At 44.3% G+C, this 114586-nt stretch overlaps 2 protein-coding genes and 1 long non-coding RNA gene across 6 annotated transcripts in view; 2 read left to right on the forward strand and 1 right to left on the reverse strand.

Moving 5' to 3' along the window:
* The first annotated feature begins 4482 nt into the window (after nucleotides 1–4482).
* Nucleotides 4483–76814, forward strand: LOC139559949 (collagen alpha-5(IV) chain-like). Its single transcript, XM_071376428.1, has 52 exons — nucleotides 4483–4682; nucleotides 16912–16965; nucleotides 17239–17328; nucleotides 30979–31023; nucleotides 31253–31297; nucleotides 31417–31479; nucleotides 32304–32360; nucleotides 32483–32509; nucleotides 32630–32701; nucleotides 34744–34806; nucleotides 35047–35082; nucleotides 35277–35324; nucleotides 35950–36024; nucleotides 38362–38406; nucleotides 39489–39548; nucleotides 39800–39844; nucleotides 40021–40074; nucleotides 40161–40202; nucleotides 40383–40473; nucleotides 40733–40759; nucleotides 40985–41149; nucleotides 41409–41492; nucleotides 42226–42315; nucleotides 42432–42502; nucleotides 44118–44306; nucleotides 44730–44904; nucleotides 45058–45150; nucleotides 45420–45509; nucleotides 46638–46732; nucleotides 50800–50950; nucleotides 51811–51918; nucleotides 53065–53229; nucleotides 55613–55690; nucleotides 55938–56072; nucleotides 56274–56369; nucleotides 60993–61085; nucleotides 62316–62455; nucleotides 62657–62774; nucleotides 66190–66270; nucleotides 66567–66665; nucleotides 66933–66980; nucleotides 67169–67351; nucleotides 68588–68718; nucleotides 68857–68929; nucleotides 69907–69981; nucleotides 70381–70500; nucleotides 71226–71321; nucleotides 71494–71703; nucleotides 72307–72484; nucleotides 74117–74231; nucleotides 75463–75635; nucleotides 76161–76814. Exons 1-52 carry the CDS (start codon nucleotides 4617–4619, stop codon nucleotides 76258–76260), a joined length of 4923 nt encoding a protein of 1640 aa, XP_071232529.1. The 5' UTR covers nucleotides 4483–4616; the 3' UTR covers nucleotides 76261–76814.
* A 5462-nt stretch (nucleotides 76815–82276) lies between these two features.
* On the forward strand, nucleotides 82277–83218 carry LOC139560215 (uncharacterized). The gene is made up of 2 exons (XR_011671889.1): nucleotides 82277–82506; nucleotides 82812–83218. It is a non-coding gene; the product is annotated as an uncharacterized lncRNA (long non-coding RNA).
* A 14269-nt stretch (nucleotides 83219–97487) lies between these two features.
* The window catches only part of LOC139559631 (fibroblast growth factor 12-like), a 76279-nt gene continuing 59180 nt past the window's right edge, over nucleotides 97488–114586 (reverse strand). For all 4 annotated transcript variants that reach the window (XM_071375791.1, XM_071375790.1, XM_071375786.1 and 1 more), the window contains 2 exons: nucleotides 102673–102871; nucleotides 97488–97896 (listed from right to left, as the gene is read on the reverse strand). In XM_071375791.1, coding sequence (XP_071231892.1) covers nucleotides 97784–97896; nucleotides 102673–102871 — 312 coding nt within the window. In that variant the 3' untranslated portion in view covers nucleotides 97488–97783. The remainder of the gene's footprint in view (nucleotides 97897–102672; nucleotides 102872–114586) is intronic.

A 114586-nucleotide genomic window follows, 5' to 3' on the forward strand; every position in this document is an offset into this window, starting at 1 on the left:
CTCTCCCACTGCCGGCCCAGTTCCATCTCGCTCCATACTCTCCCACTGCCGGCCCAGTTCCATCTCGCTCCATACTCTCCCACTGCCGGCCACTGGGAAATTCCAACGAGATACTTCATATTTAAACATCCGGTGAAAGATCTCTCTCCTTGATTTATCTGTGCTCAAACAGTCTAATACATTCTTTGTGCTGCCAACCTAGGCTGTAAACACACACCCTAAGCCATGTGAATATTATATGAGGGGGCATGTACTTTGAAAACTTTTTGTTGTTATTTTGTTTTTCATTATTCCATGTCCAATTCTGACACAATAAAAAATATTTTTCTTTTTTTCAGAAACGAAAAACGAAAAACTTGCTGTTTTCCGTTTTTCAGGTCATCTTCTGAATTAAATAACCAGTGAACTGATGATACAGGATTACCATTCTCCTAGCAGCAGGACATTATAATGGCAGCATAATCGCTGTTTTTTTTTTTTTTTAATAAGAGTCTCCCTGCAAAGATATGCTAAACTTTGGAATATAGTGCAATACACCTGTTTTTCACAGCATTGCAACCACCTTTGAAAAAATTGATGGATAATTTTTAGATTGTATTATTGTTACCAGCATTTCTTTTGAAAGTTTACACATGTTGAAAGCTATTGTTAGCTATATTTCAATAAATACACTTTTAATAAAATACATATATATATGTTATTGGAATTACTCAATACACACACCGATACACACACACAGGACTATTGAAGGAATCTTATTTCAGTCAGAAAATGATATTTATACGAGTGTGTCACACCCTGGCCTTAGTTATCTTTGTTTTCATTATTATTTTAGTTAGTTCAGGGTGTGACATGGTGTAGTATGTGTTTTTGTATTGTCTAGGGTGTTGTATGGTTTAGGGGGTTAAGTAGAGTAGATGGTTTAGTGTTCAGTGTAGGTGTCTAGGAAAGTCTATGGTTGCCTGAATTGGTTCTCAATTAGAGACAGCTGGTTATTGTTGTCTCTGATTGGGAGCCATATTTAAGGCAGCCATAGGCTTTAGCTGGTTGTGGGTAATTGTCTATGTGTAGTGTTTGGGTCAGCACTATTTATATGTATAGCTTCACGGTCGTCAGTTTGTTATTTTGTTAGTTTGTGTATAGTTGTTCGTTTCTTGGTTTTTCTCTCTTCTTTAATAAAAGAAGATGTATTTTGCACACGCTGCGCCTTGGTCCAATCTCTCTCAAGAAGACGATCGTGACAGAGTGGGAAGATATACGACTTAAAAATAACTTATGTTGGCACAAGATGGTGGGAAAGTTTGAGCATAACTGATGAAATTACAATTAACGAAAACGTATGCTTAATTTTAATGTATAGAAATTCACAAATTCTACAGCACAATGGCAGAGTAATGTCTTAAGTGTAAAACTAATAATGACTCAATAATCCATGCCTTCTGGGAATCCTATAAAGTCACCAAATTATGGGGGGAGCTAGAACATTTTCTGTCAGAAGTGTTACATTGTAAACTTACTTTTAATCCGTCTGTTTGCATATTTCAAGACATGGCATATGAGGGTGTAGTGAGATACCCAATGGGCTGGACGATTCTCTTCTCATCACTCATCTTGAAAAAACGTAGGCTATACTAAATACTTGGAACTCAATCAATCCGCCATCATTAACACAATGGAAAAATCTAATGATTTATTATTTAAATATTATGGGCAACCGAAAAAAACGAACTGGTTCAATTTAAGGCCAAGTGGCAAACAATATGGATGGGGGTGTGAGCATCTGGCCAGATGAGATGTAGTCATTGTTTGTGTGCATCTGTAAGTTGTTGTTCGTATGTAGAAGTTTGTATCTGGAGTGAAAAAAATAGAAAAATGTATTTATTTTTAAAAATATATATAAAACATAAGGAATTACTCAATAGAGACTGCAAAACTTAAATGGGTCTCGTGCTGGGCAATGGGTTTAATACAGAGTACTAGTGACTCTTTCACTAAAAACAACAATAAAATGACCAAATTCGCAAAAGCTTTCTAGATAACCTCCAACGAATGACAGAATATCTCCCATTTGGCAAAATCGAGTTGACGATTATACAGATAGCAGATCAGCTCATGAATAACGGGGAGATGAAGAGTGGAAATAACAAGGTATCTTATCCCGGACCAACTCTGTTAAAAAAAATATCCATATGTACTCTCATACCGTTTGTAGATGACACACTATCTGGTGAAGCTCTCATATGGGCAGCAATACGAGACCGCGCAGAGAAGCGGGGGAAATGTTATAGCGGTATTTTGACATGCATAGGTGAGACGAGCTTTGATAGTCCAGTGCATACATTACAGAATAAAGTTAGGAATTTTAATGCGAGACAGGAGTCAGAATTTTGGTTTCCAGTGGGATTGGGACAATAGGAAAATAGCCTACGAAAGGCTATATAAGACTACTACAACAGTCAGCGGATAAATAATAGTTTTATGCTACATTATTGCATGTTAAATGTTTCTGTTCAGTGTTAGATGAGCAAACAAATAGATTAGCTACCACTTCCTCTTATCCAGCCAGGCAAAATCGAGTTAACGATTATACAGATAGCAGATCAGCTCATGAATAACGAGGAGATGAAGAGTGGAAATTGTTTAAATATCAAGGTATCTTAACGGAGACCAACTCTGTTTAAAAAAAATATTCATATGTTGTCACGTCTGCTCCTGCTCCCCTTCTCTGGCGCTCGAGGTCGCCAGTTACGCACACCTGTCACCGTCGTTACGCGCCAGCGCTTCATCGGACTCACCTGGACTCCATCGGGTCATTGATTGCCTCCCTTATATCTGTCACTTCCTCCGTTTCATTCCGGTCTCTGCATTGATGTTGTTTTGTTTCTCTTGTCCGTACGTTGTTCTGGTTTAGTTTCATGTGTATTTATTATTAAATCCTCATCCTGTACTTGCTTCCCGTCTCCCAGCGTCTGTAGTTACGGAACGGTTCCATATGTACTCTCATACCGTTTGTAAATGACACATTGTATGCTGAAGCTCTCATATGGGCAGCAATACGAGACCGCACAGAGAAGCGGGCGAAATGTTACAGCGGTATTTTGACATGCATAGGTGAGACGAGCTTTGATGGTGCAGCCTATGGATTACAGAGTAAAGTTAGGAATTTTCATGCGAGACCGGAGTCAGTATGTTGGGTTTCAGTTGGATAGGGACAATAGGAAAATAGCCCACGTTCTACATAAGGCTATATAAGACTACTACAACAGTCAGTAGATAAATAGTAATTGTATGCTACATTATTGCATGTAACCAAGGCTACTACGCTAGTGAAGAGCAAAATCCACTTGTATAAAATGCTAGCAAACTAGAATAAAGATGATCATTAAACTGAACTCAACTTTGCTAACGTTTCCACAGCCTAATTGTTACCAAATACCAAATATCCAAACGGAGATTCATTGAAAGCAAAGATCTGACCATGATTGATTTATCTAGAGTCCCCGAAGCTTGTCTCAAAGCAACGCGATGGTACTGTCCCAATCAAAACGGTGCTGAAGTTATAATCTAGGCGACCGACCACACAAGACTATTACTTTAAATTAGTATTGTATATGGTTGTATATGACATAACTAATGTGCGTTTTCCCCTCTGTGCTTTTTCTAGGCCCAATTGCTGTTTCCTCGTCTCCTCACTCCGCTGCCACCCGCCTCTCCCTTGTTGTTCTCAACATCAATATAAATCAATATAACCTACTGTTTTCTAGAAATCTGGCTTTTTTTTCGGGTTCTGGCTCAATTGATTTCTGTAATGTAGAACCAGGCCTGGGCACGGGCTTCAACTCACCGGGTTTGTGTCGGACCGGGATCGAATGTTCACTTCTGATGAGAACTTGAAACTGCATTCGGGTCTTGTGTCCCGTCCGGCAGTGTCAATTATGCGTGTGCTTTGAATTTATGGCGACTGTGTGAAACATATACACTAGGATAAAGTATTCCATGCTACAACCTGTCTGGATAATGTGATATCTTATTTTGGCCAATCTGCTGCTGGACATGTTGTGTATTTTGTGGAATTGCATTCGTGCGACAATTGGGGGAAAATGTAGTAATTACGTTTTTTTCCGGAAATGTGAAGATTTGTCCGGTGACAGTCCAAAGCCAGCAGCAAGCCGTGTAACACAGTCTCCCTGGAAATCACAATAGTTGGTTAGTAGAGACCCTACTGAATATTTCCCGCTACACTTTAACTGAGACAGGTGGAAAAGCCAATATTCTCAACATACCAGTGTCAACATAGTATTTTTTCATTATTTATATATATTTTTTAAAGCATATTTTTTATTTGTTCCATATCTTTTAAATTAGTTATTTACATTGCAATGTTTTGAAATACGGGCTGTTATTTTGAATGTTTTTCCTCATTACCATACGAACGTGACGTCACCGTTTGTGCTGCTGACAGATTACTAGTGGGTACACGCTCCCCCAACCGCACTGACGCACCTGTCGCTTGCCGCGCACACAGGTGTCGTCCCTGGCTGCTTGTATGTTGCAGGAGCTAGAGGAGAGGAGCACGCGAATTTGCTAAATCCAATAGTGGCGGGAAGATCATCTTCATGATGAGGACTGCATTGCTTTGTTTTGCTTTGGGGGTGATGCTGCGAGGAACTGAGGCGAAGGATGTAAGCATCATACCCTTTTAAAAATACATGTTTTTTTCCCACTGAATGTTCATGAAAAGGAAGGCTGTAAGGAAAGCTTATGGACAAATGTTTTTAGGGAAATGTAGGCTACATGAAAATGAAACGGGTTCACAGATTTAGCCTATATTAGTCCTGCATAACCTGCTGTCTTAAACATAGGTCCACGTTATCCGGGAATCTTGGGATGGCCCTACCCCATTGAAGTTTAAATGTAAAATGGTTAATGTAAGGGTTAGGTTCAGGTAAGGGTTAAGGTTAAGGTTAGGGTTAAGGTATGGGTTAATGTTAGGGTTAAGCGTAGGGACATCCCAAGGATCCCGGATTGACCATGTGCTAGCCTATGAAGAAGACTGTGGGGACTTGCTTTTCGTGTGTGATAATAGTTTGGCCTATGTCTGTCCTATACTGAACTTTAGATATTTGCTGTATTGATTCATTAATTTATTCACAGGCAGCTATATCATGCTGTATGCAATTTGTGTATTGGGCCTTTGGGAGACACTCTTAGAAAAAGTGTACTATCTAATAACCAAAAAAAGGGTTCTTCGGCTGTCCCCATAGCAGAACCCTTTGAAGAACCCTTGTGGGTTCCAGGTAGACCCCTTTTGCTTCCAAGTAGAACCGTTTTGGGTTCCATGTAGAACTCTTTCCACAGAGGGTTCGACATGGAACGCAAAAAGGGTTCTACCTGGAACCAGACTACGCATTGTAGCCTTCTAGGATGCCTATCCTATAGGGCTAGATACCCTGGCCAGGTGTAGGCCAACAACAGAAGGTTTAGTAGGCTATCAGGCTATATAGGCCAGAGGGTTTAACAGGCTACCAGGCTATATGGGCCATAAGGTTTAGCAGGCTACCAAGCTATATGGGCCATACGGTTTAGTAGGCTACCAGGCTATATATGCCAGAAGGTTTAGTAGGCTACCAGGCTCTATGAGCCATACGGTTTAGTAGGCTACCAGGCTCTATAGGCCAGAAAGTTTAGTAGGCTACCAGGCTATATAGGCCAGAGGGTTTAGTAGGCTACCAGGCTCTATAGGCCAGAAGGTTTAGTAGGCTACCAGGCTATATAGGCCAGAGGGTTTAGTAGGCTACCAGGCTATATAGGCCAGAGGGTTTAGTAAGCTACCAGGCTATATAGGCCAGAGGGTTTAGTAGGCTACCAGGCTATATAGGCCAGAAGTTTTAGTAGGCTACCAGGCTCTATGAGCCATACGGTTTAGTAGGCTACCAGGCTCTATAGGCTAGAATGTTTAGTAGGCTACCAGGCTCTATGGGCCAGAAGGTTTAGTAGGCTACCAGGCTCTATGGGCCAGAATGTTTAGTAGGCTACCAGGCTCTATGGGCCAGAAGGTTTAGTAGGCTACCAGGCTCTATGGGCCATACGGTTTAGTAAGCTACCAGGCTATATAGGCTAGAAGGTTTAGTAGGCTACCAGGCTCTACGGGCCAGAAGGTTTAGTAGGCGACCAGGCTCTATGGGCCAGAAGGTTTAGTAGGCTGCCAGGCTCTATGGGCCAGAAGGTTTAGTAGGCGACCAGGCTCTATGGGCCAGAAGGTTTAGTAGGCTGCCAGGCTCTATGGGCCGGTTTCCCAGAAACAGATTAGGCCTAGTCCTGGACTGAAAATCATGTTTAATGGAGACTGCTGTTTAGTCAAGGACTAGATTTAGACTTAATATCGTGTCTGGGAAACATGCCCTATGAGTGTCAGGTGTGAAGTAGACTCTGGTGTTTTCTCTTGTAAACAGGATTGGGGTCAAATTTAATTCTCTATATATATTTTTTTTTACATCCACATTAATTTAAATTCATCCCCTGAAATGATTATATTGGATTGGAACTGACCCCAAACCTGACAGCAAGGCCTCGTGTACCTCAGTAGGTCATTTATGATCAGAATGGTCATAAAACACATTTCTTATTAAGCTTTCATACACCCATAATAAAGCATACATAGATGTTTCATTAATAATTTATAAGCAAATGTCATATTAGGATTTGGAAAATAACCAGTTGAATGAAGACCTGTCACCCTAAGAAATAATGATTTATGAAGCATCTATGTAGGTCTTATGAAATATTTATGAAAAATTCAATAATCCTTTACAATATATGCTGCAATGAAAATGTGACCCTCTGAATTGGGGTTCTAAAGTTGGACGGTGGCCAAAAATATTAAGGTGTTTGTCAATTGCGGTCATTCTTATTCATGGATCGTAGAACACCTTTCAGAAACAATCAAATGATTTGGTGATATATTTGAACAAGACATTTTACCATAGCTTTAGAAAAATATTTACAGGATCAAACCTTTACCGGTCAAAATTTTTTAGAAGTCCTACACATTCAAGGGTTTTTCTTTATTTGTACTATTTTCTACATTTTAGAATAATAGTGAAGACATCAAAACTATAAAATATACCATATGGAATCACGTAGTAACCAAAAAAGTTTTAAACAAATCAAAAAATATGTTATATTTCAGATTCTTCAAATAGCCACCCTTTGCCTTGATGAAAGCTTTGCACACTCTTGGCATTCTCTCAACCAGCTTCACCTGGAATGATTTTCCAACAGTCTTGAAGGAGTTCCCACATATGATGAGCACTTGATGGTTGCTTTTCCTTCACTCTGCGGTCTGACTCATCCCAAACCATCTCAATTTGGTTGAGGTCGGGAGATTGTGGAGGCCAGGTCATCTGATGCAACACTCTATTACTCTCCTTCTTGGTAAAATAGCCCTTACACAGCCTGGAGGTGTGTTGGGTCATTTTCCTGTTGAAAAACAAATGATAGTCCCACTAAGCCCAAACCAGATGGGATGGCGTATCGCTGCAGAATGCTGTGGTAGCCATGCTGGTTAAGTGTGCCTTGAATTCTAAATAAATCACAGACAGTGTCACCAGCAAAGCATCCCCACACCATAACACCTCCTCCTCCATGCTTTACGGTGGGAAATACACATGCGGAGATCATTCGTTCACCTACACCGCGTCTCACAAAGACACGGCGGTTGGAACCAAAAATCTCCAATTTGGACTCCAGACCAAAGGACAAAATTCCACCGGTCTAATGTCCATTGCTCGTGTTTCTCGGCCCAAGCAAGTCTCTTCTTATTATTGGTGTCCTTAAGTAGTGGTTTCTTTGTAGCAATTCGACCATGAAGGCCTGATTCACACAGTCTCCTCTGAACAGTTGATGTTGAGATGTGTCTGTTACTTGAACTCTGTGAAACATTTATTTGGGCTGTAATCTGAGGTGCAGTTAATTGCCGATTTCTGAGGCTGGTAACTCTAATGAACTTATCCTCTGCAGCAGAGGTAACTCTGGGTCTTCCTTTCCTTTGGCGGTCCTCATGAGAGCCAGTTTCATCATAGCGCTTGATGGTTTTTGCGACTGCACTTGAAGAAACTTTCAAAGTTCTTGAAATGTTCCGTATTGACTGACTTTCATGTCTTAAAGTAATGATGGAATGTAATTTCTCTTTGTTTATTTGAACTGTTCTTGCCATAATATGGACTTAGTCTTTAACCAAATAGGGCTATCTTCTGTATACCCCCCCCCCCCCCCTGCCTTGTGACAACACAACTGGCTCAAACGCATTAAGAAGGAAAGAAATTCCACAAATTCACAAGGCACACCTGGTAATTCAAATGCATTCCAGGTGACTACCTCATGAAGCTGGTTGAGAGAATGCCAAGAGTGTGCAAAGCTGTCTTTAAGGCAAAGGGTGGCTACTTTGAAGAATCTGAAATATAAAATATATTTTGATTTGTTTAACACTTTTTTGGTTACTACATGATTCCATATGTGTTATTTCATAGTTTTGACGTCTTCACTATTATTCTACTATGTAGAAAATAGTAAAAAATTAAGAAATACCCTTGAATCAGTAGGTGTTCTAAAACCTTTGACCGGTAGTGTAAATAACATACATTTTTCTGTTTCTTGGACTTATTGCACCCGTTACTGAAATAGTTGTTCCAGTTTAGATGGTTAAAGTAGAATTATATTTTAATGATAACATATTTGCTTAGGATCTGACTTGACGAAGGCCACAGGATGGAAAATGGAGGACTGCAACAACCATGTCTCTGTCACTAACAAAAACAGTCATGGGAAGTAACTCTACAATTCACTCGAAAGGCAAGGCACTCTGGGAAATATGCAAATAAGGCTTTACACTAAGTGGTGTGTTAATTGAACACTGAAAAGTGTGGGCCCATATGGACACAGGACCAGTATTAAATTTAACACTGTGTTGATTCAACACTGGAGAATTTGCTGTGTGGCTATGTGGATGTTTGGTGTAGCTCACTTCACTCGTCCCAACGTTCTAGTAAATTTCCTTTCATGTAAAGTAAGTCAGTGTCTCACAAACATGCAATCTGCTAAAAGCTATTAAAGATGAACACACTGTACTTAATGTCTTGATCTGGCTTGAAACGTCGTGTTTATACACCGGTGGTCCACGATGTTTGCGTTGATGTGCAAACAGCGTCCATCGTGTGGATGGGCCGGTAAACAGACGTGTGCGAGTCCCAGTGTGTTTGTTTGTGGTGCCATAAGTACACTGGGACTTGAGTGTTTTCACCTGTCCATACTAGGTCAAGTTTGAGGGGGTCAACAAGTGCCTTTTGGGGAACACAGGAAGGAGGATGGTACAGTATGCGTGTGTTTAGTCTGAGTATGGGGGACACTTACAGTATACTGCTTTCACAAAGGATTTATGGTATTTTGCCTGTAAAAAAAATTGGCCAACCTATGTTACGGGTCTGTGCAGCCATGAATTCAATAGTTGGTTATTTTGTTAATTAAACAGACAAGACACACCTACCCGATCACATTCAACACACATATTTAATAGTAAGAATTTAATGAAATGTAACAGAATAAAATACAACAAATGTTTTTCTCACACAACTTGTGTCACAAGAACGTGTGGAACCACTGTCATATAAAAAAAAAAGGGTCCATTTGAAAGAGAGCGCATGCTTTTTCTATCCAGGTTTATTCTCTTTCCTACCCTCACTACGCTTCGTTGGGGAGCAGACGTAGGGTCTTAACTTCATCACGCAGTGGCGGTCGATGCCGTTTAAGATGAGATGACACATTTTCATTTTTTTTCATGAGCATGGCCTTATTTCTATTAGATCATATCGGATGACTGTCATTCATATTCCATTCACCCAGTTCAATGGAACATCGATAAGTTTAGGCTACTACATGATACTCAAATGTTCCTTATACCCATCATGAGGTTGCTACAACCTAGCCTATAGTATGAATGAAAATTTACAATGTAGGTGCACACAGGGATGCCTGCCTGGAGTGTCAGATGGCAAGTGTTTATACTTTTGGGACAATTTCAGCTCAGTCATGTGCTGTAAGGACAAACGCTGGGAGGCGAGTAGCAAGTACAGGGAGTGAATATTTAATGAATAAACAGGCAGGAAACAAAACACGAACAGCGTCTGGACAAGGGACACATAACGACATTAATGCTGACTCGGGAAAGAAACTGAGGAAGTGACAAATATAGGGGAGGTAATTAATAACGTGATGGAGTCCAGGTGAGTCTGATGAAGTGCTGATGTGCGTAACGATGGTGACAGGTGTGCGTAATGATAAGCAGCCTGGCGACCTCGAGTGCCAGAGAGGGGGAGTGGGAGCAGACGTGACAGTACCCCCCCCCCCCCCCTGAGGCATTGGAGCCTGCTTCGGCAGCGGCAACCGGACGCGGCATCACCAACAAAAACAAAAAACTCCCTGATGCTTCAAATTGTGGAGTCAGCATTCTGTAAGGACAGAGGCTGGGAGACGAGAAGCAGGGAGAGAATGTTTAATGAATAAACAAACAGGAAAAAAAAACACGAACAGTGTCTGGACAAGGGACACATTACATAATATAATGTTGACTCGGGAAAGTGGCAGATATAGGGGAGGTAATTAATAACGTGATGGAGTCCACTTGAGTCTGATGAAGCCCAGCTATGCGTAACGATGGTGACAGGTGTGCGTAATGATAAGCAGCCTGGCGACATTGAGTGCCAGAGAGGGGGAGCGGGAGCAGACGTAACATGTGCAGCAAAAGTATTTGACTGACAACAAACACAATTAGAATCAAGGTCCGAGGTCAAGGACAGCACATGAAATGAAGGGAGGGATGGGGAGAGGAAGCTACTGCTAATATTGTGCTTTCATACTGAAAGTATGTCATACTGACTTGTGCTTTCTGACCTGACCAGGAAGACCTCCTGTTTTTAGTCTTCCTCCAGTATCGTGTTCCTGTACAGCAGATCTGTAGAACCAGGATTTATTCCTATAACACCAGACCTGTAGGGCCAGGATTTATTCCTGGTCATCTAACCTGACCAGGAAGACCTCCTGTTTTTAGTCTTCCTCCAGTGGTCATTGGACAGTTCGGGGTCAGATGGGACATTATCCTGAAGGAGATCAGATAGTACTTTATTAATCCACCAGAGGGGATATTTGATTGCACCAGCGAATACATACATCACCAATAAATTCACAATAAAAACACAACAAGGACAGATAGACACTAAAAGCAGCACATCATCAATGAATATAAAAAGTGTTCACGGTAAAAAGCCTCATAGGAGCATATGGTGAAAAGCATAGCCATATAGTGTCTGTAGCCAAATAGTGTCTGTTGCCATATAGTGTCTGTAGCCTGGAGTGGCAGATGGGAAGTGTTTATACTTTTGGCACAATTTCAGCTCAGTCAGGTGCAGCAAAAGTATTTAACTAAAAACAAACTATTTGTATCCATGTCCAAGGCCAAGGACAGCACATGAAATGAGGGGAGGGATGGGGAGAGGAGGCTACTGCTAATATTGTGCTTTCATACTGAAGAATGTCCAAACTTTGGAACTCCCCATTCCATTCTTCCACTTTAACCTGTACACTCATCATGATACTACAACATGTTTGAAAACCCCTTATGAGATATTCAGAGTTAGATATTGGATTCATCTAGACATTATACAGACACTATATGTCTGTAGCCATATAGTGTCTGTAGCCATATAGCGTCTGTAGCCATATAGCGTCTGTAGCCATATAGTGTCTGTAGCCATATAGTGTCGGTAGCCATATAGTGTCGGTAGCCATATAGTGTATATAGCCATTTGGTGTCTGTAGCCATTTGGTGTCTGTAGCCATATAGTGTCTGTAGCCATATAGTGTATATAGCCATTTGGTGTCTGTAGCCATATCGCGTCTGTAGCCATATAGCGTCTGTAGCCATACAGCGTCTGTAGCCATACAGCGTCTGTAGCCATATAGTGTCTGTAGCCATATAGCGCCTGTAGCCATATAGCGTCTGTAGCCATATAGCGTCTGTAGCCATATAGTGTCTGTAGCCATATAGCGTCTGTAGCCATAAAGCGTCTGTAGCCATATCGTGTCTGTAGCCATACAGTGTCTGTAGCCATATAGCATCTGTAGCCATATAGTGCCTGTAGCCATATAGCGTCTGTAGCCATATAGTGTCTGTAGCCATATAGTGTCTGTAGCCATATAGCGTCTGTAGCCATATAGCGTCTGTAGCCATATAGCACCTGTAGCCATATAGTGTCTGTAGCCATATAGTGCCTGTAGCCATATAGCGTCTGTAGCCATATAGTGTCTGTAGCCATATAGTGTCTGTAGCCATATAGCGTCTGTAGCCATATAGCGTCTGTAGCCATATAGCGTCTGTAGCCATATAGTGTCTGTAGCCATATAGCGTCTGAAGCCATACAGCGTCTGTAGCCATATAGCGTCTGTAGCCATATAGCGTCTGTAGCCATATAGCGTCTGTAGCCATATAGCGTCTGTAGCCATATAGCGTCTGTAGCCATATAGAGTCTGTAGCCATATAGCGTCTGTAGCCATAAAGCGTCTGTAGCCATATAGCGTCTGTAGCCATATAGCGTCTGTAGCCATATAGCGTCTTTAGCCATATAGCGTCTGTAGCCATATAGCGTCTGTAGCCATATAGCGTCTGTAGCCATATAGTGTATGTAGCCATATAGTGTCTGTAGCTGTAGCCATATAGTGTCTGTAGACATATAGCGTTGGTAGCCATATAGTGTCTGTAGCCATATAGTGTCTGTAGCCATAAAGCGTCTGTAGCCATATAGTGTCTGTAGCCATATAGCGTCTGTAGCCATATAGTGTCTGTAGCCATATAGTGTCTGTAGCCATATAGCGTCGGTAGCCATATAGTGGCTGTAGCCATATAGCGTCGGTAGCCATATAGTGTCTGTAGACATATAGCGTCGGTAGCCATATAGCATCTGTAGCCATATAGTGTCTGTAGCCATATAGTGTCTGTAGACATATAGTGTATATAGCCATTTGGTGTCTGTAGCCATAAAGCGTCTGTAGCCATATAGTGTCTGTAGCCATATAGTGTCTGTAGCCATATAATGTCTGTAGCCATATAGCGTCGGTAGCCATATAGTGGCTGTAGCCATATAGCGTCGGTAGCCATATAGTGTCTGTAGCCATATAGCGTCTGTAGCCATATAGTATCTGTATCCATATAGTGTCTGTAGACATATAGCGTCTGTAGCCATATAGCGTCTGTAGCCATATAGCGTCTGTAGCCATATAGCGTCTGTAGCCATATAGCGTCTGTAGCCATATAGTGTCTGTAGCCATATAGTGTCTGTAGCCATATAGCGTCTGTAGCCATATAGAGTCTGTAGCCATATAGCGTCTGTAGCCATAAATCGTCTGTAGCCATATAGCGTCTGTAGCCATATAGCGTCTGTAGCCATATAGCGTCTTTAGCCATATAGCGTCTGTAGCCATATAGCGTCTGTAGCCATATAGCGTCTGTAGCCATATAGTGTATGTAGCCATATAGTGTCTGTAGCTGTAGCCATATAGTGTCTGTAGACATATAGCGTTGGTAGCCATATAGTGTCTGTAGCCATATAGTGTCTGTAGCCATAAAGCGTCTGTAGCCATATAGTGTCTGTAGCCATATAGTGTCTGTAGCCATATAGTGTCTGTAGCCATATAGCGTCGGTAGCCATATAGTGGCTGTAGCCATATAGCGTCGGTAGCCATATAGTGTCTGTAGCCATATAGCGTCTGTAGCCATATAGTGTCTGTATCCATATAGTGTCTGTAGACATATAGCGTCTGTAGCCATATAGCGTCTGTAGCCATATAGCGTCTGTAGCCATATAGCGTCTGTAGCCATCACACTGCCAGGCTCCAGCAGATACTGTGGAGGGGGTTCACCTAAAGTTAGTTCACCTAAATGGTGTAATAAGTAACGTAACATATTATCTGTTGATCATGGGAGTCAAGGGAAACCCACTGGCCAAAAACTGGTTGAATCAACATGGAAAACTGAATTGGATTTTTTTTTTAAGTCCTCAGTGTAAGAGAATTCACTTTCTTTTGACCTAAATCCAATGGCATGGTGAATTGTTGATTTCACGATGAATTCACGTAAGTTGACAACAACCAATTGTGAATTAAAACTAGAAATTGAACTGATGTCTGTGCCAAGTGGGAGGTTTTATGGCTTTCACAATTATTTATTACTGTTGTTGTGGGCCAACGAATGGGCTATGATAGCATGTCCTATCTTCCACACTACCTTTTCCCATGAGAAGCAGCACCAGATAATTATTCTCCTAGTCTTGTTTTCTCCTAAGAAAGATGTTTCCTAAGACACAAGGTCACATTTGTGTGTGTGTGATAAGGAGAGAGAGAGAGAGAACGAGAGAGAGACAAAAGCTTGCAAGAAAGGCATTTCATTGTACCTGTGCACGCGACATTAAAACTTGAAACTTGATTAGATACACTACAGCCATATATTGGACACTTATGATCATGACAGATAAACCTCATACTATTATTGAACATCATTTCCAACTGAACAAGTTGTGGCCAAACCGGGGCCTGTACAGCTACGTGGTTGCAGGCTTTAGTCCCAGCCCAGCATTAGTACATGATTCAATCGATCAATTAGCTGTATCAGGGCAGGAACAAAAGTAACCATTGGGAAATTCAAATCAAATCAAATTTTATTTATCACATGCGCCGAATACAACAGGTGTGTAGACCTTACAGTGAAATGCTTACTTACAAGCCCTTAACCAACAAAGAAGTTAAAAAATAAAAAGTGTTAAATAAAAAGTAGATAAGTAAAAAATAAATGAAAATGATCTATATAAATAGGGCACCTATAAGAAGTAGCCTTTATACATACAGTAGAAAAGCAAAAATATCTTGACTTGCTGTCCTCTGATACTTAGTTATTTAGGGCTGAGTGGTGACGTGAGCACTAGAGGTGTGGCCAGACCATAGAGAACCTATTCAATTAAACCCTGAAAGTCCCAGAATGGGTTGAAAATGGCAGCCATATTGGTCTGGGAGAAATCCAAACAGTCTAATTGGAATGAATGGCAGTAGAAGCCTCTACTCTAAAAAGGCATATGATATATCAGAACTTGTGTAATTGAATTATTGTCAACCTAATACATTTTTTTATATAATTATAAATACATACTTATATGGGTTTTATACACACTTTCTGTACAGTATAAATATGTAAACAGAACATAAATGTCTCAATTTTAGTTTTCTTGGAAAGCTGTGAGTGCTATTAAATTATACAATATCAGTGTTTGTTGTATTTACAACTTGTCCAAGTCCTGTCATCAACTGAATGACTGTGGGTTGACTGCATTGTTTGAATGGAATGTTGGCATATTGGCAGTTAATTTGAAAAAATGTATGGAATCATTCCTCTAAAACTGGCTATCTAGCTAACAAACATACAATGGGCCTCCCGGGTGGTGCAGTGGTCTAAGGCACTGCATCGCAGTTGCTAGCTGTGCCACTAGAGATCCTGGGTTCGAGCCCAGGCTCTGTCTTAGCCGGCTGCGACTGGGAGACCCATGGGGCGGCGCACAATTGGCCCAGCGTCGTCCGGGTTAGGGAGGGTTTGGCCGGCAGGGATATCCTTGTCTCATCGTGCACTAGCGACTCCTGTGGTGGGCCGGGTGCAGTGCACGCTTACCAGGTCACCGGGTGTTTCCTCTGACACTTTGGTGCGGGTTGCCGGGTTGGATGTGCATTGTGTCAAGAAGCAGTGCGGCTTGGTAGGGTTGTGTTTCGGAGGACGACCTTTGCCTCTCCTGAGTCCGTGCAGCGATGAGACAAGACTGTAACTACTACCAATTGGGGAGATAAAAGGGGGTAAAAAATAATAATAATTTTCAAACATGCAGTGCAGATAAATTCTTCAAATTCATTATTATACAGCACTGGCAAACCATGGTTGACCTTAATCAAATCAAACTTTATTGGTCACATAAACGTGTTTAGCAGATGTTATTGCGGGTGTTGCGAAATGTGTTTGTGTTTCTAGCTCCGACAGTGCTATCTAACAAGTAATACAATTTCACAACATATACCCAGGATATATGGAACGGAATTAAAAATATATAAATATATGGACGAGCAGCATAGACAAGATACAGTAGAATATCCAGTAGAATATCCCATCATCAGAAGGTTAATGTTCATTCCAGTATTCCTAATTCTATTGGCCAGACAAGGTCTTCATCTGCTTGTTGTTATGTAGGGCTGTTATGTAGGGTTGTTATGTAGGGTTGTTATGTACTGTTATGTAGGGTTGTTATGCACTCTCTACCTCCCACCAATTTGGGCGCATTCATTGTTTCATTATTTACATGTTTCATTATTTAAATGTATTTGCCCTTTGTTTGTTAAATATTTATCAATTCCCCGCTAAACAGCTCACCAGTAATTCATTTACTGTTTAATCCTTCTAATTTCCTAGTAACATTACTAGATATCTAGAACATAGTGGTTACATCGGTCATTTATGTTCATTCATTCATTTCAATCACATTATTTACCATTCAAATTTTCTCGGAGTGGACACATTGTTTGTGAGCTCTGCAAACAATGCTACATTTGTGGGAAATATGTTTTTGGTTTATTTTATTCCATTGAAGGGTTTTTCTGCAAATCTACTTCAATTTATTTTGTTTGAGCTACACAGTCATACTTTTAACTTTGAAAAATTCGGTTTTACGTCTAACAGAATGGATATTGAGTTCATTATCGTTTCTCCACTGAAGGTGTTTCTGTGCTGGGTTTTTAAAAACATTTGCCAGCTATAATGAGTGTGTTGTTTTTTTCTAGTGTGCGTGTACTGGGAAGTCCATGTGTCACTGTGAAGGAGTTAAAGGCAATAAGGTAACCAGAACACCAGCACACAGCTTTGAGACTGTATTGATTTAGAATCAATCAATTTCATACTACATTATTTATGCTTCATGATCACTGTTATTTCTCCCCATGATCTACACACACACACACACACACACACACACACACACACACACACACACACACACACACACACACACACACACACACACACACACACACACACACACACACACACACACACACACACACACACACACACACACACACACACACACACACACACACACACACACACAGGGAGAAAGGGGTTGTGCAGGAGAGATGGGTCCACCTGGGTCGGTTGGGCATCCAGGCTCAGAGGGTCACCCTGGACCAGTGGGGCCAAAGGTAAGGTGTCTGTTGTCATTCTTTACTGTCCTTTCCTAGGAAGTGTAGAACTTGCCCTTAACACACAGATCTAGGATCAGATCCCCCATTCCTTAACCATCAGGGGGGTGAACAACTGTCTGACCTTGTTTCAGTGGTTTCTAACATCTCCCCTGTTTCATACCATGTTCCAAAACCAATTTAACACACGGATGTTGTTCTGACTGAATTGTACATATTAGTGTGCAGAGACTTTTTCCTTCCTTCATTGCTACTACTGTGAATGACCTAGTCACTTCTGTAACTACAGTCACTAATAGTTACTACTACTGCACCTTCTTTCTGTTACGGAACCCAATAATTAGCCTACAGATAATGTTGCACTCACTTTGTCTAGGGGTCTTAGGCCTTGTTAACTGGTCAGTAACCTAATTTAAGATGTGCATCTATGTTAGAAATCAGTCTATGTGCCCAGGGAGACAATACATGTACAAAAAATAAAAATAAAAAAGACATGCCCCAAACTAAAGACAAAAACAAACAAAAGGCCTCATGGCCACCAAACTAACCAAGCAGCCTTACAGCTTACCAGCTGCTACTATGACTGACCATCACCTTCATTGGCAGCACCTGATGTGCTTATCAACAAGGCTCAGCATTTGGACAAGGTTGCTGCTGCCCCCTGGGGGATGGAGTGTGGAAGTGTATCCTGTCAATATGTTTGCCTAACTGTGCGCTAACACGACACTGCCCACTACATAACAGTATCATGAAAAATACTTTGATACAAGCAAGCACACCATTTTTCTTCAGGAAATTAAGTTTTTATAGTTTGAATTACTAGCTATCACAACATGCTCCTGACCCTCCTGATGTATTTAAAGTTTAAATGGCGATTCTACTGTAATTACAATAGGCTACATCAACATTAGTTTCCATTCATACAAAGCGTGTCGGGTAAATTTCCACAGTAGATTTGTGGTGGTAAAAGAGGAAATCCATCATTTCTATTGTACGGAGAACTTGTCAAATAGATAAATCCCTCTTAGTCTGTTCAAAAAGGACTAAGTTGTTTTCCGGTGATAATACCAACCAAGGCGAACATATCTCAAAAGACTTTGGTTGCAAGCCGGACTAAGGTAACAACAACATAATATTTTAGGGAATGATAATTAGGTGACAAATAATGGTTTCAGAGACATAAAGGAAGAGGCGAAGCAGGATGGATAGCTGGGCCCGATATGTATCTTCTTCAGCAGGTGGCGTATTTGTCGCTCACAAAGCGAGGAGTTTTTGTATGGAGGTCAATGAGAGAGTGTTGAATTTGGTTAACAAAAGATGTAATGGCTTATTTGCTACGTGTGGCTTATTTAATCAAATACATGTTTTGTAATGCTTAGGTTGTTATGAGTGTAATCGTATACGTAGGAAATACGTTGCAGACGCACAAATATATACCCCCAAGACATTTTTAGGGGGGGGGGTATGATATTTATGCCTCTGTAACTTTCTCACTCATCATTATTCACGATTCATTCAGGATTATCTGTAACCATGGTAGCATCCACATTAGAAGTGTTTAGAAACATGTTATATTCTTATTTACAATAAAAGTGACAAAATACATAATTTACCATTCATTTCTATTGGGCACAAAATAATCTGAAACACAACCTAAACAAACAGCAAATTCTTCCAACAAATGTGTAGAGTCACACACTTGATGTAGTCATTGCGTGCTATGAATATGGAACCAAATACTTAACTTTTTACTAATTTAATACACATATAAGTGAATTTGTCCCAATGCTTTTGGCCCCCTAAAATGCAGGGACTATGCACAAAAGGTGTTGTCATTTCTTAACAGTTCACCCAATTTGGATGAAAATGAAAGCTGACAGTTTGCACTTTAACCTCGTCGTCATTTCAAATCCAAAGTGCTGGAGTACAACAACAACAACAAAATGTGTCAATGTCTCAACACTTTTAGAGCTCACTGTGTGTCTATCGGATTCCAAAAACAACAATGTCAATGTTTTGGTTGAACAAGAAACCACCAGCAGAACACATCAGATGTCTAAAGAAACCGTCCTCCACAATAGTGCTGTGGACAAGGCCTTACAGAGTGAGAACGGGCACCTGAACCTGTTCCTCCGCCTCTTTCTCAGCCTCACACTGGAGTCTAATCAGACTCACTTACGAGGCCTTCTGAAAACAAAAAAGGAGGCAACTGACAAAATCAATGAGGAAGCAGTCAAGTACGTCAAGGAGAAGATCAGGGAGAATCCCTCCAGAAAGGTGAATCAATCTGTACCACTGTCTGAATTAACTAAAAGACCATTCTCTAGTGGAGGAGATCCAAAGCTACCTGAGCTCAGGAAGTCTCTCAAAAGCCAAACTGTCACCTGGACAGTGGTCACCTCTGGTCCCTGTGTTACTGACTTCAGAAGAGGAGCTGGATGTGTTTTACCTGAATACATACTCTAGATCAGAGGAAGCTCTTCTTCGGTTGCTGCCAGTGGTCAAAGCCTCCAGAACAGCTCTGTAAGTATAAAGATTAAAAAATATATGTAATAATTTTCTCTTCCTCCCATTCTACACCAGATTAGCTTGTCATTTGTCAGTTAGCTTGCAATTTTCACCTGGAGACCATGTTGATCCAATCAGGGAGATAGTGTATGACGTTCAATCTCCATTTCTCTGTGAAAAATCTTGCCAATAGTATCAATCAACACACTGCATCTGACACTGTGTGTGTGTGTGACCATATTGTTTTGTCCATTGTCTAGGCTGAATGGATGTAACCTCTCAAAGCGATTCTGTGAAGCGTTAGTGTCAGTTCTCAGCTCTAAATCCGCACACCTGAGAGAGCTGGACCTGAGTGACAACAACCTGTGAGATTCAGGAGTGCAGCTGATCTTTGCTGGACTTGGGGATCCTCACTGTAAACTAGAGAAACTGAGTTCAGTATTCTCCCACATGGCAGTGTTTCCTCTGTATTCCTCTATATATTTCAGTGTAAACTTAAATGAGTAACACTAAATATAAAGTATGTAGAAAAGATAATGATACATTTTTAAACAAGATCATCTTTGATAACTAACAATCACCAAAATAAAAACTAGACAGTCAGGGAGAATCTAAAATTCCAAAGATGTCATGGCATGGGACCCCTATTGATTTTGTTATGTTTGAGTCACTCAGATAGCATAAGAACACGGCATAAGACATGGTAAAATGTGTAGAATTGCAGGAAATTAGCTTTAAAACTGTAACATTTTCTCTCCGCCCCATGTCAAAATGTGTAGAATTGCAGGAAATTAGCTTTAAAACTGTAACATTTTCTCTCCGCCCATGTCAAAATGTGTAGAATTGCAGGAAATTAGCTTTAAAACAAGGTGACTTCATAGTAAAACGATGGTTGACATGGTGGGTTGTACTTGGAATAAGAGAGTACAAATCAGTCTATTTCTGAGTGTGGAAGGCTTTCTGCAGGTTGTCATTCTGTTTGGTCACAGAGGAAGGCTGTGGTTTTCTGGCTTCAGCACTGAAGTCAAACCAGTCACTGATGAAGCTGGATCTGAGCTACAATCACCCAGGAGACTCCTGGAGTGAAGATATTTTCTACTGTGCTGGAAGATCCGCACTGTAAACTCAAGAAACTCAGGTAGAATCGCATCTGTTAGTAATACAGCCCTTATAGTTCCCAAACTTACAACACTTTTACCTGAATTTATCCCTAAACGTAATTCCAGGTTGCAGTATTCCAAAATAGCTTTGAATGAAATGCCATCAAATATATTTCAAATGTTACTTATTTTAGGCAGGTTAGTAGTGGAAAGATTGAGCAGATAGTTTTGTATTGTTTGTGAACAGACAAAAATATGCCGTCTGAGTTCAGTGTGGACCATAATGCTAACAGTGTGGACCATAATGCTAACAGTGTGGACCATAATGCTAACAGTGTGGACCATAATGCTAACAGTGTGGACCATAATGCTAACAGTGTGGACCATAATGCTGACAGTGTGGACCATAATGCTAACAGTGTGGACTATAATGCTGACAGTGTGGACCATAATGCTAACAGTGTGGGCCATAATGCTAACAGTGTGGACCATAATGCTAACAGTGTGGACCATAATGCTAACAGTGTGGACCATAATGCTGACAGTGTGGGCCATAATGCTAACAGTGTGGGCCATAATGCTAACAGTGTGGGCCATAATGCTGACAGTGTGGACCATAATGCTAACAGTGTGGGCCATAATGCTAACAGTGTGGGCCATAATGCTAACAGTTGGGACCATAATGCTGACAGTGTGGACCATAATGCTGACAGTGTGGACCATAATGCTAACAGTGTGGGCCATAATGCTAACAGTGTGGACCATAATGTTGACAGTGTGGACCATAATGCTGACAGTGTGGACCATAATGCTAACAGTGTGGGCCATAATGCTAACAGTGTGGACCATAATGTTGACAGTGTGGACCATAATGCTGACAGTGTGGACCATAATGTTGACAGTGTAGACCATAATGCTAACAGTGTGGACCATAATGTTGACAGTGTGGACCATAATGCTGACAGTGTGGACCATAATGTTGACAGTGTGGACCATAATGCTGACAGTGTGGACCATAAGGCTAACAGTGTGGACCATAAGGCTAACAGTGTGGACCATAAGGCTAACAGTGTGAACCATAAGGCTAACAGTGTGGACCATAATGCTGTGTGTTATTTGAAATCAGCACTTGAGAAATGTAAGTCTTGGTTGTAACAACTACAGCTTCCCAAACAATTATAGTCACTTATTAAACATAAAGTTCTTATACTATAAAAGTCTACATTTTTAGATGGAATATGAAGAAAAACAAAATGTTGGGCATTATTCACTCATTATCCAAAACCGTATTTATGACCTTTTATAAATGATGGTGATCAGTTTTTGTGTCTTCATCAGATGCGTGTGAGTTGACACTGGACCCCAACACAGCGTCTCTCTGTCTGAGGAGAACAGAAATGTGACACGGATAGAAGAGGAGCAGCCCTATCCTGATCACCCAGACAGCCCTATCCTGATCACCCAGGCAGCCCTATCCTGATCACCCAGACAGCCCTATCCTGATCACCCAGACAGCCCTATCCTGATCACCCAGACAGCCCTATCCTGATCACCCAGACAGCCCTATCCAGATCACCCACACAGATTTGAGTTCTGGCAACAGGTGCTGCGTAGAGAGGGTCTGACTGGGTGCTGTTTACTGGATGGTAGAGTGGAGGGGAACTGAGGTTCAGATAGGAATGGCTTACAGTGGAATCAAAAGGAAGGCAGTGGGTCCTGAAAGTGGGCTCAGTTACAATGATAAGTCCTGGGGTCTTGTTGGATATGATGACTGTTTCACTGTCAGATGCAAAAACAAACTCACTACCTTACCAGTCACCCCCTCCCCCCCCCCCCCCCAAGTCCAGCTCTAACAGGGTAAGACAGTATCTGGACTGGCCTGCTGGCTCTCTGTCCTTCTACAGCAGGGGTGTCAAACTCAAATACCCAGTGGGCCAAAATGTAAAACCTGAACAAAGTCGCGGGCCAACATTGAACAAATGAACCTTAACATTGAATATGGAACAAGCATCGCTTATTACCATACAATATATAATTTAATAGTGGAGACATGCAAAATCGAATTTCAAATGAAAAAACACATCAATGGCATTCATTTATTAAATAAATAAAATGTAAATAAAAATCGTATGCCTCTTTTCTATTTGCAGCCTTCTGATTTAAATACCAAAATAAACTTTTTCCAGATGCGTCGCAGCTCTCATCCACAGCGAGGGAGAACGCAACGAAATCTTTTCCCTTTTCCATCAGCTGGTCATACAGATTGGTGGCAAGATCACATGTGCGATCAGCTACTGTGTTCCTGCTCAGGCTCACGTTTGAAAATGCTTGCTTTTTCTCTGGGCATACGAGGTCACAAACTTTCATCATGGACTTTTTCACGAACTCTCCCTCATTAAAGGGCCGGGCTGATTTTGCGATCTCTGCTGCCACTATATAACTAGCCTTTACAGCAGCCTCACTTTGTGATGTGGCTTTTTTGAACATATTCTGTTGTGAAACCAAACTTCTTTTCATCTCCTCTACTTTCTGGCTCCTTTGAGTCATGTCCATGTCCTTGTATTTGTCATGGTGTTTCGTTTCATAGTGTCGTCTAATGTTGTACTCCTTACTTACAGCCACGTTGACTCCACAAACAAGACAAACAGGTTTGTCTTTTACATATGTAAACAGATATTCTGCCTCCCACTTGTCCAGAAAGCTCCTGTTTTCTGCCTTTCTTTTCGCCATTTTTGGGAAGGGATAGCGCGCTGACAGTTGTAGCGTCTATGTTGCTATGACTACTGTCACAGAGGAGAGGGCGTTTCTGGGTCCTGTCCTGATTGGCGCGCGAAAACAACAGCAGAGCATTATGGGATTCGTAGTATTAGCGGTGAATGCGCTGTATAATACCGGCGGGCCAGCTCTAGTAGTAATTTGGTATTGTCTCGCGGGCCAAATATAATTACCCCCGCGGGCCAGAGTTTGACACCCATGTTCTACAGGGTCACCTCTGATGCAATGAACCACCAGAACACATTATACACCGCATTCACTGGGTCCCTTGTCCTTGTGCCAGGGAGAACTGTCTCTGTTTCCCCAGTCGCAGGAGCTCTACCTCTATAACGTTATACTCTATATGATATCTAATGGCTATTCTTTACAATTGTCATTTTTTTAACATTGTCTAAACTCTGTCACTGTATGTGTGGTCTTCATTTGTTTGTGTAATATGTGCTAAGTAATAGCATATTGTAATGTTGGCAATAGAACTACGTTGTGTGTGTGTGTGTGTGTGTGTGTGTGTGTGTGTGTGTGTGTGTGTGTGTGTGTGTGTGTGTGTGTGTGTGTGTGTGTGTGTGTGTGTGTGTGTGTGTGTGTGTGTGTGGGTGGGTGGGTGGTTGGGTGGGTGTGTGTGGGTGGGTGGGTGGAATGAATATGACACGTGTTCTTGTCAAAAGTCTAGGTGATGTGGGTAAGGCGGAGTCAGGCGCAGGACACAGAGATGAGTAATAATCGTAACTTTACTCAAAAATTAATATTCCATGAAGGAGACAATAATCCAGATCACAAAGCGAGACAACATGACAAAACAAACACGCACAAAAACCAAGAGGAAACCAGAGGGTTAAATAGGGAACAATGATATTGGAATGGAAACCAGGTGTGTACAATGAAGACAAAACAAATCGAAAATGAAACATGGATTGGTGGTGACTAGAAAGCCGGTGACGTCGACCGCCAAACGCCGCCCGAACAAGGAGAGGGACCAACTTCGGCGGAAGTCGTGACAGTACCCCCCCCTTGAGCCACGCGCCGACACCGGCCTCGGGGACGACCCGGAGGACGAGGCGCAGGACGATCAGGGTGGAGACGGTGAAACTCCCGTAGTAATGAAGGGTCCATAATGTCCTCCACCGGCACGCAGCAGCTCTCCTCCGGACCGTACCCCTCCCACTCCACGAGGTACTGAAGGCCCCTCGCCCGACGCCTTGAGTCCATAATGGCTCGAACAGTATACGCCGGAGCCCCCTCGATGTCCAGAGGGGGCGAAGGAACCTCCCGCACCTCAGATTCCTGGAGCGGACCAGCCACCACCGCCCTGAGGAGAGACACATGGAACGAGGGGTTAATACGGTAATCAGGGGGGAGCTGTAATCTATAACTAACCTCGTTCAGTCTCCTCAGGACTTTGAATGGCCCCACAAACTGCGGACCCAGCTTCCGGCAGGGCAGGCGGAGGGACAGATTTCAGGTCGAGAGCCAGACCCGGTCCCCTGGCGCGAACACCGGGGCCTCAATGCGGTGGCGGTCGGCGCTCGCCTTCTGCCGCCTGATGGCCCGTTGCAGGTGCACATGGGCAGCGTCCCATGTCTCTTCCGAGCGCCGAAAACATTCATCCACCGCAGGTGCCTCGATCTGGATCTGATGCCACGGTACCAGAACCGGCTGATAACCTCATACGCATTGGAAAGGAGATATGTTAGTGGAGGAGTGGCGGAGTGAGTTCTGGAAAGCCGCCCACTCCCCGGCCGGTCCTGGCAATAGAACCGCAGAAACCTAACCACATCCTGGTTAACTCTCTACACCTGCTCGTTACTCTCGGGGTGAAAACCCGAGGTGAGGCTGACAGAGACCCCCAGACGTTCCATAAACGCCCTCCAAACCCTGGACGTGAACTGGGGACCACGATCAGAAACTGTATCGTCAGGCACCCCGTAGTGCCGGAAGACGTGGGTGAACAGGGCCTCCGCAGTCTATAGGGCCATAGGGAGACCGGGCAAAGGAAGGAGACGGCAGGACTTAGAAAACCGATCCACAACGACCAGGATCGTGGTGTTTCCCTGTGACGAAGGAAGATCCGTCAAGAACTCCACCGATAGGTGTGACCGTTGTGGAACGGGTAGGGGTTGTAATTTCCCTCGGGGCAGGTGTCTAGGTGCCTTGCACTGGGCGCACACCGAGCAGGAGGAAACATAAACCCTCACGTCCTTAGCCAGGGTAGACCACCAGTACTTCCCACTCAAACAGCGCACTGTCCGGCCGATGCCTGGATGACCAGAGGAGGGTGACGTGTGGGCCCAACAGATCAAACAGTCGCGGACAGCAGACGGAACGTACAGACTTCCAACTGGACACTGGGTGGGTGTGGGCTCTGTACGCCCGTTCGATGTCTGCGTCCACCTCCCACACCACCGGTGCCACCGGGCAAGAAGCAGGAAGTATGGGAGTGGGATCCGTGGACCCCTCCTCTGTGTCATACATCCGGGAAAGTGTGTCTGCCTTCGCGTTCTGGGAACCTGGTCTGTAAGATAGGGTGAAAACAAAACGGGTGAAAAACATGGCTCATCTGGCCTGGCGAGGGTTCAGTCTCCTCGCCGCCCGGATGTACTCCAGATTGCTGTGGTCAGTCCAAATGAGAAAAGGGTGTTTAGCCCCCTCAAGCCAATGCCTCCACGCCTTTAGATCCTTGACGACAGCCAACAGCTCCCGGTCCCCCACATCATAGTTACACTCCGCCGAGCTGAGCTTCTTCGAAAAGAAAGCACAGGGGCGGAGTTTTGGTGGCGTACCCGAGCGCTGAGACAGCACAGCTCCTATCCCAGCCTCGGACGCGTCCACCTCCACTACGAATGCCAAGGAGGAATCAGGATGAGTCAGCACAGGAGCCGAGGTAAACAGAGCCTTCAGGTGACCAAAAGCCCTGTCCGCCCCAGCTGACCACTGCAGTCGCACCGGTCCCCCCTTCAGCAATGAGGTAATGCGAGCCACTACTTGACCAAAGCCCCGGATAAATCTCCGGTAGTAGTTGGCAAACCCTAAGAACCGCTGCACCTCCTTTACCGTGGTTGGAGTCGGCCAATTACGCATGGCTGAAATGTGGTCACTTTCCATCTCCACCCCTGATGCGGAAAGGCGGTACCCTAGGAAAGAGACGGACTGTTGGAAGAACAGACATTTCTCAGCCTTGACGTACAGGTCATGCTCCAACAGTCGACCAAGCACCCTGCACACCAGGGACACATGCTCGGCGCGTGTAGCGGAATATATCAGAATGTAATCAATATACACCAATACACCCTGCCCGTGCAGGTCCCTGAAAATCTTGTCTACAAAGGATTGGAAGACTGCTGGAGCATTCATCAACCCGTACGGCATGACGAGGTACTCATAGTGCCCAGAGGTGGTACTAAATGCCGTCTTCCACTTATCCCCCTCCCGGATACGCACCAGATTGTAAGCGCTCCTGAGATCCAATTTTGTGAAGAAGCGCGCCCTGTGCATTGACTCAATCGCACTGGCTATGAGAGGCAGCGGGTAACTGTACCTCACAGTGATCTGATTGATACCTTGATAGTCAATACACGGGCGTAAACCTCCATCCTTCTTCTTCACAAAAAAGAAACTTGAGGAGTCAGATGAAGTGGAAGGCCGAATGTATCCCTGCCCCAGGGATTCAGAGACATATGTTTCCATAGCCGCCGTCTCTTCCTGTGACAGAGGATACACGTGACTCCTGGGAAGTGCTGCGTCTGCCAGGAGATTTATCGCACAATCCCCCCGTTGATGAGGTGGTAGTTGAGTCGCTTTCTTTTTACAGAAGGCGAGAGCCACATCGGCATATTCAGAGGGGATGTACAAGGTGGAGACCTGGTTTGGACTTTCCACCGTAGTTGCACCTATGGAAACACCTACACACCTCCCCGAGCACCTACGTGATCATCCCTTGAGAGCCCTCTGTTGCCACGAAATAGTGGGGACATGATCGGCCAACCAGGGTAGGGCCAGCACCACAGGAAATGCAGGAGAATCAATAAGGAAGAGTTTAATTCTCTCCTCATGACCCTCCTGCATTATCATGCATAGGGGAGCGGTGGCCTACCTAATCAGCCCTGACCCTAATGGTCTACTATCTAAGGCGTGCACAGGGAAGGGCATTTCAACAGGAACAATAGGGATCCCTAAACTATGTGCAAATGAACGATCAATAAAGTTCCCAGCTGCGCCTGAATCTACTAGCGCCTTATGCTGGGAATGCGGGGAAAACTCAGGAAATTCTATGAACACAAACATGTGAGCAACAGGGAGCTCTGGGTGAGTCGGGTGCCTACTCACCTGGGATGATCCACCAGTGCCTTGCCTGCTACCTCGACTCCATGGGGAACCTCCCCAGCACTGACCAGCAGTGTGTCCTCTGCGGCCACAGGTGGTGCAGGGAATGGCTCCCCCTCCGGTCCCCCTCATAGCAGCACCTCACAGCTCCATAGGCGTCGGATCGGAGGTGCTGGGGGATGGAACTGACGAACCCCGATCCGGACGTCCGCGGGAGGCCAACAGGTTATCAAGCCAGATGGATAGGTCCACCAGCTGGTCAAAGGTAAGAGTGGTGTCCCTGCAGGCTAGCTCCCAACGAACGTCCTCGCGTAGAACACACCTGTAGTGGTCGATCAGGGCCCGCTCATTCCATCCCGCGCCGGCGGCCAGAGTTCGAAAGTTCAGTGCAAAGTGTCATGGCATTTTCCTGTATTACCAATTACCAATTATACTTAAACTTCATCTTTAATAATATGAGCTTTACCATAGCCCTGTGACTTTCAACAATTCACTATCTATAATGAATTTTTGAGAGTCCCAACATAATGGCAACTCTGATCTTTTATAGCAAAGATCCACCCCCTTACTCGACATGACAAACCACAGATAATAGGAACTGTTCACAAAGAAAGACTTTTACTTGAGAGAGGAGTATCCCATAGCCAGATAGCATTCGCTATAAATTATCGTTCAGTTTGGTCTCTAAGACGAGGTTCTAATCTCGTTCCTGGTACTTCATAGCACAGAACTATTACCTCATCCAATGGCATAACTCAATTGTCAACTCTAGATACTCCCATCTCAAGTAAACCCCCACTTGACTCCCCTCCTGGACCATCTCACTGAGGGGAGTGACTTGCGGACAGACATTGTGGAGACAAGTAATTGGTTCCCCCTTAATCACGCCATCTCTTCACATGGTTTAACAGATACATTCACATATGAAGACAATGTTTCATCCTGTCCTCTTCCCTTTCTGATATTCTGCATAGCACCAGAGACATGTAAAAGACAAGCCTGACCTCTCCCCTCTCTGGGCCCCAAGTGACTGAGCTCTAGCTGAGGGAAGAAATGCAACTGGCAACACTAGAGTCTATTAGAAATACATTCTAATAAAAAGTATATCTCATAAGAATATTATGCAGATATGACATCTTAATTACTTACGTTACCCAACTAACTCTGATTCATCCACCACAAAAGTATTGTGCGCTCCTCATCCCCTGTCTGAGATGGAACAAGCGTTCCCCCGCCGCTCTCCCTTCAGGTGGATGATCGAAAACCGCCCGGAAGCGGCGGGTGAAATCCTCATAGTTATCCAACGTCGCTCCTTCCCTTCTCCAGACGGCGTTTGCCCATTCAAGTGCTTTACCAGATAGACAGGAGATGGGGGAGTTCACACTCTCTCGTCCCGAAGGAGCCGGGTGGACGGTCGCCAGGTAGAGTTCCAGCTGGAGTAGGAACCCCTGGCACCCGGAAGCCGTTCCATCATACTCCCTCGGGAGCGCGAGCCGAATTCCACTGGGTCCAGGTGAATGAGGGGTGGACAGCGGTGTGGGTTGTTGTGGGAGCTGGGGTGATGATGATGGGGTTGCTGGAAAACCCCCTCTCTCCCATCGCTCCATGGTTTGCAGCACGCGATCCATGGCTGTGCCGAGACTTTGCAACATAGTGCTGCTGGACGCGCTCCTCCACAGGTAGAGGAGGGCTGTGTGTACCTGCTGACTCCATTGGTTAGGTGCGTGTTTCTGTCAAAAGTCTAGGTGATGTGGGTAAGGCGGAGTCAGGCGCAGGACACAGAGATGAGTAATAATCGTAACTTTACTCAAAAATTAATATTCCATGAAGGAGACAATAATCCAGATCACAAAGCGAGACAACATGACAAAACAAACACGCACAAAAACCAAGAGGAAACCAGAGGGTTAAATAGGGAACAATGATATTGGAATGGAAACCAGGTGTGTACAATGAAGACAAAACAAATCGAAAATGAAACATGGATCGGTGGTGACTAGAAAGCCGGTGACGTCGACCGCCGCCCGAACAAGGAGAGGGACCAACAGTTTGAGTTTGAGTTTGAGTTTATTTTTATTTTTACAGGGACAGTGCACATTAATCAACGTTTCAGTAAAAGTGCCGGTTTTAGCCAGCCGGCTAATTTTCAACCGCAGTCCCTGGGCAGGTTAGTTCTACTGCACCGTACAGTGAAGACCTAGTCTTCTTGGGTTGGTCGTTCAAAAAATACATTATAAATACTAAATACCTGTAAAAATGCTCTAAATTATTCTTCACCCCAACATATGTTTTAAAGGCATTGCTCATTTCAGAAGACTGAAACATCACTTTAACTAAAACTGTGTCCCACTTCTTCTTCGCTTATAAGACTGGACACTAGACCTCTTCCGTAGATGTAAGACTTAAATGTTGGCAGTTACTTAAATATGACAAAGGGCGCTTCAAATATCACTTTTCCAAAGATGACCAACTGGTCCCGTGTGGCTCAGTTGGTAGAGCATGGCGCTTGCAACGCCAGGGTTGTGGGTTCATTCACCACGGGGGGACCAGGATGAATATGTATGAACTTTCCAATTTGTAAGTCGCTCTGGATAAGAGCGTCTGCTAAATGACTTAAATGTAAATGTAAATGTAAATGATGTCCCCTGTATTTGTAGTGTTCATAAGACACAAGGCTTAAACGATGTCAGTTACTGATACATGAAAACAACTCGTCAACCTGTGACATTGCAAACCCCTTAGTTCTACTCCAGCAAGGGATGAACGTGTAACGAGGTGTGTGTGCTTGCTTGCTAGTGTGTGCAATGTGGTTAATGCAGGGCATTGTTCTGATCCACAGTAATCCATCCTCTTCTCTCAGGCTAGGGTAGCACAATATAACTCGTCCATGTTTTTGGGGACAGTAATGTGTGAAATCACATCTGAATCATGTTTTAATTGTCTTTCCCAGGGAGATGTGGGCCCTCATGGACCTCCAGGAACAGATGGCGATCGGGTAACTTTCCACAAATGTCTTTGCTGATATGTAAATGGTATGCGTGCGTGTGTGTGTGTGTGTGTGTGTGTGTGTGTGTGTGTGTGTGTGTGTGTGTGTGTGTGTGTGTGTGTGTGTGTGTGTGTGTGTGTGTGTGTGTGTGTGTGTGTGTGTGTGTGTGTGTGTGTGTGTGTGCGTGTGTATGTTTGCTGTATATTTAGTAAATCTACAGTCCTGTTTATTTCTTCAGGGACCTGAAGGCAAAGAAGGATTTTCTGCGACACCAGGTCTACCGGTAAGACTGTGTGTGTGTGTGTGTGTGTGTGTGTGTGTGTGTGTGTGTGTGTGTGTGTGTGTGTGTGTGTGTGTGTATGTGTCTTTGTCAGTGTAATATTTACCTGACTCTTCCCCTAGGGCATCCCAGGCCTTCAAGGACCAATGGGCCAACCAGGTTCCCCAGGATGCAATGGGACAGAGGTGGAGTTACAATGGCGATTGTCCCATAAATCTCTCTCTATGTGAACCTCTCTGACAAAAAAAGGTATCACCCCAAGCTATCCAGATGTAGACAAGACTCACAGATACTCTAGTTAGACAGCAGGATCATCACTACCGTCTATCTTCACACAGTATCACAATCATCCCATATCATGGCACCCTATTCCCTAATATGGATCAGACTAAGTGTCCACTAGTTTTTCTGTTAAAAGGTAATGCATTATGTGGGTGTAACGATGTACGCTGAGAGTCAGGAAGCAAGTTCAGTGACTGAAAACATTTCATTAATAAATGGAACAAAACAAGAAACACAAACAGAGCACCGACAAGGAACAGGAACAATGACGACTGGGGAAGGAAACCAAAGGGAGTTTTTTTTTTAACCTTTATTTAACTAGGCAAGTCAATTAAGAACACATTCTTATTTTCAATGACAGCCTAGGAACAGTGGGTTAATTGCCTTGTTCAGGGGCAGAACGACAGATTTTTACCTTGTCAGCTCTGTGATTCAATCTTGCAACCTTGCGGTTACTAGTCCAACACTCTAACCACTAGGCTACCTGCCGCCAGTTAGGTAAGCCTAGTGACATATATAGGGCAGGTAATCAAGGAGGTGATGGAGTCCAGGTGAGGCGTCATTATGCACAGATGCGTGTAACGATGGTGACAGGTGTGCACCATAACGAGCAGCCTGGTGGCCTAGAGGCAGGAGAGGGAGCACACGTGACAGTAGGGTAATGGTGTTCCACTTAGGACGTGGCGCCACATTCATTCTAAGTGATGTTAACAACATGTCTCCACAGGGTGACAGAGGTCCTACTGGTCCAGCTGGTCCCAGTGATGGTGATGATGGATTAAGAGTAAGATGGACGGATACACAACTTTTTTTTATTTGTGTGTTTAACTACTGTCTGTCATAATATTTTTTTTTTGTTGTCATGTTCATATTTGTCTTTCTTTTTATTTATTTTTTATTTTTTAGGGTTTACCTGGAGCACCTGGGCCAAAGGTAATCTCTCCGGCTCTTCTTCCTTCTCCTGCTCATTCCTTCTTCATCATCATTATCACCATCATTGTCATTATAATTATCAGCAGAATTAACATTTTGTGTGCATGTGTGTGTGTGCAGGGTGAATCCCAAATGTTAATTGGGATTGGACAGCCAGGGAGACCTGGACCCCGAGGAAGGCACGGTTACCAGGTAACTCACAGCAACCCATAATATAGCATCACTCTATTCCTCTGTCTATCTTCTCCTCAAGCTTCAGTTCCGTCCTCCACTTCCTCTATACTTCCTATTCAACCTTTTTCTCAATCCAAAATGGACCTCTGCTTCCTGCACGTGTAGAGATCAGAGAGGTTTTGATGAGTGTATGTGTAGTAGAAACTCACTCCTCAGCCTGCCCTGAAGTGTTGCCCCTTACGGCATTGAAGAAGGTCTTAATTGGTGGCGTGTTAGGTTGAAATGCTCCAGCAGGGTGGTCACGTGTGTTTGCAAGGCAGATGTCCCGAGTTTGAGCCAGGTATGAGCCCGATCAGAGGGAAGAGGTATTCACTAAGCAAGCAATATGGTAATACGGATCATCTTGCACACTGATAGGCAAGATGACAGTTTCACTATGAAAACACTAATCAAATCCTTTCAGACATCCACTAGTGCATTATGGGTTATGGGCTGGGCATTCTTCTCTTCTCCTGATCAGAAGCTAGGTTTCCATGCCAATATTCACAAAATCTGCATAAAGAAAATATGTGCATTTTCCCACCAGATGTGTGTCCACCAAACAGATTGTTTTTGCGCATAAAAATCGGTGTGTGATGACGTAGTGCACGCAAAATGTAATTTTTCGCTTATGTTTTCATGTACCGAATAAAAATCAAATGTTCAATGTGTTTCCATTGCATTTTCAACTCTACCGATAGTTTTGTCACAAACTGTTTAACTGCGTTAAATAGAAAATGTGCCTACTCTGGTCTTGGCATGTGCGCTCTAGCCAACAGCTCGCTGATACAGTGTGGGTAGGCTGTGAGGGTAGGTTAGTCTACATGATGAGGTTATTATTATGGCTAATTATTGAAAGGAGCATCAAACTCATTCCATGCACTTTCACCACCCTGTGAAGTTAATCTGTGAGAGAAAAATTACATATTTACCTGATTTGTTTAATATTAATAGTTATCAATGAATTTGCTTAACTATAGACATTTATATTCTACCAATCCCTTTTAGCTCTCAGCAGTTGGTCTAGGCGTATAGTCAAGGACATTCTCGACGACTCCGGTTGGAGATAAACTTGAGGAACAGAAAAGACCTGTATTGTTTCCAATCATCTTTGCTTCTGAACAACTCGGTCACACGGTATAAAACAAAGAGCCTCTGAGAAGTGACCACAGTTCTTCAGTCCATCCTGTTCTTCTCATATCTTCCAAGGGCACAGCTGTGTGGAGATATGAGGTGAACAGAGGCTGGCTTGAACATCGTTGACAATTCGATCAGCAGAAAGGAGTAACGTTATCACTTGTTTGTGCGCTGTGACCTCACACACCCGATACACATAGCCACGAAGAAGAAAACAAGCTAGCTTATGATGCCTCGATCTGCCAGGATATAGACATTTAACCATCTGTCTGTGGTGTCTTCCAGGGATCCTATCAGAGATAAACATTAAACCATCTGTCTGTGGTGTCTTATAGGGATCCTATCAGAGATAGACATTAAACCATCTGTCTGTGGTGTCTTATAGGGATCCTATCAGAGATAGACATTAAACCATCTGTCTGTGGTGTCTTATAGGGATCCTATCAGAGATAGACATTAAACCATCTGTCTGTGGTGTCTCATAGGGATCCTATCAGAGATAGACATTAAACCATTGTCTGTGGTGTCTTCCAGGGATCCTATCAGAGATAGACATTAAACCATCTGTCTGTGGTGTCTTATAGGGATCCTATCAGAGATAGACATTAAACCATCTGTCTGTGGTGTCTTATAGGGATCCTATCAGAGATAGACATTAAACCATCTGTCTGTGGTGTCTTACAGGGATCCTATCAGAGATAGACATTAAACCATCTGTCTGTGGTGTCTTCCAGGGATCCTATCAGAGATAGACATTAAACCATCTGTCTGTGGTGTCTTCCAGGGATCCTATCAGAGATAGACATTAAACCATCTGTCTGTGGTGTCTTCCAGGGATCCTATCAGAGATAGACATTAAACCATCTGTCTGTGGTGTCTTACAGGGTATCCACGGCGTAACAGGACCGACAGGACAACAAGGGGACGTTGGACCCCGTGGTGTCGTTGTGAGTGAATTATTGCGCCTGGTCTCAACTGTGTTATAAATGTTTTATGCTATATTAATGTATTGTGATGTTTGTCTTCTTCAATGACATGTTCACAGAGATGACATTGGATTGTATCTTACTGTGCAGTACTGTACTGCTCCATGTAGGTTTTGTAACAGTCAGTTCTCTGGTGTTGTTGATGTACTAGGTATAGTTATGTCTTGACCTCTTTCCTGGTTCTTACTACTCTCTATCTAGGGATTGCTAGGTCTACCCGGGGCCCCAGGGTTAAAGGTAATAGGTCACAGTGTGTGTGTGTGTGTGTGTGTGTGTGTGTGTGTGTGTGTGTGTGTGTGTGTGTGTGTGTGTGTGTGTGTGTGTGTGTGTGTGTGTGTGTGTGTGTGTGTGTGTGTGTGTGTGTGTGTGTGTGTGTGTGCGCGCGTGTGAATGTAGCTCAGCTGTGCTGTAACTGATGTTATTTGCTGTAGGGTCAAGAGGGACGCAGCTCCAGTATCCCTGGCTCTCGTGGTCCAAAGGTAAAGACACTACTTCACTGTAACTCACATTATGTTGTACCATTCATTCCACGTGTCACTCGCCTATATCCCTTATTCTTCATATTGTCTCCATAAACTGAGTCTATCAATTGGAATGCTTGAAATGCTCACTTTTAATTCTTGATTATATCTGACATTGTATATGCTAAAGCTCTTACGCTGAAGCTCATAACCCTACATATAATTTTACCTATACAGCATCCAATTACTTCAGTCAAAGGCATTTTAAAATTGTGTCATTGAATGTTATTTTTTATGGAGTAGGCTATGTTTTGTAGTCGATAAGACATGACCACCACCTCTGCACTGCCACCACGTGGCCAGTCTGTGGAGCTGCACTTGAAATATGAAGTTGGGAATGCTTTCGATGTGTGTTTTTCTTGTTTGAAATTACATGTGTAACATAATGTGAACGTGTGTCTTCATGTTTAATAATTATCTGTACTAACCCTCCTACCCTCTTGGACCAGGTTTCTCTCATTTAATGAGTCATTCTAGCATCATGATGTATAACTATATATATAACTAGCATACAGGTGGATGAAATTTGAATTCCATTCCAACTACAGGAAATATGTGTGACTGGTTCCCTTTTCTCTTGAAGGGACACCAAGGGCCCCCTGGAGTCCCGGGACCCAAAGGGATCAAGCTATATGCCCACGCTCCCTCCGATTTGAAGGTATAGTCACACCAAGTCAGACCTAGGTTTAAATACTACACTGAACACAAAATAGAAATGCAACATATTTCATGAGCTGAAATAAAATATCCCAGAATTGTTCCATATGCACCAAAAAATGAATTTCTCTTCAATTGTTGTGCACAAATGTGTTTACATCCCTGATAGTAGGCATAGTGTAGCATGTCGGGATAATTGTCACGCCCTGGCCATAGAGAGGCTTTAATTCTCTATTTTGTTTAGGCCAGGGTGTGACTAGGGTGGGCATTCTAGTTTCTTTATTTCTATGTTTTCTATTTCTTTGTGTTTGGCCGGGTGTGGTTGTCACGTTCCTGACCTGTTTTCTGTTGTTTTTGTATGTGTTAGTCGGTCAGGGCGTGAGTGTGGGTGGGCATTCTATGTTATGTGTTTCTATGTTGGTTAATGGGTGACCTGATATGGTTCTCAATTAGAGGCAGGTGGTTTTCATCTCCTCTGATTGAGAACCATATTAAGGTAGGTGTTTTCACTTTGTTGGTCGTGGGTGGTTGTCTCCTGTGTCTGTGTCGTTATTGCACCATACGGGACTGTGTCGTTCGTTCGTTCGTTCATTTATTTGTAGTCTGTACTTGTTCGTGCGTTCTTCGTTGTATGTAAGTTCGTAAGTCAAGGTTTGTCTACTTCGTTTGTTGTTTTGTAGTGGGTTAAAGTGTTTCCGTGTTTTTTCGTCTTTTCTTTAAATAAATAATATGTCAAATTACCACGCTGCGTTTTGGTCATCCGATCCTTCTCGCCTCTCCTCGTCTGATGAGGAGGACGAAGTAGAAGAGCGTTACAGTGGTTCTCAATCAGAGGCAGCTGTCTATCGTTGTCTCTGATTGAGAACCATACTTAGGTAGCCCTTTTTTCCACCTGTCTTTGTGGGAAGTTGACTTTGTTTAGGGCACATAGCCTTCAGCTTCACGGTTTGTTTTTGTAGTGTTTATTCTTTTGTTCTGCGTCATTTTTATTCAATAAAGGAAAATGTACGCTCACCACGCTGCACCTTGGTCCTCTTCTTTTAACGGCCGTGACAATAATAAAAGGCCACTCTAAAATGTGATGTCTCAAGTTTTGAGGGAACGTGCAATTAGCAGAGCTGTTGCCTGAGAATTGAATGTCCATTTCTCTACCATAAGAGGTCTACAACGTCGTTTTAGAGAATTTTGCAGTACATCCAACCGGCCTCACAACCGTAGACCACATGTAACCAGTGCCAGCCCAGGACATCCACATCTGGTTTCCTCACCTGCGGGGTCGTCTGAGACCAGCCAGCTGGACAGCTGATGAAACTGAGGACTATTTCTGTCTGTAATAAAGCCCTTTTGTGGGAAAAAAAACGAATTCTGATTGGCTGTGCCTGGCTCCCCAGTGGGTGGGCCTTTGCCTTCCCAGGCTCACCCATGGCTGTGCTCCTTCCCAGTCATGTGAAATCCATAGATTAGGGCCTAATGAATTTATTGAAATTGACGGATTTCCTCATTATAAACTGTAACTCAGTAAAATCAATGAAATTGTTGCATGTTGCGTTTTATATTTGTGTTCAGTATAATTTGAAATCGTTCAAATATTTTGAGCATTTGCATTTGCATGCCTGTAGTGTCAAGTGGGTAGGGTTTGCACTTTTGGGACTTTTCTATTGGTTTCACTGCAGGCAAGCTCAATCAAGCAGAACGCAAAGTTTTTCATGAGCTAGCTTTTTGGTGCCCGTAACTGTGACCTGATAATAATCAGATTAAGGTTAATATTATCATTACTGTGATGAATCAAGAAATACTGTGATGTGTGGAGTAATGTTACTATCTACTACTATGATGGATGGAGTACTGTTACTATCTAATACTGTGATGTGTGGAGTAATGTTACTATCTAATACTGTGATGTGTGGAGTAATGTTACTATCTAATACTGTGATGTGTGGAGTAATGTTACTATCTAATACTGTGATGTGTGGAGTAATGTTACCATCTAATACTGTGATGTGTGGAGTAATGTTACTATCTAATACTATGGTGTGTGGAGTAATGTTACTATCTAATACTGTGATGTGTGGAGTAATGTTACTATCTAATACTGTGATGTGTGGAGTAATGTTACCATCTAATACTGTGATGTGTGGAGTAATGTTACTATCTAATACTGTGGTGTGTGGAGTAATGTTACTATCTAATACTGTGGTGTGTGGAGTAATGTTACTATCTAATACTGTGGTGTGTGGAGTAATGTTACTATCTACCCTTCAGGAAATCTCTACAACCAATGTGAAAACCTTGCTGTTTGGTGGGATGGTCAGCTGACCCTTGTCTTTTCTCTCTGCAGGGGGAGACAGGGGATCTGGGTGAGAAGGGCTGTAAGGGTTCACCTGTAAGTCATGTCCTTGTTTTCCAGTCCTCATACGTATCCAGCTTTTAATCACCTATGTTCTATGGATGGAATCAGGTTCCATTTTATATGACATGTTCGTATGACAGTGTCGTTTCACTATGACATTTTAGTCTACCATTTGACGTCCCTGACCTCAGGGAGGTTGCTGTCCATGGGTGTTATGTATGTGCCGTTATTAGCAAACAGCTACCGCGGTTATGACACCAGTCATCTGACATGAGTGGTCGTGAATGGACATGACACCTAATTGGCAAGTGTTATAGCACATTCATGCCCATGTCATAGTGACACTGTCAAATAAAGTGTTACCTGGAATCTCGTCTTTACTTGATAGTTATCTCTGTCTGTTCAATATCTCTGTCTGTTCAATATCTCTGTCTGTTCAATATCTCTGTCTGTTCAATATCTCTGTCTGCTCAATATCTCTGTCTGTTCAATATCTCTGTCTGCTCAATATCTCTGTCTGTTCAATATCTCTGTCTGCTCAATATCTCTGTCTGTTCAATATCTCTGTCTGCTCAATATCTCTGTCTATTCAATCTCTCTGTCTGTCTATTCAATCTCTTTCTGTCTGTCTATTCAATCTCTCTGTCTGTCTGTCTTTTCAATCTCTCTGTCTGTCTATTCAATCTCTCTGTCTGTCTGTCTTTTCAATCTCTCTGTCTATCTATTCAATCTCTCTGTCTGTCTGTCTTTTCAATCTCTCTGTCTGTCTATTCAATCTCTCTGTATGTCTGTTCAATATCTCTGTCTGTCTGTCTGTTCTTTCTGTCTGTCTGTGTGTCTGTTCAATCTCTCTGTCTGTTCAATCTCTCTGTCTGTCTGTCTGTTCAATCTCGCTGTCTGTCTGTCTTTTCAATCTCTCTGTCTGTATGTCTGTATGTCTGTCTGTCTGTTCAATCTGTCTGTCTGTCTGTCTGTCTGTCTGTCTGTCTGTCTGTCTGTCTGTCTGTCTGTCTGTCTGTCTGTGTCTGTCTGTCTGTCTGTCTGTCTGTCTGTCTGTCTGTCTGTCTGTCTGTCTGTCTGTCTGTCTGTCTGTCTGTCTGTCTGTCTGTCATCAGGGTTATGCTGGCCAGGTCAACTTGAAGGAAAAAGGGGACCAGGGGGGCATTGGCAGTGAGGTAAAACACTGCCACATTCAGCCATTATACTGTCTATGTGACTGTCAATTCAAGGGCATTGAGAATGTGTGATGTGATGAGTGTTATGGTTATGACGATGACAGTGATGTAAGGATTTCATGCCTCTGAGCCATGTGATAGAATTAACATGGGATTCAATGTAAAAATGTAACGTGGGTTTTGATAATTAGCTGTATGAGAGATATGCCTTCTCCTTTTTGGAGGACTAACTATCATCATTTCTCATTTAGGGAAGACCGGGGAAGGATGGGCGTCAAGGGCCCGCTGGATATGAGGTAGCTGTCCTGTCAATCATCATTTTGTGTGTGTGTGTACTGTGTTTGTTTTTGTGTTCATGCGTGTTGTGTGTGTGTGTGTGTGTGTGTGTGTGTGTGTGTGTGTGTGTGTGTGTGTGTGTGTGTGTGTGTGTGTATATGTAACTATGGTGATTATACACTCTTGCCATTTTTAGGGGAGAAAGGGGAATCCCGGTTTAGCAGGACCTGATGGAATACCTGGACCGTGGGTCAGTCATTACTACCATTCATTTCATGTTTAGAATGTGTGCGTGTGCCAATAATATATTTTTTTGTGTGTGTGTGTGTCTACCAGGGACAGAAGGGCGTCCAGGGTCAAGACGGAGACCCTGGGGAGGTGAGTGAGTCAAAGTGCCTGATAATGTCACTATCATCATCTGGAGCGAAGGATGAACCTACACACACATGCAAATGAAACCTTCCGTAATGAATAAGATTAGAAGGACTAAGATTACATGAACTCCTACTCTGAGACACTTTATCAACACATGGCCTGGTCTCTCTGGTCTTCCCATAGGTGACCATGATTGGCTGTGACGTAATTGGCCCCAAAGGACCACCAGGATTTACTGGCCCCCCGGGGCCCATTGGGGTTACTGGTCCCCCAGGTACTCTACGCTCATCCAGCATACAGTACACACCCTTATTGATATTCACCCTCCTCCTATCCAATCAGATGTGGAATAGCACTGTATAATCCTGCCTCAATCACCAACATGACCAATCAGTGTGTCTGTATAGATAATTATAATATTCACCCTCTCCCTATCCAATCACACCGGGAGTAGAACTGTATAATCCCGCCTCATTCACCAACATGACCAATCAGTGTGTCCTGATAGCTAATAATATCAACCTGTTTTCCAGGTGTCACTGGTTTCCAGGGGCCTCCAGGTAAGCACTGATCCACACGCAAGCACTCACACACACACACACACACACACACACACACACACACACACACACACACACACACACACACACACACACACACACACACACACACACACACACACACACACACACACACACACACACACACACACACACACACACACACACACACACACACACCCATACATACTCAGTATCCATCATGGGCTATCTCCCCCTACACAGGTCCTAACTACGGAGGAGATCCCGACAATCGGGGAGTGAAGGGCCACAGTGGGCCTAAAGGGGATAAAGGAGACCCAGGACCCATCATCCAGGGAGAGCCAGGCAGGGAAGGCTCACAAGGAACAACTGGAGACCTTGGAGCCCCGGGACCACCTGGAGAATCAGGTTAGACTCTCTCTCCATAAATAAAGTCATCTCCCCAACCCTGGAAACATCTCAAAGTAGGAGTGCTGATATCTAGAATCAGTTTTAGCTATTTGATCATATTAAATAAGACTACGTGGACAGGGACCTTTATGAATATGGATCCTGATATTCTCTCACAGTGATTTTAATTGAGACGCACACATAACATGGCAACCTTTTCATCCCACTGGGATCCTATTTGATTAAAGATAATGTACTTGTTTGTTTCTTGTTGCAGATTATCTGAAGGGCCTTATAGGACCTCCGGGGGCAAAGGGAGCCCAGGGAGAACAAGGGTACAGTGGCCAATATGGATTGAAAGGTGAGCTTTGTCTGATTCCTCTTCTGATTGGAGGGGCAGTCAGTATTGAGTATACTGATTGGCTGGGCTGTCCTAGATCTCTACTGTGTCTCTCATCGGTTGACTTCAGACACCATCAACACTGTGGTGTGTTATCGGTTGACTTCAGACACCATCAACACTGTGGTGTGTTATCGGCTGACTTCAGACACCATCAACACCGTGGTGTGTTATCGGCTGACTTCAGACACCATCAACACTGTGGTGTGTTATCGGTTGACTTCAGACACCATCAACACTGTGGTGTGTTATCGGTTGACTTCAGACACCATCAACACTGTGGTGTGTTATCGGCTGACTTCAGACACCACCAACACTGTGGTGTGTTATCGGTTGACTTCAGACACCATCAACACTGTGGTGTGTTATCGGTTGACTTCAGACACCATCAACACTGTGGTGTGTTATCGGCTGACTTCAGACACCATCAACACTGTGGTGTGTTATCGGCTGACTTCAGACACCATCAACACTGTGGTGTGTTATCGGCTGACTTCAGACACCATCAACACTGTGGTGTGTTATCGGTTGACTTCAGACACCATCAACACTGTGGTGTGTTATTGGTAGAAAAATCCAAATAGTATGAAATCTCAATTTCGACGATCTTTGGGTGCTGTTATTGGAATGTTATGCTCACCTGGGATGCTCAGTTTTGCTGTCGAGTGTCACTGTGTCCTTCTCTCCACTACAGGTGCGAAAGGGGAGGTCTGTAGTTTGTGTACGGGAAAAGGATCTGGAGAGCCTGGACTCCCAGGTTCCCCTGGTCAGCCTGGACTCCCAGGTACCTGCAACGTAACAGAACTTTCAGCGAGAAATGTATTGTGTAGAACAAAAATCATTGTCTGTCCTATAGAATAGGAGTGTTTCACCCTTTTTAAATAAACCCTCATCCCACAGGCTTTAGTGCAGGACCAGGACCCCAAGGAGAGCCAGGATTCAAAGGACCCCCGGGATCACCTGGACAACAGGTGACACTACCTGCCTCATACCTCTGCCATACAGATACTAAATACCGTTTTTATTTTACCTTGTGATGTCACTGTGACTGCCTGTGGTTTTGCAGTTATATTATTTCCATAGTGACACATCTTGCTTAGTAGTTTTGCTTAGATACTGTATCCATGGTGTTGCTGGTATACCTTATCCATGGTTTTATTAGGATACCATTTCTGTGGTGTTGACAGAATACTGTATCTATGGTGTTGCTGCAATACCTTATCCAGTAGCGTGCCGTGGGCCTGGGGCCTGGGCCTTCAGTGAGGTATGCCATGATGCCATGGCTCTAGACACTATACATTTAGACAGAAACGCAGTATAACCAGGCGTTGGGCCTTCAGTGAGGTATGCCATGATGCCATGGCTCTAGACACTATACATTTAGACAGAAACGCAGTATAACCAGGCGTTGCGTCACCTGGAAATTGACAAATTGACATTTTGGGGTAAACAGTGTTTACCCAAAAACATGACACAATCAATGAGTCTTTTCAATATTTCCCTTCACCTTTTCATTGTGCAGCTCCGTTGCCCTGCGCGCTTGTTCTTTGATCCACTCCGGTGTCCCCAAAAGTTTTCAAAAGCACCATTGCTTGTAAGTGCCCAGCCGTACTTTGGTGTCTCGTTGCTGCCTTGGTTAGACAACTCAAGTTTGCAAAGCCAGTGTGGCTCCAAACACCAAATCGATCACTTGCAAATAATAGGCATTCCCAGCAGTACAGTTTGCAGTGCTTCTCGGAGCCTGTGAGCCATTGACAGCGCTCGTAGTTGAAACTTTGAAAGTGGCGAACAAACCCCTTTCCCGTCTGTGACAGGCTTTGTGGTGTCGGGCGACCTCTCCTTACAATGTCTAACTTTTCTTGAAAAGTTCGTCTTGAGAATGGCGTTATAATTATATCCTCGACCAAATCGATATCTTCTCCTCCTTCCGCCATTGTGGGTTGAAAAAACAGCTTAGTAGTACGTGAATTAATTCGTTTATCAAATTCAGTTTCCTAGATCTGCATAGACCTGCCCATAGGACCTGCCTCTCAATATTGGTAATCCAATCAAAAGACGTGCACGCACTACGCCTGCTAGCTGGCTCCTGTGTAACACTGGAGCCAGCCAGCAGGCGTACAATAGCCAACTCTAAAGCTGATTGGTTGACACTAAATGTTCATTTCCATTCACTATAAGCTACAAGCGCCCGCACTGTTGATTCTGAAGGCCTGAGGGCAGATTTTAGACCCCTGGCAACACATGATGGCTGAATATGATTGGATAAAAGATCTAACATAAAGACCAGCCCTCCAAATCTCAACCTGGGGCTGGAAGCAGTGCAACCAAGAGGAAAGCTATGAAATGAAGAGTATAATTCTTACTCTGGGGAATAATTTAATACATATTTGTGGGAAAATATATTTAAAAAAAATTATATTCTGATGATGTTTAGGCCAGCAGAGAAGGCCTTGCAGGCCCTGACGGCCCACCACTGACCTTATCCATGGTGTTGCTAGGCTACTGTATCTGTGGTATCTCTGGAATAACGTATCCAAGGTTGCTAAAGTACCGTATCCATGACAACCACTCATGTCTGTGTCACAGGGTCTCCATGGCCCTTCAGGTGTTCCGGGACGCCCAGGGCCAAAAGGAAATTCAGGTTCCCGCAACCACCAGGGGATAAAGGGAGAGAAAGGAGCCCCAGGACCAGCTGGCAGATCAGGGCTGGACGGCCTATACGGGGCCCCTGGCTTCCGTGGACGCAAGGGCCAACAAGGCCCTAAGGGTGATCCAGTGAGGATTTTAAATGGTTACGATTTCTATCACTAAAATCTTTCTTCTCAAATGCAAAGCAATGATATGAATGCATTGTTTGGTATTTTTTAAACTGAAGTACATTTCAAATTTGGGTGAACTGTCACTTTAAGTAGTTAGGGTATGCCTTCTGATATTCTGATTGGCTATGAATATTAATTTGAGGTAGTGATAATAGTTTGTTGATAGACTGAGTTTATTAGCTTTTATGAACACTTGAATGCTGAACATTTGTTAATGTGAAGCAGCAATGTTATGGGAACTAATGTTTTGTGAAAAACTAATGTTTTGCGGATGGGCTGAGTTTATTGGCTGAATGGTAATGTCAATGTGTAATGTTACGTAAGTCTGTTAAAGTAATGTTTTGTGAAGAACTGATGTTTGGATGATTGTCTGTGCCAGTACTATGGGCCACTGGGTCTGAAGGGAGATATTGGTGTCCCAGGGCCTCCCGGGCCACAGGGATACCCAGGACCAGACGGTTCACCAGGTCCAGTAGGCATAGGACCGCTTGGTCCCTCAGGACCTAAAGGCAATAGTGGGGTACCAGGTCTACCTGGTACACCTGGTTACCAAGGTACCGTAAAGCAACACACCAATACCTGCTCCTTTTTGCTCCTTCGACTGTGTTAGACGTGTGCACCCTCTGGCTGTGTGTTTCCATAACTCAATGATAATGTCCCTATATCAGTTGATGGTCTTACTCCATTTTCTCCCCTATCCCCACCAGGTCAGAAGGGCGAGCCCTGCAGCAGTGTGGCTGACCAGGGAGTCCCAGGCCTACCGGGAAAGGCGGGGCTGCCGGGCACACGGGGCCCCCCAGGTGAGCACCCTGAGTGGGGACCGAACCACAGCATGGGTGGGAGGTGGCTGGAGGACTGGAGGTCTAGACTACATTGAGTTCAGTGGCATTTCAGTTCTAGCCTGGAGTCCAAAACTGTTTCACTTCACAACAGTGGTGAAACATAGCATATTAGTTTAGACTCCAGGCTATTTCAGTTCTAACTTTATAAGCTTTTCTGCCATTCTACCTGACAAAGAACATAAACAACGCGATAGGACATTATCACAGAGTTGAGTTTGTCCACACAGGTCCTCGTGGTGGTGCTGGTAACCCGGGGGAGAAAGGGGACCGTGGTGTATTCTCCACCCTTGGAAGACGAGGACCCACTGGACAGAAAGGTGAACCATGTCGGCAAACCTTTTTGAATAGTTATTTGTGACATGTCGCTCCCTTTGAATATCTGAATAACAGGAATGACACTGTAATGTGAACAAGAACGCCTTGACTGAAGGTTTTGTCTGAGTTGTTATCTCAAGTGAGGATTCATTTAGTCATAGCCACCGGAAGTAGTTTGGTTATTATTATTATTATTATTATTATTATTTGTTTTATCGGTCTGCTAATACAGGACTAGTAAACGCCCAGTGCACTACTTTTGTGCAACAACAACAACAGAATGTATATATTTTGCAGCACCTCAGCACCCCTACTTCCCGTGCCCGTGTCTATCGTGTGACTGTATGACAGACATTAGATAATATATCATATTTAGCAGACGCTGTTATACAAAGCAACTTACATCGGTGAATGTAAAGATTTTCGAATGGTTGGCCCCAGCGGGATTCTAACCCACAACCCTGGCGTTGCTATAGCACCATGTTCTTACCAACCAAGCCACGTAGGACCGCCAATGGAGATGTGTTAGTGTATATATTATATACACTGATTATACAAAACTCTTTCCGTGATACAGACTGACCAGGTGAATCCAGGTGAAAGCTATGATCCGTTATTAATGTCACCTGTTAAATCAACTTCAATTAGTGTAGATGAAGGGGAGGAGACAGGTTAAAGAAGGAGTTTTAAGCCTTGAGACAATTGAGACATGGATTGTGTATGTGTGCCATTCAGAGGGTGAATGGGCAAGACAAAAGATTGAAATGCCTTTGAGCGGGATATGGTGGTAGGTTCCAGGTGCACCAGTTTGTGTCAAGAACTGCAACGCTGCTGGGGTTTTCACGCTCAACAGTTTCCTGTGTGTATCAAGAACGGTCCACCACCCAAAGGGCATCCAGCCAACTTGACACAACTGTGGGAAGCATTGGAGTCAACATGTGCCAGCATCCTTGTGGAATGCTTTCGAGACCTTGTAGAGTCCATGCCACGACGAATTGAGGCTGTTCTGAGGGCAAAAGGGGGGGGTTGCAACTCAATATTAGGAAGGTGTTCCTAATGTTTTGTATACTCAGTGTATACTCGTGTGTTAGCACCAGTTTGTGGGATTTGTGATGCTGTCTGTCTCCTAGGTGACAAAGGGCAGCCGGGACGCCCAAGTACCTCTGGAAGTGGCTGTCCTGGACGACCCGGCGTAATGGGATTCCTTGGGGCTCAAGGGCCAAAGGTCATTACTGAATACTGTCCCTGTCATGTCTGTCTATCTGTCTATTACATTTTTTTTTAAATTACCATAAGATTTACACTCACAAAAGTTCCAGAGGAGTAGAGACATTTCAAATGTCATGTTATGGCTATATACAGTGTTGTAACGATGTACAAAAAAGTACAAAAGGGAAAATAAATATTGGTTGTATTTACAACAGTGTTTGTTCTTCACTTGTTGTCCTTTTCTTGTCCTTTTTCATCAAATCTTGCTGCTGTGATGTCACACTGTGGTATTTCACCCAATAGATATGGGAGTTTATTAAAATTGATTTGTTTTCTAATTCTTTGTGGATCTGTGTAATCTGAGGGAAATATGTGTCTCTAATATGGTCATATATTTGGCAGGAGATTAGGAAGTGCAGCTCAGTTTCCACCTCATTTTGTGGGCAGTGTGCACATAGCCTTCTCTTGAGAGCCAGGTCTGCCTACGGTGGCCTTTCTCTAAAGCAAGGCTATGTTCACTGAGTCTGTACATAGTCAAAGCTTTCCTTAAATTTGGGTCAGGCACAGTGGTCAGGTATTCTGCCACTGTGTACTCTCTGTTTAGGGCCAAATAGCATTCTAGTTTGCTCAGTTCTTTTGTTAATTCTTTCCAAGGTGTCAAGTAATGATCTTTTTGTTTTCTCATGATTTGGTTAGGTGTAATTGTGTTGCTGTCCTGGGGCTCTGATTGTGTTTGTGAACAGAGCCCCATGACCAGCTTGCTTAGGGGACTCGTCGCCAGGTTAATCTCTCCGTAGGTGATGGCTTTGTTATGGAAGGTTTGGGAATCGCTTCCTTTTAGGTGGTTGTAGAATTTAACGTCTCTTTTCTGGATTTTGATAATTAGCGGGTATCGGCTTAATTCTGCTCTGCATGCATTATTTGGTGTTTTACGTTGTACACTGAGGATATTTTTCCAGAATTCTGCAAGCAGAGTCTCAATTTGGTGTTTCTCTCATTTTGTGAATTCTTGGTTGGTGAATGTACCCCAGACCTCACAACCATTAAGGGCAATGGGTTCTACAACTAATTCAAGTATTTCTAGCCAGATCCTAATTGGTATGTTGAATTTTATATTCCTTTTAATGGTGTAGAAGGCCCTTCTTGCCTTGTCTCTCAGATCATTCACAGCTTTGTGGAAGTTACCTTTGGTGTCGCTGATGTTTAACCCGAGGTACGTATAGTTTTTGTTGTTGCTCGGGGCAACGGTGTCTAGATGGAATTTCTATTTCTGTATTTTTTGGAACACCATTGTTTTTGTCTTACTGAGATTTACTGTCAGGGCCCAGGTCTGTCAGGGCCCAGGTCTGTCAGGGCCCAGGTCTGTCAGGGCCCAGGTCTAGCAGAATCTGTGCAGAATATCTAGGTGCTGCTGTAGGCCCTCCTTGGTTGGGGACAGAAGCACCAGATCATCAGCAAACAGTAGATATTTGACTTCAGATTCTAGTAGGGTGAGGCCGGGTGCTGCAGACTGTCCTAGTGCCCTCGCCAATTCGTTGATATATATGTTGAAGAGGGTGGGGCTTAAGCTGCATCCCTGTCTCATCCCACAGTCCTGTGGAAAGAAATATGTTTTTTTCTTTTAGCCAATTTTGCCTATTTTTTGTGTACATGTATTTTATAATGTTGTATGTTTTTCCCCCAACACCGCTTTCCATCAATTTGTACAGCCGACCCTTATGCCAAATTGAGTCAAAAGCTTTTTTTAAATCAACTAAGCATGAGAAGACTTTGCCTTTGTTTTGGTTTGTTTGTTTGTCAATTAGGGTGTGCAGGGTGAATACTTGGTCTGTAGTACGGTAATTTGATAAAAGGCCAATTTGACATTTACTCAGTATATTGTTTTCACTGAGGAAATGTACGAGTCTCCTGTTAATGAAAATGCAGAGGATTTTCCCAAGGTTGCTGTATCTCACAGTAGTTATTGGAGTCAAATCTGTCTCCACTTCCACTTTTGTGGTTTGGGGTGATCAGTTCTTGGTTCCAAGTATTGGGGAAGATGCCAGAGCTTAGGATGATGTTCAAAAGTTTAAGTATCGCCAATTTGAATTTGCAGTCTGTATATTTTATCATTTTATTTCGGATACCATCAACACCACAAGCCTTTTTGGGTTGGAGGGTTTGTATTTTGTCCTGTAGTTCATTCAATGTAATTGGAGAATCCAGTGGGTTCTGGTAGTCTTTAATAGTTGATTCTAAGATTTGCATTTGATCATGTATATGTTTTTGCTGTTTGTTCTTTGTTATAGAACCAAAACGATTGGAGAAGTGGTTTATATATATACATCTACGTTTTGGATAGATAACTCTTCGTGTTGTTGTTTGTTTAGTGTGTTCCACAGGAGGTTGGTGGCACCTTAATTGGGGAGGACAGGCTTTTGGTAATGGCTGGAGCGGAATAGTGGAATGGTATCCAATACATCAAACAAATGGTTTCCATGGTTTCCAGGTGTTTGATGCCATTCCATTTGCTCCGTTCCAGACATTATTATGAGCCGTTGTAACAGTTTTCTTCCTGGGATGAAGGAGAGGACCAAAACGCAGCGCGGCTAGTGTTCAACATGTTTAATAAAGAGAATAACGTGAACACTACAAACTACAAAACAATAAATGCGAAAACCGAAACAGTCCTATCTGGTGCAGAACACAAAGACAGGAGACAACCACCCACAAATCCCAACAGAAAACAGGCTACCTTAATATGGTTCCCAATCAGAGACAATGACAAACACCTGCCTCTGATTGAGAACCACATCAGGCCAATTGACAATCCCCACATAGAAACACAAAACATAGAATGCCCACCCAGCTCACGTCCTGACCAACACAAAACAAGGAAAACACACAAGAACTATGGTCAGAACGTGACAGCCGTCCTCCCCTCAGCAGCCTCCACTGGTGTGTTCCAATGTTCCCAGAAGTGGGTAGATTCTATGGATTCTTCAGTTAAATTGAGCTGATTTCTGATGTGCGGTTCCTTCTTTTTCCGTAGTGTATTTCTGTATTGTTTTAGTGATTCACCATAGTGAAGGCTCACGTTTTCTGGGTCTCTATGTTTTTGGTTGAATAGGTTTCTCAATTTCTTTCATAGGTTTTGCATTCTTCATCAAACCATTTGTCATTGTTGTTCATTCTGCTTGACATTTTTAGATTTGATAGGGAAGCTTAGAGGTCAAATATACTGTTTAGGTTTTCTACTGCCAAGTTTACACCTTTACTATTACAGTGAAACATTTTGTCCAGGAAGTTGTCTAGAAGAGATTAAATATGTTGTTGCCTAATTGTTTTACTGGTAAGTTTCTACACTACTTTCCTTCCATCTATAGCATTTCTTTAATATTGTGCAGTTCCTTTGGCTTTGATGCCTCATGATTGAGTATTGCCCTGTTCAAGTAGACTGTGATTTTGCTGTGATCTGACTGAGGTGTCAGTGGGCTGACTGTGAACACTCTGAGAGACTCTGGGTTGAGGTCAGTGATAAAGTAATCTACAGTACTAATGCCAAGGGATGAGCTGTAGGTGTACATACCGTAAGAGTCCCCTCGAAGCCTACCATTAACTATGTACAGACCCAGCGTGTGACAGAGCTGCAGGAGTTGTGACCCGGAAAGTAGTGTAGAAACCTACCAAAAAACACCTGTCTGTCTGTCTGCCTGCCTGTCTGCCTGTCGATCTGTGTCTGTCAGTCAGTCGATCAGTCAGTCGATCTGTGTCTGGCTGTCAGTCAGTCAGTCGATCTGTGTCTCTGTCTGTCTGTCTGTCTGTCAGTCAGTCAGTATGTCGATCTGAGTCTGTCAGTCAGTCTGTCGGTGCCTGTCTGTCTGCCTGCCTGTCTGTCTGCCTGTCATGTCTGTCAGTCAGTCTGTCGATCTGTGTCTGTCTGTATGTCTGTCTGTCTGACTGTCTGTCCTTCCATCAGTCCTTTAATTTATACTTCCTTCCATCCATCCCTCCATTCATGAATCAATCTACCCTTCATCTACCCTTCCATTAGTCTTTCCATCTACCCATCTAACCATCATTCATCCTTCCATCCACTCTCAGGGTGATGCTGGGTTTGAGATCCTAGGTCCAGCCGGCCTTAAAGGTTTCCCAGGTGGTGTTGGGGCCCAGGGCCCTCCTGGAGATCCAGGAGTACTGGGCCGACCAGGGAGTCCGGGACCACCCGGCCTCAATGGGTCCTCAGGCCCCAAAGGTACTTACTGTACACACAGGTAGACCCAGACACAGCACAGGTAGACCCAGACACAGCACAGGTAGACCCAGACACAGCACAGGTAGACCCAGACACAGCACACGTAGACGCAGACACAGCACGGGTAGACACAACACAGGTAGACCCAGACACGACACGGACATGGGACACACACACGGACACACACACAAATTCACCATCACAACATATCCATCTGTCACGTTCCTGACCTGTTTTATGTTATTTTTGTATGTGTTTAGAGGGTCAGGGCGTGAGTTGGGGTGGGCATTATATGTTTTGTGTTTCTATGTTTAGGTCACTTGTAATTAGCCTTATATGGTTCTCAATCAGAGACAGGTGTTTGACGTTTTCCTCTGATTGAGAACCATATATAGGTTGGCTGTTTCACACTGTTTGTTTGTGGGTGATTGTCTCCTGTGTTTGTGTCTGCGCACCACACGGGATTGTTTCGGTTGTTTTCGTTTTGATGTAGTCTGTTTCCTGCTCGTGTGTTCTTCGTGTCATTATGTAAGTTCCATGTTCAGGTTTCGTCTACGTTGTCCGTTTGTTATTTTGTAATCATTTCAAGTATAGTTCGTTTTTGTTCTTGTTTAAATAAATTCATTATGTCTACATACCTCGCTGCGTATTGGTCCACCGATCCTTCTCTCCTCTCCTCGTCCGAGGAAGAGGAGGACGACACCCGTTACACCATCACACACTCCATCTTTCACTTTTTCTGCGCATTCATGCACAGTTATATTGAGGCATATACACTCCATCAAATTCACACCGATGTATTTAAACACTGGTACACATACTCCCAGGTACTTATGGCCTTATGCCTGATATGTTTGTAGGAAGTAAAGGTGTAGATGGTTCCCAAGGACCTCCTGGTTACGCAAGTACTTGCTGTACTGAAGGCCCAACCGGACCACCAGGGCTGTCAGGCAGACCTGGACCCCCAGGTGAGCTGGTGAAGCCTGAATGTTCCTAATGTCCCTAACATACAACTGGTTGTCTTCCTAATGTCTCTAACATACAACTGGTTGTCTTCCTAATGTCTCTAACATACAATTGGTTGTCTTCTTAATGTCTCTAACATACAACTGGTTGTCTTCCTAATGTCCCTAACATACAACTGGTTGTCTTCCTAATGTCCCTAACATACAACTGGTTGTCTTCCTAATGTCCCTAACATACAACTAGTTGTCTTCCTAATGTCTCTAACATACAACTGGTTGTCTTCCTAATGTCCCTAACATACAACTGGTTGTCTTCCTAATGTCCCTAACATACAACTGGTTGTCTTCCTAATGTCCCTAACATACAACTGGTTGTCTTCGAGACAACATAATAATTTTCTCTTTCTCTCTTCGTTCATTCCTACCATTCTCCATTCTCATTCCTTCTCTTCCTCTCTCTCCCTCTCTCGTCCTCTCCGTCTCTCTATTCCTCTCTTTCTCTCCCTTTCTCTTTTTCACCCTCTCTTTTCCTCTCCCTCTCTTTCTCTCTTTCTCTCTCTCTTCCGCTCCCTCTCTCTCTTCCGCTCCCTCTCTCTCTTTCCCTCTCTTCCTCTCTCCCTCTCTCTCTCCCTCTCTCTCCCCCTCTCTATTTCCCTCTCTTCCTCTCCCCCTCTCTCTCTCCCTCTCTCTTCCTCTCTCTCCCTCTCTCTCTCCCTCTCTCTCTCTTTCTCTCTCTCTTCCTCTCTCTCTTCCTCTCCCTCTCTCTCTTCCTCTCCCTCTCTCTCTTTCTATCCCTCTCTCTTGCTCCCCCTCTCTTGCTCCCTCTCTCTCTTCCTCTCCCTCTCTCTTTCTTTCCCTCTCTCCCTCTCCCTCTCTCTCCCTCTGTCTCCCTCTCTCTTTCTCTCTTCCTCTCCCTCTTCCTCTCCCTCTCTCTCTCCCTCTCTCTCTCTTCCTCCCTCTCCCTCTCTCTCTCCCTCTCCCTCTCTCTCTTCCTCTCCCTCTCTCTCTCTTCCTCTCTCTTCCTCTCCCTCTCTTCCTCTCCCATCTCTTTTTCTCCCTCTCTTCCTTTCCCTCTGTTCACTATTTACATATTTTCCTTGCTTTCTTTTGCTCTTATCCACTACTCTATGACTTTCCCCTCTTACCCAGGTGCTAATGGAGAGATTGGTTCGCGCGGGGACCCTGGCGCCCCGGGGTTTGGAAGTTCAGGCCCGGCTGGTGACCCTGGGCCCCCTGGGGCCTCCGAACCCGGAGTGCAGGGCCTGACTGGACAGATGGGAGGCAGAGGGAGAGACGGGTTACCAGGTGTACCAGGTACAGTAACATCACTGACACATTCAACACATTCAACACCAGGTACAGTAACAGCGCTGACACATTCAACACTAGGGACAATAACATCACTGACACATTCAACACATTCAACACCAGGTACAGTAACAGCACTGACACATTCCACACCAGGTACAGTAACAGCACTGACACACTCAACACCAGGTACAGTAACAGCACTGACACATTCAACACCAGGTACAGTAACAGCACTGACACATTCAACACCAGGTACAGTAACAGCACTGACACATTCAACACTAGGTACAGTAACATCACTGACACATTCAACACATTCAACACCAGGTACAGTAACAGCACTGACACATTCCACACCAGGTACAGTAACAGCACTGACACATTCCACACCAGGTACAGTAACAGCACTGACACATTCAACACCAGGTACAGTAACAGCACTGACACATTCAACACATTCAACACCAGGTACAGTAACAGCACTGACACATTCCACACCAGGTACAGTAACATCACTGACACATTCAACACCAGGTACAGTAACATCACTGACACATTCCACACCAGGTACAGTAACAGCACTGACACATTCCACACATTCAACACCAGGTACAGTAACAGAACTGACACATTCAACACCAGGTATAGTAACAGCACTGACACACTCAACACCAGGTACAGTAACAGCACTGACACATTCAACACCAGGTACAGTAACAGCACTGACACATTGAACACATTGGTAACACTTCAAAGAGGACAGATGTAATAGATGTAATACATGATATAAGCATGAATGAGCACTTACAGTATACTGTCTTATTATAAGGCTTAGCCAAGTTACACTGGTCTCAGATGAAGGCATGTTCTTGTCTATGTCTGTTTGTTTTATAAGTCTGATTCACCGCCGTAGCCCTAGTAGGAATTGCCTCAAGGGGATAAATTAAGTTTGATTGCATTGAATGTGGAAAGACATTGAGTGCTCCAGTATCATTACCATGAGTTTGTCTAATGCCAGGGATTTGGTTAATGTATTTTTTACTTTAATATGTTACCTACTACAGTAGTTGATGTATTATGTTACCTACTACAGTAGTTGATGTAGTATATGTTCCCTCCTACAGTAGTTGATGTAGTATATGTTACCTACTACAGTAGTTGATGTAGTATATGTTACCTACTACAGTAGTTGATGTAGTATATGTTACCTCCTACAGTAGTTGATGTAGTATATGTTACCTCCTACAGTAGTTGATGTAGTATATGTTACCTGCTACAGTAGTTGATGTAGTATATGTTACCTCCTACAGTAGTTGATGTAGTATATGTTACCTACTACAGTAGTTGATGTAGTATGTTACCTACTACAGTAGTTGATGTAGTATATGTTACCTCCTACAGTAGTTGATGTAGTATATGTTACCTACTACAGTAGTTGATGTAGTATATGTTACCTCCTACAGTAGTTGATGTAGTATATGTTACCTGCTACAGTAGTTGATGTAGTATATGTTACCTCCTACAGTAGTTGATGTAGTATATGTTACCTACTACAGTAGTTGATGTAGTATGTTACCTACTACAGTAGTTGATGTAGTATATGTTACCTCCTACAGTAGTTGATGTAGTATATGTTACCTACTACAGTAGTTGATGTAGCATATGTTACCTACTACAGTAGTTGATGTAGTATATGTTACCTACTACAGTAGTTGATGTAGTATATGTTACCTCCTACAGTAGTTGATGTAGTATATGTTACCTCCTACAGTAGTTGATGTAGTATATGTTACCTCCTACAGTAGTTGATGTAGTATATGTTACCTCCTACAGTAGTTGATGTAGTATATGTTACCTCCTACAGTAGTTGATGTAGTATATGTTACCTACTACAGTAGTTGATGTAGTATATGTTGCCTGCTACAGTAGTTGATGTAGTATATGTTACCTGCTACAGTAGTTGATGTAGTATATGTTGCCTGCTACAGTAGTATATGTTACCTACTACAGTAGTTGATGTAGTATATGTTACCTGCTACAGTAGTATATGTTACCTACTACAGTAGTTGATGTAGTATATGTTACCTGCTATAGTAGTTGATGTAGTATATGTTACCTACTACAGTAGTTGATGTAGTATATGTTACCTGCTACAGTAGTATATGTTACCTACTACAGTAGTTGATGTAGTATATGTTACCTACTACAGTAGTTGATGTAGCATATGTTACCTGCTACAGTAGTTGATGTAGTATATGTTACCTACTACAGTAGTTGATGTAGCATATGTTACCTACTACAGTAGTTGATGTAGTATATGTTCCCTCCTACAGTAGTTGATGTAGTATATGTTACCTCCTACAGTAGTATATGTTACCTACTACAGGTCCTAGAGGTGACCCAGGAAGACCTGGACCGGGCCCTGACGGCCCACCTGGAGCTGAAGGACCACCCGGTCCCAAAGGTCAGAGGTCACACACATGTACAGACTCACACACATGGGCGTGCATACACACACACACACACACACACACACACACACACACACACACACACACACACACACACACACACACACACACACACACATACAGACGTGCAAGAACACTCACACGTACAAATAAACTGTCACATTTACACAATGATGATGAAGGTGTGAATTATGACAATAGATTATATGATTTTTGGGGGGGGGATGTGGTTCTGGGCAGGATCGGTTGGCCCTGATGGGGAGAAAGGTCACAGTGGTGTACCAGGCTGTGTGGGGGGCGACGGGCCCCCAGGCCCTTGTGGACCATCATCCAATACAGTCATACACGGGCCCCCAGGGGACCCTGGGAAACGTGGTGAGCGCCATAGAGATGAGCGAACAATTCAATCAAACATGCAGTGCGGTATTTATGCAGAAGATCATTTTTCCCCCCCAATGCTATGATCAGTTCCATTTGAATCTCGGACTATGTGTTGTAAGAGAATTACTATTAGAAATATTGTGATTGATATGGTCATTTAACACGTTAACATGTTGTTTGTCTCTTATGCAATAGGTCTGCCTGGTTTCCATGGTGCTAAAGGACATCCTGGATATCCTGGACCCAAAGGCATTGATGGGAGGGACGGTGACCCAGGAAATGGGCCGAGAGGTCTGTGTGTATTATAAACTAGAAAAGGAAACGTCATGCTTCGTGGTAGTGACTGCTGGAGTGATGGTAGTTGTGGTAACGCATTTAAAAAACGTTTTTTTTTTACTCTGCAAGTCAATATGCCCGATATCAGCATGGCCGATACTAGATATCGGCGGCAGGTAACCTAGTGGTTAGAGCGTTGGACTAGTAACCGAAAAGTTGCAAGATCGAATCCCCGAGCTGACAAGGTGAAAATCTGTCGTTCTGCCCCTTAACAAGGTAGTTAACCCACTGTTCCTAGGCCGTCATTGAAAATAAGAATTTGTTCTTAACTGACTTGCCTGGTTAAATAAATAAATATCACCATGTCTAGTCACATCCAAATCAGCTTAAATAAACTTTATTCAGCTGCACAATCAATTTCACACACTTAAGGATGATTCTTGACTTGAAATGCAAACCATGCTAATATTGGGGATGTTGTCATGGTATCGCTATCCCGGGCAATCCCATCTACTCGTAAGTCACAGCACTACATAAACAATCTCATCTACTCGTAAGTCGCAGCACTACATATACAAAGGATGGTGTTAATTGTCCAGAACCTGATTTGCAAATGTCAGAGAACAACAGAGTTCATATTGTGATATTGAACCCGATTTATTAAAGTAGAATGAAGACGGACAAGACGGACAAGAGAACCATCAACTACATAAACCCTATGGTCAGTCCGTCCCCGGCACGATATCAATCAAGGACAAGTGGGAGTGGTAATTGTCCGGAACCTGATTTGCAGAAGTCAGAACCAATTACAAGAGTTCACAAAGAGTTCAGCTATATAGAAAAAAAGAAAGGTTGTTTCACGTTCCTCATAGTTCCTCATAGTTCCTCATAGTTCCTGATAGTTCCTCATAGTTCTTCATAGTTCCTTATAGTTCCTTATAGTTCCTCATAGTTCCTCATAGTTCCTCATAGTTCCTCATAGTTCCTCATAGTTCCTCATCGTTCTTCATAGTTCCTTATAGTTCCTTATAGTTCCTTATAGTTCCTCATGGTTCCTCATGATTCCTCATAGTTCCTCATAGTTCCTCATAGTTCCTCATAGTTCCTCATAGTTCCTCAGAGTTCCTCATCATTCTTCATAGTTCCTCATAGTTCTTCATAGTTCCTGATAGTTCCTCATAGTTCCTTATAGTTCCTCAGAGTTCCTCATCATTCTTCATAGTTCCTTATAGTTCCTCATAGTTCCTCATAGTTCCTCATAGTTCCTTATAGTTCCTCATAGTTCCTCATAGTTCCTCATAGTTCCTCATCGTTCTTCATAGTTCCTTATAGTTCCTTATAGTTCCTCATGGTTCCTCATAGTTCCTTATAGTTCCTCATAGTTCCTTATAGTTCCTCATAGTTCCTTATAGTTCCTCATAGTTCCTTGCGGCCTCCTAAATAGACTGAGACTGACTACCTCAAGACTGTGTCGTAAACTTTGGTCTTTTGCTCACCATAAGACAGTTACAGTATATACAATCGGATATATACACATTCTTTACCATGTATCATAATTTCATCCAGGTAAGCATACCTGTGTATTATGGATGAGGTAAGCATGCCTGTGTATTATGAACGGGGTAAGCATGCCTGTGTATTATGGATGAGGTAAGCATGCCTGTGTATTATGAACGGGGTAAGCATGACTGTGTATTATGGATGAGGTAAGCATGCCTGTGTATTATGGATGAGGTAAGCATGCCTGTGTATTATGGATGAGGTAAGCATGCCTGTGTATTATGGATGGGGTAAGCATGCCTGTGTATTATGGATGAGGTAAGCATGCCTGTGTATTATGGATGAGGTAATCATGCCTGTATATTATGGATGAGGTAATCATGCCTGTGTATTATGGGTGAGGTAAGCATGCCTGTGTATTATAGATGAGGTAATCATGCCTGTGTATTATGGATGAGGTAATCATGCCTGTGTATTATGGATGAGGTAAGCATGCCTGTGTATTATGGATGAGGTAAGCATGCCTGTGTATTATGGATGAGGTAATCATGCCTGTGTATTATGGATGAGGTAATCATGCCTGTGTATTATGGATGAGGTAATCATGCCTGTGTATTATGGATGAGGTAAGCATGCCTGTGTATTATGGATGAGGTAAGCATGCCTGTGTATTATGGATGAGGTAAGCATGCCTGTGTATTATGAACGGGGTAAGCATGCCTGTGTATTATGAACGGGGTAAGCATGCCTGTGTATTATGGATGAGGTAAGCATGCCTGTGTATTATGGATGAGGTAAGCATGCCTGTGTATTATGGATGAGGTAAGCATGCCTGTGTATTATAGATGGGGTAAGCATGCCTGTGTATTATGGATGGGGTAAGCATGCCTGTGTATTATAGATGGGGTAAGCATGCCTGTGTATTATGAATGGGGTAAGCATGCCTGTGTATTATGAATGGGGTAAGCATGCCTGTGTATTATGGATGGGGTAAGCATGCCTGTGTATTATGGATGGGGTAAGCATGCCTGTGTATTATGGATGAGGTAAGCATGCCTGTGTATTATGGATGAGGTAAGCATGCCTGTGTATTATGGATGAGGTAAGCATGCCTGTGTATTATGGATGAGGTAAGCATGCCTGTGTATTATGGATGAGGTAAGCATGCCTGTGTATTATGGATGAGGTAAGCATGACTGCGTATTATGAATGGGGTAAGCATATACAAATACTAAAAGCATTTAATCAGACAACTAAAAGATGTGCAACATTAAAATATTTTCTCACTTACTAGCCCCAGAGATAGGCTATCCAATGTCAAACCAATTTTTCCATGGTGGCACACTGGCCGACTGAAGCTAATTGGCGAAATAAGTTGGCTAGTACTAGCTAGCCTAGGTGACTTCAAGACACAAGACCTGTTTCAAGTTGTCTAGAAGGGTGAGTGACTAACTGTGTTCTGTTTTGGCAGAATTCTGATACACATAATGACGCTGGATTCAAAACGTAGAGTTTTTCAATTTAAATTATTATACAAAATTCTTGCAACCAATAGAATGTTATATATATATGGGGGATACACCCATTCCAGCTTTGCAGATTTAGCTGCAAAGAGGCAATCATTACAGCATTTGTTTTGGTACTTGACCATATGTAGCTTGTTTTTGGACGCAGGTTCAGGAATGGCTGATAGCTCCAGGTAAATGGAGCTAACGCAGCAAATAGCACTACTGGAGGATTTGAAAAGTCATAGTCAATCCATCAATAATATAATAATACTCTTAGCAAAAATGTTTCTTTCATTTACAATCTGTAAAAAAAACTATGAGAATATAAAAGGTTCAGAACTTTTGTAAAACAGCACAGCACAAAATATATGGCAGATAGAAATCAAAACTGGATGCTGTTCAGAGATAGATGGGAGGGATTGAGGGTAGCTGAAGGATGGGACTAAAAACTATCAAAGCAGTTGTTGTCCATTAGTTTACTCCAATTAGGGGAGGGGTGGTAGGGTTAGGAGAAAATAATAAAACACAGATATATATATATATATATCATACAGTTGAAGTCGGAAGTTTAGGTTGGAGTCATTAAAACTTGTTTTTCAACCACTCCACAAATTTCTTGTTAACAAACTATAGTTTTGGCAAGTCGGTTAGGACATCTACTTTGTGCATGACACAAGTCATTTTTCCAAACAATTGTTTACAGACAGATTATTTCACTTATAATTCACTGTATCACAATTCCAGTGGGTCAGAAGTTTACATACACTAAGTTGACTGTGCCTTTAAATAGCTTGGAAAATTCCAGAAAATGATGTCATGGCTTTAGAAGCTCTTTGCTTGACATCATGGGAAAATCAAAAGAAATCAGGAAAGACCTCAGAAAAAAAATTGTAGACCTCCACGAGTCTCATTCATCCTTGGGAGCCAAATTCCTGAAGGTACCACGTTCATCTGTACAAACAATAGTACGCAAGTATAAACACCATGGGACCACGCAGCCGTCATACTGCTCAGGAAGGAGATGCGTTCTGTCTCCTAGAGATTAACGTACTTTGGTGCGAAAAGTGCAAATCAATCCCAGAACAACAGCAAAGGACCTTGTGAAGATGCTGGAGGAAACAGGTACAAAAGTATCTATATCCACAGTAAAACGAGTCCTATATCGACATAACCTGAAAGGCCGATCAGCAAGGAAGAAGCCACTGCTCCAAACTGCCATAAAAAAGCCAGACTACGGTTTGCAACTGCACATGGGGACAAAGATCGTACTCTGGTCTGATGAAACAAAAATATACTGTAATAGCAGCAGCAATAGTAGCAGCAGCAGTAGTAGTAGTAGTAGTAGCAGCAACAGTAGTATCATAGCAGCAGTAGCAGTAGTAGCAGCAGCAGCAGTAGTAGTAGTAGTAGTAGTAGCAGCAACAGTAGTATCATAGCAGCAGTAGCAGTAGTAGCAGCAGTAGTAGCAGCAGCAGCAGTAGTAGTAGGATCAGCAGCAGCAGTAGTAGCAGTAGCAGCAGAAACAGTAGCCGTAGTAGTAGTGACTGGTTTAGTTTGATTTATAACAAGAGTATTGTCGGAATTCTAGAGTTTTCTTTCAGCAAGCACACTAATGATGTGTGTATGTTAGGCTGTCCAGGTGATCCTGGGGCTGATGGACTGTGCTCAGGAGGACCAGGCCCATCTGGACTCAGAGGAAATATGGGGCTCATGGGTCTACCAGGTAACACACACAATGACACACTGACACAAAAACACACACACAATGACACACTGACACAAACACACACACACAATGACACACTGACACACACTAGGCTTGGGTGGTATATCAATACCGACGGAATTACATTTATTTTATTTTGAATTATATCTTTTTGGGTTTGGTGTACCCTGAAGCTTGGAGGGTGCATGCTACGCCACTTCTTATAACTATACGTTAACTATCTATGTCACGTTCGTCGTATGAATCGGACCAAGGCGCAGCGTGGTATGCGTACATTCTTTAATATAATATGAATGAACACTGAACAAACTAACCAAAATAACAAGTGAAGCTATACAAAACGAGTGCTGACAGGCAACTACACATAGACAAGAACCCACGAACACCAAAGGGAAAATGGCTACCTAAATATGATCCCCAATCAGAGGCAACGATTAACAGCTGCCTCTGATTGGGAACCATATCAGGCCACCATAGACATACAAATCACCTAGACCTACAAAAACCCTAGACATACAAAAAACCCTAGACAATACAAAAACTAACGTACCCACCCTAGTCACACCCTGACCTAACCAAAATATAAAGAAAACAGAGATATCTCAGGTCAGGGCGTGACAATCTAAGATTTGTGCCAAATAAATTATCTCCGGCTCAGGACTCCAGCTATGCATTTGGTTTGCTAACTTGCTAACTTGCTAACTTGCTAGCTATGTGGCTAATGCAAGATCAATCTTCTTGGTTACGGCAGAGATAATCAATCCCCTCCTGGATCATGATCCCTGCTTCCTAAATGTGTTTTGTGTGCCAACATTTATTTGGCGGGGGGGGGGTGTTATTTTATTATTTTTTACGTTAGGAAAAAAATAGCGCTCTTGTATTACTGTTATACTGTATATACTCCGGGATGGTACAGGAACGGTATGAAGGTATTCAAATCTGGATAGCGCCCAACCCTAACACACACACACCAACACAACCACTGAAACACACACACACGCATACACTCACACACAAGCACAGCAATATTTGACTATTCAATAGTCTTCTTGTATGTTTATCATGCTGCATGGTATAACAATTTATCATATTGAAAAAGGCTCAAATTAATTAAAAGCCGATTGATGATGTTCTTACTGTTCGTATTGAGTTGTGTGGATGTGATTTTAAATTTCCATGGATTATAGGTTTTTCCTGTTATTGAGTTGTGAGGATATGATCTCGTAGGGCCCCGTGGAATAAAGGGAGGCCCGGGTTCCAATGGAGACCCAGGACTAGACGGTACGCCCGGTCCATGCGGGCCAAAAGGAACTAAAGGAGAGTCCAGTTGTGCAAAACCAGGCCTCACAGGATCACCTGGACAGAAGGTGCAATCAACAAACAGAACCACAGTCTATTACCAGCAATTGAAATCACTGCCACTGTGCAACACAATACTGTAAAACTATCGTCACAATTTAAACAACAATGTGACTATTACCTGACTCTGATAACACTATCCTCTCTGTCTGTCGGTCTGTCTGTCTTTGTCCCACTCGCTCTTTCTCATTCTCTCTTTCCCTCTCTAGGGTGAGCCAGCCTTGTATAACAAACATGACTCCAAAGGAATGAAAGGCTCTCCTGGTTACGCAGGTCCTCCAGGCTCCCACGGACCCTCTGGAGCCAAAGGAGACCCAGGACATCATGGTTATTACTACTGAAACACTGATTAGTATGATGAGGACTGTGTTTTGGGCTATCACATGACCTCGATTTTAACCTTTTCAGAAATGAGGATTTGACCAAAAATGAAAGCAATTGTCTGAGGATGGTGCTGGAGTGTGGTGCTGGAGTGTGGTGCTGGAGTGTGGTGCTGGAGTGTGGTGCTGGAGTGTGGTGCTGGAGTGTGGTGCTGGATTTGTGGTGCTGGATTTGTGGTGCTGGATTTGTGGTGCTGTCACGATCGTGTGGAGGAGAGACGGACCAAGGCGCAGCGGGATATGAATACATCTTCTTTTATTAGAACGACGAAGATGAACACGAAACACTTATACAAAAACAAACGACCGTGACGCTACAAACGAAAGTGCACACACAAGCTACTTACGTTCAACATAGACAATTACCCACAAACACCTAAAGCCTATGGCTACCTTAAATATGGCTCCCAATCAGAGACAACAATAACCAGCTGTCTCTGATTGAGAACCAAATCAGGCAACCATAGACTTTCCTAAACACCTACACTCAACCATAGACATACCTAGACACATACACTCCACACAAACCCATACACTACAACCAACACCCCCTATACCATATAATCACCCAAAACACACACATACCCCATGTCACACCCTGACCTAACTAAAATAATAAAGAAAACAAATACTAAGGCCAGGGCGTGACAGTACCCCCCCCAAAAGGTGCGGACTCCGGCCGCAAAACCTGACATATAAAGGGAGGGTCCGGGGTGGGCCCTAATATGGCGGCGGCTCGGGTGCGGGACGTGGCCCCCACTCCAGCATTGTCAATATCCGCTTCGGTGTCTCTGGTAGATCCTGGCTGACTGGCGGATTCAGCCGATCCCGGCTGACTGGCGACTCTGGCTGCTCATGGCTGGCGGGCGACTCTGGCTGCCCATGGCTGGCTGACGGCTCTGGACGCTCATGGCTGGCTGACGGCTCTGGACGCTCATGGCTGGCTGACGGCTCTGGACGCTCATGGCAGGCTGACGGCTCTGGACGCTCATGGCAGGCTGACGGCTCTGGACGCTCATGGCAGGCTGGCGGCTCTGGACGCTCATGGCAGGCTGGCGGCTCTGGACGCTCATGGCTGGCTGGCGGCTCTAGACGCTCATGGCTCGCTGGCGGCTCTGGCAGATCCTGTCTGGTTGGCGGCTCTGGCAGATCCTGTCTGGTTGGCGGCTCTGGCAGATCCTGTCTGGTTGGCGGCTCTGGCAGATCCTGTCTGGTTGGCGGCTCTGGCAGATCCTGTCTGGTTGGCGGCTCTGGCAGATCCTGTCTGGTTGGCGGCTCTGGCAGATCCTGTCTGGTTGGCGGCTCTGGCAGATCCTGTCTGACGAATGGCTCTAGCGGCTCCTGACTGACGAACGGCTCTGATGGCTCGGGACAGACGGGCGGCTCTAATGGCTCGGGACAGACGGATGACTCAGACGGCACTCGGGACAGACGGATGACTCAGACGGCACTGGGGAGACGGATGACTCAGACGGCACTGGGGAGACGGATGGCTCAGATGGCGCTGGGGAGACGGATGGCTCAGACGGCGCTGGGGAGACGGATGGCTCAGATGGCGCTGGGGAGACGGATGGCTCAGATGGCGCTGGGGAGACGGATGGCTCAGATGGCGCTGGGGAGACGGATGGCTCTGGCCGGATGAGGCGCACTGTAGGCCTGGTGCGTGGTGCCGGAACTGGTGGTACCGGGCTGGAGACACGCATCTCAAAGCTAGTGCGGGGAGAAGGAACAGGGCATACTGGACCCTGGATACGCACATTAGGCCTAGTGCGTGGTGCCGGCACTGGTGGTACCGGGCTGGGGACACGCACTTCAAGGCTAGTGCGGGGAGCAGCAACAGGATGCACAGGACTCTGGAGATGCACAGGAGACTTGGTGCGTGGCGTAGGCACAGGTGGTAATGGGCGGGAGACACGCACCATTGGACGAGTGCGTGGAGGAGGAACAGGGCTCTGGAGACACACTGGAAGCCTGGTGCGTGGTGTAGGCACTGGTGGAACTGGACTGGGGCGGGGAGGTGGCGCCGGAAATACCGGACCGTGCAGGCGTACTGACTCCCTTGAGCACCGAGCCTGCCCAACCTTACCTGGTTGAATGGTCCCCGTCGCCCGCCCAGTGCGGGGAGGTGGAATAACCCGCACCGGGCTATGTAGGCGAACCGGGGACACCATGCGTAAGGCTGGTGCCATGTAAGCCGGCCCGAGGAGACGCACTGGAGACCAGACGCGTTGAGCCGGCTTCATGGCACCTGGCTCAATGCCCAATCTAGCCCTACCAGTGCGGGGAGGTGGAATAACCCGCACCGGGCTATGAACACGTACAGGAGACACCGTGCGCTCTACTGCGTAACACGGTGTCCGCCCGTACTCCCGCTCTCCACGGTTAGCCTGGGAAGTGGGCGCAGGTCTCTTACCTGCCTTCGGCCCACTACCTCTAAGCCTCCCCCCAATAAATTTTTGGGTTGTACTTGCGGGATTTCAGCCTTGCCTCCGTGCTGCCTCCTCATATCGCCTCCTCTCGGCTTTCGCTGCCTCCAGCTCTTCACGAGGGAGGCGATATTCTCCCGGTTGTGCCCAAGGTCCCTTACCATCCAATATCTCCTCCCATGTCCATGAATCCTTTGTTCCTTGCTCCTGTTGCCACTGATCACGCTGCTTGATCCTTGTTTGGTGGGTAATTCTGTCACGATCGTGTGGAGGAGAGACGGACCAAGGCGCAGCGGGATATGAATACATCTTCTTTTATTAGAACAACGAAGATGAACACGAAACGAAACACTTATACAAACTATACAAAAACAACAAACGACCGTGACGCTACAAACGAAAGTGCACACACAAGCTACTTACGTTCAACATAGACAATTACCCACAAACACCTAAAGCCTATGGCTACCTTAAATATGGCTCCCAATCAGAGACAACAATAACCAGCTGTCTCTGATTGAGAACCAAATCAGGCAACCATAGACTTTCCTAAACACCTACACTCAACCATAGACATACCTAGACACATACACTCCACACAAACCCATACACTACAACCAACACCCCCTATACCATATAATCACCCAAAACACACACATACCCCATGTCACACCCTGACCTAACTAAAATAATAAAGAAAACAAATAATACTAAGGCCAGGGCGTGACAGGTGCTGGACCATCTGACATAAAAAGAAAAGGGGACAGTGATGAAACAAGGTTTAATAAAGGTTAAATTCCGTTCATGAATGTTCAAAACACAGGGCCCTTAATTAGTATAGTTGTTTTGATAGATGACCATGATGATGGTGATGATTGTGTACATTTCTCTTACTCTGTCTTTTTCTGTCTCTCTATTTCTCTCTCTGTGATCCAGGAGCCCGAGGTCCTGCCGGCCAACCAGGTACCGATGGTCCCCCAGGCCTCCCAGGACTCCCTGCGTCACATGGAGCTCCAGGTCAGAACATCACTAAGGTTTATACAGGAAATATATTAATGAAAATACAGTATGTTCAAAAGTATGTGGACACCTGCTCGTCGAACATCTCATTCCAAAAATCATGGGCATTCATATGGAGTTGGTCCCCCCTTTGCTGCTATAGCCTCCACTCTTTCCACTAGATGTTGGAACATTGATGAGGTTACATCAGCCACAAGAGCATTAGTGAAGTCGGGCACTGAAGGGGTATCTACATACTTTTGGCCAAGTAGTCTTCATGTTTTTGGGGTGTCTAACCATGTCCCCTTTCACAGGACAACCAGGGTTACCTGGTCCTCCTGGTCCCTGTGGTCCTAAAGGTAACCAGGGTTACGATGGCATTCCTGGACCTGCTGGTCAGAAGGGAGAGACACGTAAGACAGACAAGTTGACTTCTTCTTGAACTGTCAGAGCAATTCTTTTAGTGATAGTAGTACAGTGGATTTCTGAAACAATAGATTGTTCTAAACCAGAGCATTGAGATATACAGAGATAGCAAGATTGTCTACTTGAATTGGCTCTGGTGAAATTTGTTGCACTTAAAGTGAGTTTGCACTTATCAGGGGGTTGACTGAAGTGCTGAAACGCAAGATGTAATCATCTAGCAATGTAAGACATGTCTTGTCTTTCTCACTCTTTAGTGATTGTGGGATCAACTCCTGGCCCACGTGGAAAGAATGGACTGCCAGGTAACTCCCTGATGAATAACGTTATTCTTATACCTTCAGAAATACAACACTTACCATAACTTGCCACAAACATAGAAAGAGATTTATCTGGCTAACAGTTGTTTGGTTGTTAACAAAGATAATTGAATTAGCTACCATTGATTCTGTTTATAGCTAGAATTTGATTGGCTATAATTTATTTCCTGTAGGTCCAAAGGGAGATGTGGGTTTCCCTGGACCCACTCCTCCGGAGCCCCCAGGGTGTCCGGGAGATCGGGGCCACCGAGGCAACGAAGGACCCCAGGGTTCTCGCGGGAGGCCAGGGTCTGGTGGTGTTTGTGTCAACGGGCTGAAAGGAGATGCTGGTCCCAAAGGCAGCCCTGGGAGCCCTGGTGACTTTAACTGAAAATGTATCAGTTAGTGCTGACACAAACTCTACTCTTAACTCAGAATTCAATCTCCATCCTTGACTCTTACTGAAAGTCTATAGGTCTGTTTCCCAGACACAGATAAAGCCTACTTCTGGATAGTGAAGAAAATAATGAAAGTTATTTTTAGTCAAGGCTGAAGGTGTCCGCATGCTTCCCAGACTAATACTTTTTGTGACGTTTTTGTTTGTTTTGGACTTCGGTAAGAGTTTTTCCGGGCACACAACATTTTTCTCGAGGCAAGCCGAAGTCAAGTTGGTAACGGAAGTCGGTAGCCCCTTCGTCCGTGATTGGTCAACAGTAGGGATTCTTCAATAAAGTCTTTGTTGTCATTCAATGAGAGACGACGAGTTTTCATTCACATTTTTTAATTGAGAAATACTGAACCAAACATCTTAGTTAGATGTAAAATTGCGTGACTAAGATCTCATTGGCAAAAATTTCAAAATAAATGACAGATTTGTTGAGATATCTTAGATTAATTTAAAAAAATATATGAAGTGTAAACTGGCTACGGCGTCTCAAAATGTACAAACAGTACTATTGCCACTTTTTAATAAAAAAAAAAAAGTGAAAGTCTTATAAGGGAGTATGCGAGCACACTCGTTCGGTTCTCCTAGCTGAGTTGGAACTGAAGCATGCTGACGCCTTTACACTCAATATCCCAACGTCTAAATCAACAATTGTCCCTAAGGTTGCAAAATTCCAGGAACTTTCACTAAATTCCCTGGTTTTCCCAAAATCCCAGTAGCAGGATTTCTGGAAAACCAGGGAATTTATTAAACGTTCCTGGAATTTTGCAACCCTACTTGTCCCTGATTCACTCAAACTCTTATTCCTGACTAACGGAAACTCAATAGTTATTTTTTTAACCTTTATTTAACCAGGCAAGTTAGTTAAGAACAAATTCTTATTTACAATGACATCCTAGGAACAGTGGGTTAACTGCCTTGTTCAGGGGCAGAACGACAGATTATTTTACCTTGTCAGATCAGGGATTCGATCTTGCAACCGTTGGTTTACTAGTCCAACGCTCTAACCACTAGGCTACCTGCCGCCCCGTCATGCCGCCCCGTTATGACTCAATGACTTAGTTGACTCAGTAAGTCAAATTATGACCCTAACTCAACCTCTCCCTGATTGCTATTCTACATCAAAACATTGAAATTATGACTTGTACTGGGGTCTTTCTGTCCTCAGGACAGCAGGGTCCGAAGGGAAAGCCAGGGCCTGGAGGCTATGAATGTAAAGGGGACAGGGGAGACCTGGGCGCTCCAGGGGGCAGAGGCTTGGACGGGCCCACAGGAGACGTCGGACCTCCAGGGCTACGGGTGAGTCACTCCACTGAAGAATACAAGACTAACTAAATGTTGCTTATGTTAGAACGTGCCTTGAATGCTGGAAAAGATAGATGTTATAAGTAGTACTGTGTGTAATTTGAAGTCTATGGAGTCTTTTTACCCCCTTAGGGACCAGGAGCCATCCCTGGACCTCCAGGACCAATCGGTTCCCCAGGTAACCCTGGAACCCCAGGAGTCCCCGGTAACATTATTTTATCCACAATCTTCTGCATTTTTTTTCTTCAGAAAACCAACCCTGTCATTACAGTATAGTGATGTGTAAACCAAACCTGTCATTACACTATAGTGATGTGTACACCAAACCTGTCATTACACTATAGTGATGTGTACACTAAACCTGTCATTACAGTATAGTGATGTGTACACCAAACCTGTCATTACAGTATAGTGATGTGTACACCAAACCTGTCATTACAGTATAGTGATGTGTACACCAAACCTGTCATTGCAGTATAGTGATGTGTACACCAAACCTGTCATTACAGTATAGCGATGTGTACACCAAACCTGGCATTACAGTATAGTGATGTGTACACCAAACCTGGCATTACAGTATAGTGATGTGTACACCAAACCTGGCATTACAGTATAGTGATGTGTACACCAAACCTGCCATTACAGTATAGTGATGTGTACACCAAACCTGCCATTACAGTATAGTGATGTGTACACCAAACCTGGCATTACAGTATAGTGATGTGTACACCAAACCTGTCATTACACTATAGTGATGTGTACACCAAACCTGGCATTACACTATAGTGATGTGTACACCAAACCTGTCATTACACTATAGTGATGTGTACACCAAACCTGTCATTACACTATAGTGATGTGTACACCAAACCTGTCATTACACTATAGTGATGTGTACAGCCAGGAGTTTCTTCTAAACGCTTGCCCTGTCCATGAAGAACTCTGGGCGCTGGTTCTTGTGTGTGTGTGTGTGTGTGTGTGTGTGTGTGTGTGTGTGTGTGTGTGTGTGTGTGTGTGTGTGTGTGTGTGTGTGTGTGTGTGTGTGTGTGTGTGTGTTCTGTGTGTGTGTGTGTGTTCAGTGTGTGTGTGTGTGTTCAGTGTGTGTGTGTGTGTTCAGTGTGTGTGTGTGTGTTCAGTGTGTTCAGTGTGTTCAGTGTCTCTTGATGAACTGTGTTGTTTTAGGTGAGATGGGTGATCCTAGTTATAGCCCTGGCCCGAAAGGACCAAATGGATCCAAAGGCCGACCAGGACCACCAGGTCAATATTTAACACTGTCAAATTAAACACTGACAACTCAATATTTAACACTGTCAAATTAAACACTGACAACTCAATATTTAACACTGAAAAGGCAACATTTAACTGTCAACATCTAACAGTGAAAACTCATCAGTCGACATAAACACTGACAGCTCAACATTTAACACTCAACATAAAAAAAAACGGACAACTCAACATTTAACACAATCAACATTTAACACGGACATCTGTACATTTAACACTGTAAATTCAACATTAAACACTCAACATTCAACACTGAAAACCAGTGAGTCTGTATTTAATGAATCAATGCAACGCTGAACAGTATCTTTAACACAATTTGTTCTCAAGCAGTTAGTAAAATCTACTCAAAGATTTGTTTATGCACATATACAGGTTGTCCGGGGCTTAACGTGACAGTGAGACCCGAAAAGGGGGATCCGGGCCCACCCGGTTACACCGGTAACCAGGGACCTCCAGGTCCCAGTGGGTCGTCAGGACAACCAGGATTAACAGGTTCTGTATTCTTTCTTCATGTGGAACTACAAGCCACATGGCCACCGTGATTCATTTCACCCAAACGGCATATTCTTTCTTACTAATGAACTATTCTATGGGGGTAAAAGTGAAGGCTATGCCATGTCTTAGCTACAGGCACCACATGCTAACGTTAGCAGAATGAGTCTTAGCTACAGGCACCACATGTTAACGTTAGCACAATGAGTCTTAGCTAAGGGCACCTCATGCTAACATAGCATAATGAGTCTTAGCTGCGGGCACCACATGCTAACGTTAAAACAATGGGTCTTCGCTATGGGCACCACAGGCTAACGTAGGCCGTCATTGTAAATAAGAATTTGTTCTTAACTGACTTGGCTAGTTAAATAAAGGTTAAATAAAACATATACAAAAATAAAAAGCACAATGAATCTTAGCTACGGGCACCACAGGCTAACGTTAGCACAATGAGTCTTAGCTACGGGCACCACATGCTAACATAGCACAATGAGTCTTAGTTACGGGCACCACATGCTAACATAGCACAATGAGTCTTAGTTGCGGGCACCACATGCTAACGTTAGCACAATGAGTCTTAGTTACGGGCACCACATGCTAACGTTAGCACAATGAATCTTAGCTACAGGCACCACAGGATAACGTTAGCACAATGGGTCTCAGTAGCTCCTACTTTAGTTTTGTCTAAATCCATTGCTAATTTCAAGTTGCCTTCTCCCTGCCAGGGCCCCCAGGCCCTGAGGGTCAACAGGGACACAGCCCTCCAGGCTTGCCTGGCTTCCCCGGACGCAAGGGAGACAAAGGATCGCCAGGACTGACAGGTAGTTATGTAAATGTATGTGAATGTGTGTACCTGTCTGTGATTCTAGCGGTAACATTCGTCTTTGTAGATGTTTTGTCTAGAACAAATCATTTTTACAACGTTGACCTTGTTGAACAAGATGCAAACAGTTGGAAAACATGTATGTTATGGAAGTGTTTTTGCTCGGGCAGGGAGGTTGGGCTTCCAGGGGATTCCGGGTCAGAAGGGTTCTCTTGGCCCAAGGGGCTGCAACACGACAGGCCTGGCTGACAGTTTCCTGCTGGCCCGACACAGCCAGACCATCAGAGTGCCTAACTGCCCGCAAGGCACCGTCCTCATCTACTCTGGATACTCTCTGCTCTTCATCAATGGCAACAAAAGGGCTCACGGACAAGACCTGGGTAATGGGAGTATGGAGATGCATAATCAATTCATCTGAGACACAAACACACACTTGAGTTGGTAGACTTTACATTCACACACCCATACACACACATACATACATACACACACACACACACACACACACACATACACATACACATACACATACACATACACACACACTGTCACAACACCAAAATAAACTATGCACAGATGTATTATTTATACCAACATTTCAAATGTTGGAGACAGAGGGTGTATAGGTGTCAGAGGGTGTATAGGTGTCAGAGGGTGTATAGGTGCCAGAGGGTGTATAGGTGCCAGAGGGTGTATAGGTGCCAGAGGGTGTATAGGTGCCAGAGGGTGTATAGGTGCCAGAGGGTGTATAGGTGCCAGAGGGTGTATAGGTGCCAGAGGGTGTATAGGTGCCAGAGGGTGTATAGGTGCCAGAGGGTGTATAGGTGCCAGAGGGTGTATAGGTGCCAGAGGGTGTATAGGTGCCAGAGGGTGTATAGGTGCCAGAGGGTGTATAGGTGCCAGAGGGTGTATAGGTGTCAGAGGGTGTATAGGTGTCAGAGTTTAGCCTTCTTTGATGACCTCACCACTGTCCCCCCCCCCAGGCTCCGTGGGCAGCTGCCTGCCTCGTTTCTCCACCATGCCCTTCCTGTTCTGTGACACGGACAACACCTGTCGCTACGCCGCCCGCAACGACTACTCCTATTGGCTGTCCACGGAGAAGCCCATGCCACGCAGCATGGCCCTGATCAGAGGAGACGAGATCAGCAGCTACATCAGCAGGTACACAGAGAGAAAGGACTCACACACTGACTCACACACTGACTCACACACTGACTCACACACTGACTCACACACTGACTCACACACTGACTCACACACTGACTCACACATACACTGACTCACACATACACTGACTCACACATACACTGACTCACACATACACTGACTCACACATACACTGACTCACACATACACTGACTCACACATACACTGACTCACACATACACTGACTCACACATACACTGACTCACACATACACTGACTCACACATACACTGACTCACACACACACTGACTCACACACACACTGACTCACACACACACTGACTCACACACACACTGACTCACACACACACACTGACTCACACACACACACTGACTCACACACAAACACTAACTCACACACAAACACTAACTCACACACACTGACTCACACACTCACTGACTCACACACACACACTCACGCACACACACACTAACGCACACACACACACACACACACACACACACTAACGCACACACACACACACACACACACTAACTCACACACACACACACTAACTCACACACACACACACACACACACACACACACTAACTCACACACACACACACACACACACACTAACTCACACACACACACAAACACACACTAACTCACACACACTAACACACACACACACACTAACTAACTCTCACACACACACACACACACTAACTAACTCTCACACACACACACACTAACTAACTCTCACACACACACACTAACTCACACACAAACACTAACTCACACACACACACACACACACACTAACTCACACACAAACACTAACTCACACACACACACACACACACACTGAATCACACACACACACTAACGCACACACACACACACACACGCACACACACACACACACACACACTAACTCACACACACACACACACACACACACACTAACTCACACACACACACACACACACACTAACTCACACACACACACACACACACACACACACTAACTCACACACACACACACACACACACACTAACTCACACACACACACAAACACACACTAACTCACACACACTAACTCACACACACACACACTAACTAACTCTCACACACACACACACTAACTAACTCTCACACACACACACACTAACTCACACACACACAATAACTCACTAACACACACACACACACACACACACACACACACACACACACACACACACACACACACTAACTCTCACACACACACACACACTAACTCTCTCACACACACACACACACACACACTAACTCACACACACACACACACTAACTCTCACACACACACACACACTAACTCTCTCACACACACACACACTAACTCTCTCACACACACACACACACACACTAACTCTCTCACACACACACACACACACTAACTCTCTCACACACACACACACACACACACACACACTAACTCTCTCACACACACAAACACACTTGCAGGCCAAAAAATACAGTCTCTGCAGTCTGCAATCTTCTTTATTTTGGAACATGAATTTCACTGAAATGACTGTGTGTGTGTGTGTGTGTGTGTGTGTGTGTGTGTGTGTGTGTTTGTGTGTGTGTGTGTGTAATTAGGTGTTCAGTGTGTGAGGGCAGCTCCAATGCCATGGCCATCCACAGCCAGACCGCCCAGCTCCCAGACTGTCCTGGTGACTGGGAATCCCTGTGGACTGGATACTCCTTTGTCATGGTAACAACCTAGCCTGGTGGAACCATCCTGACCTTTGTCATGGTAACAACCTAGCCTGGTGGAACCATGCTGACCTTTGTCATGGTAACAACCTAGCCTGGTGGAACCATCCTGACCTTTGTCATGGTAACAACCTAGCCTGGTGGAACCATCCTGACCTTTGTCATGGTAACATCCTAGCCTGGTGGAACCATGCTGACCTTTGTCATGGTAACAACCTAGCCTGGTGGAACCATCCTGACCTTTGTCATGGTAACAACCTAGCCTGGTGGAACCATCCTGACCTTTGTCATGGTAACAACCTAGCCTGGTAGAACCATCCTGACCTATTTCACTTCACATATCAGTCTGGCATTGCTCTTCATTGATACATTTTGTGCATATGTCTGTAGTGAAGGGCATTATTCATAATGTACTTGTCTACGATTGGATCACCTTCAACCAATCAGAGGATGGCCTAATTGTGGTATTTTGTCCTAGAGCCACCTTTTGTTTCTGAGAGGATGCTGATTGGTTCTAATTTATAGGAAATTGCCATCTATTGGAGAAAGGCCAGACTGATTCATGAAGTGAAACAGAATGGTGAATGATGCGATCAGGCTGGTTCCACCAGGCCACTAACAATCTGCTCCCTGTATTACACATATCCATATATACTGTTTAATATCTGTACAGTATATGTGTAAATTGATAAATGCGATTGATATGAATGATAATGATGTGAATGATAATGATATTAATGACAATGATGTGAATGATAGTGAAGTGAATGATAATGATGTGAATGAATGATAATGATGTGAATGAGTGATAATGGTGTGAACGATAAGGATGTGAATGATAATTATATGAATGATAATGATGTGAATGAATGATAATGATGTGAATTAAATATCATAGTAGCAGCGTATGGAGCGGAGTCCATTGTGCCATCATTCAAAACTCAGTCTAACTCTCCTTCTCTATAATGCTCTACCCCTCACCACTTCAAACCCCTGCTTTTCTTTCCATCCCCCGCTTTCCATCTTGTCATCTCCTTTCTTTTTCCCTTTCTCCTCACCTCTCCTCATTTTCTATACTCCTCTCCTCCTTTCCATTCCCCATCTCTTTTCTCTTCTCCTTTCTCCTCCACCACCTCTCTCCTCCACCACCTCTCTCCTCCACCACCTCTCTCCTCCACCACCTCTCTCCTCCACCACCTCTCTCCTCCACCTCTTTCCTTTTCTCCCAGCAAACGGGTGCGGGTGCTGAGGGGTCGGGCCAGCCTCTGGGCTCCCCAGGCTCGTGTCTAGAACACTTCCGCCAGGTCCCCTTCATCGAGTGTCACGGCCGGGGAACCTGTAACTACTTCCCTGACTCCTACAGCTTCTGGCTGGCCTTGCTCGACCCCAACCACATGTTCAGGTTAGAATTATCTCAGCAGAGACTGATTCTGTGTGTGTGTGTGTGTGTGTGCGCATGGTGGGGATGGAGGCCTGCGAAGTGTGTGCAGACTTTTGTTCTAGCCCAGCTCTAACATACATGAAATGTCCAACTATCTATGCCTAACCTAATCTATCAATACTGTATCATATTCTGTCTTGTTCTGTGCTATACTCAACTATACTATGTTGGATTTCATTTGAAGATGTAGACTTCTTGTGTTTTACAATGTATCTGTCAACTCTAATGGTATATAATACCCTGTATTTTACAGCACAGTATACAGTAATACTGTGTCAGCTTGAACTAAACCATAGGTCATGGTACTACTCTAAATAGAGCCTACTTTCCTGATCTAGGATCAGTTTTGCCTTTTAGATCATAATGAATCAAATGATATGGACTGGGAGGACATGATCCTAGACCAGCACTCCTACTCGTTGATGCTTTGTGAATATGGGCCCTGTTCTGTGTCGTCGTCCCCCCCCCCCCCCCCCCGCCGTGCAGTAAGCCTGTGCCCCAGACGGTGAAGGGACGTCTTCTAGAGAATGTCATCAGTCGCTGCCGCGTATGCAGGAAACCACGAAGCAATGGTAGTGCATTATAACCCCACGTACAGCCTCAGGCAGTGCAAAAAAATGAACCATTACTTTGACGGATGAGACTTTAACAATGATAATAATCATATTCTAATGTATTTATAATTGGGTGTTCTTTCAGACAAGTCCAGCTAGGCTCAAGAAATCACTCAAAATATTTGGAACATGTAAGATACTATTTGCAAACTGGTATGGTTCCCAGTCCAAAAGACACGGCTGAATTATTCTGAATCAAGACTGACATGTTTATTTAAGATACCTTGGAAGTACTGTTAACATCACCTTCTGGGTTGTAATTATATTGAGCTCTTCATGACTCTGCACTGAGGACCACACACATGTGATTTTAATGTAACTAAGTGGTTTTATAAAGTCTCAAGCACTGTACTGTATATAGCTATGGTGTTTGGCTCTATTAACATGTATATTTGATCATGTGTCTCGGTTATTCCCTTCAACATAGGTGCTCTCTCACAAAAAAAACAACGTGATTCTTTTTTTGTATTTGAAAAAAAAAATATATTACAATGGTTGGATAATTCCAAATAAACATTCACTCAGAGTTGCGTCTGTGTAATTACTTGAGTTTAGGTCTAAATGCCGTAACATTTTTACATTTACCTTTTAGTCATTTAGCGGACGTTCTTATCCAGACCGTCTTAGTCAGTGCATTCATCTGAAGATAGATAGGTGAGACAACTAACCACATATCTCAGTCAGTCAGCACATTGTTCCTCAATAAAGTCTAACTATACTCGTTGCCATAAATAATGGAACGTCTCTTCTCTCCTTGTCACGTCTCTTCTCTCCTTGTCACGTCTCTTCTCTCCTTGTCATGTCTCTTCTCTCCTTGTCACATCTCTTCTCTCCTTGTCACGTCTCTTCTCTCCTTGTCATGTCTCTTCTCTCCTTGTCACGTCTCTTCTCCTTGTCTCTTCTCTCCTTGTCACGTCTCCTCTCCTTGTCACGTCTCTTCTCTCCTTGTCACGTCTCTTCTCCTTGTCACGTCTCTTCTCTCCTTGTCTCTTCTCTCCTTGTCACGTCTCTTCTCTCCTTGTCTCTTCTCTCCTTGTCATGCTGTCAGGGTACTGTACTGTTAATGAGTGGGTTAATACACCCCCCCGGCTCACTGAAGCCCATTCACCCCAGTGGAATAACTTTGATCTGAGGCTGCCGGATCATCTTCATTGATCTTCATGGCCAATCACAGTAGTTGGCGTTAGCCTGCATTATGCTGTTATGAGAGGTCAGACCCAATTACTTGAGCATGAACAACACAACTGAAAGCTTGCTTTGATGTTTACCGTTGTTGGAAATAAAATGGTGGCATGTGGCAAACCTCATTGACTGAAACATTATTGACTAATTACAAACAGACCGTGGAACTCGCTTAAACCAGATAAATATTGATAAGGATCTTGTGTAAACCTGAAATGACCATCTAGATGACATGGACTATTCAGTGATAAAAGAGCTGTATCATACAGCCCTGACATCATTAAGATTCTATCACACATGAGTAGGTTACACATCACTTTGGTTGGCAGGGAAACCGCCTTCATAGCGAACTGAGAGAACAGGTCTGGGCAGGACATCCTATGTTTGAACAGGTCTGGACAGGACATCCTATGGAAATAACAAATGATGTGAATGTGTGCAGTCAGTGTACTAGTGAAAGCTGGCTATAGCCGGTAGCTAATGGGAAAACACATGCGTCTGTAAGTCTACATTCACTTACCACAGTATACTGTTTTGTTTCCAAAATGTAATTCTACATCACAATTTACTGTTCAGTAAGAGACTAAAAGATCAACATCCTGTTCCTGAAATATAACATTCTCTCTTTGTTAAACATCCACAGCCACAATTCCTATAACAAGAATCCTCTCATTTCCTAAATATAAAGGTCAACATACTGGAGCTGTCCATGGGGTTGAAGCTCAACACACTGGAGCTGTCCATGGTGTTGAAGTTCAACATACTGGAGCTGTCCATGGTTCTGAAGTTCAACACACTGGAGCTGTCCATGGGGTTAAAGGTCAACATACTGGAGCTGTCCATGGGGTTGAAGGTCAACACACTGGAGCTGTCCATGGGGTGGAAGCTCAACACACTGGAGCTGTCTATGGTTCTGCAGGTCAACACACTGGAGCTGTCCATGGGCTGAAGGTCAACATACTGGAGCTGTCCATGGGGCTGAAGGTCAACATACTGGAGCTGTCTATGGTTCTGAAGGTCAACACATTGGAGCTGTCCATGGGGCTGAAGGTCAACACATTGGAGCTGTCTATGGGGCTGAAGGTCAACATACTGGAGCTGTCTATGGGGTTGAAGGTCAACATACTGGAGCTGTCCATGGGCTGAAGGTCAACATACTGGAGCTGTCCATGGGGCTGAAGGTCAACATACTGGAGCTGTCTATGGTTCTGAAGGTCAACACATTGGAGCTGTCCATGGGGCTGAAGGTCAACACATTGGAGCTGTCTATGGGGCTGAAGGTCAACATACTGGAGCTGTCTATGGGGTTGAAGGTCAACATACTGGAGCTGTCCATGGGGTTGAAGGTCAACACACTGGAGCTGTCCATGGGGTGGAAGCTCAACACACTGGAGCTGTCTATGGTTCTGCAGGTCAACACACTGGAGCTGTCCATGGGCTGAAGGTCAACATACTGGAGCTGTCCATGGGGCTGAAGGTCAACATACTGGAGCTGTCTATGGTTCTGAAGGTCAACACATTGGAGCTGTCCATGGGGCTGAAGGTCAACACATTGGAGCTGTCTATGGGGCTGAAGGTCAACATACTGGAGCTGTCCATGGGGCTGAAGGTCAACATACTGGAGCTGTCCATGGGGCTGAAGGTCAACATACTGGAGCTGTCTATGGTTCTGAAGGTCAACACATTGGAGCTGTCCATGGGGTTGAAGGTCAACATACTGGAGCTGTCCATGGTGTTGAAGGTCAACATACTGGAGCTGTCCATGGTGTTGAAGGTCAACATACTGGAGCTGTCCATGAGGTTGAAGGTCAACACATTGGAGCTGTCTATGGTTCTGAAGGTCAACACATTGGAGCTGTCCATGAGGTTGAAGGTCAACACACTGGAGCTGTCTATGGTGTTGAAGGTCAACACACTGGAGCTGTCCATGGTTCTGAAGGTCAACATACTGGAGCTGTCTATGGTGTTGAAGGTCAACATACTGGAGCTGTCCATGAGGTTGAAGGTCAACACATTGGAGCTGTCCATGAGGTTGAAGGTCAACACACTGGAGCTGTCTATGGTGTTGAAGGTCAACACACTGGAGCTGTCCATGGTTCTGAAGGTCAACACACTGGAGCTGTCCATGGGGTTGAAGGTCAACACACTGGAGCTGTCCATGGGGTTGAAGGTCAACATACTGGAGCTGTCCATGGGGTTGAAGGTCAACATACTGGAGCTGTCCATGGGGTTGAAGGTCAACACACTGGAGCTGTCCATGGGGTTGAAGGTCAACACACTGGAGCTGTCCATGGGGTTGAAGGTCAACACACTGGAGCTGTCCATGGGGTTGAAGGTCAACATATTGGAGCTGTCCATGGGGTTGAAGGTCAACATATTGGAGCTGTCCATGGGGTTAAAGGTCAACACACTGGAGCTGTCCATGGGGTTGAAGGTCAACATACTGGAGCTGTCCATGGGGTTAAAGGTCAACATACTGGAGCTGTCTATGGTTCTGAAGGTCAACACACTGGAGCTGTCCATGGGGTTGAAGGTCAACATACTGGAGCTGTCTATGGTTCTGAAGGTCAACACACTGGAGCTGTCCATGGGGTTGAAGGTCAACATATTGGAGCTGTCCATGGGGTTGAAGGTCAACATATTGGAGCTGTCCATGGGGTTGAAGGTCAACACACTGGAGCTGTCCATGGGGTTGAAGGTCAACACACTGGAGCTGTCCATGGGGTTGAAGGTCAACACATTGGAGCTGTCCATGGGGTTGAAGGTCAACACACTGGAGCTGTCCATGGGGTTGAAGGTCAACACACTGGAGCTGTCCATGGGGTTGAAGGTCAACACACTGGAGCTGTCCATGGGGTTGAAGGTCAACACACTGGAGCTGTCCATGGGGTTGAAGGTCAACACACTGGAGCTGTCCATGGGGTTGAAGGTCAACACACTGGAGCTGTCCATGGGGTTGAAGGTCAACACACTGGAGCTGTCCATGGGGTTGAAGGTCAACACACTGGAGCTGTCCATGGGGTTGAAGGTCAACACACTGGAGCTGTCCATGGGGTTGATAATTTTCTCATTTGCGTCCTAACACTGCTTTTACTGGAAGCCCTATAGGCTTCTATAGACACGTTGTGGTCACGTTGTGGTCACGTTGTGGTCACGTTGTGGTCACGTTGTGGTCACGTTGTGGACACCATGCAAGGTGCAATGAACCTGTGAGGGACGGGCACTACTACCCCCTGTACTAATAGGATTAATCCACTCAGTGGACGACTAATGGCAGCAGCGCTACATGATCCTCCTATAGGATATAATTCAATAAAGTTGTGCGCTATCCCCTTAAATGGGCAATCTGCAGTTGAAACAAAAACAAAAGTACTCCCCGCCACTGTTTCTGTAAAAAGTTGAGGGATGGGCCTGGAAAAATGTAACCACTGTCAAATTCATACACAGAGCTACTGATGCAAGGACTGACCGTCCATGCTATAAAAAGTATAATTTTGACCATGTTTAGAGGATATACAGTGTTTGTTTAAATTTACTTTGTTTAACAAACGTTGGAGTAAAACAATGCTTATATTTTAGATTCTGATGGAGTTGAACTAATCTCATGAAGCATTTATAAGTTATAAACTTCAAGAATCAATGTGTAGGTTACATGTCATTAATTTATAAATAAAAACATATATGTATCAACTGCAGATTGCGCCTTTAGGGTCTACCTTCTCTTTCAAGGTGAACTCCAATAAGAGGAGCCATATTATTTTGTCTTGGGCTTGCCAAGCATGACTTTCTAAGTGTAGGAATTATCAATGGCTTGTGATAACAACATAAAACATGCATTTTAATTCAACATAATCTAAGTGACTGGTCAGCTAAGGCTACTGTGTGAATAGATATATGCTACAACCAGGGGCAGGTCCATTTTTAGCACAGTATTACATGTTACATGTTTTTTTTTGTGCAAAATGATCATTATTTGGCTAATAATGTGGGCCTCAAGGAAAAATGGGACGGTGTGGGGACCTCAAGGGAAAAAATTGGGCAGTTGTGTTACAAATGCCAGGGACGATTTTTGGTCCAAGTCTGCCCCTGGCTACAACTGTAATAAGAGGGGATCCTACGGACTAACAGATATATGTCAAACAGTGTAAATCTCATTAATAGACGAGGCAGAGGGAACCAGTGTGAGCATGCCGCGATGATGAGCGACTTCCGCGACCTCTGGATTCCCCAATGTCTTCCCGTTTTATGGCGCAGAAAAAGGGTTAATGAGATCACTTTTGCGCCATGTCGGTGTCATTAACGTTTTATTTCACGAGTGCACATTGCGCGGCCAGTCGCACGGAAACCAGCTTGTAATAGCAGAGTATGCGGATCTGTGTGCGTGCAAATATGTGAAAACAACCTATGATGACATTACATTCACTTAGGCCTCTATATCTGCAATGACGTGAGTGTGGGTACCAGTTATAGCTGAGGCAGTAATAGGAAGAAAATAACATGTAGGCCACACACAGCACGAGAGGAATTTATGGTCTGAATAAATGGTGCGTTAAAGACTACAGGCTACAAATTAAAATTACATGTAACATTTTTTATTATGCTCCAACATCTCGTTGTAAAACATGCAGTCTTGCAACCATGAGAAGAACAAGAGTTGCCTTTAGTTCCAGACCCCTAATGACTGTTGTAAATTATCTGTCGCATCACATGCTTTACTGCATCACTGAGGACAAATACAATTGTATTACCTCATCCTCATCTTACGTAATACATTGGTTTAAAAAGACCAGCTACCGAGGTAGCTGCAAGTTAGTCACAGTTTCGTTCTATCATTCCATCTTGGGACATCTCATCTATACCACCTCAAGAGACCTACCAGAGTCCAGATGGCCCTCACCGGAATCTGGTGCGCATTTGTGCTTGTGTGTGTCACTCTGTGTCAGACGCGGAAGGTCGACTCTTTCGGAGGGTCGTCGGATCTCAAGCTCGGACACCAGGATAAACCAACATGGCTCGACACATTACAGGATAAACAGGTGAGGAGCATGGTGTTCTGTTAGTACCTTTTTAAGGTTTGTGAAAATTAGGCGATATAAAGTTGACGTTACTTAGTGGAACGTGCTTGCATTAAATTAAATGAGTGGATTTGTCCATTGTGCTGAAATGGCTAATTGGAAGAATGGCAGTAAACGCACAAAATGACAGGCTCCTTCACTTTGGAAGTTTTATTTTAGTAGACTAGCTATATAGACTACCTATGCTAGGCTATATGCTTTTTTAATTAACAAGGAATGCATTTAACATTGCAGCTATATAAGAACATATTGTTTTTCTTTCACAGGTATCCACAGACGACAAATACAACCTCGTCTGGCTGCTGTACAAGCTTTCACAGTCACACCATGACAACACGTTCAAAATAAACTTCCCCCCTCATGGACCGGAGAGTGTCGGGAAACAGGAGAGTAGGCGCGAGACTATGCCACAGGACTCGCGCGTTCGTAAAGAAGGATGCAAAGTGTTCTTCTGGAAGTCATGGACCGCCTGCTGACCGACTGGTCTACTTTTACTCCCAAACAGATGGCCTTCGAATCGACGACAGCTTTCATTACAAATCCTTACCAGATTGCCAAAGTTTTTACGAAATTGTTAATTTAACGTATTATTTTTTATTAATTTTAAGTTACATGGTTGTAAGGCTATAGCCTATTTATCAAGTTTAAATAAAATCAGAATTATTTATTAATCGTTTGTCTCCAGAATTATACTTTTCTTTCTCTCTTTCTCTCTCTCTCTCTCTCAATTCAATTTCAATTTAAGGGGCTTTATTGACGTGGGAAACATGTTTATATTGCCAAATCAAGTGAAATAGATAATAAACAAAAGTGAAATTTCTCTGTCTGTCTGTCTCTCTCTCATTTCTTAGAATGGTAGATAGTATTTCTTAGAACAGTAGGCTATGTGATGATACAGATTAAAATGGACTTTAAATGGGTAATCTGCGTTTGATACATCCATTTATTTTTAATTTTTAAATGAATGATGTATACCTGTAGGCTACCCATGTATTATTTTCAGACATTTTTATTTATCTTTGTTATTTTTTGTTGGGGGGGTTACAGGAACATTATCCATTTCAATATATATGTTTCTAATAACCTGTAGCTGTAGGCTGCCACTCATTGTTTCTTAAAGAATATAACTTATAAATGCCTCATGAGCTTAGTTCAACTGTCGTACTTCATCAGAACCCAAAATATAAGCTTGTTTTACTCCATTGTTTGTAAACCATGTAGGCTAATTGTAAACAAACACCGTATATAGCTGTTAAACACGGTTAAAAATGATCATTTGATATCTTGGATGGTCAGTCCTTGTATTCATAGCTCTGGCTATGAATTTGAAAGTGGTTACATTTCTCCATCCCCAAGGAATTACGAAATCTATAAATATTAGAATGAGCAATGTCAGAGTCCAGAATATAAACATATATGAATATGATGGTGTGTATAGACATTAAGGACAGTACATGAATAGAAACGGTGTGTAGAGCAGTAGTTATATAGGATGAGCCTTGACCTGAATACAGTATATACATATGAAGTAGGTAAAACAGTATAAACATGATTAAAGTGACCAGTGTTCAATGACTATGTACATAGGGCAGCAGCCTCTAAGGTGCAGGGTTGAGTAACTGGGTGGTAGCTGGCAAGTAACAGTGACTAAAGTTCAGGGCAGGGTACTGGCAGAGGCCGGCAAGTGGTGACTATTTAACAGTCTAACGGTCTGGAGATAAAAGCTGTTTTCAGTCTCTCGGTTCCAGCTTTGATGCACCTGTACTGTCAACGGTGGTGGTGGGGGGGGGGGGGTTATTGTTGGAACTGCAGATCGCCCCTTTAACTCTTACTAAAATCAAGGAATGTTTGTTTTCCCTTGTGTTTTGATAGCTTGGTGTATCATGGGCTACAGCTCTTCATCAGCAGCAGAGGGAGCTCTTTGCCCGGCGTTCCACTCGATCTACCTGAAATTCATAACATGTCTGTAATTTCCCGAGACGTAGTTCAATAATCTATACACGACAGTAGTGAAGATGTAAACACATCATCGTTGTATATGGATATTCACTTGCCAGTTCACTTCTATATGACATTAACTGGACTAGAATTTAGTATGCTGTCTATGCTGGGTAGTCTGTGAGTCTCAGTTTACCTGGTATGCTCATAAGAGCCTGAATTTGTGATGTGTAGGCATACTGAGGTATCAGACTGTGAAGCAACACAAACATAGGCACAGACACATGCATATTTCATAGTTTTGACGTCTTCACTTGTTATTCTACAATGTAGAAAATAGTACAAATAAAATAAAAATCCTTGAATGAGTAGGTGTGTCCAAACTTTGGACTGGTACTGTACGTACTGCATGTAGGCAAAAATGTACTTAACGTCCAGTGTGCATGTGAAATGGATTTTAAATGGATGTGTAATGTGTATGGATGTGAAATGGATTTTAAATGGATGTGTAATGGGTGTGGATGTGAAATGGATGTGAAATGGGTGTGGATGTGAAATGGATGTGAATGGATGTGAAATGGATGTGTAATGGGTGTGGATGTGAAATGGATGTGTAATGGGTGTGGATGTGAAATGGATGTGAAATGGATGTGTAATGGGTGTGGATGTGAAATGGATGTGAAATTGATGTGAAATGGATGTGAAATGGGTGTGGATGTGAAATGGATGTGAAATGGATGTGTAATGGGTGTGGATGTGAAATGGATGTGAAATGGATGTGTAATGGGCGTGGATGTGAAATGGATGTGAAATGGGTGTGTAATGGGTGTGGATGTGAAATGGATGTGAAATGGATGTGAAATGGATGTGAAATGGGTGTGGCTGTGTAATGGATGTGTATGTGTGCAGAATGCACATCTTATGTGTGTAGTGACTGCATGCGCTTGGGTTTGAAAGAATGAAATAAGCATTAATGAATGAATAGGGCTAAAAGAGAAAGTAGAGAGAACATGAGGGGGAATGAGATGGAGTGAGATGAGTGAGGGGCAGTGAGATGGAGTGAGGGGGAGTGAGATGGAATGAAGGGGAGTGAGATGAGTGAGATGGAGTGAGATGGAATGAGAGGGGGAGTGAGATGGAGTGAGAGGGAATGAGATGGAACGAGAGGGAGTGGGGGGGAGTGAGATGAGTGAGGGAGAGTGAGATGAGTGAGGGGGAGTGAGATGGAGTGAGGGGGAGTGAGATGAGTGAGGGAGAGTGAGATGGAGTGAGGGGGAGTGAGATAGGGTGAGATGGAATAAGAGGGAGTGAGATGGAATGAGAGGGGGAGTGAGAGGGAGTGAGATGGAGTGGGGGGGAGTGAGGTGGAATGAGAGGGAGTGAGGGGGAGTGAGATGAGTGAGGGGGAGTGAGATAGGGTGAGATGGAATAAGAGGGAGTGAGATGGAATGAGAGGGGGAGTGAGAGGGAGTGAGATGGAGTGGGGGGGAGTGAGATGGAATGAGGGGGAGTGAGATGAGTGAGATGGAGTGAGGTGTGAGATGGAGTGAGATGGAGTGAGAGGGAGTGACTTAGAATAGAGAGAGAGAGAGAGAGAGAGAGAGAGCGAAAGAGAGAGAGAGAGAGCGCGAAAGAGAGAGAGAGAGAGAAAGGGGGGATTGGTGGGAAGAGCGAGAGATACATGAGAGAGAATAGATAGAGGAGTGAAAGAAAGAGAGAGGGAATAAGATGGAGAGAGAGGGAATAAGATGGAGAGAGAGGGAATAAGATGGAGAGAGAGAGGGAATAAGATGGAGAGAGAGAGGGAATAAGATGGAGAGAGAGGGAATAAGATGGAGTGACAGCAGCAAGATTTGTGACCTGTTGTCACAAGAAAAGGGCAACCAGTGAAGAACAAACACCATTGTAAATACAACCCATATTTATGTTGATTTATTTCCCCTTTTGTACTTTAACTATTTGCACATCGTTAAAACACTGTATATAGACATAATATGACATTTGAAGTATCTCTATTCCTTTGGAGTGTAATGTTTACTATTTATTTCACTTTTGTTTATTATCTATTTCATTGGCATGATGCCAATAAAGCCCTTCAATTGAATTTAATTGAGGGAATAAGATGGATAGAGAGAATAAGATGGAGAGAGAGAATAAGATGGAGAGAGGGAATAAGATGGAGAGAGAGAATAAGATGGAGAGAGAGAGGGAATAAGATGGAGAGAGAGAATAAGATGGAGAGAGAGGGAATAAGATGGAGAGAGAGAATAAGATGGAGAGATGGAATAAGATGGAGAGAGAGAGAGAATAAGATGGAGAGAGAGAATAAGATGGAGAGAGAGAATAAGATGGAGAGATGGAATAAGACGGAGAGAGAGAATAAGATGGAGAGAGAGAGAGAATAAGATGGAGAGAGAGAGAATAAGATGGAGAGAGAGAATAAGATGGAGAGAGAGGGAATAAGATGGAGAGAGAGAATAAGCTGGAGAGAGAGAATAAGATGGAGAGATGGAATAAGACGGAGAGAGGGAATAAGATGGCGAGAGAGAGGGCATAAAATGGAGAGAGAGAGGGAATAAAATGGAGAGAGAGAGGGCATAAGATGGAGAGAGAAAGAGAATAAGATGGAGAGAGAGAGGGAATAAAATGGAGAGAGAGAGGGCATAAGATGGAGAGAGAGAGGGAATAAGATGGAGAGAGAGAGGGAATAAGATGGAGAGAGAGAGAGAATAAGATGGAGAGAGAGAGGGAATAAAATGGAGAGAGAGAGGGCATAAGATGGAGAGAGAGAGAGGGCATAAGATGGAGAGAGAGAGAGGGCATAAGATGGAGAGAGAGGGAATAAGACGGAGAGAGAGAGGGAATAAGATGGCGAGAGAGGGAATAAGATGGAGAGAGAGGGAATAAGATGGAGAGGGGGAATAAGATGGAGAGAGAGAGGGCATAAGATGGAGAGAGAGAGGGAATAAGATGGAGAGAGAGAGGGAATAAGATGGAGAGAGAGAGAGAATAAGATGGAGAGAGAGAGGGAATAAAATGGAGAGAGAGAGAGAATAAGATGGAGAGAGGGAATAAGACGGAGAGTGAACTAATTAGATGGAGAGAGAATAAATAAGATGGAGAAAGAGAGGGAATAAAATGGAGAGAGAGAATAAGATGGAGAGAGAGAATAAGATGGAGAGAGAGAGGGCATAAGATGGAGAGAGAGAGGGCATAAGATGGAGAGAGAGGGAATAAGACGGAGAGAGAGAATAAGATGGAGAGAGAGAGGGAATAAGATGGAGAGAGAAAGAGGGCATAAGATGGAGAGAGAGAGAATAAGATGGAGAGAGAGAGGGAATAAGATGGAGAGAGAGAGGGAATAAAATGGAGAGAGGGAATAAGACGGAGGGTGAACTAATTAGATGGAGAGAGAATAAATAAGATGGAGAAAGAGAGGGAATAAAATGGAGAGAGGGAATAAGATGGAGAGAGAACGAATTAGATGGAGAGAGAACAAATAAGATGGAGAGAGGGAATAAGATGAAGAGAGAGAGGGAATAAGATGGAGAGAGAATTAATTAGATGGAGAGAGAACGAATAAGATGGAGAGAGAGAGGAAATAAGATGGAGAGAGAGGGGGAATAAGACGGAGAGAGTGAATAAGATGAAGAGAGAGAGAGGGCATAAGATGGAGAGAGAGAGGGAATAAGATGGAATAATGGCTATTGGGAAAGAGCAGAACAGCATTGTAAAATAACAGGAAATACTGCCAGCCGAATTACACGATCATACCTGCAGAGTTTGGTGTGTGTGTGTGTGTGTGTTGGAGTATTCATACACCTCTGAATACATAAGCCTGACTGACATAATCCTCGACTATGAGGGACCGCCGCCACTGTGTGTGTGTGTGTGTGTGTGTGTACATAAGTGCGTTTGTTGGTGTAAGAATATCAGAATTTATTTGTGTCTTTGTGGTGTGTGTGTGCGCCTGTGTGTACGTGTGTGTATTAGCATGTGTGTGTATTATATGTGTTTCTGTGAGGTGTGTGTGTGTTATATGTGTTTCTGTGAGGTGTGTGTGTGTTATATGTGTTTCTGTGAGGTGTGTGTGTATTATATGTGTTTCTGTGAGGTGTGTGTGTGTTATATGTGTTTCTGTGAGGCGTGTGTGTGTTGGACTACATGTACCAGTAGTTGTCCCAGTGCTTCATAAATCAGTGACGCTGATTTGTGTGTGTGTGTGTGTGTGTGTGTGTGTGTGTGTGTGTGTGTGTGTCTTTGTGTGAATACTTAAACAGAAAGAATGGCTCATGGCATACAAAGGAAGAACATCTCAGTTTTCTCTGTAGTAATCTTTCTTTTCTGACGAGCACAAAACTTCCAAGACTTCTGTGCAGTCGCTCCCACTTGTATGCCTCCTTCCATTTACAGCCATATAATGATTCCCAACTTGCTTTTCTCCCTTGCTCTGGGAAAGAATTAAAGCCAATTATCCAATACATTATTCACTTCTGTACAGTAGATTTGGATGAAAAGACATGAGAAAGACCTGCGAGCCCATTAAGATCAAAGGCAGACTGCTGAAATCTTAGTTGAATGGAGACCAATAGTTTTTTTATGAGGAACTTCCTTCTACTTCAGACCTAGGAGTTCCTCATTCTCTCTGAGAGGGGAGAAGACAAGGTCCGCAAGGCTCCGTCCCATATCTAAACACAGAGGCCCATAGTGCACTACCTTAACCAGGGCCCATAGTGCACTACCTTAACCAGGGCCCATAGTGCACTACCTTAACCAGGGCCCATAGTGCACTACCTTAACCAGGGCCCATAGTGCACTACCTTAACCAGGGCCCATAGTGCACTACCTTAACCGGGGCCCATAGTGCACTACCTTAACCGGGGCCCATAGTGCACTACCTTAACCGGGGCCCATAGTGCACTACCTTAACCGGGGCCCATAGTGCACTACCTTAACCGGGGCCCATAGTGCACTACCTTAACCAGGGCCCATAGTGCACTACCTTAACCAGGGCCCATAGTGCACTACCTTAACCAGGGCCCATAGTGCACTACCTTAACCAGGGCCCATAGTGCACTACCTTAACCAGGGCCCATAGTGCACTACCTTAACCAGGGCCCATAGTGCACTACCTTAACCAGGGCCCATAGTGCACTACCTTAACCAGGGCCCATAGTGCACTACCTTAACCAGGGCCCATAGTGCACTACCTTAACCAGGGCCCATAGTGCACTACCTTAACCAGGGCCCATAGTGCACTACCTTAACCAGGGCCCATAGTGCACTACCTTAACCAGGGCCCATAGTGCACTACCTTAACCAGGGCCCATAGTGCACTACCTTAACCAGGGCCCATAGTGCACTACCTTAACCAGGGCCCATATTGCACTACCTTAACCAGGGCCCATAGTGCACTACCTTAACCAGGGCCCATAGTGCACTACCTTAACCTGAGCCCATAGTGCACTACCTTAACCAGGGCCCATAGTGCACTACCTTAACCTGGGCCCATAGTGCACTACCTTAACCAGGGCCCATAGTGCACTACCTTAACCAGGGCCCATATTGCACTACCTTAACCAGGGCCCATAGTGCACTACCTTAACCAGGGCCCATAGTGCACTACCTTAACCTGAGCCCATAGTGCACTACCTTAACCAGGGCCCATAGTGCACTACCTTAACCAGGGCCCATAGTGCACTACCTTAACCAGGGCCCATAGTGCACTACCTTAACCAGGGCCCATATTGCACTACCTTAACCAGGGCCCATAGTGCACTACCTTAACCAGGGCCCATAGTGCACTACCTTAACCAGGGCCCATAGTGCACTACCTTAACCAGGGCCCGTAGGGGAATAGGGTGCCATTGGGGACGCACCCAGAGTAAGAGAGAAACGGAGAGGGAGGAATAGAGAGATAGAAAGAAAAATAGAAAAAAGACATGGAAGAAGATCTTTATTAGGCCTGGATGATGGTCTGGATGATGGTCTGTATGATGGTCTGGATGATGGTCTGGATGATGGTCTGGATGACGGTCTGGATGACGGTCTGTATGATGGTCTGGATGATGGTCTGTATGATGGTCTGGATGATGGTCTGGATGGTGGCCTGGATGATGGTCTGGATGATGGTATGGATGATGGTCTGTATGATGGTCTGGATGATGGTCTGTATGATGGTCTGGATGATGGTCTGGATGGTGGCCTGGATGATGGTCTGGATGATGGTATGGATGATGGTCTGGATGATGGTCTGGATGATGGTCTGTATGATGGTCTGGATGATGGTCTGGATGATGGTCTGGATGATGGTCTGTATGATGGTCTGGATGATGGTCTGGATGATGGTCTGTATGATGGTCTGGATGATGGTCTGGATGATGGTCTGTATGATGGTCTGGATGATGGTCTGGATGGTGGCCTGGATGATGGTCTGGATGATGGTATGGATGATGGTCTGGATGGTGGTCTGGATGATGGTCTTGGATGATGGTCTGATGATGGTCTGGATGATGGTCTGGATGATGGTCTGATGATGGTCTGGATGATGGTCTGGATGATGGTCTGATGATGGTCTGATGGCCTGGATGATGGTCTGGATGATGGTCTGCTGATGGTCTGCATGATGGTCTGCTGATGGTCTGGATGATGGTCTGCTGATGGTCTGGATGATGGTATGGATGGTGGTCTGGATGATGGTCTGGATGATGGTCTGATGATGGTCTAGATGATGGTCTGGATGATGTTCTGCTGATGGTCTGGATGATGGTCTGATGATGGTCTGGTGATGGTCTAGATGATGGTCTGGATGATGTTCTGCTGATGGTCTGGATGATGGTCTGGATGATGGTCTGATGATGGTCTGGTGATGGTCTGGATGATGGTCTGATGATGGTCTGATGATGGTCTGGTGATGGTCTGGATGATGGTCTGATGATGGTCTGGATGATGGTCTGGATGATGGTCTGATGATGGTCTGGATGATGGTCTGATGATGGTCTGATGATGGTCTGGATGATGGTCTGGATGATGGTCTGATGATGGTCTGGATGATGGTCTGGTGATGGTCTGATGATGGTCTGATGATGGTCTGGATGATGGTCTGGATGATGGTCTGGATGATGGTCTGATGATGGTCTGGATGATGGTCTGGATGATGGTCTGGATGATGGTCTGATGATGGTCTGGATGATGTTCTGCTGATGGTCTGGATGATGGTCCGATGATGGCCTTGACGATGGTCTGATGATGGCCTTGATAATGGTCTGATGATGGCCTTGACGATGGTCTGATGATGGCCTTGATGATGGCCTTGATGATGGTCTGATGATGTCTCACGCTGGTATTAACTCAATGTTAGTGTTATAATTAATTCAATGTATTCAGAGAATCAATGTAGAGCTGTCGACCCAGTGTTTCCTCACGCAGCAGGGACTAGGTGGGAGGCAGGGCTGCAGTCAGATACCCTGTATTGTTCCATATTTACATGTCGGAGTGCGGCTGAGAGCTGGCTGCAGCCCTTGACATTGCTCTCCTCAGGTGCCGAGGGACTTCCCAGGTAGTCTAAACGGATGACTGTTTTCCACTTACAGAAAAAGAGTTTGTTGTCTGTGAGCTGTTTTCTACCTATTAAAAGTTTATTAGGAGGCAAAAAAAGGACAGCATAGATTCCTATATAGATTATAGATCTTGTCTTTCTGTGAATTGTGATATTAAAGGGACAGTTCAATCAAAAAATGTTTGTCAGTTTCTTTCAGACAACTTTCTCAAGAGTGGTCCAATGCCGAGATGAAATGCTATATGCCTCAATCCCAAATAAACGGGGAGCCTTTAGATGGTGCCTATATTTCATATTCATGTGTGATTGAGGCATACTGTATGTTACAGTAATAACAGTGGCTGGAAATAAACAAAAGATGGCAAGGGGCAGATAGCATGTTTGCCTAATTTCAGTTTATGTGACAAAACAAGCAGTGTATAGAATCATCGTACCCTCTAAACTACTGTGAAATATTTTTTTTCAATAACCAAAAATATTGTATTTTCAGATGATTAAAGCTGGTGTACAAAACCCATAAAGTAAAAAGACACAAAAACTAAACTTAAGGAGAGGAAGCAGAAATAGTGCACGTAGAACGGATCTACCACTTATCAGACTTGCTTTCAATGAGAATGTCTATGTGCACTTAGTCGGGTGCGCACAAAGCTACATACTGAACCTTTAAAAGTTTGTAAACATTTGACAAAAGTTTTATTTTTGAATTAACTATCGCTTAAACATAGAAATTCATTTTGAATTGGTTCCTGTACCAGAGTTGGACATTGTCTCAATCGAAACACCTTCAAAATAACAACCCTATTCAGCACTATAGACAGTAACATCTTGGAGCAATACTTCTCCAATTTGACATAGAAATGCGTAGCTTCAGAATGATTGTATCAGGAGAGCCTTGGGATAAAATAGCCTTGGGATAAAATAGCCTTGGGATAAAATAGCATTGGGATAAAATAGCCTTGGGATAAAATAGCCTTGGGATAAAATAGCATTGGGATAAAATAGCCTTGGGATAAAATAGCCTTGGGATAAAATAGCCTTGGGATAAAATAGCTTTCTTTGAAGTGTGTGTGTGTGAGAGAGCACAAGCGTTTTGTGAGGTGTGTGTGTGTGTGTGTGTATGGTAGCTGTTGTGAGAGGTGTGTGTGTGTGTGTGTGCGTGTGTGTGTGGTAGCTGTTGTGAGAGGTGTGTGTGTGTGTGTGTGTGTGCGTGTGTCTGTGCGTGTGGTAGCTGTTGTGAGAGGTGTGTGTGTGTGTGTGTGTGTTTGTGTGTATGGTAGCTGTTGTGAGAGGTGTGTGTGTGTATGAGAGCTGTTAGGAGCGAGAAAGATGAGAGTGATAATTGGGTTTATCTTCCGATCTCTCTCTCTTCCTCTGCATCTCTCTCCCTCTTCCTCTCTCTCTCTCTCTCTTCCTCTGCATCTCTCTCCCTCATCCTCTCTCTCTCTTTTCCTCTGCATCTCTCTCCCTCTTCCTCTCCCTCTCTCCCTCTCTCTCTCTCTTTTCCTCTTCCTCTCTCTCTCTCTCTCTCGCTGTGGGTGTACACTCATCCCTTGCTGAAGTGCTGCCTTTCTTTCAACTAGAACACCAATGAAAGAGTGTCCTCTGTACAGAAGCCATCAGCACCAACCTTCCTCCTCCTCTTCCTCCTCCTCATTCTCCTTGCAGACAGCAGGGGGGGAAAGTCTGTTTCCATGACAATGGTAGAATTAAGGGCGCAGGTGCGCAATCCCAAAATGACATTGGACTCGAGCCTGAATGACATGATAAATCACCTTCAATGATTTGACACTGGGCACTGTCTCGAACATCAAGGTGGGGGTGTAGAAAAAAAATCGAGTATTTTTTGGGATGTTCTTATCAGGGGGAAAGACTCAGTGGACACAGTGCACAAGGTTATCGACAAGAAAACAGCGGCACAGTAAATTGGTGAAAGCTTTTGATAAGGTATTTTTATTCTTAAACAATCACTAACTTCATTCTGAATTTAAATATCAATGCATTTTTTTTTTATCTCACAATTCATAATGCATAAATGCGTGTGTTCCATTGACAGTTAAATCATTTCCCAAACCAAAATATAAATATAATATCCATTTACACAGTATTGAGCCCCTGGGCAGTCCCTCTGGCGTTTTCATTTTGTCCCCAAAAGTGTTCTCTTTGTTCACTTCTATTACACCTATTTTACTCTCACTCTCTATCCTCAACCCCTCCTTTCTCTGTAAAGTACATCCATTTTTCATGCAATGCTTCGTCGCAATCCCCCCCCCCCCCCCCCAGTAGTATGAAGTTGCAGGTACATGCTGATTTAAGGTCCGTTTTGCGTCCCCACCACTTCATGGTAGCAGTTAGGATATATCCACCACTTCATGGTAGCAGTTAGGATATATCCACCACTTCATGGTAGCAGTTAGGATATATCCACCACTTCATGGTTAAGGTTAGGATATACCCACCACTTCATGGTTAAGGTTAGGATATACCCACCACGTCATGGTTAAGGTTAGGATATACCCACCACGTCATGGTTAAGGTTAGGATATACCCACCACTTCATGGTTAAGGTTAGGATATACCCACCACGTCATGGTTAAGGTTAGGATATACCCACCACTTCATGGTTAAGGTTAGGATATACCCACCACTTCATGGTTAAGGTTAGGATATACCCACCACGTCATGGTTAAGGTTAGGATATACCCACCACTTCATGCAGTGGTTCCCAAACTCGGTCCTGTGGCCCCCACTGGGTGTACGTTTTGTTTATTACCCCTGACACTACACAGCTGATTCAAATAATCAAAGCTTGATGATGAGTTGATTATTTGAATCAGCTGTGTAGTGCTAGGGACAAAAAACCAAAACGTGCACCCCTCGGGGTCACCGAGGACCGAGTTTGGGAAACGCTGACCTAATGATTAAAGTTAGAACTAAAGGAGAGTAAGCTGATCCTAGATCTGTGCTTGTGGACTACCTATAGTGAAGCAGCTACTGCAGAACTGTGCCCGCTCTCTCCAGACCCCAGTGGAAGACTTGTGAATAGTAATTTTTTCAGTTCTCCGACACAGAGCGATACCCTGTGCTGGTCTTCCTGCCACAGTTAGAAGTGGACGTGTCTGACATGACACCCTGACATCCCTTAACTCATGTCCTGGCCTGACCCCCCCCCAGACCCCCCACTTTGCCACCAACACCCCCGACCCAACCGCCCCAAGACCACACCTTTGGCCAGGTTTTGTGCATTGGGCGCTTGGCAAGGGTGGCCCGCCTTGTTGTCGGACTCCGTTCATTGGACTGGAGTGGGACTTCCTGAGTTAGACGAACGATAGGATCAGTGGATTGCTCCTCCACGGGTGATTTGTCTATATTGGTGATGAGGGGGGGGGGTGGGTTCTTCCCTTCCTTAACAACTGGTTTGACATTCGTGTTTCTCCTTTGTATATACAGCCATTCTCCTACATTTGATTTATGAAATGACAGGGTCTCGTTTCCACAATGCAGCAAATGGCTCATTTAATGGCTCACCAAACCTACTGCAATGGAAGCCATTGGGATGCCAGCCTCTACTGAGATGGAAGCCATTAGGATGCCAGCCCCTACTGAGATGGAAGCCATTAGGATGCCAGCCCCTACTGAGATGGAAGCCATTAGGATGCCAGCCCCTACTGAGATGGAAGTCATTGGGATGCCAGCCTGGAAGTACAAAACAGTGACATGTTTACAGACTCTCAGGGCAAACGCACCTTCTGGCGTCCAAATGTTTTGTTTCCCTGTGTTTTGTATGGCTGGGCTCCATCCTGTTGCATTGTGGTAGGCTGTTCTTGAGTACAGTATCGTAGGTGAAATGTTAACAATGAAAGAGGAGGGTTTCCCAGGGGCTTTGTCCAAAATTCTCTTAAAAGACTTCCTTTATTTTTTTTTCCTTTACCTCGTATATATAAAGATATAAAGAGACTACTTTTATGAAATGAATACGCCACACCCCATCAACAGGACACAAGGAGAGGAAGCTTCTTAAGAGTATTGGGACGAATACTTGTCTGATCTGCAAGACCTGCCGGCAATCCAACCTTCGCTGATGCATACAGTACTATGTCTATGTCTTGCCCTTAAACAAGCCACAACTTGCCTCCCTAAGGACATGTCCATGATTTATTTGTTACCGCCTAAAAGCATTCTCTGATCACTTTGAACAAAGTCTTTGTCAAGGCGCATGCAGAGGTGAAATACACCAGTTCCACCTATTCATAAAATAATCCTTGATTGGCGGATGCTAGCCAAGTTTCCCTCTGTTTTCTGGAGAGAATGACATTTACTCCCATAGGATTGGCCAAGCCAGTTCATATTAGAGACAAATCCCCTTAGTAGTGCTGTTCACCTAACGAAAACAACCAGAAGTTCTATCTACCTTTTCCCCTCCTGCCTATAAACACGTTGCCAGAGTATTGATGCTATTACAAGGCTATCCTTTCCTGTTTCTTTTCCCTCCTGACCATTGAGTTGACAGGGCGGGATTGTTGAGAGTAATGGTGCGTTCGAGTGGTCCTCGGAATCTCTGTATTTCCCAGTTGGTGGAGTTGTAAATTATGGCATGAGTGCGCTCGTGTACTAATGAAGTCGGAATAACTCTTCAACCAATGAGATTCTAGCTAGATGGCTAATCTAGCTAAAGTTGCCCACGTTGACAATGTGTCAAACTATATACTGTACGGATCCACTAAGCTACGTTAATCACATGGTTAAGGTTGTAAATTGTTTTCTTCTACCGTCTAGTGGTTGAAAAGGTGAAGAGCCAGTGATGAAACGTCACAACTCTGGACCATGTTTCCCACTTGTGACTCAGACTTTGAGGGTCGTTCAAGTGGTTATTTCCGAGTCGGGAACTTGTATTTCCACATTTCCGATAGCACTCCAACGCACCATAATATGGTAGATGCCTGCTGTGATGCTTGGTGGAGTAGCCCCTCCATATTGCTTTTAGTTGTCTAGTCCTGTAATACCGAAGAGTGTGAGGAGACTCCAAATTAGAGTATTGAGATCCACCCAACGTATTCCTCACCGAAAGGACATCACCTGAGCAAAACCCATCCCACCCACCCATACCTGTTCCTTCCGAGCCCAACAACGAGCTCTCATATACATTACATGTTTACCCTCACACCAGTGTATGCAGTGTGAAAGGGCATTCACTGTCACGCAATATGAAAACAAACAATTTTTCAAACTTCTACAGTCTCAAACGAAAAACAGAATAACAATGATACTAAAATTGGGATGATGAATTAGTCAACACATACATAATATTATTATTATTGGACAATAACACTTGTGAAGGTGTCATAGCATTCATAAAATCAACGCATGGGAAATCAAACATGTGTTTAAAGCGAATTTTTCACAGCATAAAATGAAAACGATAGATATTTGTATTGTGAAGAGACCACCATTTCTTTGTCTTGTCACAGCTTTTTTTCTTCTTTTTTTGCATAAAACGTAGGTCAAGTCCTGATTGAAAATGTTTGTAGTCGCTTTTTGTTTTCCTCTGGGTTTGTCTTGATATTTGTCTAAAAGATTTTCACAGGCAAGAGTTTTTTTGTGGTCTTGGGTGTAGCTTCTCCCCCTCGTGGCGGTCCATCCCTTCAGAGGGCATGGTGGCGAAGGGGGTTTGTGGCCCCTCCCCCCTCTGTTTAAGAGAGGGGGGACCGGGCCCCCTAGTGGCCCCCCACCCTTGGGGCCCTGCTGCTAGGAGTTCTGGTTGACAGCTTTCCCTCCGTTCATGGTGGGAGTCCCTGAGTTCTTCCTGGAGCGCTGTTTCTCCTCGATCTCATGCAGCGACGGCTCCCTGTACATACACACTGCAGGACGTGTATGTAGTAGAGGAAGAAGCAGGAAGCAGGGGGGATAGAGGGGAACATGGAGGATAAATAACGAGGAGATGGATGGGCAGACAGAGAGACAAATTCAGATCGAGCTCAGGGACTCCCACAGAGTGGATGAAGTTTCTCTTGCAACCTGTTCTGAAAAAAAATATTAAATATATTTCCTTAAAAATTAAACGCCCTGTGTTGGGTGCTTAGTTTTTCTCCATTGATATGTTGTAGGCAGGGGTTGGAACCAATATTATTTTTCAACCATATTTTTCTTTGTTCTGTTCCACTGTTCTGACCAGGAAAAGAAAGTTCTGGACCAGTTCGAATCCTAAATAAATAACCATTTACATCGCTCCTTTCTGTTCCTATTTTAAAACTCTTAAATCCATAAACATTTGTACATTTAGCTCGACATTTAATTACTTCACCAATGGATAGAGCAGCTTGCTATGGAGCGCGAAAGCTATTTACAGTTGAAGTCGGAAGTTTACATAGACTTATGTTGGAGTCATTAAAACTAGTTTTTCAACCACAAATTTCTTGTTCACAAACTATAGTTTTGGAAAGTCGGTTAGGACATCTACTTTGTGCATGACACAAGTAATTTTTCCAACAATTGTTTACAGACAGATTATTTCACTTATAATTCACTGTATCACAAATCCAGTGGGTCAGAAGTTTACATAACCTAAGTTGACTGTGCCTTTAAACAGCTTGGAAAATTCCAGAAAATGATGTCATGGCTTTAGAAGCTTCTGATAGGCTAATTGACATAATTTGAGTCAATTGGAGGTGTACCTGTGGATGTATTTCAAGGCCTTCATTCAAACTCAGTGCCTCTTTGCTTGACATCATGGGAAAAACAAAAGAAATCAGCCAAGACCTCAGAAAAACAATTGTAGACCTCCATAAGTCTGGTTCATCCTTGGGAGCAATTTCCAAATGCCTGAAGGTACCACATTCATCTGTACAAACAATAGTACGCAAGTATAAACACCATGGGACCACGCAGCCGTCATACCGCTCAGGAAGGAGACTCGTTCTGTCTCCTAGAGATGAACGTACTTTGGTGTGAAAAGTGCAAATCAATCCCAGAACAACAGTAAAGGACCTTGTGAAGATGCTGGAGGAAACAGGTACAAAAGTATCTATATCCACAGTAAAACGAGTCCTATAGCGACATAACCTGAAAGTCCGCTCAGCAAGAAAGAAGCTACTGCTCCACAACCGCCATAAAAAAGCCAGACTACGATTTGCAACTGCACATGGGGACAAAGATAGTACTTTTTGGAGAAATGTCCTCTGGTCTGATGAAACAAAAATAGAACTGTTTGGCCATAATGACCATCGTTATGTTAGGAGGAAAAAGGGGGCGGCTTGCAAGCCGAAGAACACCATCCCAACCGTGAAGCACAGGGGTGGCAGCATCATGTTGTGGGGGTGCTTTGCTGAAGGAGGGACTGGTGCACTTCACAAAATAGATGGCATCATGAGGGGGGACAATTATGTGGATATATTAAAGCAACATCTCAAGACATCAGTCAGGAAGTTAAAGCTTGGTCGCAAATGGGTCTTCCAAATGGACAATGACCCAAAGCATACTTCCAAAGTTGTGGCAAAATGGCTCAAGGACAACAAAGTCAAGGTATTGGAGTGGCCATCACAAAGCCCTGACCTCAATCCTATAGAAAATTTGTGGGCAGAACTGAAAAGCGTGTGTGAGCAAGGAGGCCTACAAACCTGACTCAGTTACACCAGCTCTGTCAGGAGGAATGGGCCAAAATTCACCCAACTTATTGTGGGTAATTTGTGGAAGGCTACCCAAAACGTTTGACCCAAGTTAAACATTTTTTAAGCAATGCTACAAAATACTAATTGAGTGTATGTAAACTTCTGACCCACTGGGAATGTGATGAAATAAATAAATGCTGAAATAAATCATTCTACTATTATTCTGACATTTCACATTCTTAAAATAAAGTGGTGATCCTAACTGACCTAAGACAGGGTATTTTTACTCTGATTAAATTTCAAGAATTGTATAAAACTGAGTTTAAATGTATTTGGCTAAGGTGTATGTAAACTTCCGACATCAACTGTATATGCATTAGACATACAAGTGTAGTGTAGGGTGTGGCGTAGGACTGACATTTTGTGTGTGTGGAGAGCTGGGCATGAAGCGCTAGGCATCTTGTTGTTATGACGTGCATTATCTGAATTAGGCCCACAGTATTATACCTAGGGAGGAGCGGCTTCTATGGAGGAACTTTGAATGTCTTTGAACTTCAGAGAGTTGGTTTAACTATCGTCGGACTAGAACTAGCCATTGACCATGACTCAGTTCCATTACATTTCACATAATGCCGCCTAGGGTTTTCGAGAGCTAGACCAGAGCTAGCTAACAAGCGAGCTAACTAACAAGCTTGTGTGTGCAGAGAGGAACCAGAATTAAAATAAAAACACATCTTACCTTTTTTGTAGTAACTACATCCAATGTGAAACGTGATAACTATAGTCTCCTTAACTAGCATTGATAAAGTGAATCCATTGTTCTCTAGTAAACATCTCTCTCCCTCATTTCTGAATCACGTCTGTAATGTCAGCGCATATTGCGTCATGATTGCAAGATGTCCCGATATCTTTTCCAACTGTCCTGTTATCTGGTTTTAATGTCCATTCTAGAATGCCCTTCTAGCCAATCAAAAACGAGTATTAAACAATGCTTTGGTTTAATTCGATATTAAACTGATTATGGCAGTAGGCAGATATGCAATAGTCATGTAAACACCTTACTCTGCTTATCTTAATCAGCGTGAGATCAAACTCAAAGTAAGCACCAGCTGAGCGACTCTCCCTCTTTAGCGCAAGTGACGTGAGTTCGGAAACAACTGAATGTATGCGTCTTAGAAGTCGTTTTCACATACAAACGTCATATGTCCGAATTCAGCATCAAATATGGTTCCCAAAAATAACATGGCCGCTGTGGTAGAATGTTTATTTTGATTGGCGATTTTCTGCATTTATCAAAGTCCCATCACATAGCCTGATCTCAGATGTGTCCATGTAAACAGGATTATTAGGGAAATAGTTTTTCTTGCAAAGCATGTAAACGTATTAATCAAATTATTATATTCATCTTACTATTTGCAATGATTGCATTATTGTGTGCATGTAACCGTACTCAGTGAGGGCTTTGTAAAGGCGCTTTGTTGCGTTTTTTGTGGGACTGGAAATAAATGCCCGGAACGTAAAATAACGTTATTAACCGGTTCCCACGCTTTTAAAATACGGTTCTGTTCCAGGACAGTATAGATCACTTTCGTTCTCGGTTCTGTTCCTTGAAAAATTATGTTATTTTCCGATTCCAACCCCTGATTTTGGGTCACTTTGAGACCTTGGTGGAGTATGAGGTACTGCTGGGATGTCTACTAATGGGTTTTAAGAGTCAGGACTCAGGTCCTTTAAAAACAGTTTATAAAGTATAGTGCTTGCTTTAGATTAGGTAGCTGATATAGTCTAATATAGATAAGTATCTATATTAAACACCTTATACATTATCTTATAAACCAACAATAAATCATTTAAAGGCCCAGTGCAGTCAAAAAACGTGATTTCCTGTGCTTTATATATATTTCCACACTAAGTCCCATAAGAATTATCGGAGGATGTGCTCTACCTTTACCTGCCTTGTGTTTGTGTAAATGACATTCCATATGTCCTATTTATATATGAAAACTGTACATATTCATTGAGAACTTTATAAATCACTGGATGTAATAATTTGTGAAATTTGTGAAAATTATGATAATGCCTTTTCAGTGTAACAGCTGTTTTGGCAAGAGTTTTGATGACGTCACCGTGCAGTAAATTAGTTAATAGACAAATAAGAGAGTTCCAAACCTCTCTGCCAATAACAGTTCGTTTTCATTTTTCCCCTCCCCAATCAAACCCCTCCCAGACAGTCCTAGCTAAATTCTTACTTGAGAAATAGCTATTTGCTAAGAAGCTTTTTGACCAATCACAGTAAGGTAGCAGAAATAATTTTATATTAAGAATATATATATATTTTTAAGTCTGCATTGGACCTTTAAAATTGTTAACAAATGTGTGAATAATTAACTTATTGACATTTAAAAATGTAGGAAAACTGATTAATAAAATGGTGGGCAGACCATTTCTAAATTCCATATAAATGATTTATTAACTGGACATAATTATAAAGCGTTAACCACTTTTGTGAGTATTCCATTGGTTCCAATTGTACCAAGTGAAGTGAATCAAAAGCAGATAAATGATTTGAAAGTATTTGACAACATAGGTCCAACATTATCTGCCAGGGGCCTTGTTCATAAAACTTTTTATACTTCATTTTAGCATGAGGAATATTTTTTTTGCGCCAGAGTGAAGAAATGCAATTTGGAAAATGTGTATAGACTGCTAATGTTATAACACAAGCATGTTTCATTTATAAATCATGAAATGTCATGCAAAATCCCAAGTAAAATCATGAAATGTCATGCAAAATCCCAAGTAAATCATGAAATTTTCCCAATGTGAAGTTCAACATTTATAAATCGCAAACGTTACCATGGATTTCATCGTACGCACAATGTACGATCAAATCTGTGCGTAAGCACATTTTATAAATGAGGCCCCCCCTCTGATTTCACCATATTGGGCTTCAACCAACTTACTCCAGGCGATCAAAACCTGCAAAAGACAATACACAGATGAGACGGCAGAGACATTCAGATGCCTTACCTTCAATGGGCCTGGGGACAAAGTGTGATGAGGGCTTGGTCTTCTTGACCCTGTTCCCCTTCATGACCTGGCCTTCCTTGGTAAGGCCCAGGAACCAGGCCCGACCGGACTCCTGCTGCCGGTACACAGTGGACGAGTAGATCACGTAGTAATTCTCAAACACCGACTCCTTAAACTTGCACTCCGGCGTGAACATTTCCTGTTTTGGTGCCAAACAACAAAGGGAGTTTGTTGTTACAGTAATGTTCATGAAGTCCGGGTCAAAGTTCAGGAAGTCGGATCATGGTCAGTAGGGTACACCGACGCAAAACATTTTGTAACAGAAAATTGAAATCTGTGTACTTATTGGACAAGGTCAGATTTCACTCTCCCGTTTCAAACAATTTTCTCCCCACTGAACATGACGAGGCATGTGAGGGTTGTTGTTGAGTTACGAGACGGGTTGAGTTACGAGACGGGTTGAGTTACGAGACGGGTTGAGTTACGAGACGGGTTGAGTTACGAGACGGGTTGAGTTACGAGACGGGTTGAGTTACGAGACGGGTTGAGTTACGAGATGGGTTGAGTTACGAGATGGGTTGAGTTACGAGACGGGTTGAGTTACGAGATGGGTTGAGTTACGAGATGGGTTGAGTTACGAGACGGGTTGAGTTACGAGATGGGTTGAGTTACGAGATGGGTTGAGTTACGAGACGGGTTGAGTTACGAGATGGGTTGAGTTACGAGACGGGTTGAGTTACGAGATGGGTTGAGTTACGAGACGGGTTGAGTTACGAGATGGGTTGAGTTACGAGATGGGTTGAGTTACGAGATGGGTTGAGTTACGAGATGGGTTGAGTTACGAGACGGGTTGAGTTACGAGATGGGTTGAGTTACGAGACGGGTTGAGTTACGAGATGGGTTGAGTTACGAGACGGGTTGAGTTACGAGACGGGTTGAGTTACGAGACGGGTTGAGTTACGAGATGGGTTGAGTTACGAGACGGTGGTGATGGTGATCCACAGGACATACTACAGACAAATAGACTCAGGTCAACTGATGAAGGAGAGATGAGCCTACTGAATTGTTGTGGATTATATTGTTTTGAGGATGATATTGTGTGTAATGTGTGTTGACTAGATTTTGTTGTGTATCAGACTGCGTGTGTTCCAGGTGAAGAAGTTTGTTTGGAACTGCTGGGCGACCTTAAGTGATTTGGCAGTGTGTGTATGTGTGTGGTGATATTTCATTCATTTCTGTCTCCTCCAGGGTTCTGTGCCCTTTTAAGGTTGTCCCTTTGACTGACAGCCTAATACTGCTCACTGCTGGAGTTGTTCCACAGGCAAACTTGTGTGTGTGTGTGTGTGTGTGTGTGTGTGTGTGTGTGTGTGTGTGTGTGTGTGTGTGTGTGTGTGTGTGTGTGTGTGTGTGTGTGTGTGTGTGTGTGTGTGTGTGTGTGTGTGTGTGTGTGTGTGTGTGTGTGTGTGAGAGAGAGAGTGTGTGTGTGAGAGTGTGTGAGAGTGTATGAGAGTGTATGAGAGTGTGTGAGAGTGTGTGAGAGTGTGTGAGAGAGTATGAGAGTGTGTGAGAGTGTATGAGAGTGTATGAGAGTGTGTGTGTGATAGAGAGATATGCATGTTAGTGTATTCAAGCCTGGATATGAATCCTCAATATGTGAATAGGTATACAGTACAGGTATGTGAACATTCATGTGTGTGCGCGCGTGTGCGTGGGCGAGACTGTACGGACCGCCTCTATCCCACACACTTTCTGTGAGTGCTCGTTTATAACGCCCAGCTGTGTTCAACACACAGCACCAGTGTGAAGGACTCTGGGTACGTGCAGGGCATGTAAGCCGGTCAGCGGGTGTGTGAATGTGGACAGGCCGCAGTGGGGAGTTGGAGAGGCCGCTTCGATCTCGACCTCATGACACGTTGTCAAAGAGCAGACGGCTCTCTATGTGGGAGGTCGTGGTGTCACATCCCTCCTGTCCCACAACGGGCGACTCAGCCAGCGTTCCTCCACCTCCATCTGCCCCCCATCCCCCATCTCTGCCAAGGCCCCCTCACACCTTGCTCCCACACCCCCTCACACCTTCTTCATTTGCCAACCGCACTGACATGTTCCGGAATCCCCTCCAAACTAGGCCACACAAGGACATCACTCTGTTATTGTCTGTTACGCCTGTAGCTTCGAGGGGAAGTTATAAGGTGCGTAGGAGGCTTTGCTGTTGGAATGACAGAGCTATGTTACAGTGTTTGCTATCTTGTGTGTGGTTGAATGGCTAGTGAACGGCAGGGTGATGTAGGTGTGAGACTGTTAGGATATGAGCATACATCACGCACAAGTTTGTGGGTAGAAACACTGTCATAAAAAAATAGATAAGAACACACATTCATATGAACACACACACACAGAGTTCTTCTGCTGTGCTAACAGTTGGCTCCTCTGCCAGGACTGAAGAGAAGCTGCTACTAAATCACTGAGGAGGTGGAGGAGGAGAAGGAGGAGGTGGTGGAGGAGGAGAAAGTGGAGGAGGAGAAAGTGGAGGTGGAGGAGGAAGAGGAGGAGGAGGTGGAGGAGGATGAGGAGGTGGAGGAGGAAGAGGAGGATGTGGAGGAGAAAGAGGAGGAAGAAGAGGATGTGGAGGAGAAAGAGGAGGTGGAGGAGGAGGAAGAGGAGGTGGAAGAGGAGAAAGAGGAGGTGGAGAGGGAGAAAGAGGAGGTGGAGGTGGAGAGGGAGGAGGTGGAGGAAGAGGAGGAGGAGGAGGAAGAGGAAGTGGAAGAGGAGAAAGAGGAGGTGGAGAGGGAGGAGGAAGAGGAGGTGGAGAGGGAGGAGGAGGATGAGGGGGAGGTGGAGGTGGAGGAGGAGAAAGAGGAGGTGGAGGAGGAGGAGGAGGAGGAGGAGAAAACTGATTAAAGGACACTCATTTATATTCCACCCCGATTCTGAAGGAGAAGCAAAGAAGTCATTAGTGAAACTGGGCACACGAGAGGTCTCTCGCGCACCCGCATTACGGGTCTCTGGGGCTGGATAAACAAGCTGGGGGGACTAGCACAGAGCCCAGTGGACAAACAGTAGAGAGCAAACACATGGTGCATGCAGGAGGAGCAGATTTAACAGATGCAGACCACATTTTAAAATGTACTTTATATGCAAAAACGAGTCTGACTGATGCGTAGATATACACAGTAACATGGTAGACCAAGTACACAGTAACATGGTAGACCAAGTACACAGTAACATGGTAGACCAAGTACACAGTAACATGGTAGACCAAGTACACAGTAACATGGTAGACCAAGTACACAGTAACATGGTAGACCAGGCACATAGTAACATGGTAGACCAAGTACATAGTAACATGGTAGACCAAGTACACAGTAACATGGTAGACCAAGTACACAGTAACATGGTAGACCAAGTACACAGTAACATGGTAGACCAAGTACATAGTAACATGGTAGACCAGGCACACAGTAACATGGTAGACCAAGTACACAGTAACATGGTAGACCAAGTACACAGTAACATGGTAGACCAAGTACACAGTAACATGGTAGACCAAGTACACAGTAACATGGTAGACCAGGCACACAGTAACATGGTAGACCAAGTACACAGTAACATGGTAGACCAAGTACATAGTAACATGGTAGACCAGGCACACAGTAACATGGTAGACCAAGTACACAGTAACATGGTAGACCAAGTACACAGTAACATGGTAGACCAAGTACACAGTAACATGGTAGACCAAGCACACAGTAACATGGTAGACCAAGTACACAGTAACATGGTAGACCAAGCACACAGTAACATGGTAGACCAAGCACACAGTAACATGGTAGACCAAGCACACAGTAACATGGTAGACCAAGCACACAGTAACATGGTAGACCAAGCACACAGTAGGGGAAGATAATGTACAGTGGAGTTGTTTGTGGAGACAGAGTGAATCCAGTTCAGTGTAAACAGACTGAGAGTGAATGCAGTTCAGTTTAAACAGACTAAAGCTGGGGTTCATTTCAATCGTGTGTTTTTGGCAATGTGCCTTTTAAATTCACAGTAAAATAGTGCATATGTTGGCTCAATCAGAAATTACCTTTGAATTTCAAGCGCGCTACAACGCACAAACACATTGAATCCCAGCCTAAGAGTGAATCCAGTTCAGTGTAAACAGACTGAGAGTGAATCCAGTTCAGTGTAAACAGACTGAGAGTGAATCCAGTTCAGTGTAAACAGACTGAGAGTGAATCCAGTTCAGTGTAAACAGACTGAGAGTGAATCCAGTTCAGTGTAAACAGACTGAGAGTGAATCCAGTTCAGTGTAAACAGACTGAGAGTGAATCCAGTTCAGTGTAAACAGACTGAGAGTGAATCCAGTTCAGTGTAAACAGACTGAGAGTGAATCCAGTTCAGTGTAAACAGACTGAGAGTGAATCCAGTTCAGTGTAAACAGACTGAGAGTGAATCCAATTCACTCACCAATAGAAAATCCTGTTTCCTTAGTTAGCCCATACCTTTCCTCCAACTTTGGAACCCCCCTCCTCACGTTGAAAACATACAGCAATTGAAACCACATCCGAGTCTGAATGTTAAAGGCCCTTCAATTGAATCTGGATCTGAAACTAGATTTGGGATGTGGGTTGTTCTGAATCCCCTTTACTCAGGAGCTGTCTGAAAGGTCCTTATTATTCCAGCTCGGCGTCGCACCACTCCAGTCTAGACAGCTACCTCTGTCCCAATGGGAGTGTGGAAAGGACACAGAGCCCACGCACAAAAAGGACATACATTACACAGTTATTGACCACACACGCGCACGCACACACACACACACAAACGCACGCACGCACACACACACGCACGCGCACACGCACACACACGAAAACAGATACAAGCGCATACACAGACACAGAACACACACATTCACAAGAATATGTCCGCACGCACGCACACACACACACACACACACACACACACACACACACACACACACACACACACACACACACACACACACACACACACACACACACACACACACACACACACACACACACACACACACACACAAACACAATTTAGAGCAAGAACAATTATTTTTTATGGGGCTCCTTTGAGAGAGAATGAAATGAATCATTCTGTCACAGTGTTCTCTCTCTAGCAGAAGACCACCAGGCTACATCTCATTAGTAGACACAACACAGTCTCATCACTTTATTAGACTGCAGTGCCCTTCACAGTAATCATCTCCATTCCACCAACACACATCAGTATTTGGTCGGTAAAAACAGAGACACTGCACAGCACTCTCTCGGAAATAACACATTTCTGTTCTCATTTGAGGTGTGGTGGCCCCGTCTCCAAAAAATAAAAACTGGAGTTACCCCTTCGCCTCTTCTCCTCTCCTCCCCTCTCTCCTCCCCTTGTTCACTACCTCCCCACAGCCTCCACTCTCTCCTCCTCCTAACAGCCTCCACTCTCTCTCCTCCTCTGTTCCTTCCCACAGCCTCCACTCTCTCTCCTCCTCTGTTCCTTCCCACAGCCTCCACTCTCTCTCTCCCTCCTCTCTATTCCTCCTCACAGCCTCCACTCTCTCTCCTCCTCTGTTCCTTCCCACAGCCTCCACTCTCTCTCCTCCTCTGTTCCTTCCCACAGCCTCCACTCTCTCTCTCCCTCCTCTCTATTCCTCCTCACAGCCTCCACTCTCCCTCCTCTCTCTCCTCCTCACAGCCTCCACTCTCCCTCCTCTCTTTTCCTTCCCACAGCCTCCACTCTCTCTCTCCTCCTCTGTTCCTTCCCACAGCCTCCTCTCTCTCTCTCCTCCTCTGTTCCTTCCCACAGCCTCCACTCTCTCTCCTCCTCTGTTCCTTCCCACAGCCTCCACTCTCTCTCTCCTCATCTGTTCCTTCCCAAAGCCTCCACTCTCTCTCTCCTCCTCTGTTCCTTCCCACAGCCTCCACTCTCTCTCCTCCTCTGTTCCTTCCCACAGCCTCCACTCTCTCTCTCCTCCTCTCTGTTGGTCCCCACAGCCTCCACTCTCTCTCTCCTCCTCTGTTCCTCCTCACAGCCTCCACTCTCTCTCTCCTCCTCTCTGTTGGTCCCCACAGCCTCCACTCTCTCTCTCCTCCTCTCTGTTCCTCCTCACAGCCTCCACTCTCTCTCCTCCTCCTCTCTGTTCCTCCTCACAGACTCCACTCTCTCTCCTCCTCTGTTCCTCCTCACAGGCTCCACTCTCTCTCTCCTCCACTCTCTCTCTCCTCCTCTCTGTTCCTCCTCACAGCCTCCACTCTCTCTCTCCTCCTCTCTGTTCCTCCTCACAGCCTCCACTCTCTCTCTCCTCCACTCTCTCTCTCCTCCTCTCTGTTCCTCCTCACAGCCTCCACTCTCTCTCTCCTCCTCTCTGTTCCTCCTCACAGCCTCCACTCTCTCTCTCCTCCTCTCTGTTCCTCCTCACAGCCTCTACTCTCTCTCTCCTCCACTCTCTCTCTCCTCCTATCTGTTCCTCCTCACAGCCTCCACTCTCTCTCTCCTCCTCTCTGTTCCTCCTCACAGCCTCCACTCGCTCTCTCCTCCACTCTCTCTCTCCTCCTCTCTGTTCCTCCTCACAGCCTCCACTCTCTCTCCTCCTCCTCTCTGTTCCTCCTCACAGCCTCCACTCTCTCTCTCCTCCTCCTCTCTGTTCCTCCTCACAGCCTCCATTCTCTCTCTCCTCCTCTCTGTTCCTCCTCACAGCCTCCACTCTCTCTCCTCCTCCTCTCTGTTCCTCCTCACAGCCTCCACTCTCTCTCCTCTCTGTTGGTCCCCACAGCCTCCACTCTTTCTCTCCTCCTCTCTGTTCCTCCTCACAGCCTCCACTCTCTCTCTCCTCCTCTCTGTTGGTCCCCACAGCCTCCACTCTCTCTCTCCTCCACTCCCTCTCTCCTCCTCTCTGTTCCTCCTCACAGCCTCCACTCTCTCTCTCCTCCTCTCTGTTCCTCCTCACAGCCTCCACTGTCTCTCCTCCTCCTCTCTGTTCCTCCCCACAGCCTCCACTCTCTCTCTCCTCCTCTCTGTTGGTCCCCACAGCCTCCACTCTCTCTCTCCTCCTCTCTGTTCCTCCTCACAGCCTTCACTCTCTCTCCCTCCTCTCTCTCCTCCTCACAGACTCCACTCTATCATCCTCCTCTGTTCCTCCTCACAGCCTCCACTCTCTCTCTCCTCCTCTCTGTTGGTCCCCACAGCCTCCACTCTCTCTCTCCTCCACTCTCTCTCTCCTCCTCTCTGTTCCTCCTCACAGCCTCCACTCTCTCTCTCCTCCTCTCTGTTCCTCCTCACAGCCTCCACTCTCTCTCCTCCTCCTCTCTGTTCCTCCTCACAGCCTCCACTCTCTCTCTCCTCCACTCTCTCTCTCCTCATCTCTGTTCCTCCTCACAGCCTCCACTCTCTCTCTCCGCCTCTTAGTTCTTCCATTGATGGTTAATAACAGGCAATAAGTCAATGGGTTTGGGAGAGAAACAATGGGAACATTTTAGACACCATTTAGAAGGCCAGGTACAACAGGACAGAGGACAGATGCAGGGCGGAATTATCAGGTGTGTGTGTGCATATGTGTATATATACAATATGTGTGTGTGGGGATGTAAATGTGTGTGTGTGTGTGTGTGTGTGTGTGTGTGTGTGTGTGTGTGTGTGTGTGTGTGTGTGTGTGTGTGTGTGTGTGTGTGTGTGTGTGTGTGTGTGTGTGTGTGTGTGTGAGTGTTTATGCTGGTGTGTGCGTGATTGTGTCTGTAAACAAGTGTGTATGAGTGCTTGAGTGATAAACTGTGTGCTTTATGTAAAGCTTTGCGTGTATGACGCTTCACTTTCCTGTGTACATGTATGTTGCTCAAGAGTGTAAATGTGTGCCCGCTCTGTCCCTTAGTTAAAGATAGATGCGTTTAAAATACAGAGAGAGAGAGTGGTTACCGCCAGGCTGCAAAGTAGGTCACAGTGAGTGTTATAAATAATGGAGATCTCCTCACTGGAGCTGAACCCCCACGTACTCCAGCTCTCAACACTCAACCCCAGCTCTCAAAACTCAACCCTAGCTCTCAACACTCAACACTCAACACCAGCTCTCAACACTCAACACCAGCTCTCAACACTCAACTCCTGCTCTCAACAATCAACACTCAACACCAGCTCTCAACACTCAACACTCAACCCCAGCTCTCAACACTCAACCCCAGCTCTCAACACTCAACTCCTGCTCTCAACACTCAACACTCAACACTCAACACCAGCTCTCAACACTCAACACCAGCTCTCAATACTCAACACCAGCTCTCAACACTCAACACCAGCTCTCAACACCAGCACTCAACACCAGCTCTCAACACTCAACTCCTGCTCTCAACACTCAACCCCAGCTCTCAAAACTCAACCCTAGCTCTCAACACTCAACACCAGCTCTCAACACTCAACACCAGCTCTCAACACTCAACACCAGCTCTCAACACTCAACACTCAACACCAGCTCTCAACACTCAACCCCAGCTCTCAACACTCAACCCCAGCTCTCAACACTCAACACCAGCTCTCAACACTCAACACCAGCTCTCAACACTCAACCCTAGCTCTCAACACTCAACCAGCTCTCAACACTCAACACCAGCTCTCAACACTCAACACCAGCTCTCAACACTCAACCCTAGCTCTCAACACTCAACTCTCAACCAGCTCTCAACACTCAACACCAGCACTCAACACTCAACACCAGCTCTCAACACTCAACCCTAGCTCTCAACTCTCAACACTCAACCCCAGCTCTCAACACTCAACACCAGTTCTCAACACTCAACCCCAGCTCTCAACACTCAACACCAGCTCTCAACACTCAACACCAGCTCTCAACACTCAACACCAGCTCTCAATTCTCAACACCAGCTCTCAACACTCAACACCAGCTCTCAATTCTCAACACTCAACAACAGCTCTTAACACTCAACCCCAGCTCTCAACACTCAACCCCAACTCTCAACCAGCTCTCAACACTCAACACCAGCTCTCAATTCTCAACACTCAACCCCAGCTCTCAACACTCAACCCCAACTCTCAACCAGCTCTCAACACCAGCTCTCAACCCCAGCTCTCAACACTCAACACCAGTTCTCAACCCCAGCTCTCAACACTCAACCCCTGCTCTCAACACTCAACTCCTGCTCTCAACACTCAACACCAGCATTACACCCATGGCAACAGTCTTATAATCCATATCAGCATCGACACGCCTCATGACCCTCCAAACATACATTGAACACCAGCAGGCAAGTCAAGGCTAGAAACTAATGTGTGGCTCAGTTGGTAGAGCATGGCGCTTGCAACGCCAGGGTTGTGGGTTCATTCCCCACGGGGGGACCAGGATGAATATGTATGAACTTTCCAAATTGTAAGTCGCTCTGGATAAGAGCGTCAGCTAAATGACTTAAATGTAAATGTAAATGTAAACTAACCCAGCATCAGCGCTGTTGATCATCTTTCTTGTTTCGAAGTCCACAGACTGTAGGATAACCAACACCAGCTACAGCACTCAACATTCTGAACTATGTCGTTTGGCATCCACACCGCACTGACTGAGAGAGGCAATACTAAACATGTCTAACCTATGCAGTACTCAACACTACACACAACAAGTTAACGTCCTTAAAAGTTGAAATATGAGAAGTAGTGATATTGTGAATATTTCCTTCAATGGGGTGTTCCCAATTATCAACTTAAAAGGGATGCTCCAGAGGTCTTGTATAATTTCGGCCAGTAGTTTTGAGAGTAGGGCTCAAGAGCAAAATAAACGGTCCCCCTGAAAATTGTGCACAATTGTGTACTACGTTATCCATTTCCTATGACACGTTACATCCTGCAAATTGTATTTTCACACACACACACACACACACACACACACACACACACACACACACACACACACACACACACACACACACACACACACACACACACACACACACACACACACACACACACACACACACACACACACACACACACACACACACACACACACACAGCCCTCCTCCAAGTTCACAGACAAAAGAACCAAAAGCAACAATGCAACTTCTTCCCACTAGTCCCTAGGGTTAGGAGCGAGCTAGCTAGAGTTAACAGGTAACAAGGCAGGCGGGGGGGGGGGGGGGGGAAGGGAGGGAGTGTTAGAGAGGTAGGAGGATATCTCTCTGTAATTACTTCCCAAGGGGACCACAACATTGCATCTCTGCTCTGAGACATTGACAAGAAAAGCATTAGAAAAGCCACTCAGACGACAAGACTTGAAGAGACCCCCCCCAAAAAAAACAAGAGTGAAATAAGTTATAAATAGAAAGAGAAGGGGGAGGGATGGAACGGGGGAGGGAGGGAGGATGGAAGTTTGTTTGCTGGTGCAATGATGGTGCTGTTTTATCTCCCCTTCAAAGAGAGAGGGGGAGAGAGAGAGAAAGAAATATATATAGAGAGAACGAGTGAGAGAGCGAGCAAGAGAGAAAGAGCGTGAGAGAGAGAGAAAAAGAAATGGAGAAAGAGAGAGGGAGAGCGAGAGAAAGAGCAAGAGAGAGAGAGAGGGAGAGAGAGAGAGAGAGAGAGAGAAAGAGCGAGAAAGAGAGAGATAGGGAGAGAGAGAAAGAAATAGAGAAAGAGAGAGAGAGAAAGAGTGAGAGAGAGAAAGATAGGGAGAGAGAGGGAGAGAGAGAGAAAGAGAGATAGGGAGAGAGAGAAAGAAATAGAGAAAGAGAGAGAGAGAGAGAGAGAGAGAGAGAGAGAGAGAGAGAGAGAGAGAGAGAGAGAGAGAGAGAGAGAGAAAGAGAGAGAAAGAAATAGGGAGAGAGAGAAAGAAATTGAGAAAGAGAGAGCGAGAGAGAGAGAGAGAGAACGAGCGAGAGAGAGCGATAGGGAGAAGTAATGTTATTTGTAAAAAGCTGTTAGGAACCACGTTATATCATTCTCTCTCCTTATCCTCTTTCCATTACTGTGATAGACATCTCTCCATCCGTTACATGTGAAGCGTCTCATTGGTGGCAGCATAAGCAGCATGCATAATGCCAATCAGAGGTCAAATTGACTAGGGAGGTCCGAGTCAATCAGAGGTCAAGTTGACCAGGAAGGTCCGAGCCAATCAGAGGTCAAGTTGACTAGGAAGGTTCGAGCCAATCAGAGGTCAAGTCGACTAGGGAGGTCGGAGTGAGAGTAGGGGTGGAAGTAAAGTGGTACGGTCCAGTACAGCGTCCCGGCAAAATAAATATTGGTGCTACGCCGTACCAGTAAAACATGAGCCTATCACAATAATGAAAACAAAATGTCAAGAAAACTGTAGGCTATTACACTATTACTTATCATTACCGCATGTCAGAGGCATGTAACATTTGCGAATGGACTTGAAAATGGACTTGACATTTTAATTTCCCATGATGCACGACAGGAAAGATTGGCCCGCTCCATATGGCCGGGGAGAGCTTTCTCCTCTGTTTAATTAAAATGGGTCTTTCTGCCACTACTGTAAAAGCTGTTCATGGCTTGTAAAATATTCCTCGTCCACTTTGAAGAGGAGGAAAGATGTGCACTCCGGCCCTTAAAAGTGATGATGAAGCATTGTGAAGCAGAGCCTTAAAACTGCTGTTTGACACCGGGGTTAAAGTCTGTCTGGCTCCCACGATGATGGTAAGTGGAATGTTATAAGCTGACTGACTATAGGGGAGATTTGGTTCCACTATCATGAACTCTGTAAATTAGCTGAGCTAATGTCAATGTTAAATTACTGTTTACGTAATTAATGTAATGTAATGTAATGTAATGTAATGTAATGTAATGTAATGTACTGTAATGTAATGTAATGCACTGTAATGTAATGTAATGAACTGCAATGTAATGTAATGAACAGTAATGTAATGTAATGAACTGTAATGAACCG

Source organism: Salvelinus alpinus, chromosome 30 (assembly GCF_045679555.1).
Source record: "Salvelinus alpinus chromosome 30, SLU_Salpinus.1, whole genome shotgun sequence".
NCBI lineage: Eukaryota > Metazoa > Chordata > Actinopteri > Salmoniformes > Salmonidae > Salvelinus > Salvelinus alpinus.

Excerpts from the sequence above, each read along its gene's own strand:
- LOC139559949 (XM_071376428.1), top strand. The coding sequence starts at position 4,617 with ATGATGAGGACTGCATTGCTTTGTTTTGCTTTGGGGGTGATGCTGCGA. Across the intron at positions 39,549-39,799 it reads AGGGGGGCATTGGCAGTGAG|GGAAGACCGGGGAAGGATGG; the intron begins GTAAAACACTGC and ends TTTCTCATTTAG. Across the intron at positions 72,485-74,116 it reads ATCAGCAGCTACATCAGCAG|GTGTTCAGTGTGTGAGGGCA; the intron begins GTACACAGAGAG and ends GTGTGTAATTAG.